The sequence below is a fragment of the Symphalangus syndactylus genome, chromosome Y (assembly GCF_028878055.3).
Source record: "Symphalangus syndactylus isolate Jambi chromosome Y, NHGRI_mSymSyn1-v2.1_pri, whole genome shotgun sequence".
NCBI classification, from domain to species: Eukaryota; Metazoa; Chordata; class Mammalia; order Primates; family Hylobatidae; genus Symphalangus; species Symphalangus syndactylus.
This window is the reverse complement of record NC_072448.2, coordinates 18,073,802-18,217,980: the sequence shown is the minus strand read 5'-3', so window position 1 is coordinate 18,217,980 and position 144,179 is coordinate 18,073,802. Positions and strand designations below refer to the sequence as shown.

At 37.8% G+C, this 144,179-nt stretch overlaps 2 protein-coding genes across 3 annotated transcripts; one reads left to right on the top strand and one right to left on the bottom strand.

The window, feature by feature from the left end:
- Positions 1-54,679: 54,679 nt before the first annotated feature.
- On the bottom strand, positions 54,680-90,122 carry LOC129476757 (deleted in azoospermia protein 1-like). The gene is made up of 17 exons (XM_055269615.1): positions 89,930-90,122; positions 83,508-83,654; positions 83,139-83,230; positions 82,513-82,564; positions 82,014-82,077; positions 81,785-81,924; positions 79,542-79,592; positions 72,671-72,817; positions 72,307-72,398; positions 71,390-71,441; positions 70,891-70,954; positions 70,661-70,800; positions 69,169-69,258; positions 66,736-66,807; positions 64,330-64,401; positions 58,787-58,885; positions 54,680-54,842 (listed from the first exon to the last, which is right to left on the bottom strand). Exons 1-17 carry the CDS (start codon positions 89,930-89,932, stop codon positions 54,789-54,791), a joined length of 1,431 nt encoding a protein of 476 aa, XP_055125590.1. The 5' UTR covers positions 89,933-90,122; the 3' UTR covers positions 54,680-54,788.
- Positions 90,123-101,412: 11,290 nt separating this feature from the next.
- On the top strand, positions 101,413-136,916 carry LOC129476758 (deleted in azoospermia protein 1-like). Of its 2 annotated transcripts, none has more exons than XM_063635444.1 (17): positions 101,413-101,604; positions 107,941-108,087; positions 108,365-108,456; positions 109,031-109,082; positions 109,518-109,581; positions 109,671-109,810; positions 112,003-112,053; positions 118,779-118,925; positions 119,198-119,289; positions 120,155-120,206; positions 120,642-120,705; positions 120,796-120,935; positions 122,338-122,427; positions 124,789-124,860; positions 127,195-127,266; positions 132,711-132,809; positions 136,754-136,916. In XM_063635444.1, the coding sequence occupies exons 2-17, from the start codon at positions 108,049-108,051 to the stop codon at positions 136,805-136,807; spliced, it is 1,320 nt and encodes a 439-aa protein (XP_063491514.1). In that variant the 5' UTR covers positions 101,413-101,604; positions 107,941-108,048; the 3' UTR covers positions 136,808-136,916. The 2 variants fall into 2 exon arrangements, with proteins under 2 accessions (XP_063491514.1, XP_055125591.1); XM_055269616.2 differs by having other exon boundaries at positions 101,413-101,669.
- The last annotated feature ends 7,263 nt before the right edge of the window (positions 136,917-144,179 follow it).

Below are 144,179 nucleotides of genomic sequence, written 5' to 3'. Positions count from 1 at the left end.
CTGCCTCCCAGGTTCATGCCATTCTCCTGCCTCAGCCTCCTGAGTAGCTGGGATTACAGGCGCCCACCAACACACCCAGCTAATTTTTTGTATTTTCTTTTTTTTTTTTAGTAGAGATGGGGTTTCACCATGTTAGGCAGGATGGTCTTGATCTCCTGACCTTGTGATCTTCCCGCCTTGGCCTCCCAAAGTGCTGGGATTACAGGCTTGAGCCATCGCGCCCGGCCGGACAATCTTTTTAAAAGTGTCCTAGTAAACTACACTGATAACAAGCCCTACCAGTGATTGGCCTGCTCCATTTCTGTTCTTTCTGAACCACCAAGGTTTGTTTATCTCAGGGCCAGGACTAAGGCTGCAGCCTCTCTCTGATCCCACTTTTCCTTTTGAGCTTGTTCCTCTTGGTCCCTATTATAGAACAAAGAGGTTGCCAGGTTTAATAATGCCTCTAGATTTTGTTCAGGGCCCAGGACTTGCTTTTGGAGCTTTCTCCTGGTATCTGTGGCTGATTGGGTAATAAATTTACCTTTTAGAATCAATTGACCCTCGAGGGATTCAGGTGAGAGGAGATTGTATATTCTTAAGGCCTCTCGTAGCTGCTCGAGGAAGGCAGAAGGATTTTCTTCCCTTCCCTGAGTTATGGTGGACATCATTGCATAATTCATGGGTTTTTTTTTTTTCTAATTCTCCTTAGTCCCTCTAGAACACAGGTCAACAGATGTTTATGACTCCAGTCCCCATGATCTGAGGCAAGTTCCCAGTGGGGATCCATACTGGGGGTGGCTTGCTGACCGGTAGGGAATTTGTTCCTTTCTTTGGCTGTCATTCTATCACTTACTGACTAAGATGCCAGGTATCTCCAAACTCTCGGGCTGCAGCCTAAGACACATTCTTTTCATTAAAAGCCAGGGTTTGATCTAAGAGTAGCATGACATCTCTCCAAGCAAGGTCAAAGGTTTGCCCTAGACTCTGTAGGACATCTATGTACCTATCAGGATCAACTGAAAACTTCCCCAGGTCTGCCTTGATCTGTTTTAAATCAGAGAGGGAGAAGGGAACATGCACCCTGGTTGGGCCAAATTCGCCTCCCCCCTACAGCTTGAAGGGGACATAACCAATAGCCTGGGGGGTTTTGTGGTCCTTTGGAGATTTCTTTGCTTATTTCCTTCTGGGAAGGGGAGATTACAGGAGGATTATCACTAATAGGAAGGGGAGCTATAGGGAGGCTAGGATATGGGGGTAAGCTGAGAGGTCCTCCTGTGGGATGTAAATTGTAAGTTTTGCATAGTTGTGTATTCTCCTTCAATGAAAAGAAAACTTGGACATAACGTATTTACCTCCATTTGCCTTCCCTCTTACAGAAAAGGTCAAGCTGCAGGATAGTACTGTAATTTCTACTTCCCTCAGGTGGCCATTTTTCCCCATCAGAGAGAGAATATTGGGGCTAAGCCATAGTGCAGAAAAAAAATGAGCCGCCTCTTTTTCAGGGTTTGTGGGTTAAATTGTTCCCAATGGCTTAGGATGCATTTCAAGGGTGAGCCAGTTGATGCCTGTGTGTTTCCCATCTGAAAAACAAAACTGCCTGAGGTTTTGATTTGCTTTGTTTCTCCCCCTGCCCTAGAACCCGCAACGGTCCCTGGACCCTGTTGATCAGAATAGTTGCACTCACCAACGCAGCAGCAGAAGCCACCCCTGCCCAAGAACCCACAAGGGTCCCTGGACCCTGCTGGTCAGAATAGTTGCACTCACGGACACAGCAGCAGAAGCACTAGTTTTCCTCCCAGACCACATGGAGGACCGAGGAAGGTCGGTCCTTACTGATGCATTCTCACAAACCTGCACCCTTGCCTGTCCTCCTAGACCACAAAGAGGACTGACCGAGAAAAATCAGATTTAGTGGCCCTTACCGACATTCTCAAAAACCTGTTAGAGTCCTAAGAATTCACCTGTTAGTATTGGGGCTTTACCCCTGTCCTATAAAGACATTATGCCCCAAAAATAAAGTGGAGGGCTATACCCTGAGGGAGGGAGGGGATCTCCAGGGTTGGAAGAGTGACACCTTTTGTCCTCACTTATATGAATAGGAAGGATACAATTTCTGAGACTCCCCATATCCTAGCCTCAGGAATAGCTTTGGTTAGGCCTATTAGTCTGAGAAGGGATCCTAAAATTCCAGGTAGTCCCCACTACGATGGGGCTTTGGGCAAAAATTATGTCTTTCTGATTGGTAAGCCTGGGTGCCTAAAGAAAGTAACAGAGTCCTGGAGTTTATACTAGAAATCATTCTTAAAGGAGAAACTAGAAAAGCACCAGATACAGGTAACAATGTTTAGAAGTAGGACTAACCTCAGAGAAGAGAGGCAAGAGGAAATTTGTGTGGCAAGCATTTGGACCCAGGGAGCAAGGGTCAGGACAGACAAGAGAGATGGGCGACATGCCCTTGAAAGTTCTGCCCATGGCCTCAGGGTCAACCAACGTGTTGTCAGGACCCTGGAGCTGCATGGCTTTCCTCTCTGTTGACCCTCGTCTCAGCCCAGAAGTACAGGAAAAGCAGAAGCTTGTTCTCGGCAGACCGACGCTCCCAACTCCAAAGGGTTGGGGGTTGCTAGAGAGTCCTTTTCCAGAAAGCCTGACACCCGTGTCTTTAGTCTGGTGGCCGCACTAGTTGCTTTTAGCTGGCCGACAGGTGCCCGGTATTTAGCCTCTGAATTCTGAGGAAAATAGGACAGAATAGCAAGCGAAAGGGGTCCGATGCTCCTCACTGCTTGGTGACAGGTGACAGTCTCACCACTTGGCTATAGTCCCTTCATGGTCGCCAAAATGTGTCTGGAATTGGTGGGTTCTTGTCTTACTGACTTCAAGAATGAAGCTGCGGACACTTCAGGTGAGTGTTACAGTTCATAAAGCCAGCGTGTCTGGAGTTTGTTCCTTCTGATGTTCAGATGTGTTTGGAGTTTCTTCCCTCTGGTGTGTTTGTGGTCTCTCTGGCTGAGGAGTGAAGTTGCAGACTTTTGTGGTGAGTGTTACAGCTCTTAAGGCGGCACATCTGGAGTTGCTCATTCCTCCCCGTGGGTTCGTGGTCTCTCTGGTTTCAGGAGTGAAGCTGCAGATCTTCGTGGTGAGTGTTACAGCTCATAAAGGCAATGTGGACCCAAAGAGTGAGCAGTAGTAAGATTTATTGCAAAGAGCGAAAGAACAAAGCTTCCACGGTGTGGAAGGTGACCCGAACAGGTTGCCACAGCTGGCTGAGGCAGCCTGCTTTTATTCTCTTATATGGCCCCAACCACATCATGCTGACTGGTCCATTTTAGAGAGTCCATTTTAGAGACCGATTGGTCTGTTTTACAGAGAGCTGATTGGTCTGTTTTGAAAGGGTGCTGATTGGTGTGTTTACAATCCCTGAGGTAGACACAAATCTTCTCCACCTCCCACCAGATCACCTAGATACACTGTCGACTGTTGTATTTACAAACCCTGAGCTAGACACAGAGTTCTGATTGGTGTACTTACAACCCTTGAGCTAAATACAGAGTGCCTACTGGTGCATTCACAATCCCTCAGCTAGACATAAAAATTCCCCAAGTCCCCACCAGCTTAGCTAGACACAGAGCTCTGATTGGTGCATTTACAAACCTTGAGCTAGACACACAGTGCCCACTGGTGCATTCATAATCCTTTAGCTCCACATAAAGATTCTCCAAGTCCCCACCAGATTAGCTAGATACAGAGTGCCTGTTGGTGCATCCACAAACCCTGAGCTAGACACAGGGTGCTGATTGGTGTGTTCACAAAGCTTGAGCTAGACACAGTGCTGATTGGTGCACTCAACAATCCCTTAGCTAGACATAAAGGTTCTCCAAGTCCCCATTAGACTCAGGAGCCCAGCTGGCCTCACCCGGTGGATTTCACACCAGGAGGCAGGTGGAGTGCCCGCCAGTCCCTCACCATGCACCTGCACTCCTCAGCTGTTAGGCGGTCAATGGGACCTAGTGCCACGGAAAGGGGTGGCGTTCATCTGGGAGGCTCAGGCCAGGCAGGAACCCATGGCAGGGAGGAGGGAACGGGGGGACGGGAGCAGTTGGGGCGGGGGGTGGGGTTTGTGGGGACAATGGCGGGGGGTGGGGGGGGAACTGGGGTGGCAGGCGGGGTGGGGACCGCAGGGCGGGCCAGGGTAGGGGCCAGGAGACTCAGTCATGGCGGGCTGCAGGTGCGGAGCCCTGCCCCGCGGGGAGGCAGCTAAGGCCGGCAAGAAATCCAGGGCAGTGCGTTTGGCCAGCACTGCTGGGGGACCTGGAGCACTGGTGCAGCTGCTGGCCTGGGTGCTAAGCCCCTCACTGTCTGGGGAGAGCAGGGCCAGGTGGCTGCTCCAAGTGTGGGCCTGCCAAACCCACACTCACCCGAAACTCTAGCTGGCCGGCAAGTGCGGTGCACAGACCCAGTTCCCGCCCGTGCCTCTCCCTCCATACTGACCCACAAGGGGAGGGAGCCGGCTCCAGCCCCGGCCAGCCCCAGCCTCGGCCAGCCCAGAGAAGGGCTCCCATGGAGCAACGGCTGACTGAAGGGCTCCTCAATCGCAGCCAGAATAAGCGCTGGGGCCGGGGATGTACGGAGAGTGAGCGAGGGCTGCAAGGGCTGCCAGCATGCTGTCACCTGTCACTAAGACAGAGATTCTCAAGTTTTTCCAGTTCACAGCTCCCCTAGTATCTTTGTAATTTTTTCATGGCACATACAGGTCAAGAGAAATACCCCAAAATTTGTTTATGAATTAGTCAGGTCCAAATAATGTACCAATTATTTATGTCCTGAAAACACCGTAGCCACTTCGGGAAAAAATAACACTGACAGACTGAAATAAAAATACATTTACTTTATTTTCAAATGATCACAATTTTTTTTTTTTTTGAGACGGAGTCTCACTCTGTTGCCCAGGCTGGAGTACAGTGGTGTAATCTCGGCTCACTGCAAGCTCCGCCTCCCAGGTTCACACCATTGTCCTGCCTCAGCCTCCTGAGTACCTGGGACCACAGGCTCCCACCACCATGCCTGGCTATTTTTTTTTTTTTTGTATCTTTAGTGCAGATGGGTTTCACCATGTTAGCCAGGATGGTCTCGATCTCCTGACCTCATGATCTGCCCACCTCGGCCTCCGAAAGTGCTGGGATTACGGGCATTAGCCACCGCGCCCAGCCACAATTTCTTAATAATGAGAGGTGTGTGCCTTTTGGGCACTGAGCAATTACTCAAACCTTGGACTCAGATTGGATACTGCCATTGTCATTTTCTATTTCACATTGATTTTTTTCACAATGCATCTTTTTTATCATAGCAACTATCTGAAACTCAGATACTGTGCAAAACCATCAAAACCAATGTTTTGGCACAGTATCTGACAGATGTTAATGAGTTTTCTTGAAAAGTCTAAACTATCTTGCAGTGTTCTGATGTGTTCACTGAGGCACCTCAGAGAGCCTCAGCACACAATTTGAGAACCATGACATACAAGTCACCATGCTATACCTAGATATGGCTGTTCTGGAGGAGTAATGCCTTCTAACCTCCCTGGCAGCCACTTCCTCTGTCCTTCCAAGGCTCCTGTGTCATGCCAGGAGGACAAAGGGCTGATGATTTGACCAGCAATTTCCCAGCTACCATTCCTCAGCCAGGAGGAACCAAGCTTCCCAACAAGAAGTAAAACCCAACCTATTTAAAAAGGAAAGTTGATGATGGTAAGCTCCTGCATGTTTTCTGAAATTACCTATATTCCTCTCATCCTATGCTCACAGGTATATGAGATAGATAAGACTGAAAACTGGATTGAATTGTGAGGAAAGAACAAGTTTCCCCAGCTCCCAAGCATGTTCCATCTGAATACTGGAAACTATGCGTAAATCTTAAACAGCAGGGGGTGGAGGAGAATCCGTCCAAATTAGAGTTGAATGTTATGATGACATCCCAGGATCCTCCTGGGGAAGGAGATCTGAACCATCAAGCATCTGAAGAACTGATTGGTGGTGGGGTAGTGTCGAGGTATTTCAGTGTGGTTAGTGCTACACATAGCCTCCATGCAGATGGGTGAGAAGCCTGATTGTCTTTGACTAAGACTGAATTTGGTTCCACTTCAAACTCTTATTCTACTGCATGGTAGAAATCAAATAGCGGGCAGTTCAGGCTTTCCCACGATGTTACACAAAACAATATGAAATTGCTGCTATTTGATCATTTCTAAACTATAAAAATCACCACTACATATGGCCCAGATGATAATTTATCTCCATCACTCCCAGGGTTTTTGACAGTCATGATCCCAGGGGCCATGTGGTTTCCATCACCACCCACTCAGTTGTGCCTCTGAGATGTCCTTGCTCTCCTATGCTCTCCATCATTGGTCCACAAAAACCTCACCTGCCTTAGCCCCATCAGCCAGGGCTTCCTGAGCCAGCCTCATCTCAGCATTTCCCACATCTCCCGTGGGTGCTGCTATGAAATGTCTGTGGCAGGAATGAGGCACAGTCCCTTTTCTCTGTGACATTTACCAACAGCCAAACTCTTGTGGTCCCTAGTCTCTCTTCTCTCCTGCTCTCTGGAGTGAGAAGAACCAGCTCTTCCAACTTTATTTACTCTTCCAAGTCAAATGCTTTTGGCATCAACTTAGTACCTGAACTGTAAGGGTCAGGGTTTTAAGGTCCTGCATGTCAAACCTTTGGTGTGGGAACAGAAAACATGAGTTTCTCTTGATATTCCCCAGCATCCCTCCGTTTAGACAGCAGATACCTCCCAGTGTAGCTCCAATGGGAGAAAGCCCTTGGGGTGAAAATAGTGAGGAAATCAGGACCCGCACATCACCTTGGTGTGCAGTGGGTGTCTGGCTCCTCTCATGTCTGGGTCTTGTCCAGGTGTGTGGGATGCACCTGACAGGGAAAGTCCTGACCTCACATTTCCAAGCTGTGTAACCCTGGGCAAGCCACTGACCTCTCTCCTAACATCAGTTTCCTTTGGCCCTCAGAGTTAGAAAACTTACTGCCAGAAGGCCCTAGGTTCATCCTCTATGGTCAAATACAGTCAAGCAGAGAGAGAAAAATCTTCCAGATTCAATGAAAATGCAACAACTTCCCATTGCATTAGGAGTAGCAAGACTGGATGGCTTTCTAGAAGCTTATAGATATTATTTTTGAAGCTATCTGTGTATGCTTTATTCCCTTTCATATACCCCCTTCTGGCTGACCCAAATGAAAAAAGATATGAAACTCATTTCTGGCCCAGCTCTTGCCTGATCAGATGGAATGTGTGGTGATACACCCATTTTTCCACTCAGCTGTATTCCTGTTTATTCCTGTGAACACATGGTCTCTGTAGTTGGCAATAATTTTTTTCTTTGGGATATTTACCTTCGTTCTGTGGGCCAGCCCAGACTCTTGGGTGGATTCGTTTCCCACTGAATTACCAGAAAAGGGCATAATGTGATTGGGAGAACTACGTGGAAGAAAGCTCAGTTCCCAGGCCCTCACACAAGGGACTCTGTGCTCCCATCTATGTCACAGCCTGGGGGCTATGAGGAGATTGAAACGGAACATCCTGTCCCCTCCACCAACATTCTTTCCCCACCAGGCAGTGGCATTTTCTTTTGTGTTCTCACACAATTCAGACTATGTGGAGTAGCTTGTACGGCATGACTGGAATGACCCTTCTGAGCAGAAGTGTTCCCCTTCTCCCTTGCCAAAACTGTGGGCTGAGAGAGAGCCTGCCTGATAGCCCCCTGCTTTGGAGGTGTTTCTGTGGTGGTCCTTTCAAAAAGGGTGTATTCGGGGCATGGGTTGAAATACCAAGCAAGTGTAAATTGTAGGCTTCACACACTTGGCTTTTGGGAGGCAGGTCAGCTCCAACCTGCAGCAGCTGAGAAAGAATACACAGGGGTCCTTGAGGACAGAGAGCTTTGTCAATGACCAGCTTTAGGGCATAGGAGAAAGAGAAAGGCCAGAGCAGCCACAGCCACTTCTCTATGCCCAGCAGTGTAGCCACCCACCAACAATGCTCCAGCCATGCAGAATGGGCCTGCCTCCTCTCTGCCCTGTCCTGAGGATGGAGATATCTCTGACCTGGAGGTCCTAGAACCTCGCTTCCTAAATGTGTGACCCTAGATAAGTTGCTTAACCTCTACCAGAACCTCAATTTCATCATCTGTAAAACAAGAATAATCAACCCACCTAGCTTATAGAGTTGTTTTGATATTTAAATGAGACAAAGCATGTGTCTAAGGGTTTTCTGATTCGTAAAACATCACAGGTATATAAGGATTGTTTTCCTGACTTATCTTAGGATCTTTTGAAAGAGACCTTCAGTAAGAGACCTTCAATAAGGTCTCTAATTTCAACCTCTACTATGCAGAGTCCTGGACAAAAGGTCATTTACCCTCTGCTTGAATCCTTTCTATTATGGGAAACTTACCACCTTTCTTTGAAGAAAAACTCACTACCACAAAGCCTTGTGACTTGAGCTTCCTCTGGTTAAATCACAGCCATCTCACCTAAGCTCCAGAGTAAATGGGAAGGGAGAACTTGACTCATCCAGCAATAGCAGAAAGATCATCTGCTAGATTGGGTTGTTCAGCTATGTACAGATATTTGTGAAAAACCTGAAGTCAATGTCATTCATCTTCCCTTTTGAAGGTTAAGTATGTTTGTTTTCATTTCCATGACCAGAAATACATTAAAATTGGATTAGGAGCAATGTTCAGAAAAATTCACAGATGGTCAGTGCAGTGTATTCATTGTATAAACATGGAGTAAAATGTTTGTCCCAAGATTATTTCACTTTGTCCACTTAGAAAGATTTCCTGTGACTTGCATAAATGTGGAAGAAAGCTTCTTCATTTCTTTTTAGCCAGGATAGATTGATGACATTTTGAAATGTCAGGGAGACTCCTAATTTAAATCTGACCTACAAAGGGCCACTGAGAACAGTGATGTGTGCCCCCAAAGCCAAAAAATTTGTATAGCTTTAATTTCAGTACAGAGGTAAATCGGCTTTTGCTTTTGGATTTAAGATATGGCAAGCATGTGAAATTAAATATCACTTAGGGGGACTTTTTACAGAGGTAAGCCAGGAGATTATGAGTGTTAGGGCTTACAGTTTTAATCTGCAATTAGCATAAGCATACAAAGGTCACCCTAAAGAGATGCATACCCCTGTGATCTTTAGGGGTAGCTGTCAGAAGTAGAGAGAAATGGCAAACAGAGTTTTACAAACAAATATGTGGTGGGAATTCAGATTTTCGTGTATGTGTTGAATCTGTGGCCTAGAAGATATCAGACACATGGCCTAGCAGAAATCAAGGGTGAGAAATCACCAGCCCACAGAGGATACATCACTAACCTTGAGGCTAACAGAAGTAAATGACAATTGTGGCAGCAGCTGTTGGTCACCAACTCAACAGTGATTACCTCCTTCTTCTTTGTTAACAGAAAATGATTTCTGTTCAGGAACTGAGCAGCAGATAGTTTTTAGAATCTGGACCCCATTGAAGTTTCAAGGTATAAACCTTGATTAGTCTGTATCCAAAATTGTAGTTCTGTGTCACTTGTTAGTGATCAGTTTAGGATGAGGCATGTGGCACAATTCTGGTCAATGAGAAGCCTGCTAGAGGTACTTCTAGAAGAGTTTTTCTTACTCTTAAAAAAGAAGAAACCAGAGACTTTCTGTTTCTGTCATTTGGATGTTTCTGGGAGATAATATGATACTTGGAGCTGTTGCAGCCATTTTGCAACCATGAAGGGAGGACCCTGAGTCAAAGGCAACATGCTTAGGGTAACAGAATAGGAACATGACAAATCTAGACTCCTGTATTAGGTTGAGCTGCTAAACCAATCAATGCCAGTACTGCCTCCCTGTAGACTTATTACCTGGTCACTCAGAGATGAGACTATGCAGTCAGACTTCCTAGGTTCAAATTCCAACTTTACCACTTACCAGCTGTGTGACTTTGGACTTCTCTGTGCCTCATATTTCTGATTGTAGACCTACCATGTAGTATTCTTGTTAAAACTAAATGAATTAATATGTGGAGAATGCTAGAACCGTACCTGATCACTCAAACATTTAACATTTTTTCATCATTTAAGTCATTCTGAGTTGCATCTTCTAGTTGTTGCTTTTGAGAGAATCCTATGTAACACAGCAACTTTCAGTTAACTTTTTTCATGCCAAAAAGTGAGGAAACTAACAATAAAAAGACAAATCATCCCTTAAACAATGGAAAAAGGACTTGAGTGGATATTTTTCCAAAGCAGATAGACCATGGCCCACAAACACATGAAAACATGGTCAGCATCATTCACCATTAGGGAAATGCAAATAAAAATGAAGCAACACTGCACACCCATTAGGATGGCAATAATTTTTTAAAAAGTAAACAGAAAACAGCAAGTATTGGTGAGGATGTAGAGAAACTGGAATTTGTATATTGCTGGTGGGAATGTAATATGGTTCAGCCACTGCAGGAAACAGTTGGTGGTTCCTCAGATGACTCAACACAGAATTATCACAGGGCCCTGCAATTCCACTCCTAGGTATCTGTACCCAAAAGAATTGAAAACAGGGATGCAAGTACATGCATACACATGTTGATAGCAGCACAGTAGCCAAAAGATGGAAGCAAACCACATGTCCATTGATGGATGAATGGATAAATAAATTGTGATATAGACATACAGTGGAATAATATTCAGCCATAATAAATTAGAAAAAATGATGAGAAATGAGAAAAATATCCCATTTACAGAAGCAACCAAAATCATAGCATACTCAGAATCAAACACAGAAGAAATACAAAATGGCCTAAGGACATGGAAGAAGACATGAAGGGAAACATCACACACGTGAATGAGAAGGCTCAGGCCTGACAACATATCAATTATTTCCCAGTCACCCTGTGAATTTAATCAATCTTTGATTTTTTAACTTAGCAAACTGATTTTTAAATTCTACTCAAAGAATATATTTGTAAAAGTAACTAAATTAATTCTTTTAAAGGAGCCAGGTGTGGTGTTGTGAGCCTGTAGTCTCAGCTACTCTGGAGCCTGAGCTGAGATAGAAGGGGTGCTTGAGCCCAGAAGTTTAAGACCAGCCTGGACAACAGAGTGAGACCCCATTTAAAAAATTAAAGGTGATAGCTCTTACTAGATAATAAGATATATTTTTAATTACTATAATTTAGGAATTTGATACCAACATAGGAATGAGAAAATTGATTACTGAACAAGAAATCAGAATTTATCATACACTGATTGGTATTTGCAATCAGTAGGAAAAGGAAAGATTAATTAAATAGTCTGGGAACAACTGCCTTGAAAGTAATATACTAAAAAAAATTCCATGTGGATTAAATACAAAAATAAAACCACAATAGAACTCAAAGAATATATAAGTAAACATTTTCCCATTTACCGGAACTCATCCACATAGTTCAATTAAACTACAGGGGAGGTTTGAAAACGTGTGTGATTTTTTGAGAGGCACTCACTGTTATTGTCATAGATACATAACCTATTTCTAGGGGTGAGGGAAAGGACAAAACAAAGGATTGAAACTGAAGGACTTTCTGCCTATCCTTATGTTTACCAAAAAATTCCAATACTCAAAATACACCATCCCACAATTATAATTGGTTGCATAGGCAAAGCTTCTCTTTCTCATTTGATGATCCTAGTATATCTCTATAAGGACCACATCTTAGCTGATATTCCAGCTGCATATTGGAACTACATCTGTTCTCATTCTCATATTAATAATGAAGCTTAATTATTAAATTGCAAGGGCTAACTCTGGAGCTGTTGGTTCAAAATTCCTTGCTAGTGAGGAAAACAAAAGAACAAAGGTATTATAAGAATAGATCCACCATAATAACATGCTGATGGTCAAAACTGATCAGGTAGTCTGGATGAAGCCTCACACTTTCCTACACTTTGCAAAAGAAGTGACAGGTAAGGAAGGACTAGCCTGAGCTCCTGTTCAGCCCTGGGGAGGAAGTAGGTATGATGGAGCTGGCAATGTGGTCATCCCTGCTGTGCTCAGCCAATTTGCTTCAACTTGAAACAGAAGTGTTAACCTCATGGTGTGCAAAGTTCATCCATCCTCTGCTTTTGTCCTCCTTGGAGGCTTTCTGTGGTACACGTTGGGAAAAAAAAGGCGCTTGTTCTCTTCTCAATTGTACAGAGCAGTGGATCAGTGTCTGCATGACTTCTTGAGCAAAGAATATATTTCAGACCTTCTTATTGCTTGCTTACTTGATTTAACAGATGTTAGTTGTGACACACACATACGACTTTCTCCCTAGGCAATGGATTATGGCAAATTTCATTTTATGCCTGGCATGAAAGCCATGCAATATTGGGTATTGAAAGGACTTTTTTTTTCAGAGAGAGAGAGAGAGACAGAAAGATGGGAAAAACCATTCTGCCTTAAAATCCCTAATAACACAAGAAAACCAATTTCTACAAAGGCATTGTCCTGGAAAGCTTTGTTGGTTTATGTCACTACCTAATGGGAATGTGTCAGATTACACAAGGGCTGTTGTGTCAGGTCACACACCCTGTCACAATGAACACACTGGTGGTGTGTGTGTGGGAATGCAATTTATGGGGATGCCTGTGCTAGATGAGATGTTATCTTCACAATCTGTGTCTTAACTCAAGGATCCTCACCTAAAGGAGGGTTCTGGATGCCAGCTTTGTGAGACTGTTGACAGAACTAAGAAAAGGTGTACTTAACTGGGCTAGGTTGCTCATGCCTGCAATCCCAATGCTTTAGGAAGCTGAAGCAGGATGATCACTTGAGGCCAGGAGTTAGAGACGAGCCTGGGCAAGATGGCAAGATCTCATTTCTTCAAAATAAAAATTAAAAAAATAGCTGAGTGTGGTGGTGTGAGCATGTATTATACGCCATACCTGGGTAACAGAGAGACTCTGTCAGGAAAGAAAAGAAAAAAGAGAAGTGAGAAGGAGGAAGGAAGGAGAGAAAGGAAGGAAGGAAGGAAGGAAAGAAAGAAAGAAAGAAAGAAAGAAAGAAAGAAAGAAAGAAAGAAAAAGAAAGAAAGAAAGAAAGGAGGGAGGGAGGGAAGAAGAGAAGGAAAGAAGGCAGGAAGGAAGGAGGGCGGGTAGGCGGGTGGGCGGGCGGGCAAGCTGGCAGGCAGGCAGGCAGGCATTTTAAACTGAGGCATAGCCCAAGGCTTGTAAACTCAGGGTTCTGTCAGTTGATGTAATAAAATCACAAAGCCCTACATATTTTGTTTTTCTTCTTTTGGTATAAGCTTCGGTTTCAGAGGTACATTTTTTGACACAAGTAAAACTTCCAGCATGGAAATAAACTGCAGTCAGTGGCTCCCCTGAAAATTGGAGAGGTTATAGGAAACTGCATTGAATTGGACTGCATTGAACTGGTTTGACTGGCTGCATTGATTGGCTGCATTGAACTGGACAAGACTTACCTGGTCTCAGGTGGATGACTGCTGTCAGCCCAGAATGGCCAGGATGCGTGGCAAGATTTTTCTGTATACCAAAATCAACCAACCACTTGGGATATCCTGCTTGTAAATGTTGGCCCAATTTTTTAAACACTACAGGGCCTAAAGAAATTATCCCTGGGGACCAAGTTCAGCTTGTGGATCTCAGCTTGCACTCCGCTGTTCATTGCTATAGTCTTGCAAGAAGGTGGGTGCTAGGTGTGGAGCCTACTCTATCTTGGGTACTCTATATGTGGGAAAGGAGGGCTCAATGCTCCATGTCTGTGGGGAGGTTAGTGGGAATCAAGAGACAGAATCAGGATTGGGGACCTGAATTACTATGTTACTGGCCTGATGCCAGACGCTCAGCCTGGTAGAGGCCTATGTAAGGCCTTCCCTGTTAGTCAATCCTCCTTCCTTGCCACCATGTCTTTCTCTCCTCTTCCTTGGGACAGCTCTCCCTGAAGCCTCCAGGCTTCCCTTATGAGATCCCCCCAAGAGCTAAACAGTTCCTGGAGACCACTGAGAAGACTGCCAGGCTGAGAGTCAGACATGTGGATACACACTTGCTGTTTGGCTTGAGTGGGAACCTCCATCTCTCTGAGTCTTTGTTTCCTCATTTGCAAAGTGAGGAGGAAGAGAAAATCCTTTCACAGCTTCTCAGGATGGCACCCGGATACAGATCATAGAGATGATGCATGAGGCATGCTTTGTGAACTTGAAAGTGCTGAGCAGTACTTGGTCATTTTAAAACAATGACATATTCTTCGAATAATTCTTAAATCCTGGTACAGAATTAAGAAAGGATCATCTATTCAATTAGTCAACTATTTGTTCAAGAAATATGTACTGAGCCTTCGTTATGTGCCAGGTACTTCTAAGCAATGACTGAGACAGACATGGACTGCCTGTCATGAAATGTCAATTCTAGAGTAGGAGGCAGAGAATATGGAAGAAAGGAGGGGAGGAGAGAAGAAAGGAAAGAAGGATGTGAGAAGGAAAGGAAGGAAAGGAGGGGAGGACAGAAGAAGTGAGAGAAAGAGGGAGGAAATAAAGGAAGGAGGGCAGAAGGGGAGGAGGGAGGGATGGAGTGAAGGAAAGAAGGCAGCTTAAAATTGGCCATGATGAGTATTTCTACTACTAACATTGAATAACCCAGTAAATCGGGATTCTTCCTGCAGGCTGACTTTTAAATATTTGCCATCAACTACTGAAGCCAGAGGTTACAGTGAGGAGCCAGAGGAGGATTCTGAGTGCAAGAGAAACACAATTTGCTACTCATTTTATCCATTTTTCAAAGGTTCCTCTTCACCAGGTAGAGAATAGACTGCAGCCAGGCACAGTAGCAGCGGGAGTTACCAGCCTAGAAGGCTGTGAAATAACCCAGGCATGAGATACAAAGGGCTTCGGTTGGGCTAGCAATGGAGTAGCCAGACATAGATGGTTGGGATATGATGGGGGACAAGGCTGACAGCATTCATTTGTGGATTGTCTGTGGGGTAAAGATAGAGACAGCTAGTGAATCATACAGAAATGTTCTGTTCATGAGGAGCTTACAGTTTTGTGGGAGAAACAAAGCAGGCAGTCAGCTAAGACTTCCACAGATATTTATTTATACTGGCTCTCAATGATATATAAAACAGGGTAACCTAGCCACATGTGGAAATGAAATGACATTTGAGCTTTGTTATGGTCGGGTATGGTACAATCACACACCCATGGAGATATTTACATATAATTTCCTCCACACCTGATTTGGTTCTGCAAACACCCCAGGCCCCAAACACATCATTCGCTAGTAATGTGCTGTGGCAAGGAGGAATCAGAACCCTGTGAGCTTTCACACATTATCTACCCACCCAAATTCTGGGTTTTGCCTATTCTGTCAGGGTCCCCTGTGAGTTGCTGGGGTAACGGGCAAAGGGTGGAGATGCAAAGGAAAATAGAAATGCTGAGTGAACAGGTTATCTAGTGGAAAGAGGGTGCCAAAGGAAGCAGGGTAGCTAGTGTGAGTGGACTGTTTGATACAGAGTGTGGGAAAGGGTAAGATTTGGAGATGCCCTGATGAGGGGAGTCTTGAGGAAGGAAATGAATGATGAGTTTCTTCAGGGCTGATGATAGGTTGTGTCATTCAACCCATTCTTCACTGACCACCATGTGACTTTGCTCCTAATAAATAAGCAAAATATATTTCCCCACCCCTTGATATGGGGTTTGGCCATATCACTTGCTTTGGCTGAAAGACTGAGATGAATGGGAGTGACAGGGAACTCGTTATGAGATTTCTGCTTTAAAGGCTTTCCACATTTGCCATTGTCATCTGCCATTGTTTGCCACCAGAGGAGAATGAGAGACACACACTGCAGAGCCAGCCTAGCTAAGCCCTGCCTAGGTCAGCCAAAAAGCAGCTGACCTGCAGACATGTGAGCGATTATAAATGATCATTGCTTTATCCTGCTGAGTCTTGAGGAGGTGTTTGCACAGCAACAGCTGACTGACGCAGGGACTTATTGTGTGTCCCACGGTGTAGTTTGGCTTTTCCTCATTTGGTGTAAGTAGGGACTTCAATTACTTCAAAATGCTTTCCAAATGGTTGATTACTACTTATTTTGGTAGTACTGAAAGTGCCTTTGCAAAAATTGTATCAGTGAGAAAAATTCTAACAGTAAGCTGAGCTAACTAGTTACATGTAGTTAGACAGGCATGACTGGGGCAAGAGCAAGATCTTCTCCCTCCTACTAGGAATGCTAGGTGATGGTTTGAGAGCTATCACACTGTGTCTGAAAAAAAGAAAATTTGGGGGTCTAGGCACGGTGGTTCACACCTATAATCCCAACACTGTGGGAGGTGGAGACCAACAGATAGCTTGACCCCAGGAATTCAAGGCCAGCCTAAACAACAAGGCAAATCCTGTCTCTACAAAAAATACAGAAATTAGCCAGGTGTGGTGGCACACACCTGTAGTCCTGGCTACTCAGGAGGCTAAGGTGGGAGGATCAACTGAGCCCTGGAGGTTGAGGTTTCAGTGAACTAAGATTGCCCCACTGCACAACATCTGGGGTGACAGAGTAAGACCTTGTCTCAAAACAAAAACAAACAAACAAACAAAAAAAGCTTTTATTACCATAGGTAGTTAGGCAGACATGAGCAGGGAAGGAGAGGGCTCTCTTCATGCAGAATGTCAGGCAACCATAAGGTGATAGTGAGGTGATTGTTAAACCGTCTCTAAAATAATAATTGGTTGCAGCCGGGGCCAGGGAAAGGCAGTCCCCCAATAGATAGAAAACACCTGAAACTGATGATCAGCAGCTTCCTGATTAGATCGCAGGAGTTGGGTGAGTAAACTCAAGCATGCACACTAAGAGGCAAAATGGTGGAATTAACTGGTATATGACCTTCCTTAGGCAATACTCCACCAGTAAGGGAAAAATGTTTCAAGGCAGCCTGCATACAACTTTAGTAAACATACTTCACATGTGGCCCCTACTAAGTGCTGGCAGGCCACCCAAAGGGAAGGATCAGGGGAGAAGGGCACAATCACCCCGGAAGCATGAAAACCAAAGTCAAAGGTCAAACCTTGCACTTGATCTCTCAGGTCACCGGCTTGCCCCTCTTCTAAGTGTACTTCACTTCCTTTCATTCTTGCTCTAAAACTTCTTAATAAACTTTCACTCCTTCCCTTAAACTTGCCTAAGTTTCTCCCTCTATCTTATTCCCTTTGGTTGAATTATTTCTTCTGAAGGAGGTAAGAATTGAGGTTGCTGCAGTCTTGTATGGATTCACCACTGCTAACAGTTAAAATGGTAAATTTTATGTTGTGTATATTTTATCACAATAAAAATTACCAAATAAGAGATAATTGGCTATTTAACATAAAAATGACCATGTATATAAATTGGAAAACAAAAACAATAACATAAAGGCTGGTGGGGGAGAAATAGAAGTATACTCATTTAAGGGTGTCATACCACCTATGAAGAGGTACAATATCACTCAAAAGTATATTGTGATAAGAAAAGATGTATGCTACCACTAAAATAATAAAACAAAGAGTTAAAGCTAGTAATTCTATAAAGGAGATAAAATAGATCATAAAACTACTCAACTAATTCAAATCAATCCAGTTAATCTAAATTAATCCAATTAATCTAAAATAAGACAGAGAGGAAGGAAAAAAGGAACAAAGAACAGGTGGAACAAATAGGAAACAAATGTCAATGTGATAGAGTGAAAGTTAGCCATTACAGATAAAAAGTTTAAATAAAAATAGTCCAAATAGCCCCATTAAAAGGCAGACCGTCAGACTGGATAAAAATGCAAGGCAACTTTGTGCTGCCTGCAAGAGATGCACTTTAAAATATAAAGACACGAAAGGGTTAAAAGTGATTTTTTTTTTTTTTTTTTCTTGAGGCCAGTCTGTTCTCAAACTCCTGCACTCAGGATCCACCTGCCTCAGCCTCCCAAAGTACTGAGATTACAGGCAGGAGCCACAGGGCCTGGCCATATAGTATTAAGTTTTGACAAGGGTATGATATTGCTGACACTGGTCAAGACGAAGCTGGACTGGCTGAGCAGTTTTCTGAGAGACAAAACCCAATGCTGTGTGTGAGGTACAGTGTTTGTTCCATGGGTTCTCCCAACCTGGCCTCAGTGCACAGAGCACACAGTCACCTAGGGGAGTTGTATCAAAGACTCAGATCCCCCCGCACTTATGTTCTTACACATACCTGCATTCCCAGCCCAGATTCTTCCATGCAGAGGTCCCCGGGTCAGGGGAGTACTGGCAGAGGTCTTTCTTGGCTGCCTCTGCTAGAGACCAACTTTTTGAAGGTAACCTGAACAACATGCTTTTCTCCATTGTTTCTTATTTCTTATTTCTTCTTTCTTCCTCTTTTTCTTTTTCTTCTTCTTCTTCTTCTTCTTCTTCTTCTTCTTCTTCTTCTTCTTCTTCTTCTTCTTCTTCTTCTTCTTCTTCTTCTTCCTCTTCTTCTTCTTCTTCTTCCTCCTCCTCCTCCTCCCCTCCTCCTCCTCTTCTTCTTCTTCTTCTTCTTCTTCTTCTTCTTCTTCTTCTTCTTCTTCTTCTTCTTCTTCTTCTTCTTCTTCTTCTTCTTCTTCTTCCTCTTCTTCTCCCTTTTTCTTCTTCTTTTGGAGACGGAGTCTCATGCTGTAGCTTAGGATGGAGTGAAGGGGCGCGATCTCGGCTCACAGCAACAACCTCCCCCTCCGCCGTTCTAGGTATTAAGTATCTTCCACTCCTAGCCTTCCCCAAACTCCCACCCTTCACCACAGTGTCCACAAATTCCCAGCAACAGCGAAATAGCAGGAGGCTCATGTTCGGCAGCCCTCTCCTTAAGCCGGGGGACGATCACCCCCATACCCCAAACTCCCTTCCTCTGAGCTGCTCCATGGGGGAAAACATGGAACATTTTGGGAGCTGCCCCTTATTCCTCTTTGGCTTCTTGCTTATACTATTGCATAAGTGAATAAAGTCTTGATGGTTTCTTTTTTTTCTTTTAAGTTTGGCCGTTTTCTTAACTGACCACGTTAAAACCTGGCAGCTCAGCTCTCTCTCCAGCTCAGCCCTTGACAGAGGCGATATTAATATACTAAAACAAGTAAATCTTAGAGTGAAAAATGTTACCATAGGCAGAGAGTCATTTCATCATGACAATTTGGTCAGTTAACGAAAATGTGACAATCCTAAGTATTCATGTACTTCATAACAGTGCTTCAAAATATGTGAAGCAAAAACTAATAGACTGCAAGGAGAAATAAACACATCCATAATGGTAGTTGGGAATTTCAATAACCCTTTCTTGATAATCAATAGAACAAGTGGACAGAAAATCAGCAAGGGTATAATAGATTTCAACAATACTATCAAACAACTCCTAATTGACATTTTTACAACAGTCCATCCAATGGCAGCAGAATACATATTATTTTCAAGTACACATTGGCCATTTACAAACACCAACTACATTCTGAGCCATAAAACCATTCTCAATATATGCAAAAAGATTCAAGTCATACAAATATGTTCTTTGACCACAATGAACTTAAATTAGAAATCAATAGAAGAGGGATAACGGAAAAATACCCAAATATTTGGAAACTAAATACCATGCTTCTAAATAACTCATAGTTCAAAGAACAAATCAAAAGGGAAATTACAAAATATTCTGACGTGAATGAAAATGAAAATACAGTATATCAGGATTTGTAGGATGCCACTAATGTTTGGTATCTAATACTAATGGAACTGTATAACCCCAAATACCTATTTTACAAAAAAAAAAAAAAAAAAAAAAAAACTGATTCAAGGCAATGACCTCAGGATCCATCTCAAGAAATAAATAATAAAAACAAGAGTTCACATTAAACTCAAAGGAAGGAGACAGTAGGATATAATAAGGATCAAAAGAGAAATCAATAAAATATAAGACAAAAATAGAGAAAATCAACAAAAACAAAGTTTGTTTCTTGACAATAAAAATAAAATGGAGCTGGGCACAGTGGCTCATGCCTGAAATCCCAACACTTTGGAAGGCCAGGGCAGGTGGATCACCTGAGGTCAGGAGTTCTAGATGAACCTGACCAGTATGGTGAAACACCATCTCTACTGAAAAATGCAAACATTAGCTGGGCTTGGGGGTGCACACCTGTAATCCCAGCTACTCAGGATGTTGATGCAGGAGAATCACCTGAACCCAGGAGACAAAGATTGCCCCATTGAGACGAGATCGACCCATTGCACTGCAGCCTGGGCAACAAGACCGAATCTCCATCTCAGGGAGGAGAAAAAAAAAAGAACAAAGCAAAAGAAAATGGATAAATCTCAAGACGGATTGATTAGGAAAAAGGAGAGATCAAAATTTTTCATATTAGGAATGAGAGAATGGGTATCACTAGTTTCTAAGACACTAAAAAGTATAAAAAGGGAATATCACTTTGAAAATTTTATGCCCATAAATATTACAATGGAAATGAAATTAACAAATTTCCTAAAACACATAAAATATCAAAGCTCAGTCACAAAGATACAGATAATAGCCTTATATTTAAAAAAAAAATCAATATAGGGTGTGCACAGTGGCTCATGCCTGTAATCCTGACACATTGGGAGGCTGAGACAGGCGGATCATCTGAGGTCAGAAGTTGGAGACCAGCCTGACTCTACTAAATCCCTGTCTCTACTAAAAATTCAAAAAACTTAGCTGGGCATGGTGGCACACACCTGTAATCCCAGCTGCAAGGGAGACTGAGGCAGGAGAATTGCTTGAACCCAGGAGACAGAGGTTGCAGTGAGCTGAGATCGCACCACTGGGCTCCAGCCTAAGTGACAGAGAGAGATTCCATCTCAGAAAATAAATAAATATATAAATAAAAATAAATTTAAAAATTTTCAATTTGTAGTTAGAAATCTTCCCATAAAGGAAATTCGAGACCCAGATAGCTTTGCCATGAATTCTCCCGAACATTTAATGAAGAAATAATACCAATTCTATACAAACTATCCCAGAGAATTTACGAGGTGGGGAATACTTGTAAGAGACCAGATTTACCATGATACAAAAATCTTACTAAGATGTAACAAAAAAGCAAACTATAGGCCAAGTTCCTTCATGAATATAGAAGAAAGAAATGAAAATTTTAGCAAGCTGAATTCAAAATATGTAAAAAGAATACAATATTATGATAAATTGAGATTTTACTTCGCAGGAATTCAGGATGATTTTACACTGAAAATAAATCAAAACAATTCTCCATGTTAGCAAAGAGATAAAACACATGATCATCCCAAAAGACACAGAAAAAGCAGGTGACAAAAATCTAACATGTATTATTAAATAAAAACTTTCAGCAAACTAAGCATAGAAAAGCACTTCCTCAAACTGATAGAGGGCATCTGTGATGGTTAATACTGAGTGTTAACTTGACTAGCTTGAAGGATGCAAAGTATTGTTCCTGGGTGTGTCTGTGAGGGTGTTGCCAAAGGAGATTAACATTTGAGTCAGTAGAGTGGGAGAGGCAGATCCACCCTCATTCTGGGCGGGCACAATCTAATCAGCTGCTAGCACAGCTAGAATAAAGCAGGCAGAAGAACATGGAAGAACTAGACTTGCCAAGTTTTCCGGCTTTCATCTTTCTCCTGTGCTGGATGCTTCCTGCCCTCAAACATCGGAGTGCGTGTTTTTCAGCTTTTGGAGTCTCAGGCTTAATGCCAGTGGTTTGCTAAGAGCTCTCAGGCCTTCAGCCACAGACTGAAGGTGGCAATGTTGGCTTCCCTACTTTTGAGGTTTGGGGGCTTGGACTGGCTTTCTTGCTCGTCAGCTTGTAGACGGCCTATCATGGGACTTCACCTTGTGATCATGTGAGTCAATACTCCTTAATAAACTCCCTTTCATATACACATCTCTCCTATTAGTTCTGTCCCTCTGGAGACTCCTGAATAATACAGCATCTATGAAAAATCTATAGCTAAAAACATACTTCAGGATAAAAGACTGAATGCAATTCCTCTGTGATCAGGACCAAGACAACGATGTCTGCTCTCACCAATTGTATTCAACCGTGTGCTGGAGATACCAGAACATATAATCAGACATGAAAAAACATGCATCCAGAATGGACGAAACAAAACTGTCTTTATATATGGCCAACATGACCATCTATGTAGAAAATCTAATAGAAACACAAAAAAGTTAGAAGTAATAATGATTTTAGCTAAGGTTTTAGGGTAAAATATCAATAAAAATCAATTTTATTTCTACAGACTAGCAAAGAACAATCACAAGTTGAAATTTTAAGAATACTTTGAATAACACAAAAATATGAAATACATAGGGATAAATCTGACATAAAATGTGAAAGATGTGTATACTATAAACTATAATACATTGCCAAGAGAAATTAAAGACCTTTAGAAATGTTTATGGACCTATAGACCATGTTTATGGATTAAAAGACTCAATATTATTAACATGCCAATTATCTCCAAATTATGGATTCAGTGGAATCACAATCAAAGCCCTAGCAGACATTTTACAGAAATTGACAAGCTGACTCTAAGATTTATGTGGAAATGTAAAGGACCTATACTAGACAAAACAAGTTGGGAAAAGAAGAACTAAGCAGATTAACACTATCTCACTTCAAGACTTATTACTAAGCTACAGTAACCAAAATAGTGGCTATTGACATCAAAATAGACAAGGGATATCATTAAAAAATATAGAGAGCCCAGAAAGAGACCTACGTATATATGGAGTGTGTGTGTGTGTGTGTGTGTGTGTCTGTGTGTGTGTGTGTTTACAAAGGTGCAAATGTAATTAAGTGGAGAAAGGACAGTGTTTTCAACAAATGGTGCTATAATAATTGGTTACCGTATGCAAAATCCATACTTCACACTATACCTAGAAATGAACTGAAAAATGGGTCACAGGCCTAAGGTAGAAACCAAAAACGATAACATTTCTAAAAGAAAATCTCTGTGACTTTGCATTGGGAAAAGATTTCTTAGCTATAACACCAAAAGCATGATCCATAAAGGAACAAACAGATAAATTTGATTTCATCAAATTTTAAAACTTCTGTTCTTCAGATGACGCCATGAAGAGAACGAGAAAACAAGCCAGGCTGGGAGAAAATGTTTGCACAGAATATGTCTGATAACAGCCTTCATCCAGAATGTATAAAGTACTCTCAAAACTGAGTTAGAAAAACAACAAAACAAGGGGCAAAATACTTGAACAGACACTTCCACAAAGAAGCTACAGGGATGGGAAATAAGCATATGAAAAGATGTTGAAAATCATTAGTAGTTAGGAAAATACAAATTAAAAGCACTATGTGCCTACTACAATAGCTAAATTTTAAAAGATTGACAATACCAAATGTTGTCAAGGAGGTGGAGGAATTGGAACTGATATACCGTTGGAAACAAAAAATGGAAAACTGGCAGTTTCTTAAAAAGTCAGACGTATTCCTGCTATATGATCCAGCACTTGTATATCCAAGAGAACTAAAAGCGTATCATAAAATGACTCATATATAAATGTGTATAGCAGCTTAATTTGTAAAAGTCCCACACTGAAAACAACCCAAATGTCCATAACAGGGAACTAGATAAAGAAACGTTGGTGTATTCATACAATGAAATCCTATTCGGCAAATAAAAAGAAAAGTCTATGGATACATATAACGACATGAATGAATGTTAAAGTAATTATGCTGAATAAAAGAAGCCACACCAAAAGAAACTACTTATTGTATTATTACATTTGCATATGCCTCTAGAAAATTAAAACCAATCTGTATGACAGAAAGGAGATCAGTGATTGCCTGAGAAAAGGGTACATAGAGAGAGAGAGGAAGGAGAGATTACAAAGGAGCACAAGGATACCTTTGAGGCTGATGTTTATGTTCACTATATTGATCGGCTTCATGGGTATATACACACGTCAAAACTTATCAAATTGTACACTAGATATATATGCTGTTTATTTTATGTCACTTATAGTTCAAAATGCTGTTAAAACCCTCACCCAATTAGGTATGGAAGGAATGTTCCTCAACAGAATAAAGGCCATATTTGACAAGCCCACAGCCAACATCATACCCAATGGTAAAAAGCAGAAAGCTTTCCTTCTATGATCAAGAACAAGGGTGCCCACACTCACCACTTCTATGGTGCATACTACTACAAGTGCTACCTAGAGTAATTAGGCAAGAAAAAGAAATACAAAACGTCCAAATCAGAAAGGAAGAAGCAAAATTGTCTCTGTAGAAGACATGACCTTGTATATAGAAACTCCATCAAAAAACTGTTAGACCTAAGAAAAGAATTCAGTAAAGTTGCAGAATACCAAAATCAACCTTAAAAATGAATTGCACTTCTTTTATCATTTATTTATAATTATTATTATTATTATTTTATAATACTTCAAGGTTTAGGGTACATGTGCACAACATGCAGGTTTGTTAGGTATGTATGCATGTGCCATGTTAGTGTGCTGCACCCATTAACTCCAACAATGATAAACTGGATTAAGAAAATGTGGCACATATACACCATGGAATAGTATGCAGCCATAAAAAGTGATGAGTTCACGTCCTTTGTAGGGACATGGATGAAACTGGAAACTGTCATTCTCAGCAAACTATCGCAAGCACAAAAAACCAAACACCGCGTGTTCTCAATCATTGGTGGGAATTGAACAACGAATTGCACTTCTATACACCAACAACAAATTATCTGAAAAAGAAAGAAAGAAAACAATCCTACTTACAATAGCACCAAGCACAATAAGAACACTTAGGAATACATTTAATCAAGAAGTTTAAATATCAGTATATAAAACACTGAGAAAATAAATTGAAGATGACACAAACAAAAAGAAGGATATCACATGTTCATGTATCAGAATTAATATTGTTAAAATGTCCATACTACCCCAGCTGATCTATAGGCTCACTGCAAACTCTATCGAAATTCCAATGGCAGCATTCTTCACAGATAGAGAAAAAATAATTCTACGATTCATATGGAACCGCAAAAAAACCTGACCAAAGCAATCTCGAGAAAGAAGAGCAAAGCTGGAGGCATCACATTTCCTGATTTTGAACTATGTTACAAAGCTATATTAATCTAAAGAGTATGGTACGGGCATAAAAACAAACACATAGACTAATAGAACATCATGAGTTTGAATGGTACAGTCCACTTATATATGAATTTTCTTCTGTTTCTGCCACACCTTGAGACAGCAAGACCAATCCTCCTCTTCCTTCTGTTTCTCAGTCTACCCAATAGGAAGACAAGGAGCATGAAGACCTCTGCGCTTTGACTTAAGTAATACTAAATATATTTTCTTTTCCTTAGGATTTTCTTAATAACACCATCTTTTCTATAGTTTAGCGTAAGAATACAGTATATAATACATATACAAAATACATGTTAACCAACTGTTTATGTTATTGGTAAGGCTACCGGTCGATAGTAGGCTATTAGTAGTTAAGTTTTTGGAGAATCAAGTTTTACGCAAGAGCTGGTCAAAGTGGAACACACCTGTAGCCCTAGCTACTCAGGAGCCTCAGGCAGAAGGATCCCTAAAACCCAGTAATTCAAGGCCAATCTGGGCAACATAGTGAGACCCCATGTCTTAAGAAAAAGTTATATGCTGATTTGTGACTATGCAGGGGTCAGTGCTCAAACTCCATGCTGTTCAAGGGTCAACAGTATATTATATGCAGAATATAAGAGAGTTGAACTCATCAAAACATAGAGTACAATGGCAGTTGCCAGGGAATAGGGGTGGGGGAAATGGGTAGATTTTGACCAAAGGGCACAAACTTTCAGTTGTAAGATGAGCAATTTCTGAGAATCTAATGTATAGCATGGGTGATAATGTATGTATTAATTAATTTGATTGTAGTAAGTATACAATGTATTAGGTTGGTGCAAACTAATTGCATGTGCACAACTAATTGCACCAACCTAATTTAGGTAGATCAAATAATTACATTGTACACTTTGAGTATATACAATCTTCATCAATTAAATAAATAAAAATAAAAATGGTCAGATGAGTTTAATAATTAAGGATCTGAAAGAGGGAAAAATCCGTTAAAATTTTGCTTATAGTTACAGAATAGAGCCAAATATGTGAAATTTCCTTGTTCAATTAAAAATCACTAAAAAACTAACACTAATATGAATGTATGCTAATTGTGCAATGGTTTTGTACAGTGTGGTAATCTGCAAGTTCAAATGCTACACAAGTATTCAAAAAATCATTGTGAAAATGTTTATAGTCTAATGCTAAGGGAGTAAAGGAGAGTGAAAAACTGTGCCTAAACCTATGGGTGACAACTTTCCTTCTCACTATTAAAACTTGTTTCCAGCAATAATTTGTAATAAAATAGGAACAGAAACATTTTAAGGCTATTAATTTTTAATCAATGACTTAAGACAGTCACTTACTTTTTTTCTAAATGATTCAAAACCTAAACAGGTGGTATGGAGGAAAGCCCTGCAGTTTTTGAGGAGTTTGAATCATCAGGCAATTGACCACATCAAACAAATTAATCTCTAGGGAGAGGTTGGAAATCCCTTCTCCAAAATGCTTGAAACCAGAAGTGTTTCGGATTTGTCGGGTTTTTTGTTTGTTCGTTTTTGTTTTTGATTTTGGAATATTTGCATATATATAATGAGATACCTGGGAGTGAGACCCAAATCTAAACATGGAATTCATTTACGTTTCATATATATACCTTAGGCACATAGTCTGAAAGTAATTTTATACAACATTTTAAATAATTTTGTGTATGATACAATGTTTTTGTACACTGAACCATCTGAAAACAAAAGTTTCACTATCTCACGTTAGCACTGAAAAACTTTCAGATTCAGAGGCATTTTTGGATTTCGGATTTTTGTATTAGGATGGACATCCTGTGCTGATTTTAAAAGAAGGCTTTCCTGGGAATGATGCAGCCCAATAGAAATGGCAACTGCCATTAAAAGCAACAAGCTAGATTGAAATATTATCAGAATAAGTTGGCACATCACTGATTATTCACTAAAACATTTCTATTCAAAAGGCCCAATTTTTGTAGATTCCTGAAGTAGGACTTGACACTAGGTATGACAAATTTACAAACTTACCACTTCAGCATTTTAAAACTTTCTTACCAGGATCCCTGGTCTTCCAGGTGCCATGGCAACTCCAACTAGAAAAAAAAAAAAAAAAAAAATGAAATTCCCTTCGGCTAGAAACTCTGTTCATGTCATTCCTGAGCCCCCCTAGATGTCTACTGTAGATTATATAAGCTACAGTTCACAAATGCACTTTGCATTTGTTCCACAAACCCTGTTGAACACCCGTTTGGTAAGAGGTTCCACATGCTGGGCAAAGAATAATGAATATAACACAGTGTCTGCCCTGGAAGAATTTACAAAGAAATAGTGGTACTACAGGTGCTGTGGAACAGCAAAGAGTGTGTAAATGTTAGCTTAATGGTATCTTTCTAACAACAAACTTTTTTATTTCTTCTGTTTTCACACTCTCATTGCAAAAAATTCAAACCATTCAGAAAAGAATCAAGAACATTTAAAACACTGAAATCCTACCATCAAGTAATAAGCATTGCTAGCATTTGATGAATATCTTTCTTAAGCATTCATGTATTACAAAAATGAGAACTATACTCTAAACGCTATTTTTATAAACTCAGTGCTATTTTTCAACATTCCTTTTCCTAATCAGGAGCATGCAGTAGATCTCCTGAGATGTTGCATCTGTTTTTTATGTGATGTCAGCTATTATTATTTATATATATTGGCCTGTCATAAAAGTCTGCAGAATCTAACTCAAGCCACCTATGCTCATTCACCTCTACCTTATCTTGTAGGTGCTGCCTCTTGTCCCAGTGTGAAAGGAACCCTGACCTTGCAATTGAAAGGCCTTTCTTCTGGTGCTGACCATGTTCTGACCCTCGGCCATCCCTTAAATCTCCCTAAGTTCCAATGTTCTCTTCTGTAAAATGAGGGTTGTACATATTTGCCCCGCCTGCCTTCTTCCCACTGGCTATTCCCTCTACCAAAAACTGGGCTACTTGACCTCCAGGAATCTACAGGCCAGTGGGGGATACAGGTAAGAAAAAACAAAATTGCAAAACACTGTCCAGGGCTACCTCTACCCTAATACCCTAACAGTTTGTTCTCAACTCAGTATCGAGAGTGACTCCTTAAATACATAAATCAAATCTTGCCACTTGTATTAGTGTGTTCTCATGCTGCTAATAAAGACTGGAAGATGTATAAAGAAACGGAGGTTTAATGGACTCACAGTTCCACCTGGCTGGGGAGGCCTCACAATCATGGTGGAAGGCAAAGCAGGAGCGAAGGCATTTCCTACATGGTGGCAGGCAAGACACTGTGTGCCGGGAACTTCCCTTTATAAAACCATCATATCCCATGAGACTCATTCACCATCATGAGAACAGCATGGCAACAACCACCCACCCCCACCATGATTCAATTACCTCCCACCAGGTCCCTGTCATGACATGTGGGGATTACGGTAGCTACATTTCGAGATGAGATTTAGGTGGGGACACAGCCAAACAATATCAATACTGCTCTATTCAAAAATATTTCAGTGGCTAAGAACTCATTCAGAGTTAAAAACAATGCCCTCACTATGATCTCTGAGGGCCTTTGTGATCTGGCCACCCATGACCAATCTGCCCCCACTCCTGCCACTGTGTTCCTCCCTCACTCCACTTCAGCCACACCAAAAAATCAGCAGACGTGCTGTTCCTCAAGATCACTAGGCATGCTCTTCCCTTAGACCCTTTGCACTGGCTGTCCCCACCGTCTGCAATGCTCTTCCCCAAGATATCAGTATGATTTCCTACTTGACCTCTTTCAAGTATTTGCTCATTTGCAACCTTCTGAGTAAGGCCTGCTGCGACCATTCTATTTAAAATGGAAATCTCACTCTGCTGAAGCCATGTGGATCTCCCTTGCCACCTTGCTCTATTACTACTTACTAACCTTGCATATGTGTCAATCCTTATTCTCCTTATCATCTTTTTCCTTCACAAGAACATACGCACTACAAGGGCAAACATTTTTGTATGCTTTGTTTCCTGATATTTCTGTCTAGAACAATGTCTAGTGTCGTAGGTGTCAAACAAATGCTGTTGAATTAACTGGATAGAGCTGAACAGAGAATGGGAGGTGGGAAGATTACCTTGTCACACAACTCTGGGGGCATCCTTCACATCGTAGTGCATGTGATGGCATCTCCTGGAATTCTGCAACTGCACAGGCTTCACAGATGTGCGGCAACCCCAACAACAACCATGGAAGTACTTTCTCGAAGAGTATGAATTATTAAATAAAAACATTTTTTTCTAGTAACAAAAAAATGTGAAAACAAAAAAGGGAAAAAAATCATGTCAAATTCTTCAACCTAGTGATAATATCTTCATTAATATTTGCTGAACATCCTTCTAGACACTTCTGTACTGATATATATATATATATATATATATATATATATATATATACCAATCTTCATTTTGCATAAGTGACATCATACCATAAATGCTATACTAATATCTGCTGTTGTTTTTACCCAATAGTATATTACAATCAGCTCTCTTTGTCAGTAAATACAAATCCATATCATCTCTGTAAACCAGGGGTCTGCAAATTAAGTCTCATAATCCAATTCCACCTGTTTTTTTTTTTTTTTTGTAAATAAAGTTTTATTGGAACATGAATGTGCTGATTCCTTTATGTACTATCTATGGCCATTTCTGTGATACAATAGCAGAATTGATTATTTCTGACAGAAAGCACAGGGCCCACAAATCTACAATACATACTATCTATTCTTTTCCAGGAAAGTTTGCTAGCCCTGCTTCATAGCTGAGTATTAAATGATATGAAAATACTCTATTTGAATTATTCCTCTATTAGAACATATTTAGCTTGTTCCAATTTTTGTTGATGAGTACGTCGTCTACACATCTTTCAACTCATGTCCCGTATATCACCTTAAGATAACTTCCTAGAAGTGGATTGGCTGGGCCAGACATGAACTCTATAAAGGTTCTTGATACACAGGATTAAAATGTCCATGGCATGGAACCCTCATCTATTTCTGTGCTTTTGTATTTTCTGTGTGTATTTCAGTTTTGTTTAGTTGGCTCAAGTAAAATTAGTTCCTTTTGAAAACTTTCAGCTTGTATGAACTCAACTAAGAGTACCAGGAATTTCTGTCCACAACCCAGCCACAAGTTTGCCAGAGGCCAGGAGAGCTCCTGTCCAGGCAGCTCCAAAGTGGCCCAGGATCTGGTGAGGAATGGAGAAGAGCAAGACTGAAAACCTAGAAGAGAGCAGCCAGGGACTGATGCCAGATCCTTTGACCCTGTCAAAAGATCTGAACTCTGGCCTGCATTCGTCCTTTTGACCCCATCAAGTTAACCAAGAGTTTAGCCATCCATGCTCCACCCAACTGTAGCTTTTCTTCTTCTTCTGTGCACCTATAACTCTGTCTCATTAGATTCCTCTGAATTTTGTTATTGATTATCTAGGAAATAAATACAACCAACTTTTCGCCTATTTCCCAATTGTTATGGCTGGTAGAAATAATCAGCATAAAATAAAACTGACAACAGATGATACCATACATGGCAACAGTGCTATTGATTAAAAATGGAAAGAAGGCTCGCATCCTTTTAATAAAATTTATTCAAATTTCATTTTTTGTTTTGTTTTTATTTTTTCTCTCGATAGCTTTAGGGGTACACGTGGTTTTTTGTTACATGGATGAATTGTATAGTGGCAAAGTCTGAAATTTTGGTGCACCCATCACCTGTATGTCGTACCCAATATGTAGTTTTTAACCCTCATGGCTCACCCACGTTCTCCCCCTTTTGATTCTCTGATGTCCATTGTATAACTCTGAATGTCTTTGTGTCCTTATAGCTTAGCTCTCACTTATAACTGAGGACACATGGTTTCTGGGTCTCCATTCTTAAGTTACTTCATTGAGAATAATGGTCTCCAGTTACATCCAAGTTGCTGCAAAAGATATTTTCTTTACATTTAGACTTGCAAAATTTGATGTCAGGGAGATTTGGACTTGGAAAAGAAAAGCAAAAATTGCAGTGGTTGAAACTAAATAGGGAAAAATTAATGTGATACAAAAAAACTGATCAACGAATCTAATTTGTGTAAAAACAACGAAAATAAGGAAAAAACTGCAGTGAAAAGAAAGTTCAACGAAATAAAAACAAACACAGCAAACATGGAAACTGGCTTTGCTGCATGGTACAGAATACAATCAAGGGATTAAATTGGCTTGAGATTGGGCTGGAAAATATTTTCTTGATGAAAAGCCACCTATGTTGGGGATGAAATTTCTTTAAACCGACAGCTAGACAAATAACTTTCTACTAATTATTGGACTTCTTCAGTCAATTTTTCACAAGAATGTTGGGGTCTCTGAAATCACTAAAGCCCCAGTAAAAAGGAAAATGGAATGTCCTATCAGTTGCTGTATGTAGAACCTCTTTTGTAAGCAGGCGGCAGCCAGTGTTAACGCTTCTCACACTGACCTTAACAATTCTTAGAATATTAAAAAAATTCTGCACAGAAATTAAGTATTATGTACTTATTTCTAACAATTCCAAGGAGGTAAACATTATTGTACAATTTCAAAGTCTTTTTACAGTGTATACTTAATAGCAAATAAGACAATATTTTACAATTCGATTACATAATTTTACATGTGAGTTTTGTAGGGTTTATAGGCCATATTATTTTTTACCCATCTACTATACTTATTTAATAGGCCTCTGGAGAGGATTTTATAATGTTACACTAGTTTGTCTTAGTTTTATTAGAATACGCTTTTTATTGAAGATTTCCTGTATCAAAGAAACAAAGCAGAAAAATAAAATACAAAAGTTAGAAATCAGCCATAGACTCTATGGAGTGCAGTCACCAATATGCCAATTCCAGAGGCAAAGTATTTTTGTTTTATTTATATTGTTATGTCTCATGTGGTGACTTCATTTAAAGACACTGTTCCCAAAGCTGAATTATGTATGAAAGCAAATATGGGAGACGGGAAGCAGGGAAGGAAAAGAGTAAAATCAAGAAAGCAATATCTCAAATACCATGAACGATCCCGTTACTTTTTCCACCTCATCAGGACTGACTCAAGGCCAGGGCTGCAAAATACTGAGAAAGACCAATTAAAAACTAAACTGTCTGAAATGACTGTGGTCACATAGGTGAAATTTTGTTTTCTTGAGATAAAAAAGAAATTTGTCAGCTTCTTGGGGGCAGAAATATTGTTGTAAATCTCTATGTTGCCAACACTTAGTAAGGAGCTAGTATAGTTCTTTTTGAATAAGTGAATGGCTAAGAAAAAATTAATGCACAAATGAAAATATGTCACTATTTAAATACCTGGGACTTGTCTGTCTAGTCTTGCTCAGTGGTTCTCAGTGGCTCTCAACATTGACTGCACATTACAGTCGTTTGGAGAGTTATTTTTTCTTCACTTTTTATTATGTACTATAAACAGAGAAGTACACATTTCTAGGGGAGCTTTTAGAAACTGCTAATGACCCCTATAATGGTGTAAATTTAAAATACTGACAATATTGGCGTTGTGGCAAAAATGTAGGACAACTGAACACTCACACATCACTGGTGGATGTGCAAAACAGTACAACTACTTTGAAAAATGGTTTGGAGGTTAGGCACAGTGGCTCATGGCTGTAATCCCAGCACTTTGGTAGGCCGGGGAGGGTAGATCATGAGGTTAGGAGTTGGAGACCAGCCTGGCCAACATGGTGAAACCAACGCCTCTACTAAAAACACAAATATTACCCGGGCATGGTGGCACATGCCTGTAATCCCAGCTATTCAGAAGACTGAGGCGGGAGAATTGCTTGAACCTGGGAGGCCGAGGTTGCAGTGAGCCGAGATCGCACCATTGCACTCCAGTCTGGGAGAAAGAACAAGCCTCTGTCTTGGAAAAAAAGAAAAAAAGAAAAAAAAATGATTTGTAAATTTCTTATAAAGTTAAACAGACACTCACCATAAGACCCAGCAATTCTACTCCTACACATTTACCCAAGAGAAATGAAAACGTATCTCCACACAAAGACTTACATGAACGTACATAGCTCTATTCATAACAGTCAATACGTGGAAACAGCCCAGATGTCCATCAGCAGGTGAATGGATAAACAAAATGTGGTACCTCCATACAATGAAATACTAATCAGTAGTGAAAAAGAATAAACTATGGATATATGTAACAATATGATGACTCTGAGCCAGACTGTTAGATTCTGTTTGTATGAAATTCTCAAATAATCACCATTAATCTATAGTAACAAGCCAGATCGGGGGTTGCCTGGGATGAAATGTGGGGTATTTGAAGATGATGGAAATATTGTATACTTGACTAGAGTGGTGTTTACAGGGAGGATATATACTTGTCAAAACTCATTGAACTGTACATTTAAAATAAATGCATTTTGTTGTATGTAAATCACTACCTTTGAAAGATTGATTAAAAAAAAAACAACTATTGACACACAGGCTCCACCTCTGACCAGTGAAATTAGAATCTCTAATGGAATCCACACGTTAGACCTATTTAAAAGAGCTTCCTGAGTAGTCTGATGTGTAGGAAGAGTTGAGAACCAGTGGCCTTAACTTTAAGAGAATATTGGGGAGAAAATAAAACAACAAAATAATTTTTTAAAGAGTGACATGAAGGATGATGGATGATGTTTATTTTCTTCTTTAAGCTACTCTTTATTTTTGGATTTTTTTCCATCATGAATTACGTGCATAATTTTAAAAGACAGTGTTATTTTATTTATTTACGTATTCTACTCCCCTCATCCTCTCCAATTTTGCCCTCTCATTAATTTTGGTTCAGATAAGCCATTACCTGACATTTGTTCATCCAAAGCTGATTAACCATCCTTTTATGCAAAGGACTGTTTTAGGAATTGAAGGTGCAGAAAAGAACAAATAAATCTACTCCAGGCAATCAAAGGCATAGGAGACAAAGATGTACACATTTATTTTTAAAAGAACCTCCAAATATTATAGTAGCACAAAGATGACAAGAGATAAGATTACGTTAATTTATTCTTGTGTGTTTCCAGAAAATGGTGTGGACATTTCTTTAAAAACTTAAAATGCAACTAACACAGGACCTTGCCGTTCAATTCCTGGGTGTTTGCCCAAAAGAAATAAAAGCATACATCTACACAAAGACTTACACACTAATGTTAGTAGCAACTTTATTTGCAATAGCCCCAAACTTGAAATAGCCCAACTGCCCATCAGTAGAAGAATGGAAACACAAATTGTGTAAAATCCTTATTATGAAATACTACTCAGCAATAAAAAGGAATAAACTATTGATACATGCAACAACACAGACGAATCTAAAAATCATTATGAGAAATGAAAGAAGTCACAGACCAAAGGGTATATACTGTGTGATTCCATTTATATAAACTTCTAGAAAGCTTGAAGTAACTCACAGTGACAGAAAACAGACTATTAGTTGAGAGTGGGTTGGAGAATGAATTACAATGAGATGATGGGAATGTTTCTTATCTTCACTGTTGTGATGGTTTCACAGTTGTATACATACGTCAAAACTCAGCAAGGTGTACAATTTTAATATGTGCAGTTTACGTACAGTAATTATATTGCAATGAAGCTGTTAAAATTAAAACGAGGAGGGAAGCAAAAGTGAAACCAACAAGGCTGTGAATGGGCCTGAATGAGACCCATGGCATCCAATTTGTATCCTTGCTAACAACAAAGAACCATTTTGTGTGTCTGGACTAGGGAGAAGAATATGGTGACTTCCTAAACTTTAGAGTCTGTTGCTAGTAGGAGAAGCAGCCAGTGGAGAGGAGGACACTTGGGATAGGCCTTCTTTGAACCTTGAGAGGAACCTGCATGGATGACAGACATATCAAGAACTCATGCGGCAGAGTCCCAGCACTTCCTTGTCTCATTGATTCTTTGGATTAAGCTAAAGTGATTTCAATCACTATTCAACAAACAGAAAGGTACCAAGTCCTTTTAGTGGGCGAAAGAATTGTCTTTAATGATGCTGGGACCACTGAATATCCAAATGCAAAAGAAGAAAGTCGAGACCCTACTTCATACTATATAAAACGTTAACTCAAGATGAATCAATAACCTAAACATAAAAGCTAAAACTATACCCCTTAGAAGAAAACATACATGTAAATCTTCTTGAAAGTGGATTTAGCAGTGGATCATTACATATGACACCAAAAGCATGAAAAACAAAAATAGATAAATTATATTTTGTCAAAATTTTAAAATTTTATGCATCCAACGAAGGACAGTACCAAGAAAGTAAAAATCCAGCCTACAAAATGGGTGAAAATAATCGTGAATCATATTTTTGATAAAGATCTAGTATTCAGAACATACATATAAACAACTTTTAACAACTCAACTACAAAAAACCTAACAATCCAATTTAAAAATGAGCAAAGGACTGAATAGATATTTCTATAAAGAATATATACAAATGGCAAACAAACATGTTTTACAAATGTTCAATATCATTAGTCATTAGGGAAATGCAAATAAAAGCTACAACGAAGTATCACTTCACAGCCTCTAGGATAGCTATACTTTTTTAAAATGGAAAATTAACAAGTGCTGGTGAGAAATTAGAACTTGTACATTGCCGGTTGTAATGTAATATGGTTTGGCTGCTGTGGAAAACAGTTTGGAAATCTCTCAAATGATTAAACACAGAATTACCATATGACCCTTAAGTTTATTTCTGGTATACACCCAAGAGAATCAAAAATCTGAACTCAACAAAAAATTGTTGAGATGCTGGTGAGGTTGCAGAGAAAAGGGAACCCTTATACACCATTGGTGGAGTGTAAATTCATTCAACCCTTATGAAAAGCGGTATGACAACTCCTCAAAGAGCTAAAAGCAGAAATACCATTTGACCCAGCAATCCTATTACTGGGTATATACCCAGAGGAATGCAAATCATTCTGCCTTAAAGACAAATGCATACAAATGTTCACTGCAGCACTATTCACAATAGCAAAAACAAGGAATCAACCTAGATGCCCATCAATGACAAATTGGATAAAGCAAATGTGGTACATATACACTATCAAATGCTACGTAGCCATACAAAAAGAGCAAGATAATGTCTTTTGCAGGAATGTGGATGGAGCTGGAGGCCATTATCCTCAGCAAACTAGTGCAGGAACAGAAAACCCAATACTGCATGTTCTCAATTACAAGTGGGAGCTAAATGATGAGAACTTATGAATACAAAGAAGGAAACAACAGGCACTGAGGGGCACTTGAGGCAGGAGGATGGGAGGAGAGAGAGCGGCAGAAAAGGTGACTGTTGGGTACTGGGCTTAACTCCTGGGTGATGAAATAATCTGTACAATGAACAGTCCCATGACATGAGTTTATCTATGTAACACACCTTCACATGTGCCCCCAAACCTAAAATAAAAATATTAAAAAAGAAGAAAATAGGGACTCATAAATCAGTACACGGGCACACATGTTTATAGCAGCACTATTTACAATAATCAAAAAGTAGAAACAGCCCAAAAGTCTAGCAGGGGGAATGGATAAACATAATGTGGTATATTCATGGAACGGAATATTATTCAACCATGAAAAGGAATGAAGTATTTGATACCTTCTACAATGTATGCTAAGTGAACAAAACATATAAGTGAAAGCAGATAAAAAGTCACATACTGCATCATTCAATTTATACGAAATATCCAGAAAAGGTAAGAGTGCACATTGGTGGTTTCCAGTGATTGCAGTTGTAGCGGGATGGGGAAAAATTGCTTAAAGGTATTTTTACTTTGGCATGATGAAAACATTTCAGAACTAAGATAGAGGTGCTGTTTGTATGACATTATGAATCTACTTAGTGCTACTTTAAAATGGTTAATTTCATTATTTTAATTTCACCTCAACAAATTATTTTTTAAAAAGATTCTCCATATTCTAAAAAAATCAGATCTGTTCTGTGTAAACCACTGCCTTCTAAGAAAAGGGCATGGAGTGAGATGGGACTGAAGTTTAAGTGACAGAGGAATTTAGGGTGGTAAACTGGGGGGTTCTGCAGTCAGACCCCTGACTCTGTAGCTAACTAGCTCTGTGACGTTAGCTAAGATATTTTATAGTAAACTATTTGTGTTCTCACATATAAAAAATAAGAACAATATCTAACTTCACTAGGGTGTTGTAAGGATTAAATGAGGGGAGTTACTTAATGCAATTTTGTACAGAGCCTGCTGACACATGGTAAATTTTAGCTCAACCTACTCTAAGTGAATTTTTTTCTCTCTCAAATTTTAAGTTGTCCATTTCACATTACAGTCCTAGTTATAGATTTTATAAAGCCCAGTCAAAAATATTTCTGTCTCTTGGACTAATTAAGAGCAAGGGTGACTAGAAGCCCCTAGAGCTTGTCTCCATCACAGATGCCAGAAAGACTAAAAAAAACGCGACATTTTAATGAGAGTAACTGAAGGAGAATTCCAGAGAAACTCAGAGGAATCGCAGGAACCCTCATGAGCACAGAAACAGAACAGCCACAAAGAGAATGGAAGGAAATGCCAGGCCTTCACCGCTCCATCCCCAAATTGAGATAAGCTAGGAACAAAGAGGAACTTCTTCATACAGTGAGGAGGTAAGCAAGAGAACACCAGCAACCCCGATCAACACCTTGGGCATCCACAGACCTCCCCATGGCAGAGGTGCCCTACGGTCCTCACGGGCACTACCTAAGCCCACCTGAAGGAGCTTTCTAGAGTTCACAAAGCTGTGCTCCCTTCAGAGAAGTAGCTAACACGTATGTTGTCCTCTGTGGCCCACATGTCTACTGTGCTATACCATCTTGCAGCTAGACCTACGGCTGGAGTGTGTTGTGCTCAGGGTTCAAGTAGGCATAGGTCCCCTTCATCCCTGAGGCTAAACTGCCACCAAAACACCCGCAGCCTAGTGACTGAACATCCCCAAGGTGAGCTATAAGCAGCTGTTACACACATCTCCTGGGGCCAAGTGGAGGTGGAGCTGATCCACCTACTCTTCCCCTAACTCCTCAGTCCAGATCTCAAACAGTACCCTGCCTCCAAGAAAACAATCCCTTAGTCACTTCGAGCAGTCATGCCTCCCTGTGCCTAAGTTTTAGCAGTGCCCTGTATCCCAGAAAATGGTGTCTCGGCCGCCTGGGGAATCAGTGTCCTGGCCGAGCTGAACTAAACTGCTGTAGTACCTCGCATCCCAGAGAAGCAAAACCGTGGCTGAACTGAGACAGTCTGCCCTCCAGGCCAAACAACTCTAGTATCCTAATTCCCTGGAGAGCTGGAATAGCCACCTAGAGCAGGAGCTGCTGAGACACCCCTCTCCCTAGAAAGTAAAATCATCACGGTGCTGTTTCCTGCCTAACAGAGCCCAAATGACAGCTGTGCCCCACTTGCTACTTGCTACTGCTACACCTGGCCTCAGAGAATCTGGAATACTGCTGACTCTACCATCACAATGTTTAGAGTCACTACTACTGCCACTACAACAACAACTACTACTATTACAACTACGACAACTACAACTACTACTACAACTACTAATACTACTGCTACAGCTACAACTACTACCACCATTACTACTACTACTACTACTACTACTACTACTACTACTGCTACTACAACAATGGGACCCACATTGCCACTGATACCTATTGGTTTAGGTTCCTGAATTGCAGCACTGCCCTGCAATCCCTAGGCCCAAACATCTAGAGCACCCCTTCTTCTCCAGAGTTGGTCCAGTGCCGCTCCCTGGCCACTAGGGATAGAATCACAGCTGCAACCCAAATCCCTGTAACCAAGCTGCTAGGGGGTGCCCCAGAGTCACAGATCCTGGCTCTTTGGGCAACCTGCATTCAACCTCACCACAGAGAATAAACAAGCACCCCAAGACCCAAGTGCCACAAATAGTTCATGAGACCTTGAGCCTAGGACCCTAGTACCATAGCCATTTGGAGCACCTAAACCTGGAACCCAGCACTGCTATAACTACGTATAGGCCATGTCAGACCTGAATCCAGAAAGGATATTCTAGTCTAAATCTACCCAGTGTGTGGAAAATGAGAATGAAGAAAACCCCCAAAGCCTTTGATATGGAGGATATTAACAACTTATGCCACCATCACTACCACAAACTTTTATGGCCTAGGCAACCAAGGTACCCGCAGCTACTGCTGATATTGAATGCAGCCAAAGAAGCTGCATGAGGCCATACCACTTCACCTACCTTGAAAAATAGTCATTACACCCTTCTCAACTGGCACAATAAAACTCAGATACACATGAAAGGCTTTCTCTACAAAAGCAAGAGAAAAGCATCAAGTCACATATAAGGGAATCTCCGTTAGACTAGCAGTGGATTTCTCTGCAGAAATCTTGCAGGCCAGGAGAAAATGAGATGATATACTTCAAAGTGCTAAAAAAAAAAAAAAAAAAAAAAAAAAATCAGTCAAGAATGCTATTCCCAGCAAAACAATCCTTCATAAATGAGGGAGAAATAAAGTCTGCCTAAGGCAGGCAAAAAATGAGGGAGTCCATCACTGCTACATTGGCCTTGCAAGAAATGGTTAAGGAAGTCCTACATACGGAAGTAAAAAGATGTCACTATTATAGAGACATATACAAGTATAAAGATCACTGATAGAGCAGATATGCAAAAATAGAAATAATAATCAAATCTTATCACTATGGAAATCGCCAAACTGCAACGATAAACAGTAAGACAGTCAGGTAGCTTTGATGCCTCCAGCTTTGTTCTTTTGGGTTAGGATTGACTTGGCGATGCGGGCTCTTTTTTGCTTCCATATGAACTTTCAAGTAGTTTTTTCTAATTCTGTGAAGAAAGTCTTTGGTAGCTTGATGGGGATGGCACTGAATCTATAAATTACCTTGGGCAGTATGGCCATTTTCATGATATTGATTCTTCCAACCCATGAGCATGGAATGTTCTTCCATTTGTTTCTATCCTCTTTTATTTCATTGAGCAGTGGTTTGTAGATCTCCTTGAAGAGGTCCTTCACGTTCCTTGTAAGTTGGATTCCTAGGTATTTTATTCTCTTTGAAGCAATCGTGAATGGGAGTTCACTCATGATTTGGCTCTCTGTTTGACTGTTATTGGTGTATAAGAATGCTTGTGATTTGGCCGGGCGCGGTGGCTCACGCTTGCAATCCCAGCACTTTGCGAGGCCGACGCGGGCGGATCACAAGGTCAGGAGATCGAGACCATGGTGAAACCCCATCTCTACTAAAAAAATAAAATACAAAAAATTAGCTGGGCGTGGTGTTGGGCGCCTGTAGTCACAGCTACTCGGAGAGGCTGAGGCAGGAGAATGGCGTGAATCCAGGAGGCGGAGCTTGCAGTGAGCCACGATTGTGCCACCGTACTCCAGCCTGGGCGACAGAGCAAGACTCCATCTCAAAAAAAAAAAAAAAAAGAATGCTTGTGATTTTTGTACGTTGATTTTGTATCCTAAGCATTTGCTGAAGTTGCTTATCAACTTAAGGAGATTTTGGGCTGAGACAATGGGGTTTTCTAGATATACAATCATGTCATCTGCACACAGGGACAATTTGACTTCCTCTTTTCCTAATTGAATACCCTTTATTTCCTTCTCCTGCCTAATTGCCCTGGCCAGAACTTCCAACACTACGTTGAATAGGAGTGGTGAGAGAGGGCATCCCTGTCTTATGCCAGTTTTCAAAGGGAATGCTTCCAGTTTTTGCCCATTCAGTATGATATTGGCCATGGGTTTGTCATAGATAGCTCTTAATATTTTGAGATACGTCCCATCAATACCTAATTTACTGAGAGTTTTTAGCATGAAGTGTTGTTGAATTTTGTCAAAGGCCTTTTCTGCATCTATTCAGATAATCATGTGGTTTTTGTCTTTGCTTCTGTTTATATGCTGGATTACATTTGTTGATTTGCGTATGTTGAACCAGCCTTGCATCCCAGGGATGAAGCCCACCTGATCATGGTGGATAAGCTTTTTGATGTGCTGCTGGATTCGGTTTGCCAGTATTTTATTGAGGACTTTTGCATCAATGTTCATCAAGGATATTGGTCTAAAAGTATCTTTTCTGGTTGTGTCTCTGCCCGGCTTTGGTATCAGGATGATGCTGGCTTCATAAAATGAGTTAGGGAGGAGTCCCTCTTTTTCTATTGACTGGAATAGTTTCAGAAGGAATGGTACCAGTTCCTCCTTGTACCTCCGGTAGAATTCGGCTGTGAATCCATCTGGTCCTGGACTGTTTTTGATTGATAAGCTATTGATTATTGCCACAATTTCAGAGCCTGTTATTGGTCTATTCAGAGATTCAACTTCTTCCTGGTTTAGTCTTGAGAAGGTGTATGTGACTATACTACAAGGCTACAGTAACCAAAGCAGCATGGTACTGGTACCAAAACAGAGATATAGATCAATGGAACAGAACAGAGCCCTCAGAAATAATGCCGCGTATCTACAACTATCTGATCTTTGACAAACCTGGCTAAAACAAGAAATGGGGAAAGGATTCCCTATTTGATAAGTGGTGCTGGGAAAACTGGCTAGCCGTATGTAGAAAGCTGAAACTGGATCCCTTCCTTACACCTTATACAAAAATTAATTCAAGATGGATTAAAGACTTACAGCTTAGACCTAAAACCATAAAAACCCTAGAAGAAAACCTAGGCATTACCATTCAGGACATAGGCATGGGCAAGGACTTCATGTCTAAAACACCAAAAGCAACGGCAACAAAAGTCAAAATTGACAAATGGGATCTAGTTAAACTAAAGAGCTTCTGCACAGCAAAAGAAACTACCATCAGAGTAAACAGGCAACCTACAAAATGGGAGAAAATTTTCGCAACCTACTCATCTGACAAAGGGCTAATATCTAGAATCTACAATGAACTCAAACAAATTTACAAGAAAAAAACAAACAACCTCATCAAAAAGTGGGTGAAGGACATGAACAGACACTTCTCAAAAGAATACATTTATACAGCCAAAAAACACATGCAGAAGTGCTCATCATCACTAGCCATCAGAGAAATGCAAATCCAAACCACAAGGAGATACCATCTCACACCAGTTAGAATGGCCGTCATTGAAAAGTCAGGAATCAACGGGTGCTGGAGAGGATGTGGAGAAATAGGAACACTTTTACACTGTTGGTGGGACTGTAAACTAGTTCAGCCACTGTGGAAGTCAGTGTGATGATTCCTCAGGGATCTAGAACTAGAAATACCATTTGACCCAGGCATCCCATTACTGGGTATATACCCAAAGGACTGTAAATCATGCTGCTATAAAGACACATGCACACGCATGTTTTTAGGGGCACTACTCACAAGAGAAAAGAGCTGGAGCCAACCCAAATGTCCAACAACGATAGACTGGATTAAGAAAATGTGGCACATATACACCATGGAATACTATGCAGCCATAAAAAATGATGAGTTCATGTCCTTTGCAGGGACATGGATGAAAGTGGAAATCATCATTCTCAGTAAACTATCTCAAGGACAAACAACCAAACACCGCGTGTTCTCACTCATAGGTGGGAATTGAACAATGAGAACACATGGACACAGGAATGGGAACATCACACTCCGGGGACTGTTGTGGGGTGGGGGGAGGGGGGAGGGATAGCATTGGGAGATACACCTAATGCTAAATGACGAGTTAATGGGTGCAGCACACCAACATGGCACATGGATACATATGGAACAAACCTGCACATTGTGCACATGTACCCTAAAACTTAAAGTACAATAATAAAAAAAGAAAAAAAAAAACAATAAGACAGAAATAAATGAACAAAGGATATACAAAACAACCAGAAAATAATTAACAAAATGACAGGAGTAACTCCTCACCTATCAGTAATACCCTGAATGTAAACAGATTAAATTCCTCACATAAAAGACTTATGCTAGCAGAATGGACTGAAAAAAGAAAAATGACCCAACTGGATGCTGCCTACAAATAACTGACTTCACCTGTAAAGACACTTGTGTGATTACACAGACTGAAAGTGAAGGAACAGAAAAAGATATTCCATGTGAACAAAAACCAGAAGTGAATTAGAGTAGCTATGCATATCAAATGAAACAGACTTAAAGTCAAAAACTGTAAAAAGGGACCAAAAAGGTCATTATGTAACGATAAAGGGTCCAATTGAGCCAGAGGATATAACAATTGTGAATATATATTCACCCAACATCAGAGCACCCAGATACATAAAAACCAAATATTATTAAATCTAAAGGGTGAGATAGACTTCAATATCGTAATAGTTGGGGACTTCAACACTCACTCTCTGCATTAGACAGACATATATAGAGAAACCAACAAAGAAACTTGAACAGGAAATGAATCTCAGGCCAGACAGACCTCACAGACATTTCTAGAACATTTCATCCAATAGCTGCAGAATACACACTTCTTTTCATCAGTAAATTCTGCACATGGAATGTTCTTGAGGATAGACCACATGTTCATCCACAAAATTAAGTTTCAACAAATCTAAATGAACTGAAAACATGATAAGCATCTTCTCTTACCACAATGGAATGAAACTAGAAATCCGTAACAAGAGTAACTTTTGAAATTATACAAATACATGGAAATTAAACAACATGATCCTGAATGAGAAGAAAGTCAAGGAAAAAATTAAAAAAGATAATTTAAAAATTTCTGGAAACAAATGAAAATAGCAACATTTGAAAACCTACGTGATACAACAAAGCCATTTTAAGAGAGAAACTTACAGCAGTAAATACCTATATCAGAAAAGTGGAAGTAAAATTAAACACCTAACGACGTATATCAACGAACTAGAAAAGTAAGAGCAAACCATGACCAAAATTAGTAAAAAAAAAAAATGAAGATCAGAGCAGAAATAAAATGGGAACTACAAAAATATAAAAGATCAACAAAAGAAAAAGTTGGTTTTGTGAAAAATAAAATTTGCAAACGATTAGCTACACAAACCAAGAATAAAAGAGAAAAAGACCCAAATAAATAAAATCAGAAATGAAATAGGAGACTACCAGAGAAATATAAAGGATCATTAGAGACTATTCTGAACAACTATACACCAAAAACGTAGAAAACCTAGCAGAAAGAAATAGACAAATTCCTGGACACATAAAACCTACCAAGATTGAACCAGTAAGAAATAGAAAACCTGGGCTGGGTGCGGTGGCTCACGGCTGTAATCCCAGGATTTTGAGAGGCCAAGGCCAGTGGATAATGAGGTCAGGAGATCGAGACCATGCTGGCTAACACGGTGAAACCCCATCTCTACTAAAAATACAAAAAAATTAGCTGGGCATCGTGACAGGTGCCTGCAGTCCCAGCTACTCAGGAGGCTGAGGCAGGAGAATGGCATGAACCTGGGAGGAGGAGTTTGCAGTGAGCCAAGATCGCACCACCGCACTGCAGCCTGGGTGACAAAGAGAGACTCTGTCGCAAAAAAAAAAAAAAAAAAAAAAAAGAAAAAAAGAAAAAAAGAAAAGAAAAGGAAAGAAAAGGAATAGACAACCTGAACAGACCAATTATGAGTAACAAGATAGAATCTGTAATAAACAGCCTCCCATCAAATAATTGAGGAACTGAGAGCTTCAATGCTGAATTACACCACAAATTTAAATAAATAATAGCAATTCTTCTCAAACCCTTCCAGAAAGTTGAAGAGGAGAGAATTCTTCAAAGTTCATTATTTGAGGTCAGCATTACTCTAATACCAAATCCAGACAAGGACACAACAACAACAACAAAAAGAAAACTATAGACCAGTATCTCTGATTAACATAAACGCAAGAAACCTCAACCAAATACTAAGAAACTGAAACCAACAGCACATTAAAAAGATCATTCCCCATGACCTCAAGTGGGATTTATCCCAGGGATGCAAGGGATTCATCCCAGTAGAGCACATATGCAAGGGAGAAAGGAAAAAGAATCAAACTTTGTCACCACAGGAAAATACTACACTGCAATGATAAACAATAAGAAAGAAATCAACAAAGGTTATACAAAACAACCAGAAAATGATAAACAAAATGACAGGATGTTTCAACGTATGCAAACCAACTTAAATATGATACATCACATTGACCGAGTGAAGAACAAAAACCATTTGATCTTCTCAATAGATGCAGAAAAAGCATTTGATAAAATTCAACAGGGCTTCCTGATAAAAACTCTCCACAAGTCAGATGTAAAAGGAATATATCTGAACACAATAAAGGCCACATATAACAAACCCACAACCAACATCATACTGAACAGGGAAAAATTCAAAGGTTTTCCTCTAACATATGGAACAGACAAAAATATCCACTCTCACAACTTTTATTCAGCATAGTACTGGAAGTTCTAGCCACAGCAATTAGGCAAGGGAAAAAAAGAGCATCCAAATTGGAAAGGGAGAAGTCAAACTGTCCCCGTTTGCAGATCACATTATCTTACACGTACAAAACCCTTAAAACTCCACGAAAAAACTTTCAGAGGTGATAAATGAATTCAGTAAATTAGAAGTACACAAAATTAATATACAAAAACCAGTAGAATTTCTGTGTACCAACAACAAGCCAGCAGGAAAAAATAATCAAGAAAGCAATCCCATTTACAATAGGTACAAAAAATAAAATAAAATATCTGGGAATAAATTTAAGCAATGAGATAAAAACCTCTACAAGGAAAACTATTAAAAAATATATGAAATAAATTAAAGATTACACAAAAAAGTAGAAAGACACCCCAACCTCATGTTCATGGGTTGGAAGAATTAATATTGTTAAAATAACCAATTCTGCCAAAAGTGATCTACAGATTTCATACAATCCCCGTGAAAATGCCGAATACTTCAGAGAAATTAGAAAAAAAATCATAAAATTCTATGGAACCACAAAAGACTCCAAGAAGCGAAAGCAATCCTGAGTCAAAGGAATAAAGCTGAAGGCATCACACTAGCAAATTTCAAAATCTACTGCAAAACTGTAGTAGTAACCAAAACAGCATGGCATGTTGAAGAGATCTCTGCACTCTCATGTTTATTGCAGTACTATTCACAATATCCAAGATGTGGAACCAACCTAAGTATCCACCAACAGATGAAGGGATAAAGAAAATGTGGTACATCTACACAATGGAGTACTACTGAGCCATTAAAAAGGATGGGATCCTGTCATTGGCAGCAATATGGATGGAACCAAGGACACTATTTTAAGTGAAATAAACCAGGCACAGAAAGACAAATGTCTTCGTTCTCACTCATATGTGGGAGCCAAAATAATTGATCTCATGGAGGTAAAGTGTAGAACAGTAGTTAACAGAGGCTATAGAGAGTGAGTGTTGGGGTTGGGGGATGGGAATTAAGGGAGGTTGTTCGCTGGATACAAAAATACAGCTAGAAGGAATAAGTTCTAGTGTTTGACAGCACAGTAGGGTGACTATAGTTAACAATAACTTATTGTGTAGCTCCAAATAGGTAGAAAATGCTCCCCACACAAAGAAATGATAAATTTGTTTGAGGTGATGGGTATCCCAATTACCCCGTTTTGATCACCACACATTGTATGGAAGTATGAAATTATCACAGATATCCCATAAATGTGTATAACTATTATGTATTAGTAAAGATATTTCTGTATTTTGATTTGGAGAGTCTGCTATCTATGAGATAGTATAAAAAGCAATGGCCCAGAAGTAAAGTCTCAGTTTCTTATTCATCTGAATCCCAGGGTGTGTAAATTTAAGAAAATCACACCTAAAACCTAGACATGTCTAGCACTTCAAAGGAGTTGATGAAGACCAAAGGAAATCATATATATGAAGTAGCTCTGAAAACCCTAAAATCCTATACAAATATCAGGGACTACGCATGTGATGAGAAGAATGGGATATGAAATCTTGCCTGCCACCTCCAGCATTTCATGAAGGAAAAGCAGAAATTGTGCTTAGGGAATGCTGGCCTATGTACCATTATTTCACTCATTTGTTAGTGTTCTACTCATTCAAGGCCCTCTCAGAACAAGGGAACTATTCTAGAAAATATCCCGAAGAGCCTAGCTTAATGAGCTGCTTCCTACTACCAAAGAAGATACACAAAAGACTACATTTCAGGACACAGTCATTCACCAAACCATGGCTCCTCTGTACACAGACCACTTGTGAGGTTCTAGTTACTGAAATGTAAAGGCTACAGAAAACTTAGGTGGGTTTGAGTGGGAGGCAGGTGGGTAGATTTTTGGATGGGAAGATAACCACATTGATGTGTTGCCCAATATAATCTCATAGTAACACTATAAAGTAGATATTAGTATTGTTGTTTTACAAAGGAGGAAACCAAGACTCAGTGAGAAGCTTGTCCAAGCTTACTCTGGAAGTATGTGGGGCTGGGAGTTAAACTTCACTCTTTTTTTGTGACATTCTAGTACCTAAGTGATCAGAGGCATTTAACAATGTTCGTAGGAGCATAGTTTGTAACAGCAATCAATGAATCAACACAATTTACATTTAAAACTTTAAAATTAAAAATAAAATTCAATTGTCCCCCAGCAAGGGAAATAATAAACCATAAAATATTCAACTGATACAACTAAAAAGCAGTGAAAATAAATACAATCTCCCAGTCAACACGGATGAGTCTGACAATGTGCCAAAAAAAAAAAAAAAAAACTTTCAGTATATGTTCTCTTAAAGTTCAAAATCTTGTGAAAAGAAACATTTTATTCAGCAGTTGATTAAACCAAAATTCAATTTAGTGGTTTCTTCTTCTTGGGGAGGAAGAGGGTGTGATCAGGGAGGGCAGATTTTTTTAATTAATGAAATGTTCTATTCCTCAAGCCAACTTGGGTATTTATTATTCTTTAAATAAATATTTTTATACTTTCGAGTGAATTAAATGTGAAAATTTAAAACACAAAGACGCATACAAAAAGAATATGGATATCAGATGCCTAAGGCTGTCTCTGGAACTTGATCTCAACATATTTTTTGATATTTATTTGTTATTATCATTCTTGCTTAAAGATGTAAAAGGTATTAGTTAATTCCACAGCAGGAAAAGGAGCAATGACAGGCCATACTTTTCTAAAAACCATGGGTAATACTATTTGTAAAGCTTGTCAAGTGAGTCAAAGGCATAGTTCTTCACTCCAGGAGGCAAACACAGTGTCTCTGTCCCCACGATATCCACTCTGCCCCCTCCCACTCGAGCCTAGTCCCTCACCCTTGGCTTTCCTGCTCTTGGCCTTGGAATCCAGCTTTGCCTCTGTAGTCACTCCCTCCTGTCACTGATATCCGGCCACAAGTCTTGGTTTTCAAACTTTTTATTCAATCTATTTCAGCCCATTCATGAGTCACCCTTGCCTGTGGACAGCTGGCATTCTCAGGCACGGGCTTGGCACGGAAAGACGAATTTAGTGAATTAAGCCAACGGAATCCTTTATGAAAGTCATAACTGACCTGACAGAGCCGTTTCTATCCTAAATCCAGGGGTAGCTTGAGATGATATAATGAGAGCTCCCCAACTGAGGCCATATTTCTCAAAATATGTTACAGTGGTCAGAATCACCTGGGGCACATGTTAAAAATGCAGATTACCGGGCCCATCCAGAGCATTAGAATAGGAGCATCTGAGAATGGGGGCCAGGATTTGGCCTCTGAAAAACACCCCTTATGATAGCTCTGATGCTCTTTGATTTCCCTGTAAAATTGGTATCTTGAGGAAACCTGCCCTATCAAATATTGGGCTGATCTAAACATGGACACAACTTTGGATGGTGAGCATATGGGTTGGTAAAAGACACATCACGAACCAAAATGATGAGCAACAACCAAGTCACGTTCAGGAAAAAACAACAAAAAAAGTGCCGGTCACGCTTTTCTCAACATAGCGGGTTTACTGCTTAAACACTGTTCAGATTTTACTCACAGTGAAGCTGCTCCAACATTAGGTAGGGGATCGCATAGGTAAAAACGAAGAGAAAATGTCCTCTGCCTTTTTAATTACCTCTCTCCATTCTTATTGGCCTAGTCAGATTTATGGAGGGTGTGAAGGGGGCGGGAAGAGTGGTATCAAAATTTTTAAACAAATGTACAAGGGCAGAGGGGACATGTCCACTGAAACCGCTGGCCTGGCTGTATCATTATCAATTGCCTTCCTTCTGGAGTTTCATCTCAGATTGAGCCAGAATGGAGTGTGTCTCTATCCATTTTATTTTGGGCAAAGACAATAGATGTGATCAGAACTTTAGTGTATTTTTGCTAGATTTTTCTATAAAAAGATCCGATTGAGGATTATGAAACCTCCAGTTTTCCAAAGTGCTTAAAATGTTACTACCGCTTCAGATTTATAAGGAGTGTTCATGACCTGAATATCCCAGTCATCCAAGTATTTGTTCTATTGTTAAAGATCTAGTGAACTGGTATCTTGAAGTTTCATGTGGAAAAAGGCACATTCCGGGCATGCAGCATTAATGAAGGTGCACATAAAATACAAAGCCTTGTCTTGGGAAAACGAACTAGAGACTTACCTAGAAAACTGTTTCAGACCAGTTAAAAACGTAAAATATAGCGACCATAGGGTTTAATTGTACAGTGGTAGTTTCAACTTCTGTACCGAGAAAATTTTTTTTTTGGCATTGTCTTGGGATTGGCCCACAGCTACAGCCATATTGGACAGATGTTTTTAACCCTAAATGCAATGATGAATTACCTATTATTTCTTTGCTATGCAGATTGAATATTTTGCATGAGGATTCAAAAACATCTCTTCATAGTTTGAACTTCTTATGTCTATTGTTTTCTACTACAAAATGTACTGTCTACAGATGGAAAGTCCTGTCTTCGATGAGTGGTAAGGAATTGCTCACAACAATCAGTTACATACAGAGACATACTACACATGCTGGGAAGGGATAGATTACAGTTATCAAAATATGTACAGGAGGAATCCTTATCTAGGGACTCCAAATGATCATACTCAATAGCTGGCCCATTCGCAAGACTTGGTCAAGGGAAAATACTGCTACTTTTCTCTCCCTTATGTTTCCCCACTTTCTCTACTGGCATCTTTGTGAAAGCAGGGTGGCATGTTGCCTTATCGTTGCTGCTCCTTACTACCCTCAGCTGACAGCAAGGAAAGCAGGCAAGGCGATTAAGCAATGTGGCAGCCCATTTTTATCATTTACCTTTAAAACCAGCCAAGAAAAACTTCGTGAAGAAGAGCTAGAGGTGCTTTATAACGAGAGGCAAGTGCTGTGGAGTATTTATTTTTAAGAGTCAATGACTTCCTTGCAAGACAGGTATTGTCAATTTTCTTAATTATTATTATACTTTAGGTTTTAGGGTACATGTGCACAATGTGCAGGTTTGTTACCTATGTATACATGTGCCATGTGGTTTTGCTGCACCCATTAACTCCTCATTTAGCGTTAGGTATATCTCCTAATGCTGTCCCTCCCCCCTCCCCCCACCCCACAACAGTCCCGAGTGTGATGGTCCCCTTCCTGTGTCCATGAGTTCTCATTGTTCAATTCCCACCTATGAGTGAGAACATGCGGTGTTTGGTTTTTTCTCCTTGCGATAGTTTACTGAGAATGATGGTTTCCAGTTTCATCCATGTCCCTACAAAGGACATGAACTCATCATTTTTTATGGCTGCATAGTATTCCATGGTGTATACGTGCCACATTTTCTTAATCCAGTCTATCGTTGTTGGACATTTGGGTTGGTTCCAGCTCTTTTCTCTTGTGAATAGTGCCGCGATAAACATACGTGTGCATGTGTCTTCATAGCAGCATGATTTATAGTCCTTTGGGTATATACCGAGTAATGGGATGGCTGGGTCAAATGGTATCTCTAGTTCTAGATCCCCGAGGAATCGCCGCACTGACTTCCAAAATGGTTGAACTAGTTTACAGTCCCACCAACAGTGTAAAAGTGTTCCTATTTCTCCACATCCTCTCCAGCACCTGTTGTTTCCTGACTTTTTAATGATGGCCATTCTAACTGGTGTGAGATGGTATCTCACTGTGGTTTTGATTTGCATTTCTCCGATGGCCAGTGATGATAAGCATTTTTTCATGTGTTTTTTGGCTGCATGAATGTCTTCTTTTGAGAAGTGTCTGTTCATGTCCTTTGCCCACTTTTTGATGGGGTCGTTTTTTTCTTGTAAATTTGTTTGAGTTCATTGTAGATTCTGGATATTAGCCCTTTGTCAGATGAGTAGGTTGCAAAAATTTTCTCCCATTCTGTAGGTTACCTGTTCACTCTGATGGTGGTTTCTTTTGCTGTGCAGAAGCTCTTCAGTTTAATCAGACCCCATTTGTCAATTTTGGCTTTTGTTGCCATTGCTTTTGGTGTTTTAGACGTGAAGTCCTTGCCCATGCCTATGTCCTGAATGGCGTTGCCTAGGTTTTCTGGTAGGATTTTAATGGCTTTAGGTCTAACATTTAAGTCTTTAATCCATCTTGAATTAATTTTTGTATAAGGTGTAAGGAAGGGATCCAGTTTCAGCTTTCTACATATGGCTAGCCAGTTTTTCCAGCACCCTTTATTAAATAGGGAATCCTTTCCCCATTTCTTGTTTTTGTCAGGTTTGTCAAAGATCAGATAGTTGTAGATATGCAGCATTATTTCTGATGGCTCTGAAGTTATTTTGAATTAAAGGTAATCTGATTTTAGACAAAGAAAAAACCAACATGCAGAGTACGGGGGTGAACAACCTTTTTAGAGCTGCTTGATTTCGCCGTAACTTGAACTTTTTACCAAAAGTGCTGAACTGTCATTTTTCAGTTCCAAAGATTTTTGTGTTAATAATTTAATACGAAACTAGAAACAAACTGGTGTAAAGCAACTATCTTAACCCATATGTAGTCTAGTTTTGGGGTCTGAAAATACTGAAAACTTACTAGCTTGATCAGCTAGAACCAAATATTCTGTATAATCGTTAGTATGTACGTAACCATAGATATATGCAATCATAGATATAGGCATATAGACGCATATGTATACATATATACACATATGCATATAAAGTAGTTACTAATTTTTAGCCTATTATTGGACACTAAACATCATGATTTAATCTTTGGTGATGCAGAAAGCACTGTTTGCTATCCTGCAGATCCTTGGAGTCACCTTTATGGTTATGAATCAGCAAGCTTACTAACTAATGAAATACAAGAGTGTGTGAGGAGAGTTTCCTCTCCACTGGACTCAGCTTATAGAACTGAGTACTAACAATAGAGCTAGAAGAAGTGGTACTGATTTGTTTTTTTATTGTATCCACATCAAGTAAATGCAATATCAAAAATTTAAGCTCCATTAGGCAACTGCAATACCCCTAAATAAATGATCCAGAGACTAGGCCCAAAGTGTACAGTAGACAAAATGCTTCATAGAGTCCAAAATGTGAGGGACCTTAGCTGTGAGACAGCAGAGTCGGATGTGTTCATCAGCATTCCTACTCCACACTGCTGTTGACGCACCTCTTAAATTTATCTTTGTACCTACATTTGCTTTTATGGGCTCACTCAGACAGATTAGTAAATTGAACTTTATACTTCTGCATTTTAAGAATCTTCAGCTTGTTATACGAATTTAAACCTTGTTACACAGTTCCCACGCAACTCCCCACCATTTTAGATTATTACATCGGAAAGCCAAAAACATTTTTGAAGAAAAAAAGTTTATTTTATTCATTTATGCAAAGACAGTATCAGCAATAGGTAGCAGAAACATTTTTCTAGGTTTAGAATTAATTTTCCATTTTGAAAGGTTTAGAACTTAATATCTCTTTTACCTTACGCTTTTAAATACTTCACTCCAACAAAGACAAAAATTTATTCCGTTACTTTTCCTTAAGGTCCTATCAAAATAATTAGAATTAGCTCTTTAGAATATAGGTATTGTTTACAGAAATCTGGAGATTTAATCACAGAATGATGTTTGCCAGAATGTTAAAGCACTAAAAATATTATGAGTAATTTTTTAATGGACAAATCCATGGTGCTTTCAATTTCTGAGGTGTAATAAAGCCCTCTTGGGAATTCTAAAGTTAAAAGACTCTATTCTTCAGATTCAGAACGAAAATTTTGAGAAATCATAGACCCCAGTGGGTATTAGTAATATGGCCCATAGTTAACTACATTAACTTAAGAGTCTCCACGTTTTAGGGAAGAAGCCATTGAAAGAAGGGCCAGAAAGCCACTTTAAACTCATGTCCATGGCAGATCAAATGGTACTGATACAAATGTTTCCCTTAGAAAGGTATTATATCCCATTGCTACCATTCCACAGCTTGGCCCTTGAACTGCTCATACAGGTACTTCCATTCTTCACATTACCAGTTCTAAGAGCAAACCTCCTGAAAGACTAGTAAAAGAGACTGGGAAAAAAAAAAAAAAAAGACTGTGAGTATAGCAAAAGGGCTCTGGTGCTCTAGCTGTGTGGTCACAATATAAAATGAGGACACTACCTAATCTAGAAACAACGTTAACTTTAACTCTAGCAGATTCTTAAGATACACTTACTAAACAACTTTCGTGATTTAGAAATATCAAAACTACCTATTTTGTCTCCTCTGGACATATTTTATTTTATAAAAGGAAATATAACAGGCTAAAAACCAAAAATCTATAGCAAGTAACTAATACTTCAATGTTTTTATAAAAACAATTCCCAATTAACCTTTGAGTGACATAAAAAAGTTGCAGCGTTCTTTAATACCAGCGTTTTGCAAATTTCACATACAGCCATTAAGTTTTGCATTTCAAGGAACAATTTTCTTTTTTTATAAAAAAGAAGAATGGTAACTCACTGAGAAGGTTATATACCTAGTAAAGTTTAGTTTGTCTTGGATTCTTTAAAAAATTAGGCCCAGAATTTTAGTTATCCTAATTAACTATCCCAATCAAATTGGAGATATATATATATATATATATATATATATATATATATATATATATGGATTCTAGATAAAAGATAACATACTTTGAACAAACATTATGACTCATCGAATGGACTGTTTGCTTAGAATCTGTTTTACTGGGTTTGGATAAGAAGACTTCAATAAAGCTAACCATACATTGAGTTCCACTGATTAAAAATGCAGTTCTAAAAATTCTGCTTTTGAGGTAAATTTCTAGATAAATCATAAATGCAGAGCTCAATATTGAAATATCGTACTGTTCACAGGTACTTCTGGGAGAAGTGAAATGCTTGTGTTCAGACTATCAAAATACTTAGCTTTCAAATCAGGTTTTAAAAACTTTTTTTTGAAAATCAGTATTTGCTTTTAAACACTTAAAATGCAAATTTCAATTTTTTTAAAAATCCTGGCAGATAAATCTTAACTTCTTTCAGTCTCAATTATTTTTTACTTTAAACTATATATTAAACACAGAACCAGGTTCTAAATAAACATCTAATGAAGAACAGTTTCAATGTAAGATAAAACTAGAGAGTCTAATAATACAACTTACACAGAAAGTTTTAGTGTGATTTACCAAAATTCAGAATTTCTATAATAGTGGAAAACTTATAGCTTAATATTCAAAACCAGCAACTTCCCACGAAACTAGATAGCTGAGAGGATCAAACAGATTTAAACACGGCCAAACTTCTTGTAAAGCGATGCACTCTTTTATCCTGGAAAAGACAGAAATAGTCCTTTTATTTTACCGAAAATTTCTGATGACTAGTACGGATCTGAAAGTTGTCAAAACTTAAACCATTTGTTTTGGGTTTAAACATTATAAATAATGAGAAAAAAAGATGATTCTTTTCAGGAAGCATATTTGAACATTGGGATAACAAATGTACCAAGACGGCTGGTTTTATTAAACAGTTAAAAAAGAAATCAATAATTAAAGAAAACAAATTCCAGTAAACTCAGAAATAACAGGACTTAAACTCAGTATCATTTTATGTACTTCTTAGTTAATAATTTTGCAGTAATGTCCCAAAGACAGCTGGTAGAAAATGTAATTGTAAAAAATACTTTTTTCACTAATTGAACGGCATTTAATGGCAACTAGAGCTGGCGAACAGCTCTCCAATCTGAAAGTTCATGTTTTTAGATTAAAATATGTTAAGTTTTGGCATTTAAAGACATACCATTAACCTTTGAAGACACATCATTCTTTAGAAAGGAAGATAAAACTTTAAAATACATGCAAAACTTTCTTTTCACTCTGTGTTGCCTACAGACGTGCAGAGAAGTGAGAGGCCTTACAAGGAGGAATGGGAATGACTGAACGAGTAGTAACATTTCCTTTTCTACAAAGCCGTGCCCTTTTTTTAAGACTTCAGTTTCATTTTCATATAAATAAAAGTGGCCTCTGGAAGTTACCTCATCTGTCAAAAGAGTGATAATCTATTTAGGTTAACATCTAGAAAACTGGTCACCAACATGTATCTTCTGAGGTCATGGAGGAAACAAGATTGTGAGAGGGCTACATAATTAAGACAATGAAGAGTGAGATCAGCTATGGAAATTGTAAATACATTCAAAAGTATCTCAGGCATTCAAATTCAATATAACAACATGCAGTCAATCAAAATAGGTCTAGATGTCAGACAACTGCAGGATGCCAACTACTGATTCCTCTCCCAAATATGCAGAAAACTCTGGAAGTTTCAAAGGGAGTCTTTTGTCTAACACCAGGTGAGAACTCAAGTTTAAAAAAGTATTTTCTGGGCTGGACATGGTGGCACACGCCTGTAATTCCAGCACTTTGGGAGGCTGAGGCAGGAGGATCACTTGAGCCCAGGAGTTCAAGACGAGCCAGGGCAATATAGTAAGATTCTCTCTTAAAAAACATCTTTTGGCTGGCCACGGTGGCTCACGCCTGTAATCCCAGCACTTTGGGAGGCTGAGGCGGGCAGATCACAAGGTCAGGAGATCGAGACCATCCTGGCTAACACAATGAAACCCCATCTCTACTAAAACCACAAAAAAATTAGCTGGGCACGGCGGCAGGCACCTGCAGTCCCAGCTACTCAGGAGGCTGAGGCAGGAGAATGGCATGAACCTGGGAGGCAGAGCTTGCAGTGAGCCAAGATCGCACCACTGCACTCCAGCCTGGGCGGCAGAGTGGAACTCTGTCTCAAAAAAAAAAAAAAAAAAAAAAAAAAACCGTTTTAACTAGCTAAGTGTGCTGGTGCATGTCTATAATCCTAACTATTTGGGACGCTGAGGCAGAAGGATCCCTTGAGTGCAAGAGTTTGAGGTTGTAGTAAGCTGTGAATGCGACACTGCACTCCAGCCTGGATGACCAAATGAGGTCACCTCAAAAAACAACAACAACAACAACAACAACAAAATACAACAACAACAACAACAAAAACACGAAGTATCATCTTCTGCTTTGAAAATCATTTATGTACCACTGTAGACACCAATGTAATCAGAACTTTGAGCAAGGTGAGCTGATGTACAATTCCAGTTCTTTCTTTTCTAAATTATACTATCTACGTAGAATGAAGCAACAAGAGAACAAATGACAAATTTAAATATGTTTACTCCCTGTTGCAAAGACGTTAAGAACTTAATTCTGCTATTTGGCTCTACTCTTCTACATTATACAGAAGATCCATAATATAACCCTTCAAATAAAGGCTTAAGCTTCATCCCATATCCATTCACGAACGAAAAAAAGCTAGTTCTGTTTTAAGATACAAAGTGATGGTTAAACATTTTCTTTCGAATGTGAAGTGTGTAGCCAGTTTTGACAAATCCGGCAGTTCCACTAAAGGTTAAACATGACTTAGCAATTCCATTCCCATGTATATACGCAGGAGAAGTAGGCACGTTATGTCCACACAATAACTTGTACATAAATGTTCACAGCATTATTTATAACAGCTAAAAAATGGAAATAATCCAAATGTCTTTAACAGATGAATGCATGAACAGAATAAGGTAATATCTACAAATAAAAAGAAACGATGAAGTTCTGATACGTGCTAGAATATTGATGAACCTTACAAACATTATGCTGAGTGAAAAAAATCCAGTCACAAAATGCCACATCATTATGTATGATTCCATATACAAGAAACTTCCTTAGAGGAAAAAAGTAAATTAGTGGTTGCCTAGGGATACACAAGTTCCGGCAAAATAGCAGGTGACTGCTAAGGTAGGGGGGTGACTTTTGCGGTGATTTAAATATTCTGAAATTGATTGTGGACATGGTGGCACAACTTTGAATATATAAAAAACAGTGCACACTTTAAATACATAAATTGTATTACTGGTATTATTTCAATAAAATTGTTATTTAAAAAACACCTTCCCTTTATTAACCATAATATTTTACTCCCACTGGGCTGACCAAGTGAGTTCTTTTTCATATTTACAGACTTAGAACCACGGGGACCCAGAAACCTTTAGTCCTGTACCTTCTCATTTTAGACTTGTAAAAACTACAGCCTTAATAAAAGATTTATCTATCTAACATGGATAGAAGGTGGGATCAGAAATCAGATCTTTCTGGAATTCAACTAGCCACATTCTCTTCCACTTCAGCAACTCTGAATCAACCTTTCTTTCTTTCTACTCAACTTTTTACTGATTCATTTTACCGCTTTTCTCCCTTCGCACTGTTCAGGTGTATCATCTGCGTAAACCATTTCTTTTCTTCTCTTTAGTCCAATATGCATGTATTAAGTTCTCCTTTTCTGAGACAAGGTCTCTCAGTCTGTTGCCCAGGCTGGACTACAATGGCACGATCACGGCTCAGTGCAGCCTCAACTTTCCAGGCTCAAGCGATCCTCCTGCCTCAGACTCCTCTGGAGTAGTTGGGACTACAGGCATGTACCATCAAAACTGGCTGATTTTTGGTATTTTTTTGTAGAGACCACCATGTTACCCAGGGTGGTCTCAAACTCCTGAGCTCAAGCAATCCACCCACCTCAGCCCCCAAGTGTTGGAATTACAGGCGTGAGCCACTGCACCCGGCCAAGATCTGCTTTCTGTATCTAAAATTTTCTTCTACTATTTGGTCAAGGTAGTCAACTAACTCTCTTCTCTAGTAAACCCTTTCAAATACAAATTTCTGCTGCAGGATTCTTCCCCAAATTTGACTACATTGTATCAAGGTTCGGCAGCAGAAAATATACTGCCAGGTAAAACCCACACTGGTTTACTGGGTTACAGTCAAGTGCCAACAGTTCAATTAAATGCTCTAGGCTGGGCGCGGTGGCTCACGCCTGCAATCCCAGCACTTTGGGAGGCTGAGGAGGGCGGAACACGAGGTCAGGAGATCGAGACCATCCTGTCTAACAGGGTGAAACCCCGTCTCTACTAAAAACAGAAAAAATCAGCTGGGCCTGGTGGTGGGCGCCTGTAGTCCCAGCTACTCGGAAGGCTGAGGCAGGAGAATGGCATTACGTAAACCCGGGTGGTGAAGCTTGCAGTGAGCCTAGACAGTGCCACTGCACTCCAGCATGGGTGACAGAAGGAGACTCCGTCTCAAAAAAAAAAAAAAAAATCCTCTAAGAAATCTCAAAATACATGTACCACAAGGAAAACAGCTAACTTGAGAGGGAACAAGTGTGCTTTTTAATTATGCATACCATTCCTTTCATACCTTGAAGTAGTCATCTTCAGTAACAACAGAATTTATCAGTCTGTTCTCCAGATTAAACAGACAAGATACCACCATTTGTGTGCGTCGGTCCACAGATTTCTGAAACACAGAAGTTTTCAGTAATGGAAAGACAACTCTTTCTTTCACTCACTCTTAATAAGGGTGTGTGTGTGTTTTTGGTTTTTTTTTTTTTGATGGTTTAACGAACATATTAGTTTCTTCCTAAAGAAACGCAAAAAATGCTAAAAGAGGCTGGGAGCAGGGGCTCACACCTGTAATCCCACGACTTTGGGAGGCCGAGGCGGACGGATCACCTGAGATCAGGAGTTTAAGGCCATCCTCGCCAACACGGTGAAACCCCTTCTCCACTAAAAAGTATAAAATTAGCTGGGTGGCGGGTGCCTGTAATTCCACCTATTCAGGAGGCTGAGGGAGGGAGAATTACTGGAACACAGGAGATGGAAGTTGCAGTGAGCCGAGATCACACCATTGCACTTCCAGCCTGGGCGACACCGCAAGACAAACAAACAAACAAAAAAAGAAATTCATAAAAATGTGATTTGTAATTCCTACTACATATCCTCAGTATGTAAGTTTTCTGACAAATCGAAGAATTATTTTAGAACCTTAGCGATAGAATACCGGTTTAAAAAGCTGAATTTGTTACATCCCTAAGTGAACTCCAATGTTTCAAGAAAAAATACTCAGGACAAAACCTGACAATTATACTGTAAAAGTATGTTTTAATATTTATTCACATTTTAAAATCCAGTATCAAATCAAGGAATTTACGCTCCAATGGGACTTCTTGGGTATTATACATATTACCAACACATCAACTACTTCCACACTCCCACCTACTTAACAGAACGTATGTGACGCTAGACTGACAGTATTGTTATTACAGAAATTTGCACTAATGATAAAAAAAAGAAACAACCCTGTCTATTTCAGTAATTGAATAATTTGTCCTGACTTCACCACTGTTGGAAACTTCTGCCACATATAATGTTATGGAGAGAATGCTTATTTAAATAATATTTTTCACTGCTTAAGATCAAAACTGTGGTAAAAGAAAAGGGACATATAATTCAAACAAATTCTTCTTTCGAGTAGAATTCTAGAGGAAACCCTCCCATAGCATTCTGCCAAATCATATTAATACAGTATTTATTAAAGAATGGCTTTTTCTTAAAATCAGTGGAACTGAAATACAGGAAAGGACTGCTGAATCAGAAACTTTACATACCTATATACTGAAAATTTGGGGTATCTGAAATTTCAACAACCTTTACATTAACTTCTGAGTATCAGTCCGTTATTTAAGCTCCATGATTTATGGCTAACATCTTAAAATTTGGGCAAAAATGTTTGCTTCTCAAAAAAAAGTTATTAAAATTAGAAAAATAATATGAAATATATATTTTAAAAAACTCAAAATTAGATGTTTGCCTTTTGTGGGCCATTTCCAGAGGGTGGGGTAGCTTCATGAATTGAGCATTCATTTGGCACAACATCACCTCCTGCATCAACTTCTCTACAGTGATAGTTAAGAGCTGAATAAGCCTATATTTAGAATAATGAAAGTGTAATTAAACAGATACACAGATATGTTTAAAAGCTACTTATTTATTCCCCAAAAAGGTGAGCTGGTATCAAAAGTTTCAATGTAGGCTGTGTTGAAATTCAATTGTGTTACTTCAGAAACCTTGTTTTAAACAAAAAGTTGAAATACATTAAGGCAGCCCTTTGTTTTAAAATCTCTTCCAGGCATCAACATAGTCAGAGGTAGAAGGATTCTAAGAAACAAATGTAGTAAGGGAGTGTTTGAGAATTTTAACACTTACTATATCCTTCAAATATCCAATCGTGATGTAAGACAGCAGCTCTGGTGTATTAGAGGTAATACTCTTGTTTTATTCCTATTCCTCTTTAAGAGTAATTAATAGCAAAACATTTCGGTTTCTCTTCAACAAATTTTTTATGGCTAGTAAAGCCAGAGGCGTATTCTAGGCAGATACATGCTAATTCTAAAGCCACATTAATACTACCATTCCTGGATTATATAGTCTATCAACAAGTAACTGCATACTTATAATTCTGTGGACCAGCCACTGTTTCAGCACACAAAAACCTGAGAGACAAAAAGGCACTGTGGCTCCCATGGGAGTTTATAATTGGGTTAAAAATAAAGTAACAAAACATAAAACATTAATATAAAGAACCATTTAAAAATATCTATAGGCATATATGGCATAGAAAAAAAGTCAAGAAAGATGAGGAAGTATATGTTTCACTAATTCACTTTACTCCATAACCCCTTTTGCTCCCCAATAGGGCACGGTGGTGGCATCTTAAAAAAAAAAAAAAAAAAGAAGAAGAAGGAAACCAAAACTATTAAAATATTCCTACACATTTTCAAAAACTCATGAGATACACAATATTCAAGCACTTATCATGCTGGCTCCTTTGTTATTAAAATGAAAGAAACAGAGTAGAAAAAAGAAGTACTTTATGTTTCTAACCCCTGACGTTCTTGTTACTTTTGTATGTAAAACCTCACCATTTTCCCAATTTTCTGGAGTCGGCATTGTGGAAATCTCAAGGATACGAGTTCTTTCAATTTATTACTTATCACCATACATATGATTATGGGTCATGGATATAGTCATATCTATGAAAAGAGGCCCAGAGAACTACTATCATGAAGCAGCAAACTAAAATAAAAATATAATTGGAATTCTGTGCTCTAAGCATGGGATGATAATTTTATTTCACTCTATCTCCCTAAACAATTGATGAAAGTCAGTCTGGATGTTTCAGATATTTGACAGTAAAGATGAAAAACTACATGCTGAAATATAGAAGGGGACAACGAATCTCAGAAAACTGTTTTACAGAAAAGTTATTGCTAAGTATATTCCTGTCAAAATGTTAATCCGTTACTTCTAAATAATACAGAGGGCTTCATTCTAGACCAATTGCCAAGTGTTTTCCTAAATTTTAGGTACATTTCACTAGTTTAAAATGACACACTATTCAGGAAATTTGTATAAACAAGTTAAAGGCCTCAATAATATCTGAAAATATATCATTTTACTCCCTCTTCAATTACCTGACAATTATATACAGGTAACTGATACCCAGTGGTGACCTGACCTGGTGAATCTGGGTAAGTAGGGTATGTCTGAAAGTAAGTTTACAGAAAGAATGAATACAATAAAACATCTTTTTAAATTAGAAATATTATTCCCAAAATTAAAAAAAAAAATGAAAAACTTTAAAATAATTATTACTTTTCTAAATACAACAATGCAGAACTCTAAATGAATGAATGACTTTAGGAAGAAAGAAATATTCTCTGTCAAGTGCTAAGCCCCTTTGGGTGGGGCGGGGGGACACACAAATGACAAAGTAGTGACTATTTCACCAGGCAAAGTTTACCTTACTTACACTGTGTACTTACGCTCACCCAGAAGTTATTTCTGACACTGCTGATAAGGCTCCATTAAGACAGATTTCAATGTAAGTTAATACATTTGCTATTTCTTTGTCAATATACTTCCAGATAGTTTTGGGTTTGACAACACTACAGGGTAATATGTAGTTCTCCTACAGATGTTATATTTTTTTCTGTACTTCATTTCGAAAAACTAAGGGCAGTATACAATCCAAAACTGGAGAAGGACAGTACAATGTCTTATATGTTTCAATAAGTACTTATTGTTTGAAAACATATAGGAAGCAGCATACATGAATACACCCAGATTCAGTAATGGCTCACCGTAAATGTTAGAAACAAGTAGGGCCTTTTCTCTAGCCATTGTTCAGAGAAGAAAAAAGAAGAAGAGGTATAATCCTACACATTTCAAGTACATGGAGAATGTCAATAAATGACAGACACTGAAGAACCATTTCACTACTATTTTGTTACTTTATTTTCCATCAAAGAAAATGTCTCTTAAACTAACACATAAATAGAATGGACTAAGAAGAAAATAAATGTCATCACCAATAAGTGATAGAGTATGTGAAATCCTCCTTTAAATATCAAAGTAATCAGGCTCAGAGAAATTACATGCCAGAAATTCACAGGATTTATAGGTATAGTAAAATACATCAGAAATCTACCCATCCCAGAACGAGAATATATCCAGAAGTGAGCAGTTTATATGAGGAGGCATCTGGAAATCATTGCAAGTAAAGAAGAGCTAGATTAATCGCTAACCTTAAAGAATAAACTAGGCAGAAACATTAGAACAGCTGCTTTCAAATATTTTCGGAACTAGGTATAAGGGGGGGAAGAAGCTCAGGTGTTTTAGAGGTAATACTCTTTTTTTATTCCTATTCTTATTTAAGAGTAATTAACAGCAAAACATTTCTGTGTCTCTTCAACAAATTATTTGTGGCTGGTAAAGCCAGAGGCAGACCCTAGGCAGATACATGCTAATTCTAAAGTAACACTAATACTATCTTTCTTAGATTACACAGTCTATAAACAAGTAACTGAATACTTATTATGTGGACCAGCCACTGCTTAAGCACACAAAAACCTGAGAGAGAAAAAGGCACTGTTGCGCCCATGGGAGATTGTAACCGGGTTAAAAAGAAAGTAACAAAATGTAACACATTAATATAAAGAAACATTTAAAAATATTTATAGGCATATATAATATGGGAAATAATCCAGAAAGAACAGGAAGTACATGGTCGTACATTCACTTTACCAGAGGTACAACCTACCTCCTTTGTTCCCCAACAGGCCACTGCGGTGGCATCTTAAAAAAAAAAAAAAAAAAAAAAAAAAGAAACCAAAATTATTCAAATATTTCTAAACATTTTCAAAAACACATGATACATATAATATTGAAGTACTTATGCTGGCTCCTTTGTTATTATAATAAAAGAAACGGAATGGAAAAAGGAAGCACTTTATGGTTCTAATCCCTGACATTCTTCCTGTTACTTCCACATTCCACATATAAATATAAAACATCACCTTTTCCCCAATTTTTTGGATTTGGCATTGTGGAAATCTCAAAGACGTTACTACTTTGAATTTATTACGATAGGTATGATTAATGGTCATAGATAGAGTCCTATCTACTATGAAAAGAGAACCAGACAACAACTGTCGTGAAGCAGCCTGCTAAAATGAAACTATAATTTGAATTATGTGCTCTAAGAATTGGGTAATAATTTTATTCAATCTATATCCCTAAAAAAATCATGAAAGTCCTTCTGGATGGTTCATTCAGCTATTTGACAGCAAAGACGAAAACTATATCCTGAAATATAGAAGGGCCAAATCTCAGAAAACTGTTCTACAGAAAAGTTATTGCCAAGTATATTCCTGTCAAAATATTATTCCATTACTTCTAACTAATACAGAGGTCTTCATTCTAGACTTATTCTAAGTGTTTTCTTAAATTTAAGGTATACTTCACTAGTTTAAAATGACAAACTACTCAGGAAATTTGTATAAACAAGTTTAAGGCCTCAATAATATCTGAAAGCAAAGATTTTACTCCTTCTTACATTACCTGATAATTATACACAGGCAACTGATATCCAGTGGTGACCTGAACTGGTGAACTTGGATAAGCAGGAAATGCCTGAAATTAAAGGTTACAGAAAAAAATGAATATGGTAAAACAGTTTTTCAAATTAGAAAGAAATATAATTCCCAATATAACAAAAATATTTGAAAAGTTAAAATATTGTTTTTCTACATACAACGATGCAGAATTCTAAATCAATGACTGACTTTATGAAGAAAGAAATATTCTATGACAAGTGCTACACTTTGGGTGTGAAGGGGGAACAAATGACAAAAGAATTGACTATTTCACCAAAGTTTACCTTATACTGTGTACTTATTCACACCCAGAAGTCATTTCTTACACTGGTGACAAGGCTCCATTAAGACACATTGCAATGTAAGTTAAATTAAAACATTTGCTATTCCCCTGTAAAAATATTTCTAGACTGTTTTGTATTAGACAATATTATAGGGTAATACGTAGTTCTACAGATGTTACGGCTTTTTCTGTACTTCATTCCAAAAAACTAAGTGCAGTCTACAATCCAATACCGGAGAAGAGAAAATATAATGTCTTACATGTTTCAATAAATTCTTATTGTTTGAAAACATACAGGTAGCAGCATACACGAATACACCCAGATTCAGTAATGGCTCACAGTAAATGACAGAAACAAGCAGGGCTTTTTTTCTAGCCATTGTTCAGAGAAGGAAAAAGAAGGGGTATACAATACATGTTTCAAGTATGTGGAAAATGTCAACAAATTAGAGACACTGCAGAACTATGTCACTATTATTTTGTTACTTTATTTTCCATCAAAGAATATGTCTTTTAAACTAACACATAAATAAAATAGACTAAGAAGAATATAAACGTTATTTATCAAAAGTAAGTGATAGAGTATGTCAAACCCTACTTTAAGTATCAATGTAACCAGGATCTGAGAAATTAGATGACAGAAGCTCATGGGTTTTACATATATATATATATACTACACCACATCGGAAATCTACCCATTCCAGAACCAGAATATATCCAGAAGTCAGCAATTTATATGAGGAGGCATCTGGAAATCATTTCAAATAAAGAATACCTAGATGAACTGCTAAACTTACAGAAGAATAAAGCAGGCAGACACATAAGGAGAGCTGCTTTCATTCACTTTAGGAACTGGTTATAAGGGAGAAAGCAGCTCGGGTGGTTTAGAGGTAATACTCTCGTTTATTCCTATTCTTATTTAAGAGTAATTAACAGCAAAGCATTTCTGTTTCTCTTCTACAAATTTTCTATTGCTGGTAAAGCCAGAGGCAGATTCCACGCAGACACATGCTAATTCTACAGCCACGTGAATACCACCTTTCTTTGATTATATAGCCTATCATTACGTGGATCTGCCATTGCTTAAGCACATAGAAACCTGAGAGCAAAAAAGGCACTGTTGCTCCCATTGGAGTTTATAATCGGGTTAACAACAAAGTAAAAATAAACAAATTAATAAAACATTAACATAAAGAATCATTTAAAAATATTTATAGGCATATATGACATGGAAAAAATCAAGAAGGAACAGGAAGTATATGTTTGGCTAATTCACTTAATGTCAAGTACAACATAATCCCTTTGCTCCCCAACAGGCCACTATGGCGGCATCTTAAAAAAAAAAAAAAAAAAAAAAACGGAAACCAAAACTGTTAAAATATTCCTACACATTTTCAAAAACACATGAGAAGCACAATATTGAAGTACTTATCCTGCTGTCTCCTTTTTTATTATAATAAAAGTAACAGAATGGAAAACTTAAGTACTTTATGTTTGTAGTTCATGACATTCTTGTTACTTTTATATATGAAACTTCACCTTTCTCCAAATTTTCTGGAGTTGGCAATGTGGAAAACTCAAAGATACCAGCTCTTTCAGTTTATTACCACAGATATAATTATGGGTCATAGATATAGTTGTATCTACCAAAAGAGATCCAGAGAATTACTATCGGGAAACAGCCAGCTAAAATGAAAATATAATTGGAATTCTGTGCTCTAAAAAGTGGATCATAATTTTATTTCACTCTATCTCCCTAACAAAATTCATGAAAGTCAAGTTTGGATGTTTCATTCAGCTATTTGACAGCAAAGATGAAAACTACATCCAGAAATGAAGAAGGGGACACCAAATCTCAGAAATCTGTTCTACAGAAAAGTTACTGCCAAGTATATTCCTGTCAAAATCGTACTTCATTACTTCTAAATAAGACAGAGGTCTTCATTCTACACTAATTCTAAGTGTTTCCTTAATTTTTAGGTATACTTCACTAGTTTAAAATGACAAACTATTCAGGAAATTTGTATAAACAAGTTAAAGGCCTCAATAATATCTGAAAGCAAATCATTTTACTCCCTCTTACATTACCTGATAATTATATACAGGCAACTGATAGCTAGTGATGACCTGAACTGGTGCATTTGGATAAGTACGATATGCCTGAAAATAAATTATACAGAAAGAATGAATTAATACAGTAAAACATTTTTTTAATTAGAAATAAATATTCCCAGTATAAAAAAAAATGAAAAAAATTGAAATACTAATTATTTTTCTATATACAACAATGCAGAATTGTAAATGACTGACTGATTGATGAAGAACGTATTATTCTCGGTCAAGTCCTACGGTTGGCTGTGGAGGGGGAAGAGACAAACGACAAAAGAATTGGCTATTTCGCCAGGCAAAGTTAACCTTACTTACATTGTGTACTTATGCCCACCCAGAAGTTATTTCTTACACTGGTGATAAGGCTGCATTAAGACAGAGTTCAATGTAAGTTAAATTAATACATTTGCTATTTCCCTGTAAAAATGCTTCCGGACTGATTTGTACCTGACGATATTATAAGGTAATACGTAGTTCTACAGAATGTGTGGCGTTTTCTGTACTTCATGCTGAAAAACTAAGTGCAGTATATAATCCAATACTGGAAAAGAGACAGTATAATGTCTCATATGTTTCAATAAATACTTATTGTTTGAACACATATAGGTACGCAGCATGCATGAATACACCCAGATTCAGTAATGGCCCACAGTAAATGTTAGAAGTAAATGACTTTTATTCTAGCCATTGTTCAAAGAAGGAAAAAGAAGATGAGGTATACCATACATGTTTCAAGCACAGGGAAAATGTCAACAAATGAGAAACACTGAATAACTATTTCACTACTATTCTGTTATTTATTTTCTATCAAAGAAAATGTCTTTTAAACTAAGATATAAATAAAATGAACTAAGAACAAAATAAATGTTATTTATCACCGCTAAGTGACAAAGCATGTCAAATCTACTTTAAATAGCAAAGTAACAAGGATCAGAGACATTACATGCCAGAAACTGATGGTATTTATAGATATCTAAAACATATCAGAAATCTACCCATTCCAGAACCAGAATATATCCAGAAGTCAGCAATTTATATGCAGAGGCATCTGGAAATCATTTCAAATAACGAATAGCTGAATTAATTGCTAAACTTAGAGAAGAATAAAGTAGGCAGACACATGAGGAGAATTGCTTTCAATTATTTTAGTTACATGGGGGAAAGCAGCTCAGGTGTTATACAGGTAATACTCTTTTTAATCCTATTCTTATTTAAGAGTAATTAACAGAAAAACATTTCTGTTTCTCTTTATCAAATTTTTTATGCTTGGTAAATCCAGATGCAGATTCTAATCAGATACATGCTATTCTAAAGCCAAATTAATACTACCTTTCTTAGACAAAGCTACATTAGGACTACCTTTCCTAGATTAAATAATCTATCAACAAGTAACTGAACACTTGTCATTACGTGGATAAGCCACTGCTTAAGCATACAAAAACCTGAGAGAGAAAAAGGCACTGTTGCTCCCACGGGAGATTATAATTGTAAGGTTAAAAAGAAAGTAACAAAACGTAACACATTAATATAAAGAATCATTTAAAATATTTATAGGCATATATGACACACAAAAAAATCAAGAAAGAAGAGGAAGTATATGTTTCACTAATTCCCTTTACCGGAGGAACAACATAACTCCTTTGCGCCCCAACAGGCCAGTGTAATGGAATCATAAATAAAAAAAAAAGTAACCAAAATTATGTAAATACTCCTACACATTTTCAAAAACCCATGAATTGAATAATATTTAAATATTTGATCATGATGGCTCCCTTGTTATAATAAAAGAAACAGACTAGAAAAAAAAAAGTACTTGAGGTTTCTAATCCCTGAAGCTCTTGTTGTTACTTCTACATGGAAAACCTCAACTTTTTCCCAATTTTCTGGAAATAGAATTGTGGAACCCTCAAAGATATTAATTCTTTGAATTTGTTACCACAGATATGATTATGGGTCATAGATATAGTTGTATCGTTGAAAACAGACCCAGAGAACTACTATCATGAAGCAGCAGGCTAAAATAAAAATACAATGGGAATCCTGTGCTCTAAGAATTGGGTAAAGCTTTTATTTCGCTTTATATCTCTGCAAGATTCATGAAAGTCAGCCTGGATGTTTCAGCTCTTTGACAGCAAAGATAACAAAGTACATGCTGAAACAAAGAAAGGAACACCAAATCTCAGAAACTGTTCTACAGAAAAGTTATTATTGCTAAGTACACTCCTGTCAAAATCCAATTTCATCACTTCTAAGTACCACAGAGGTCCTCATGACACTAATTCTAAGTGATTTCTTAAATTTTAGGCACACGTCACTAGTTTAAAATGACAAACTATTCAAGCAATTGGTATAAACACGTTGAAGGCCTCAATAGCAGCTGAAAGTAAAACATTTTACTCCCTCTTCAATTACCTGATAATTACATACAGGCAACTGATATCCAGTGATGACGGAATTTATAGATACAAATTGACCTGGTGAATGTGGATAAGTAGAATAAGCCTGAAAATAAAGTTTAGAGAAAGAATGGATTAATACGGTAAAACATTTTTTTAATAAGAAAGAAATATCATTCCCAATGAAACAAAAATATGAAAAACTTTGAAATAGTAATTAATTTTCTACCTACAGCAATGCAGATTTCTAAATGACTGACTTTACGTAGAAATAAACATTCTCTGTCAAGTGCTACCCTTTGGGTGGGGAGGGGGAAGAGACAAATAACAAAAGAAGTGACTATTGCACCAGCCAAAGTTTACCTCATTTATACTGTGTACTTATGCCCACTCAGAAATTATTTCTTACACTGGTGATAAGGCTCTATTAACACGGATTTCAACGAAAGTTAAATTAATACTTTTGCTATTTCTTTGGCAAAATACTTCTAGACAGTTTTGTATTTGACAATATTACAGGGTAATACTGTAGTTCTTCGACAGATGTTACGGCTTTCTCTGTACTTCACTTCCACAAATTAAGGGCGGTATATAGCCACAACTGGAAAAGAGACAGTATAATGTCTTCTACGTTTCAATAAATGCTTACTAATTAAAAACATGCAGGTAGCAGCATTCACAAATATACCCAGATTCAGTAATGGCTCACAGTAAATGCTAGAAACAAGTAGGGCTTTTCTTCTAGCCATTGCTCAGAGAAAGAAAAAAAAAAGAAGAGGTATACCCTACAAGTTTCAAGTACATGGAAAATGTCAACAAATGACAGACACTGAATAACTATTTCACTACTATTTTGTTACTTTCTTTCCCATCAAAGAAAATGTCTTTTAAACACACACTTACATAAAAGGAACCAAGAACAAAGTAAACGTTATTTTTCACCAGTAAGTGACAGAGTATGAGAGTATGTCAAATCCTACTTTAAATATCAAAGCAACCAGGATCAGATAAATTACATGCCAGAAACTCACGGGATTTACAGATAGAGTAAAAGAGATCAGAAATCCACCCATCCCAGAACCAGAATATATCCAGAAGTCAGCAATTTATAGGAAGAGGCATCTGGAAATCATTGCAAGTAAAGAATAGCTAGGTTAACTGCTAACCTTAGAGAACAATAAACTACGCAGACACATAAGGAGAGCTGCTTCCAAATACTTTAGGAACTAGTTATCTGGGGTGAAAAAGGAAGAGGTAGGAAGAGATTTGTTCATGTGTCTACAGAGGTCATTTCTAAGAGAAAGCCTCGCAAAGTTTAGAGAAGATTTTTAGCTCAAATAACGAACACTAAGAAAAAGAAATTTCTAACAAAAATAACAAATTTCCCATTACTCACACTGTTCAAACAGGGATACTATTGTCACTTACTATGGGAAGTGTAGATACGATTCCACAGAGGGAAGGATGACTACAATAAACAAGAGAACAGGAACACACGCAGTTCTTACCTGAACGTACTGAGTTACAGGATTCAGCGTGATTAGGGGCTGCAGGTAAGTTTCAGTGTTTGGATTCCTCCAGATGTTCCGAAACTGTGGTGGAGGAGGAGGATTAAATGCCAAAGGACGTGGCTGCACATCACAAGCACCTTTTTAAAAAGCAAGAAGAAAACAGCCTATTTTTAGTTAATTTGAAAAGCTACACGGGTCAAAAAAGAACAATTTCTTTTCCTACTCACATAACTTTTGTTTCCTGATTGCAGGGCCCAGCTTCAGCTTTTTACCATGGAGATGTATCTGTGACTGAAAATAGCACAGTAACAAAACTACAATCAATTTTCAAGTCTTAGCTTCCAAGACTTGGGTGAACACCTAAAGTCTTCTGAAGTTCCTACCACCATAGACGATCAATGACAACTACACAGCAAATTAAAATGTGTCATCATGAAGCTACCTTACTCACCGTTACCACTCTAATCAGTATCAAGAGGCATCAAGTGAAAGTTGATCAAAAACTTTTCATCACCCTGTCTCCAACCCTTCCTGTCTGTAGTTCATGAACCTAGGCGTCCAGTCAAAAATAAACAGGATCTATCAAGTTATGGGGGGCTACTCTGAGTTTGGATTTTGTACAGGAAGTCTACCTTTCTCCAAATTTTACACAAGTCTGAGTATATCACTAACACTAAACGTCGTATCAGTAAGATAAATAAGAGATTTTTCTATTAGATTACTTACTTCTACTATCTTCTGGACATCCACGTCATCCACAAATGAAACAAATCCATAGCTATAAAGGCAGATAAATGAAGCATAAAATCACCATCATACAGTACATGGTTCAGCACTTCTACTATTCTATATACAGAAGTGATCATGAAAAACGATGAATAATAGACCATGGTAAGTATTTGCTAGGCCGGGCACGGTGGCTCACGCTTGTAATCCCAGCACTTTGGGAGGCCGAGGCGGGCGGATCACGAGGTCAGGAGATCGAGACCATGGTGAAACCCCGTCTCTACTAAAGGTACAAAAAATTAGTCAGGCGTGGTGGCGGGCGCCTGTAGTCCCAGCTACTCGGAGAGGCTGAGGCAGGAGAAGGGCGTGAACCCGGGAGGCGGAGCTTGCAATGAGCCGAGATCGCGCCACTGCACTCCAGCCTGGGTGACAGAGCGAGACTCCATCTCCAAAAAAAAGAAAAAAAAAAAAAAAGTATTTGCTAAGATGTACATGACAGATCCTCTACAAATACTACTTTTTCTTAGGCACAGCTATGTCAAAATGTGCTAGGATTAGGGCAGTGTGAAAACTTTATTGATTAACAAAGAATTCATATCTGTGAACCTGCATTTAACTTACTATCTAAGACAAGGTGGTTAAAATTTAAGATGCTGTGCAGTGTATGAAGAAAACAATTATTTGAGAAAACTGATTAACTCATCTGTATGAAATAAAAATTGGAGACATTTAAAAACGAACATTAGAAAAATGACTAAATAAAAGAACTGGTATTAACCTTTTGTCCCCTATGTGAAAGAAATTAACACTGCAAAAAATTTCATTTATACAAGGGTCAGAATATCAGTTGTGAATTCTTGTCTGATACCTATAGAACAGGTGACTGGAGTTCAGATATATTTTATAAAATTACTGACCCTTTGGACACACCACTTCGATTCCTGATTATCTTCACTTCTTTCACTGAACCGTATCTACCAAAGCAGCTTCTAATCTCAGTTTCATCCATCTATGGAAAAGAATTGAACATCAGAGTAAAAATGCAGCATTCAAACATTTCAACTTTACTACAATTTTACTACCATGAGGTGGAAATTTCTCCCCCATTTATCCCCAAATGACCAGTAGCTCTTTGTCAAAGGTATTTTTAGTACCTATGGGTCAAACCTAAAAGCAATTCTAAACCTCTATGAAGTACAAAAAAAATTAAGTTTGTAACAGGGCCCAAATCCCATTTTTCATAACGTACTTTAAGGAAAAAACGAGGTATGAATACAATACCCTATCATCAATTCCACCAACAAAAACAGTGTTTGGCATGATTGTGCCTTCTGGTAAAACCCAGCCTTGGCTAGGTGCAGCTGATGAAGACTGGGTGCTGGCCTCTCTGGAGAGGGTTGAGTTTGGAGTCTCAGGATTTGCAGCAGACTGTAATTTGGAAAGTAGACATCATAATTACATATACAAGCAAAACCCAAACATAACGTGAAATATCATTTTTGTATTTTAAGTATAATATATTTTACATAAGTTACTTTCATTGTAAATTAGTCACCGGTGCAGCTCAGTTCAGGCTCAGGATTTAAACTAATCAGAGTACATCAGCATGGAATTTTAACCAAAGGATATAGTACTTTCTTAAACCTAGTGCCGCTCATCACCAAGTCTTGTATAATGCTGTGGAAGTATACTCATTTAGTATTTGTGAAAATACTCTGTGAAGTAGTTAAAAAAGACACCCAAAACTAGAAAGTTTAGATTTGTAGAAATTAAAGTTATTAAAATCATCCTGTTCCATATTCATAAACAACTTTTCACTTTACTGAGTAGACTTAAGATAAACCTTACAAAAAAAGCCACACCAAAAAGAAAATAAGCCTCAGTGTTTTAAACCAATTTGTTATAATCCTCTTCCCTAATTGCTAGAGTGTTGAAAGCATCTTTTGAAACAACATTTTTCTTCCTGAGTAACACCAAATCAGTCCGACTGATAATTCTAATTTTCACAGTGGGCTGATAGATATAAATGATAGATATAAATAATACCATCTTTATTTTCAGATAAGAAAAAAAACATACATATAACTCATTAATTTTCTAGCTTCTGATCAGAACTGTCTTTATTCTTTGCACAGTAGACTCTAAGGTTAATGTAAAATTTTCTGAAGTAGTATTCATAAGTAATCCATATGTTGGAGAAACAATATACCATAGTGAAACAAAAATTAATTTAGTCAGATCTACTAGGTTTACGTCCCTTACAGGTAAGTGGTTATAAGCCACCTACTTGCCAGCTATGTATCTGTGGGCAAACTGCTTTGAGAATGAAATGAGATAACATCTGTGAATTCATTTTGTACATATAAAGTCGTAAAAGTGGAAAAGTGGTATGCCAATGTAAGTTAGTGTCCTGTTATTTGAATTTATTTTCAGCCGATTTGTTTTCAAGTTTCTTTTTTGGCTTCACTATTTAGCTGACTTATTTTGAAAGAATTTTAATTAAGAACTAACTGAAGCATCAGGACACTATGACACATCATTAACTTAAAAATCACTGGTGAAGTGCTGTTGACTTTAAAAGGTAAGTACAAAAAGCTGCCTAAGAGAAAGCTGTTACACATACACCTGTCTGAAATAAAAGACGAAAGAAACTGTGTATCTTTTTGAACAACACAATGATGTTATAGAAGTTAATAAGAAAGGAGACTTCCTGCTTTGTTAATTAGATGCTAGAAATTATCCATTCTACACAGCTTTACTGGAGATGAACTCTAAATTGGCAAATCAACTAAAGCCAAGGTTACTGCATTTCTCTTTTCTTTCATGCCTGTACTTGCTATTTTGGGTTTGTAACTAATTCCTAATTCTTTCCTCTAATAGTGTTATTTCATGACAATGATGTGGAAGAAAAATTTAAAACACTATTTTTTAGTTTTTCCTTTCTAAAACTGTCTTACGTTATTTGTTTTTTCCAAATGACATTAAGCTGCATTATCTTGAACTATTAGGAACCTGATTAGATTTCCCTTCCCTATAGGGAATTTACGGATTCCTTCTCAGTTCATTCAGAAATCCCAAACAGAATCAAACAAAACAAAAGAAATTCTGAAATTCTTGTAGTTTCTTTTTCTCTTTTTCAATCCCCCCTTGATATGCGGATGAACTTTGGATATGTTTTTCTTTGATAAACAAGCTATATTACAGTATTGTCTCTGCACCATAGTGTTTCGATATATTTTAATTTAGAAATGTAACATCTGTCAGAAAACTGTGTCAGATTATGAGAGGTTATGCAAATGCACTGATTCTCAACTGGGCAAGATTTTTGAACCCCAGGGGCATTTAGCGACGTTTAGAGATTGGCTGTCACAACTGAGATGTATTCCTGGAATCTGATGGGCTGAAGGCCAGGCATGCTACTGCTCATCCCAAAATGTAAAGACAGCCTCCTACAATAAGGAATTATTTGGTGCAAAATTTGAAAATTTTGAAAGGTCTGGTTAAGAAACCTTGTGACAGCGCCACAAGAATTGAAGAGGAAAATTCTCGTTTGGGAAGAACCTGATTTCCATTGCTCACTGAAGTAAATCTTTTCATGACCTCAGTTTCAGTTTCCTTGCTTGAAAACGAATGGCTGGAAAAGATCTCTGGTGTCTCTTCTGATTCTCTTACTCATTTGGATACTCGAAACAACCATAGTTTGGTAAAGAAGAAAAAAGGCATTTGATTTTATAAGAAGTTTGACTTTAGCTTGGATCTTACAAACTGGCTGCCTGCTTAACTGGAATTGTACACATAAAATTCACTGAATCTCTTTAATAGCATCATAATATTATAAATTAAGGAAGTAATGATCGTGTCCTAGTCCTCGGCCAGCAGGTGGCCATCAAAGCTAACAAAGTAAGCAATGTACTTCAGTTTTTGCAATGTACTTCATTTTTACCATGTCTTGATTAGCAGGGATTGTTCAATTCCTACTGTGTGTGTATTTATACATAATTATATAATGTATATATAAAAATCCACAATCAACAGACAACCTCTGGTTAGTTTTAAACTATGGCCAAAAACATAAATGAATGCTTAGGATAAGCAAAAGTTTAACTTTAAAGAAAGTACCATCATAACCGCCAATGGCATCCTGAAAACAAACTGCATTAAAGAAGTAATTTTCTTAATCGTATCTTCAAGTGAGTTGTTGAATTTTGAAATGAGAAATGCTGGAACAGTTAACAGGGGTGAGTTTCAAGACCATCATATACACAACTCTCATTGCTACATAGAGCAAATACATTCCTTGTTACAGGCGGACAACCAAGTGAGAAAGGCAGCTAAAAGCTGCCAAAAAAATTATTGTTATTTAAACTCCTGGGATGTCAGCCCCTTTGCCAGTATTATCTAATTCAATTACTATGTCAACATGTAAGCAAATTGGTATTTATATAAACTGACCAGGAAAAAGCCTATCATTTGTAGTCGGCAAAGTTACATTCACAGCAATAGAAGAGGAGCAAATAAAGAGAGTGATAAAATTAAGAAAATACGACGTGAAAATCAGAATCAAAACCTTAAGCACATCAAAGAGCAGATTCTCGGGGAGTGGTGCGTGGGGAGGATGAAATTCAAGCAATAAACAATCCTGCCAAAACAAAGCAAGGAAACGCAAGAAAGCAAAAGTATGTATGAGACCTGAAAAATTGGTTGTGGCCACAGATAATGAAAGAATGCTACGCAGAAACCCTGTTTTCGAAGAGGAAGAAAGTATTTCTCAACGCATTTTACAAAGCTAAAAGCATATAAGTAACAAAGCCTCATCCAGATGATCCATCCCTGCCCTCAACACAAATGAGAAATTCCAGCAGTATACAAAGAGTCTAAGTTTATATTGGGAATGCAAGAATACTCCATTTGCAGGATACATTACTTTAATTCATCACTGACAATCATTTGATAAAATACAGCACTCGTATTTAAATTTTTTAAAACCCCAAGTAAAATAGAGACAGAGGAATCTTATTTTCTATCAATCTCATTCTACCCTATCATCAAGCTTACAAGTGAAACAGTTCAGTCAACTCAACTGAAAGTAGGAATAAGGTAAGGGCACCAGGGCACCTCCTTATTACTCCTACATATTTTTCCACTATGTATGACAAAAGTGAATACTAATATAAAGTCTTCTACGAATCAGCAAGAAAAAGAAAATTAAAAAGGTAACTTAAAAAGCTAAAGATCAATGATCAACTTCAATGATGATTTTAAAAAGTGCACATCAACATAATGTAATATTTTCCAGCTATCAGGCTGACAATTTAAAAAATACTCGTAACTTTCATTGGAATGGGTGTGGAAAAGAGAGCACTCTACACACCATCAGTGAGAAAATACAAATACGTGATTTACCAAGAGTACTTTGGAAAAGGTGTATCATAATTTGATAAGCGGGGATACTCACCAGTATATTACAAAGGAGAATTAGTTATAAAATTGTTATAAAAGGGGCAAAGTGCTTTCACCTAGCAATTCCACGGATAGCAATTCATCTCAATAAATTAATAGCAGAAGCGTGCCAAGATATTTACACAAAGATATTCATAGTAGTTTTTTTTTTTAAGACTGAGTCTCTCTTTGCTGCCTAGGCTGGAGTGCAGTGGCACAATCGCAGCTAATAGCAATCTGCATCCCAGGATCAAGTGATTCTGCTGCCTCAGCCTCCTGAGTAGTTGGGATAACAAGTGTGCGCCACCACGCCTGGCTAATTTTTTTGTGTTTTTAGTTGACACAGGAAACAAAAATCATTCAAATATTACTTCACATTTTCAAAAACACATGAGATAACACAATATTCAAGTACATATGCTGGCTCCTTTAATTTGTTATTATAATAAAAGAAACAGAACAGAAAAAAGTATTACTTTAGGTTTCTAATCCCTGACGTTCTTGTTGTTACTTCTATATGTAAAACCTCAACTTTTTCCCAATTTTCTGGGGTTGGTATTGTGGAAATCTCAACGATATTAGTTCTTTGAATTTATTATCATAGATACGATTATGGGTCATATATACAGCCATATCTATGAAAAGAGACCCAGAGGACTACTATTGTGAAGCAGCCAGATGAAATAAAAATATAATTCAAATTCTGTGCTCTAGAAAGTGAGTAGTAATTTTATTTCACTCTGTCTCTTTAAAAAAATTCATAGAAGTCAGACTGGATGTTTCAGCTATTTGACGGCAAAGATGGAAAAAAAAAAAAAAAAAAAAACAAGAAACGTGCTACAATATAGATAGAAGGGGACACCAAATCTCAAAAAACTGTTCTACAGTGAAGTTTTTGCTAAGTACATTCATGTCCAAATATTACGCAACTACTTCTAAATAATACAGAGGCCTTCATTCTAGACTAATTCTAAGTGTTGTCTTAAATTTTAGGTACATTTCACTACTTTAAAAGGGCAACTTATTCAAGCAATTTCTATAAACAAAGGGCTCAATAATATCTGAAAGTAAATCCTTTCACTCCCTCTTAAATTACCTGATAATTATATACAAGCAAATGATACCCAGTGATGACGTGAACTGCTGAATTTGGATAAGTAGGATGTGCCTATAAATAAAGTTTACAGTAAGAATGAATGAACACGGTAAAACATTTTGTTAATTAGAAATACTATTCCTAATACAAAAAACTATGAAAAAGTTTTAAAACGTTACTTTTCTATATACAGCATTGCAGAATTCTAAATGAGTGACTGATTTTACGAAGAAGGAAATATTCTGTCAAGTGAGGCCCTCTGGCTACGGAGGGGGAACAGACAAATGACAAAAGAAGTGACTATTTCACCAGACAAGTTTACCTTATTTGTACTGTGTAGTTATGCCCACCCAGAAGTTATTTCTTATGCTGGTGATAAGGCTCTATTAAGACAAACTTCAGTGTAAGTTAAATTAATGCATTTGCTATTTCTTTGTTAAAATACTTCAAAGGGGTTTTGTATTTGACAATATTATAGGGTAATATGAAGTTCTCCTACAAACGTTACGGCTCTTTCTGTACTTCATTTCAAAACCCTAAGGGCAGCATATAATCCACAACTGGAGAAGAGATAGTATAACGTCTTCTACGTTTCAATAAATACTTACTGATTGGAAACATATACGTAGCATCACACATGAGTACACCCAGATAACGTAATGGCTCACAGTAAATGTGAGAAACAGGGCTTTTTTTCTAGCCATCGTTCAGAGGTATACCCTACCTGTTTCAAGTACACGGAAAACGTCAGCGAACGAGAGACACTGAAGAACTAATTCACCATTGTTTTCTTACTTTATTTTCCATCAAAGAAAATTTCTTTTAAACTAAGACATAAATAAAACAAACTAAAAAGAAAATAAACGTTACTTATCACCAGTAAGTGACAGAGTATGTCAAATCCTACTTCAAATATCAAGGTAACCAGGATCAGAGAAATTACGTGCCAGAAACTCATGGGATTTACAAATATAGTAAAACACATCAGAAATCTACCCATTCCAGAACCAGAATATACCCAGAAGTCAGCAATCTGTATGAGGAGGCATCTGGAAATCACTGCAAGTAAGAAGAGCTGGATGAATTGCTAACCTTAGAGAAGAATAAACTAGGCAGACATATGAAGACGGTTGCTTTCAAATATTTTCGGAACTAGTTATATGGGGGGAAAGCAGTTCGGGTGTTTTAGAGGTAATACTCTGTTTTCTTCCTACTCTTATTTAAGAGTAATTAATAGCAAAACATTTCTGTTTCTCTTGAACACATTTTTTTTTTTTTTTTTTTTTTTTTACGGGAGGGTAAAGCCAGAGGCAGATTCCAGGCAGATACATGCTCATTGTAAAGCCACATTAATATTACCTTTCATGGATTGTATAGTCTATCAAAAAGTAACTGAATCCTTATCACCATGTGGACCAGCCACTGCTTAAGCACGCAAAAAACCTGGGAGAGAAAAAGGCACTGTTGCTCCCATAGGAGTTTAAACTTGCGTTAAAAAGAAAGTAACAAAATGTGCCACATTAATACAAAGAACGATTTAAAAAATATATAGGCATGTATGGCATAGAAAAACATCAAGAAAGAACAGGGAGTATATGTTTGGCACATTCACTTTACCTGAGGTACAGCATAACTCCTTTGCTCCCCAAAAGGCCACTGTGGTGGCATCTTGAAAAAGAAAAAAAGGAAACCAAAATTATTCAAATATTACCATACATTTTCAAAAACACATGACACACACAATATTGAAGTACTTCTCATGCTGGCTCCTTGGTTAATAGAACAAAAGAAACACAATAGAAAAAAAGAAGTACTTTAGGTTTCTAATCCCTCAAGTTCTTGTTGTTTCGTCTACATAGAAAACCTCACCTTTTCCCCAGTTTTCTGCAAATGGCATTGTGAAACTCTCAAAGATACTACTTCTTTGAATTTGTTATCACACATATGATTATCGGTCATAGATATAGTCGTATCGTTGAAGAGAGACCCAGAGAACTACTATCATGAAGCAGCAAGCTAAAATAAAAGTACAATTGAAATTCTGCGCTCTAAGAATTGGGTAAAGCTTTTATTTCATTCTGTATCTCTACAAAATTCATGAAAGACAGTCTGCATGTTTCAGCTCTTTGACAGCAAAGATAATAAGATACATGCTGAAACAAAGACAGGAACACCAAATCTCAGAACTTGTTCTACAGAAAAGTTATGGCTAAGTGCCCTCCTGTCAAAATATTATTTCATCACTTCTAAATACTACAGAGGTCTTCATTACGCTAATTCTAAGTGTTTCCTTAAATGTTAGGTACATTTCACTAGTTTAAAATGACAAACTATTCAGGCACTTTGTATAAACAAGTTGAAGGCCTCCATAGTAGCTGAAAGTAAATCATTTTACTCCCTCTTCAATTACCTGACTATCATATACAGGCAACTGATACCCAGTGATGACCTGACCTGGTGAATTTGGATAAGTAGAATAAGCCGAAAATAAAGTTTACAGAAAGAATGGATTAATACGGTAAAACATTTTTTTTTAATTAGAAAGAAATATCGTTCCCAATATCACAAAAGTATGAAAAACTTTGAAATAGTAATTATTTTTCTACTTGCAGCAATGCAGAATTCTAAATGAATGACTGACATTATGAAGAAACAAATACTCTGTCAAGTGCTAACCTTTGGGTGGGGAGGGGGAAGGAACAAATGACAAAAGAAGTGACTACTGCACCAGCCAAAGCTTACCTTATTTATACTGTCTACCTATGCCCACCCGGAAGTTATTTCTTACACTGGTGATAAGGCTCTATTAAGATGGATTTCAATGTACGTTACATTAATACATTTGCTATTTCTTTGGCAAAATAGTCCTAGACGGTTTTGTATTTGACACTATTATAGGGTAATACTGTAGTTCTTCGACAGATGTTACGGTTTTCTCTGTACTTCATTTCCACAAATTAAGGGCAGTATATAGCCACAACTGGAAAAGAGAGAGTATAATGTCTTCTACGTTTCAATAAATGCTTACTAATTAAAAACATACAGGTAGCACATTCAGCAATGGCTCACAGTAAATGCTAGAAACAAGTAGGGCTTTTCTTCTAGCCATTGCTCAGAGAAGGAAAAAGAAGAAGAGGTGTACCCTACACGTTTCAAGTACATGGAAAATGTCAACAAATGAGGGACACTGAAGAACTATTTCACTACTATTTTGTTACTTTATTTTCCATCCAAGAAAATGTCTTTTAAACACACACATAAATAATAGGAACGAACAACAAAATAAACGTTATTTATCACCAGTAAGTGACAGAGTATGTCAAATCCTACTTTAAATATCAAAGCAACCAGCATCAGAGAAATTACATGCCAGACACTCACGGGATTTATACATAGAGTAAAAGAGATAAGAAATCTACCCATCCCAGAACCAGAATATATCCAGAAGTCAGCAATTTATAGGAGGAGGCATCTGGAAATCATTGCAAAAGTAAAGAATAGCTAGGTTAACTGCTAACCTTAGAGAACAATAAACTACGCAGACACGTAAGGAGAGCTGCTTCCAAATACTTTAGGAACTAGTTATATGGGGTGAAAAAGGAAGAGGTAGGAAGAGATTTGTTCATGTGTCTACAGAGGTCATTTCTAAGAGAAAGCCTCGCAAAGTTTAGAGAAGATTTTTAGCTCAAATAACGAACACTAAGAAAAAGAAATTTCAAACAAAAGTAACAAATTTCCCATTACTCACACTGTTCAAACAGGGATTCTATTGGCACTTACTACGGAAAGTGTAGACACAATTCCACAGAGGGAAGGATGACTATAATAAACAAGAGGACAGGAAGACACACAGCTCTTACCTGAACGTACTGAGTTACAGGATTCAGCGTGATTAGGGGCTGCAGGTAAGTTTCAGTGTTTGGATTCCTCCAGATGTTCTGAAACTGTGGTGGAGGAGGAGGATTAAATACCAAAGGACGTGGCTGCACATGACAAGCACCTTTTTAAAAAGCAAGAAGAAAAAAGCCTATTCTTAGTTATTCAAAAAGCTACAGGGGTCAAAAAAGAACAACTTCTTTTCCTACTCACATAACTTCTGTTTCCTGATTGCAGGGCCCAGCTTCAGCTTTTTACCATGGAGATGTATCTGTGACTGAAAATAGAACAGTAACAAAACTACAATCAATTTTCAAGTCTTAGCTTCCAAGACTTGGGTGAACACCTAAAGTCTTCTAAAGTTCCTATCATCATAGACGATCAGTGATAACTACACAGCAAATTAAAATGTGTCATCATGAAGCTACCTTACTCACCCTTACCATTCTAATCCGTGTCAAGAGGCATCAAGTGAAAGTTGATCAAAAACTTTTCATCACCCTGTCTCCAACCCTTCCTGTCTGTAGTTCATGAACCTAGGCGTCCAGTCAAAAATAAACAGGATCTATCAAGTTATGGGGGGTTACTCTGAGTGTGGATTTTGAACAGGAAGTCTATCTTTCTCCAAATTTTACACAAGTCTGAGTATATCACTAACATTAAACGTCGTATCAGTAAGATAAATAAGAGATTTTTCTATTAGATTACTTACTTCTACTATCTTCTGGACATCCACGTCATCCACAAATGAAACAAATCCATAGCTATAAAGGCAGATAAATAAAGCATAAAATCACCATCATACAGTAGTACATGGTTCAGCACTCCTACTATTCTATATACAGAAGTGATCATGACAAAAGATGAATAATATACCATGAAAAGTATTTGCTAAGATGTACATGACAGATCCCCTACAAATACTACTTTTTCTTAAGCAGAACTATGTCAAAATGTGCTAGGATTAGGGCAGTGTCAAAACTTTATTTTAATCAATAAATCAAAGAATTCATATCTGTGAACCTGAATTTAACTTACTATCTAAGACAAGGTGGTTAAAATTTAAGATGCTGTGCAGTGTATGAAAAAAAAAACAATTATTTGAGAACACTGATTAACTCATCTGTATGAAATAAAAAGTAGAGACATTTAAAAACAAACATTAGAAAAATGATTAAATAAAAGAACTGGTAATAACCTTTTATCCCCTACGTGAAAGAAATTAACACTGCAAAAAAATTTCATTTATACAAGGGTCAGAATATCAGTTTTGAAGTCTTGCCTGATACCTATAGAACAGGTGACTAGAGTCCAGATATTTTGGATAAAATTACTCACCCTTTGGACACACCACTTCGATTTGTGATTATCTTCACTTCTTTCACTGAACCGTATCTACCAAAGCAGCTTCTAATCTCAGTTTCATCTGTCTATGGAAAAGAATTGAACGTCAGAGTAAAAATTCAGCATTCAAACATTTCAACTTTACTACAATTTTACTACCACGAGGTGGAAACTTCTTCCCCATTTATCCCCAAATGACCAGTAGCTCATTGTCAAAGGTACTTTTAGTACCTATGGGTCAAACCTAAAAGCAATTCTAAACCTCCATGAAGTACAAAAAAAAAAACATTAAGTTCGTAACAGGGCCCAAATCCCATTGTTCATGATGTACTTTAAGGTAAAGATGAGGTATGAATACAATACCCTATCATCAATTCCACCAACAAAAACAGTGTTTGGCATGATTGTGCCTTCTGGTAAAACCCAGCCTTGGCTAGGTGCAGCTGATGAAGACTGGGTGCTGGCCTCTCTGGAGATGGTTGAGTTTGGAGTCTCAGGATTTGCAGCAGACTGTAATTTGGAAAGTAGACATCATAATTACGTATGCAGGCAAAACCCATACACAATGCGAAATATCACTTTTGTATTTTAAGTATAATATATTTTATATAAATTACTTTCATTGTAAATTAGTCACCGGTGCAGCTCAGTTCAGGCTCAGGATTTAAACTAATCAGAGTACATCAGCATGGAATTTTAACCAAAGGATATAGTACTTTCTTAAACCTAGTGCCACTCATCACCGAGTCTTGTATAATGCTGTGGAAGAATACTCATTTAGTATTTGTGAAAACACTCTGTGAAGTAGTTAAAAAAGACACCCAAAACTAGAAAGTTTAGATTTGCAAAAATTAAAGTTATTAAAATCATCCTGTTTTATATTCATAAACAACTTTTCACTTTACTGAGTAGACTAAAGATAAACCTTAAAAAAAAAAAAAAAAAAAAAGCCACACCAAAAAGAAAATAAGCCTCAATGTTTTAAACCAATTCGTTATAATCCTCTTCCCTAAAGCTAGGGTGTTCAAAGCATCTTTTGAAACAACATTTTTCTTCCTGAATAACACCAAATCAGTCCAACTGATAATTCTAATTTTCACAGTGGGCTGATAGATATAAATGACATCATCTTTATTTTCAGATTAAACTCATTAATTTTCTAGATTCTGATCAGAGCTGTCTTTATTCTTTCCACAGTTGACTCTTAAGGTTAATGTAAAATTTTCTGAAGTACTATTCATAAGTAATATATATGTTGGAGAAACAATATAGCACAGTGAAACAAAAATTAATTTAGTCTGGAGATCTACGTTTACATCCCTTACAGGTAAGTGGTTATAAGCCACCTACTTGCCAGCTATGTATCTGTGGGCAAACTGCTTTGAGAATGAAATGAGATAACATCTGTGAATTCATTTTGTACATACAGAGTGGTAAAAGTGGTATGCCAATGTAAGTTAGTGTCCTGTTATTCGAATTTATTTTCAGCCGATTTGTTTTCAAGTTTCTTTTTTGGCTTCACTATTTAGCTGACTTATTTTGAAAAAAATTTAATTAAGAACTAATTCAAACATCAGGAAACTATGACACATCATTAATTTAAAAATCACTGGTGAAGTGCTGTTGACTTTAAAAGGTAAGTACAAACAGCTGAAAAAGACAAAACTATTACAAATACACCTGTCTGAAAGAAAACGAAAGACGAAAGAAACTGTGTATCTTTTTGGACAACACAGTAATGTTATAGAACTTAATAAGAAAGGTGAGTTCCTGCTTTGTTAATTAGATGCTAGAAGTTACTGATTCTACACAGCTTTACTACACATGAAATCTAAATTGTCCCGTCAACTAAAGCCGAGGTTACTGCATTTCTCTATTCTTTCATGCTTGTACCTGCTATTTTGGGTTTGTAACTAATTCCTAATTCTTTCCTTTAACAGCGTTATTTCATGACAATGATGTGGAAGAAAAATTTAAAACACTATTTTTAAAGTTTTTCCTTTCTAAAAATGCCTTACATTATTGTTTTTCCCAAATGACATTAAGCTGCATTATCTTGAACTACTGGGAACCTGATTAGATTCCCCTTCCCTATAGGCAATTTACGGATTCCTTCTCAGTTCATTCAGAAATCCCAAACAGAATAAAACAAAACAAAAGAAATTCTGAAATTCTTGTCGTTTCTTTTTCACCTTTTCAATTCCCCCTTGATTTGTGGATGAACTTTGGATATGTTTTTCTTTGATAAACAAGCTATATTACAGTATTGTCTCTGCACCATAGTGTTTGGAGGTATTTTAATTTAGAAATGTAACATCCAGCAGAAAACTGTGTCAGATTATGAGGTTATGGAAATGCACTGATTCTCAACTGGGCAAGATTTCTGAGCCCCAGGGGCATTTAGCGACGTTTAGAGATTGGCTGTCACAACTGAGATGTAGTCCTGGAATCTGACGGGCTGAAGGCCAGGCATACTACTGCTCATCCCACAATGTAAAGACAGCCTCCTACAATAAGGAATTATTTGGCGCAAAATTTGAAGAGAGTCTGGTTAAGAAACCTTGTAACAGCGCCACAAGAATTGAAGAGGAAAATTCGTGTTTGGGAAGAACCTGATTTCCATTGCTCACTAAAGTGAATCTTTTCATGACCTCGGTTTCAGTGTCCTTGCTTGAAAACGAATGGCCGGAAAAGACCTCGGGTGTCTCTTTTGATTCTCATACTCTATACGTTAATAGTAAAATGGATACTTAGTTTGGTAAAGAGGAAAAAAGGCATTTGATTTTATAAGAAGTTTGACTTTAGCTTGGATCTTATAAACTGGCTGTCTGCTTAACTGGAATCGTACATATAAAATTCACTGAATCTCTTTAACAGCGTCATAACATTTTAAATTAAGGAAGTCACCATCGTGTCCTAGTCCTCAGCCAGCAGGTGGCGCTCAAAGCTAACAAAGTAAGCAATGTACTTCATTTTTTGCAGTGTACCTCATTTTTACCATGGCTTGACTAGCAGGGATTGTTCAATTCCGACTGTGTGTGTATTTATACATAATTATATAATGTATATATGTATGTGTGTGTGTGTGTGTGTGTGTGTGTGTGTGTGTGTATATATATATATATATATATATATCCACAATCAGTAGATAACCTTTGGTTACTTCTAAACTATGGCCAAAAATATAAATGAATGCTTAGGATAAGCTGAAGTTTATTTCTAGAGAAAGTACCACCATAACCGTCAATAGCATCCTGCAAACAAACTGCATTAAGGAAGTAATTTTCTTAATCATACCTTCAAGCGTGTTGGTGAATTTTGAAGTGAGAAATGCTGGAATAGTAAACAGGGGTGAGCTTCAAGACCATCATATACACAACTCTCATTGCTATTTCTAGCAAACATATTCCTTGCTACATGCGGACAATCAAGTGACAAAGACAGCTAAAAGCTGGAAAAAATTATCATTAAACTCCTGCGATGTCAGCTCCTTTGCCAGTATTATCTAATGCAATTACTATGTGAACATGTAAGCAAATCGATACTTACATAAACTGGCCAGGAAAAAGTCTATCATTTGTAGTCATCAAAGTTACATTCACAGCAATAGGAAGAGGAACAAATAAAGAAAAAGCTAAAATTAAGAAAATATGACGTGAAAACCAGAAGTTAATCCAAGAGCAGATTCTCGGGGAGTGCTGGGTGGGAAAGATGAAATTCAAGCAATAAAGAATCCCTGCAAAACTAAGCAAGAAATAGCAGAAATATATATGAGACCTGAAAAATGGGTTGTGGCCCGTGGTTATAAAATAGTGTTATGCACAAACTCTAAAGGAATAAATTTTGAAATCGACGACATGGTCAACTTGTACAGAAATTTTAATTTTTCCCAAACAATCTTGAAAAAGAACACCCAGTGATATTTGGCTTAGTTTCCCTGGGAGTTTTTTCAGCTTGTAAAGAAACAGGTAACTTGGGTGTATGCGGTGTGTCAGAGAGAGGTGCACACAGACACCAGAAACCTGAAGTAAAGACAGAAGATGTAGAAGAAGAGATTAAGAAATTTAAACTCTTTTCTTCAATTTTCAAAGAGGAAAAAAGTACTTCTCAATGCATTTTACAAAGGTTAACAGCATATAAGCAACAAAGCCTCATCAAGATGGTCCAACCCTCTCCTCAACACAAATGCAAAATTCCAGTAGTAAAGAACATAGTTTATGTCGGCAATGCAAGAATACTCCATTAGCAGGATACGTTACTTTAATTCATCATTGAAAAAGTATTTAATAAAATACAACATTCATTTTTAAATGTTTTAAAAACCTAAGTAAAATAGAGATAGAGGATTCTTATTTTCTATCAATCTAATTCTACCCTATCATTAAGCTTACAGTGAAATACTAGAGCCATCTCCACGGAAAATAGGAATAAGGTAAGGGCACCGCGGCACCTCATCGTTACTACTGTATATATTTTCCCACTATGTATGACAAATGCGAATATTAATACAGAGTTTTTATGAGTCAATAAGAGAAATAAAATTAAAAAGGAAATTTAAAAAGCTAACGATCAATGATCAACTTCATTGATGATTTAAAAAAGTGCACGTCAACATAGTGTAATACTATCCAGCTATTAGGTTGACAATGTAAAAAATCCTAATACCGTTCATTAGAAAGGGTGTGGGACAGAGCTCACTCTACACATCATCAGTGGGAAGATAGTGATACATGCTTTACCAAGAGTACCTTGGAAAAGGTGTATCATAATTTGATAGGGGGATACTCACCACTATACTAATGAGGAGCATAATTTAAAATTGTTATGAAAGGGCAAAGCACTTCCACCCAGCAATGCCACTTACAGCAATTCATCTCAAGGAATTAATAGTACAAGTGTGCCAAGATATTTACACAAGGACATTCACAGCAATGTTTTGTTGTCTTTTTTCTTTCTTTTTTTTTTTTTTTTTTTTTTTTTTGAGACTGAGTCTCCCTTTGTTGCCTAGGCTGGAATGCAGCGGCACCATCTCAGCTCACTGCAACCTACTTCCCAGGATCAAATGATTCTCCTGCCTCAGCCTCCCGAGTAGCTGGGATTACAAGTGCATGCCACCACGCCTGGCTAATTTTTCGTATTTTTAGTAGAGATGCGGTTTCACCATGTTAATCAGGCTGTTCTCAAAATCCTGACCTCAAGTGATCCGCCCGCCTCAGTCTCCCAAAGTGTTGGGATTACAGGCGTGAGCCAGCGCGCCCAGCCCGTGATAGTTTTAACACTGAAACAGTATTCATCATACGGGAATTCAGTAAAACAAGAGTATAATTTTTAACATGATACACTGAAAATTAAAGTTATCTTCAGAATAATACCCACATTAATTGAAAGCTGCAAGTTGTAAAATAGTATTAAGCAGTACTTTCGTAAAAGTTGGCCTATCTATACACAATTGCAATACACGCATAAAAATACCCTGGAAGGGCATTCATGTTATCAAAATTTAACTGTGGTTTTATCTGTTGGTATTAAGATGGACTGCTATTTTCTTACTGTGACTGTTTTCAAATGAGTACATATACTACTTTTATAATCAGGAAAAAACCTAATGAAACTGTAAGCATTTCTTCCCTTTACCTCTAAAAATGAAAAGTATTATTGTAAATAATTATAACTTATATCTCAAGGTGATGTTTTTTATTAGCATGGATAACATGTTGCAGACTTATTACACATAATAGTTGCTTATATATTTTTAATGTTTATACATGGTAATATAAACCGTGTGTAAAACTCCTCCTTTTACCTCTAAAAATCAAAAGACAGAATTATCAATGCAGACACACACACGGCATGTAATGCGCGTGTTTGTGACTCAGTGTTTGGTCAGCATATTCAGAGCCACATCTGTGATGGCGCTCCACGAACGCTGGGCATTTACCAAACTCACAGAAATGCACACCCAACATTATCTACCAGAGTCAACGATTCCTGGTTTACCGAGAAGGGAAAAATTGTGCCTGGAGTTTAAAAATTCTAAAATTCTCAATGGTAACTACTGAAGCCAACCTCTTGCCACAAAGATGGCGTCGAGTGAGCTTTTGTGCCTGTCGCGGTTGCAGGAGGCAGCCGCCATCAGCAAGTCCCCAGCAGCTGCTAGGCGCGAAATGCCCGGAGGCACTTCCCACCCAGCCCCCTCAGCTAGTGGGCCGTGCCTTCAGGCCACCCTACCCGCCACACTCAGGCCCCCACGAACCCCACCAACCCACCCCACCCAGTACAAGGACCAGGAGGGAACCACTTCCTGAAGAAGTTCCAGCCCTCCCAATCCAAGGAGCCAAGTCCCTCGGCAGGTCCGCTGCCATCTTGCAGAGCCCCCGGGAGAGCCTCAGAAGTGAAGTTGGCGGAGTGGGGGCGTGTGGGAGTGGGGGAGGGGGAAAGGGCGCCTAGGAGTGGGGGTGGGGAACCCACACCCCAAACCGTTGCCAGGGGAGAACTTGGGGCAGGAAATGGGTTCCGCAGGAAGGCCGTGGCCCTTGCAAGGGAACTGTGAGGCAGCGCGTCCTGGGGGCCCACGCCATGCTCGCTGTCCCGCCACTTCTGTGCCTGCCTCTCTGTGTAGGGTGCACTGCTGCCAGGCCGCCTCGCCCCACCCTGCGGGTCACGGCTCCTAATGCGTCCAGACAGGTGGCCCCAAAACAGGAACACCGAGGATAAGGCGCAGCCTGGTTTCACCCACCGGTGAACACCCCACAGGCCTTGCCCCTCAGGTCTCTCCTTCAACTCACCATGATGGCGGCAGGCAGCGGCTCCTGACAGGCTCAAGGAGGAACAGAGGCTGTGTTTCACCCACCACTTCTGGGTCCGCGGGTGAAGGCCGCTGGAATCCGCTGTGGGGCTTCGAGTGGTCAAAGGAGCCAAAGGCGAAGGTGTAAGGAAAACCAAGGGCGGGCGAACCCTCGGAGGTAAAACCACCAGGCTGAGGAGCGCAGGCGGACTGAGGCGTGGACCCCAGGGCTCTGTGAGGTGACTCCTGTGCCGGGTACCGGGGCGCGTGGTATCGGCCTCAGCCAATGGGTGGCAGCGCCCACGCCCCCTGGAGGGTGGAGGCCTGCGGGGGATGACGGCGTCCCCCACGGTGTGGGTGCGTAGAGTACGCAGGGTACGTGGTGCGTGTGTGCTGGTCCCAGGCAGGCACCACCCTCACGTAGACCGACAGACACGCACATCATCTCCGAAACATCCTTGAAATAAGTATGCATACTGAATTATTTGGTATAGTTTTAAAAAACGATAATGCGTCTGGGCTGTAGTTTCAAAATGGCTTCTGGAATGCACAGGTTTAGCACAATCACTGTTAGCGTGACACCCACCCCAAAATCTTTTAAAGTACCTACAGAAATAAATAGTAGCAAGTCTGTGGAAAAAGGAGGGAGACATCAACAGGCCAGAAACTTGGACTCCTTTTTGTCAAGTTTGAGATACAAGGGGTTGGATGGGAGGAAATGCCAGTTTTGACATTCAGGATGTTCGTTCTTTCAAGAAATAGTTACTGAGTGCCTGTGATTACCAGGTACTGCAGATACAGGAGTGAACAGAATAAAATAGTATCTCTTTGCTCAGGGATTTTACATTTTAATGGGAGAATTCACCTTCTAGGACTTACAGGAAGACGCTAGGCCTGCCTAGAGACTTACAGAACATTCTCAAGATCAGAGCAAGGGCCTAGAGTGGGAGCAAGCTGTGGGGCAGGTGGTGGAGCCAATCACATAACTTTGGGGACCACTCCAGCACCTTGTTATACACACAGGGCTAAGTGGCTATGACCTTTATCCTCAAACTTCACTTCTGTACTGACAGAAAGAATTAAAATGTGACTTTTTCAACTGGCAAAATGCCGGACTTCTATAACGTGAGAAGTGTCTCACTACTGACATCTAGTAATGCGGGATAAAATAAATAAATAAATAAATAAATAAATAAATAAATAAATAAATAAATAAAACGTTTTGTTTCCAATAGGCAGATAAACCCCCCAAAAAAGAAGGGAAATTCCAAGTACCAAAAATAAACTGAAAACCAGAGCAATGAATTCTTCAACTGATTCTTCTCCTGCCCTGGATATGGGGGCTGGGTTGTAGGGCAGCCAGTCGTACTAGTTTGCCCAGGACTTACTGGTTTTAGCGCTGAGAAATTCCTGCATCCCTAAGGAAACCAGAAAGATTGCTCCTCCTAGGTGTGGGCAAAATGTTACTCTCTCTAACTTGAGGTCTGGATGTTTAGGGGCAGGAGGTAAGGGCTCAAGGTGGGAGCTGGAACTGAGTACTCTGCAAAAAGCCATTGTCCCTAAAATCCTCAGGAAAAGGATGGAGTGGGGAAAATGTAAATCACCCATGAACGAGCAGATGAGGAAGCTTGCCTCATCTCTGGATGAAGAAAATACGTATTTAACTCTCATTAAATTTTGAAACCCTAGACCTGCATTTCCTCAAAGTTTGGGGTTTAAATCTATAACGTATTATTGGAATCTGCAAGCCAAGAAATGGGTCCTCCTACACCATCACCCTCTCTCCTGCCTAAAGAGATCCTAGACATGGGGCATCTAGAATGCCTGGCAGAAGCAAACATAAAGCCGACTTGGATGAATCCTTCTTCAGCCTAGGCTGAAAGAAAATGATCCTTTAAGGACACGCTCACAGTAAAAATTTGTACAACACTACTTAACTTGAATAAGAATGGCATACAAACAAGAAAGTTAAAACTTACAGAAGCTTCTCAGTAGCAGTAGACACTAGAAGATAACAGTAATATGCTCACCTGTGTACCTGTGTTTTTTTTGTTTTTTGTTTTTTGTTTTTTGTTTTTTTTCATTTTCTCACCTCATTTTTTTCCTCAACTTATTTGGAGTAATGCAGTCTATATTTTTAAGTGACTGTTCTAGTATTTTAAAATGTGAACTTAAAATATAAAGCTAATACATAGCTTTACTCTCCTCTTGAATAATACAAAGGCCTTTAGGATGTTTTAGCTCTAGACACCCTCCCCTCTCTCAGTTTATACGTTATTCACTATTTTAGCTCTATCCTGGTTTCATCATATTAGGCATCGTTTTTTAGACCCATCCACATATGTAGTAACATTTTGCTTACCATTTCTTTGCATTTCTCAGATCTGCCTTCTGAATCATTTTCCTTATGCCTGTAGCAAATTCTTTATAGTTTCCTTGTGTGACAGTGTGATGTGGTAACTCTTGGGTATTTTTTCTACCTAAAATATTTTGATTTTTCCCTGTTGTTTCATAATTCTACTGAATATATAATTCTAGGTCTAAAAGTATTTTCCCTCTCAGAATATTGAGCATATTACTCTGTTATCTTCTAGTTACTATTGCAAGTGAGAAATCTGCCGTCAGTCTTTTTGCTGTGTAAGATCAGTTTTTCTTTGGTGTTCTGAACTTTCACAATGATGTAAGTAGGTGTGGAGTTTTTAAAAATTTCTCCTGCTTAGGAGTTTTAACATTTTATGGATTTGTGTGTTAGTTCTTAACAGTTCTGAACAGTTTCACCCATTTTCATTTTTTTTTTTTTTTTTTTTGAGACGGAGTCTCGCTCTGTCGCCCAGGCTAGAGTGCAGTGGCGCAATCTCGGCTCACTGCAAGCTCCGCCTCCCGGGTTCACGCCATTCTCCTGCCTCAGCCTCTCCGAGTAGCTGGGACTACAGGCGCCCACCACCACGCCCGGCTAATTTTTTGTATTTTTAGTAGAGATGGGGTTTCACCGTGGTCTCGATCTCCTGACCTCGTGATGCGCCCGCCTCGGCCTCCCAAAGTGCTAGGATTACAAGCGTGAGCCACCGCGCCCGGCCAGTTTCACCCATTTTCTTGTTAAAGGTTAGCTGGTCAAGGGATCAAACATTATTTGTATTTTATATTTTATAAGTGATGCTTAGAATTTACTGTTCTTTAGATCATGAATTTTTCAAAGGCTGGTGCTGTTTTCTTGAAATCTTATGAAACCTCTTAAAAAAATTTCTGGGATCAAAACTGATTGTATCCATTTCAATGTGTTAAGTAAGATTAGTGGTGTAATTCGTATCAGCTCAGAAATAAATCTCTATATTTCTTCCTCATACGTTGGGGGAGAAGAAAAAATGCTGGTGTCTTTGAACACCTCTGCCAGTTCTTCTGTGCTCCTGAAGCCTATGGCTTTGGAAAGAAGGCTACGTTTGTATAGGCACACTTGAATTTCAATCACTTGCAAATCATTTTCAAGATTTTTGTTATATCTGCCCTGAGCCTCTATTATTATTTACCTGTTTTGAAAATTAACTTCTTGTCCTAAACAATAACGTTTGCAAGATCAGATGTACTGTTTTAGCTACATTTTAAACAGTGACATTAAAATAAATACAGAACCATTCAAATTTAAAACAATGTTTGTTTATGCATCACTTTGTACCACATTCTTCCAGGTCAACAGGTAACATGGTTTTGGGAAACACTGGATTAGCAGAACTCTATAGAGCTTTCGATATGCAAAGTTAGGCCCAAGGGACTAAAGAGTAGAGTTTCAAATTGTTCTGCCTAATAAATGAGAATAATCAAATTACAAGGGGAGAAACCAAGCAAGGGGATGGGGGGAGAAGTGGAAGTCCTGGAAGCTGGAGAAAAGAAGTCACTTTGCAGGTTGGCTTATTTGCTCACACCTGTAATTCTCACACTTTGGGAGGCTGAGACCGATGGATCGCCTAAGTTCAGGAGTTTGAGACCAGTCTGGGGAACGTGGGAAAACCCTGTCTCTGCCAAAAATACTAAAAATTAGCTGGGTGTGGCAGTGCACACCTGTGGTCCCTTCTCCTCAGGAGGCTGAGGTGGGAAGATCATTTGAGTCTGGGAGGTGACGGCTGCAGTGAGCCAAGATTGCTCCCACTGCATTCCAGCCTGGGTGACACAGTGAGACTCCTTCTCTGAAAAATGAAATTAAAATAACCTTGCAAAGAGACAAGAAGTTGGAGCCTGCAGTGAAAGGTATCTGAGTATATTAGAAACTTAAAAAATTTATATGTCCATGCCTCACCCCAAACCAATTAAATCAGCTGAGGGCAGGGCTCAGAAGTCAATATTTTTTTTAAGGAAATGTTTCTCTTGTTACTCCAATACGGAGCCAAATTTGAAAATTGGTGCTAGTGGTGCTATGGAGGCTTGCTACTCAGTGTATGATCCTCAGATCAGCAACTTCACATCACGCGAGTGCTGTAGAATCTCAGGTCCCGCGCCAAACCTACTGAATTAGAATCTGCGTATTAACAAGATCTCCAAATGGCTCATGTGCACACTGACGGTCAAGAAGCATTGCCATAGAGAGTGCTTGTCATAAACAAGTTGCACCCCCCCTGGATTTGAGAATGCTTCACCTTATAAGTAAATAGTCTACTTTCTCAGCCTTTCTTGCGGGTACATCTTGGGCAGGTAACCTACAAACATCAGTGAGATGCACCCATCCCAAATTTTTAATAGGGGACTACTGATGCTGTAAAGAAGGGACTGCGGAGAATACTTTCTGGAGAAGAGTATCAACAGCAGCAGCAGCCATGGTATTGGTTAGAGCTGCAATGGCCACTACTGTCAGTTCTGCAAGCCATGATGTAACTCAGTGCCCAGTGGTGACAGCTGAGGTTTCCTCCCTGGCCAAGTTCTGCGGCATGGTTTTGTGCGTCATTCCTGGAGACAACCTAGCTCTTTGGTTCATTTTGAGATTCTGTGAGCTAGTTACCCAATAAATTTTAATAAGTTGTTTTCCTGTTTAAACCAGCCAAAACTTCTGTGACTATTGCTTGCAAAAGCATCTTGACTACATTAGGTGATGAGTGAGGTTAGCCAAACTGCTTTTAAAAAGAAGGTTAACAGCTTAAATATTTATGACTCTTCACTGTGATTGTGTAGCATACTGTCCTGCTATTGTGTCCAACCTTTACCAAGCTTCCAGTACACACACAAATGCCTTATGTCAGCGGTATTTTGTGAGGAGTGTCAAGGACACTGTCCATTGCAACATGGGTCAGGGACAGCATGCTGACCCACAGCAAGATGATACGTAGATGAAATAATTCAGCAGAAACAGTAGCTTACAGCCAAAAGTGACCTGGAAAAGCAAAAATCGTAAGCTCAGTATGCCCAGCAAGATAGAAAGAACTATGTGCTATTCCCACTGCATGTTAGCAGATGTTTAAACCAATTCCATTTAAATCTCAGGGTATGGTGCCTCGTCTTCTATTGGGCCTGTATTCATGTGGTCCAGCATGGCGATACACATCTCGTGTACACTTGTGCATACTTACAGATATGTCTATCAACTGAGCAACATTGGCTTAAGCCCCTGCTTATTCACCTTTTACCCTACTACCTGCAATAATAGTTTATTCGGTCAAAACTTTAATCTCCCAAGCAGATTGTCTGAATTTTGGGATTGGTCTGAAATAAACTTACATAATCTTCATGGTGGCCTCTTGATACTACATATTAAATATTTAACCGAAAAATTATTGATTTGTTAAAAGTAATAATATTGACACAAGGCACTGATACTGATATGGTACAACCACAAGTCTCTGTGTACCTCTACTTCCTTCTCCGTAAAATTGAGATAATAATAGCACCTAGTATTGTTATGAAGATTAGATGAACTAGAAGTAAAATGATTACAATAATGCCTGATACATAGTATGTACCATATCAGTATCAGTGCCTTGTGTCAATATTATTACTTTTAACAAATCAATAATTTTTCGGTTAAATATTTAATATGTAGTATCAAGAGGCCACCATGAAGATTATGTAAGTTTATTTCAGACCAATCCCAAAATTCAGACAATCTGCTTGGGAGATTAAAGTTTTGACCGAATAAACTATTATTGCAGGTAGTAGGGTAAAAGGTGAATAAGCAGGGGCTTAAGCCAATGTTGCTCAGTTGATAGACATATCTGTAAGTATGCACAAGTGTACACGAGATGTGTATCGCCATGCTGGACCACATGAATACAGGCCCAATAGAAGACGAGGCACCATACCCTGAGATTTAAATGGAATTGGTTTAAACATCTGCTAACATGCAGTGGGAATAGCACATAGTTCTTTCTATCTTGCTGGGCATACTGAGCTTACGATTTTTGCTTTTCCAGGTCACTTTTGGCTGTAAGCTACTGTTTCTGCTGAATTATTTCATCTACGTATCATCTTGCTGTGGGTCAGCATGCTGTCCCTGACCCATGTTGCAATGGACAGTGTCCTTGACACTCCTCACAAAATACCGCTGACATAAGGCATTTGTGTGTGTACTGGAAGCTTGGTAAAGGTTGGACACAATAGCAGGACAGTATGCTACACAATCACAGTGAAGAGTCATAAATATTTAAGCTGTTAACCTTCTTTTTAAAAGCAGTTTGGCTAACCTCACTCATCACCTAATGTAGTCAAGATGCTTTTGCAAGCAATAGTCACAGAAGTTTTGGCTGGTTTAAACAGGAAAACAACTTATTAAAATTTATTGGGTAACTAGCTCACAGAATCTCAAAATGAACCAAAGAGCTAGGTTGTCTCCAGGAATGACGCACAAAACCATGCCGCAGAACTTGGCCAGGGAGGAAACCTCAGCTGTCACCACTGGGCACTGAGTTACATCATGGCTTGCAGAACTGACAGTAGTGGCCATTGCAGCTCTAACCAATACCATGGCTGCTGCTGCTGTTGATACTCTTCTCCAGAAAGTATTCTCCGCAGTCCCTTCTTTACAGCATCAGTAGTCCCCTATTAAAAATTTGGGATGGGTGCATCTCACTGATGTTTGTAGGTTACCTGCCCAAGATGTACCCGCAAGAAAGGCTGAGAAAGTAGACTATTTACTTATAAGGTGAAGCATTCTCAAATCCAGGGGGGGTGCAACTTGTTTATGACAAGCACTCTCTATGGCAATGCTTCTTGACCGTCAGTGTGCACATGAGCCATTTGGAGATCTTGTTAATACGCAGATTCTAATTCAGTAGGTTTGGCGCGGGACCTGAGATTCTACAGCACTCGCGTGATGTGAAGTTGCTGATCTGAGGATCATACACTGAGTAGCAAGCCTCCATAGCACCACTAGCACCAATTTTCAAATTTGGCTCCGTATTGGAGTAACAAGAGAAACATTTCCTTAAAAAAAATATTGACTTCTGAGCCCTGCCCTCAGCTGATTTAATTGGTTTGGGGTGAGGCATGGACATATAAATTTTTTAAGTTTCTAATATACTCAGATACCTTTCACTGCAGGCTCCAACTTCTTGTCTCTTTGCAAGGTTATTTTAATTTCATTTTTCAGAGAAGGAGTCTCACTGTGTCACCCAGGCTGGAATGCAGTGGGAGCAATCTTGGCTCACTGCAGCCGTCACCTCCCAGACTCAAATGATCTTCCCACCTCAGCCTCCTGAGGAGAAGGGACCACAGGTGTGCACTGCCACACCCAGCTAATTTTTAGTATTTTTGGCAGAGACAGGGTTTTCCCACGTTCCCCAGACTGGTCTCAAACTCCTGAACTTAGGCGATCCATCGGTCTCAGCCTCCCAAAGTGTGAGAATTACAGGTGTGAGCAAATAAGCCAACCTGCAAAGTGACTTCTTTTCTCCAGCTTCCAGGACTTCCACTTCTCCCCCCATCCCCTTGCTTGGTTTCTCCCCTTGTAATTTGATTATTCTCATTTATTAGGCAGAACAATTTGAAACTCTACTCTTTAGTCCCTTGGGCCTAACTTTGCATATCGAAAGCTCTATAGAGTTCTGCTAATCCAGTGTTTCCCAAAACCATGTTACCTGTTGACCTGGAAGAATGTGGTACAAAGTGATGCATAAACAAACATTGTTTTAAATTTGAATGGTTCTGTATTTATTTTAATGTCACTGTTTAAAATGTAGCTAAAACAGTACATCTGATCTTGCAAACGTTATTGTTTAGGACAAGAAGTTAATTTTCAAAACAGGTAAATAATAATAGAGGCTCAGGGCAGATATAACAAAAATCTTGAAAATGATTTGCAAGTGATTGAAATTCAAGTGTGCCTATACAAACGTAGCCTTCTTTCCAAAGCCATAGGCTTCAGGAGCACAGAAGAACTGGCAGAGGTGTTCAAAGACACCAGCATTTTTTCTTCTCCCCCAACGTATGAGGAAGAAATATAGAGATTTATTTCTGAGCTGATACGAATTACACCACTAATCTTACTTAACACATTGAAATGGATACAATCAGTTTTGATCCCAGAAATTTTTTTAAGAGGTTTCATAAGATTTCAAGAAAACAGCACCAGCCTTTGAAAAATTCATGATCTAAAGAACAGTAAATTCTAAGCATCACTTATAAAATATAAAATACAAATAATGTTTGATCCCTTGACCAGCTAACCTTTAACAAGAAAATGGGTGAAACTGGCCGGGCGCGGTGGCTCACGCTTGTAATCCTAGCACTTTGGGAGGCCGAGGCGGGCGCATCACGAGGTCAGGAGATCGAGACCACGGTGAAACCCCATCTCTACTAAAAATACAAAAAATTAGCCGGGCGTGGTGGTGGGCGCCTGTAGTCCCAGCTACTCGGAGAGGCTGAGGCAGGAGAATGGCGTGAACCCGGGAGGCGGAGCTTGCAGTGAGCCGAGATTGCGCCACTGCACTCTAGCCTGGGCGACAGAGCGAGACTCCGTCTCAAAAAAAAAAAAAAAAAAAATGAAAATGGGTGAAACTGTTCAGAACTGTTAAGAACTAACACACAAATCCATAAAATGTTAAAACTCCTAAGCAGGAGAAATTTTTAAAAACTCCACACCTACTTACATCATTGTGAAAGTTCAGAACACCAAAGAAAAACTGATCTTACACAGCAAAAAGACTGACGGCAGATTTCTCACTTGCAATAGTAACTAGAAGATAACAGAGTAATATGCTCAATATTCTGAGAGGGAAAATACTTTTAGACCTAGAATTATATATTCAGTAGAATTATGAAACAACAGGGAAAAATCAAAATATTTTAGGTAGAAAAAATACCCAAGAGTTACCACATCACACTGTCACACAAGGAAACTATAAAGAATTTGCTACAGGCATAAGGAAAATGATTCAGAAGGCAGATCTGAGAAATGCAAAGAAATGGTAAGCAAAATGTTACTACATATGTGGATGGGTCTAAAAAACGATGCCTAATATGATGAAACCAGGATAGAGCTAAAATAGTGAATAACGTATAAACTGAGAGAGGGGAGGGTGTCTAGAGCTAAAACATCCTAAAGGCCTTTGTATTATTCAAGAGGAGAGTAAAGCTATGTATTAGCTTTATATTTTAAGTTCACATTTTAAAATACTAGAACAGTCACTTAAAAATATAGACTGCATTACTCCAAATAAGTTGAGGAAAAAAATGAGGTGAGAAAATGAAAAAAAACAAAAAACAAAAAACAAAAAACAAAAAAAACACAGGTACACAGGTGAGCATATTACTGTTATCTTCTAGTGTCTACTGCTACTGAGAAGCTTCTGTAAGTTTTAACTTTCTTGTTTGTATGCCATTCTTATTCAAGTTAAGTAGTGTTGTACAAATTTTTACTGTGAGCGTGTCCTTAAAGGATCATTTTCTTTCAGCCTAGGCTGAAGAAGGATTCATCCAAGTCGGCTTTATGTTTGCTTCTGCCAGGCATTCTAGATGCCCCATGTCTAGGATCTCTTTAGGCAGGAGAGAGGGTGATGGTGTAGGAGGACCCATTTCTTGGCTTGCAGATTCCAATAATACGTTATAGATTTAAACCCCAAACTTTGAGGAAATGCAGGTCTAGGGTTTCAAAATTTAATGAGAGTTAAATACGTATTTTCTTCATCCAGAGATGAGGCAAGCTTCCTCATCTGCTCGTTCATGGGTGATTTACATTTTCCCCACTCCATCCTTTTCCTGAGGATTTTAGGGACAATGGCTTTTTGCAGAGTACTCAGTTCCAGCTCCCACCTTGAGCCCTTACCTCCTGCCCCTAAACATCCAGACCTCAAGTTAGAGAGAGTAACATTTTGCCCACACCTAGGAGGAGCAATCTTTCTGGTTTCCTTAGGGATGCAGGAATTTCTCAGCGCTAAAACCAGTAAGTCCTGGGCAAACTAGTACGACTGGCTGCCCTACAACCCAGCCCCCATATCCAGGGCAGGAGAAGAATCAGTTGAAGAATTCATTGCTCTGGTTTTCAGTTTATTTTTGGTACTTGGAATTTCCCTTCTTTTTTGGGGGGTTTATCTGCCTATTGGAAACAAAACGTTTTATTTATTTATTTATTTATTTATTTATTTATTTATTTATTTATTTATTTTATCCCGCATTACTAGATGTCAGTAGTGAGACACTTCTCACGTTATAGAAGTCCGGCATTTTGCCAGTTGAAAAAGTCACATTTTAATTCTTTCTGTCAGTACAGAAGTGAAGTTTGAGGATAAAGGTCATAGCCACTTAGCCCTGTGTGTATAACAAGGTGCTGGAGTGGTCCCCAAAGTTATGTGATTGGCTCCACCACCTGCCCCACAGCTTGCTCCCACTCTAGGCCCTTGCTCTGATCTTGAGAATGTTCTGTAAGTCTCTAGGCAGGCCTAGCGTCTTCCTGTAAGTCCTAGAAGGTGAATTCTCCCATTAAAATGTAAAATCCCTGAGCAAAGAGATACTATTTTATTCTGTTCACTCCTGTATCTGCAGTACCTGGTAATCACAGGCACTCAGTAACTATTTCTTGAAAGAACGAACATCCTGAATGTCAAAACTGGCATTTCCTCCCATCCAACCCCTTGTATCTCAAACTTGACAAAAAGGAGTCCAAGTTTCTGGCCTGTTGATGTCTCCCTCCTTTTTCCACAGACTTGCTACTATTTATTTCTGTAGGTACTTTAAAAGATTTTGGGGTGGGTGTCACGCTAACAGTGATTGTGCTAAACCTGTGCATTCCAGAAGCCATTTTGAAACTACAGCCCAGACGCATTATCGTTTTTTAAAACTATACCAAATAATTCAGTATGCATACTTATTTCAAGGATGTTTCGGAGATGATGTGCGTGTCTGTCGGTCTACGTGAGGGTGGTGCCTGCCTGGGACCAGCACACACGCACCACGTACCCTGCGTACTCTACGCACCCACACCGTGGGGGACGCCGTCATCCCCCGCAGGCCTCCACCCTCCAGGGGGCGTGGGCGCTGCCACCCATTGGCTGAGGCCGATACCACGCGCCCCGGTACCCGGCACAGGAGTCACCTCACAGAGCCCTGGGGTCCACGCCTCAGTCCGCCTGCGCTCCTCAGCCTGGTGGTTTTACCTCCGAGGGTTCGCCCGCCCTTGGTTTTCCTTACACCTTCGCCTTTGGCTCCTTTGACCACTCGAAGCCCCACAGCGGATTCCAGCGGCCTTCACCCGCGGACCCAGAAGTGGTGGGTGAAACACAGCCTCTGTTCCTCCTTGAGCCTGTCAGGAGCCGCTGCCTGCCGCCATCATGGTGAGTTGAAGGAGAGACCTGAGGGGCAAGGCCTGTGGGGTGTTCACCGGTGGGTGAAACCAGGCTGCGCCTTATCCTCGGTGTTCCTGTTTTGGGGCCACCTGTCTGGACGCATTAGGAGCCGTGACCCGCAGGGTGGGGCGAGGCGGCCTGGCAGCAGTGCACCCTACACAGAGAGGCAGGCACAGAAGTGGCGGGACAGCGAGCATGGCGTGGGCCCCCAGGACGCGCTGCCTCACAGTTCCCTTGCAAGGGCCACGGCCTTCCTGCGGAACCCATTTCCTGCCCCAAGTTCTCCCCTGGCAACGGTTTGGGGTGTGGGTTCCCCACCCCCACTCCTAGGCGCCCTTTCCCCCTCCCCCACTCCCACACGCCCCCACTCCGCCAACTTCACTTCTGAGGCTCTCCCGGGGGCTCTGCAAGATGGCAGCGGACCTGCCGAGGGACTTGGCTCCTTGGATTGGGAGGGCTGGAACTTCTTCAGGAAGTGGTTCCCTCCTGGTCCTTGTACTGGGTGGGGTGGGTTGGTGGGGTTCGTGGGGGCCTGAGTGTGGCGGGTAGGGTGGCCTGAAGGCACGGCCCACTAGCTGAGGGGGCTGGGTGGGAAGTGCCTCCGGGCATTTCGCGCCTAGCAGCTGCTGGGGACTTGCTGATGGCGGCTGCCTCCTGCAACCGCGACAGGCACAAAAGCTCACTCGACGCCATCTTTGTGGCAAGAGGTTGGCTTCAGTAGTTACCATTGAGAATTTTAGAATTTTTAAACTCCAGGCACAATTTTTCCCTTCTCGGTAAACCAGGAATCGTTGACTCTGGTAGATAATGTTGGGTGTGCATTTCTGTGAGTTTGGTAAATGCCCAGCGTTCGTGGAGCGCCATCACAGATGTGGCTCTGAATATGCTGACCAAACACTGAGTCACAAACACGCGCATTACATGCCGTGTGTGTGTCTGCATTGATAATTCTGTCTTTTGATTTTTAGAGGTAAAAGGAGGAGTTTTACACACGGTTTATATTACCATGTATAAACATTAAAAATATATAAGCAACTATTATGTGTAATAAGTCTGCAACATGTTATCCATGCTAATAAAAAACATCACCTTGAGATATAAGTTATAATTATTTACAATAATACTTTTCATTTTTAGAGGTAAAGGGAAGAAATGCTTACAGTTTCATTAGGTTTTTTCCTGATTATAAAAGTAGTATATGTACTCATTTGAAAACAGTCACAGTAAGAAAATAGCAGTCCATCTTAATACCAACAGATAAAACCACAGTTAAATTTTGATAACATGAATGCCCTTCCAGGGTATTTTTATGCGTGTATTGCAATTGTGTATAGATAGGCCAACTTTTACGAAAGTACTGCTTAATACTATTTTACAACTTGCAGCTTTCAATTAATGTGGGTATTATTCTGAAGATAACTTTAATTTTCAGTGTATCATGTTAAAAATTATACTCTTGTTTTACTGAATTCCCGTATGATGAATACTGTTTCAGTGTTAAAACTATCACGGGCTGGGCGCGCTGGCTCACGCCTGTAATCCCAACACTTTGGGAGACTGAGGCGGGCGGATCACTTGAGGTCAGGATTTTGAGAACAGCCTGATTAACATGGTGAAACCGCATCTCTACTAAAAATACGAAAAATTAGCCAGGCGTGGTGGCATGCACTTGTAATCCCAGCTACTCGGGAGGCTGAGGCAGGAGAATCATTTGATCCTGGGAAGTAGGTTGCAGTGAGCTGAGATGGTGCCGCTGCATTCCAGCCTAGGCAACAAAGGGAGACTCAGTCTCAAAAAAAAAAAAAAAAAAAAAAAAAAGAAAGAAAAAAGACAACAAAACATTGCTGTGAATGTCCTTGTGTAAATATCTTGGCACACTTGTACTATTAATTCCTTGAGATGAATTGCTGTAAGTGGCATTGCTGGGTGGAAGTGCTTTGCCCTTTCATAACAATTTTAAATTATGCTCCTCATTAGTATAGTGGTGAGTATCCCCCTATCAAATTATGATACACCTTTTCCAAGGTACTCTTGGTAAAGCATGTATCACTATCTTCCCACTGATGATGTGTAGAGTGAGCTCTGTCCCACACCCTTTCTAATGAACGGTATTAGGATTTTTTACATTGTCAACCTAATAGCTGGATAGTATTACACTATGTTGACGTGCACTTTTTTAAATCATCAATGAAGTTGATCATTGATCGTTAGCTTTTTAAATTTCCTTTTTAATTTTATTTCTCTTATTGACTCATAAAAACTCTGTATTAATATTCGCATTTGTCATACATAGTGGGAAAATATATACAGTAGTAACGATGAGGTGCCGCGGTGCCCTTACCTTATTCCTATTTTCCGTGGAGATGGCTCTAGTATTTCACTGTAAGCTTAATGATAGGGTAGAATTAGATTGATAGAAAATAAGAATCCTCTATCTCTATTTTACTTAGGTTTTTAAAACATTTAAAAATGAATGTTGTATTTTATTAAATACTTTTTCAATGATGAATTAAAGTAACGTATCCTGCTAATGGAGTATTCTTGCATTGCCGACATAAACTATGTTCTTTACTACTGGAATTTTGCATTTGTGTTGAGGAGAGGGTTGGACCATCTTGATGAGGCTTTGTTGCTTATATGCTGTTAACCTTTGTAAAATGCATTGAGAAGTACTTTTTTCCTCTTTGAAAATTGAAGAAAAGAGTTTAAATTTCTTAATCTCTTCTTCTACATCTTCTGTCTTTACTTCAGGTTTCTGGTGTCTGTGTGCACCTCTCTCTGACACACCGCATACACCCAAGTTACCTGTTTCTTTACAAGCTGAAAAAACTCCCAGGGAAACTAAGCCAAATATCACTGGGTGTTCTTTTTCAAGATTGTTTGGGAAAAATTAAAATTTCTGTACAAGTTGACCATGTCGTCGATTTCAAAATTTATTCCTTTAGAGTTTGTGCATAACACTATTTTATAACCACGGGCCACAACCCATTTTTCAGGTCTCATATATATTTCTGCTATTTCTTGCTTAGTTTTGCAGGGATTCTTTATTGCTTGAATTTCATCTTTCCCACCCAGCACTCCCCGAGAATCTGCTCTTGGATTAACTTCTGGTTTTCACGTCATATTTTCTTAATTTTAGCTTTTTCTTTATTTGTTCCTCTTCCTATTGCTGTGAATGTAACTTTGATGACTACAAATGATAGACTTTTTCCTGGCCAGTTTATGTAAGTATCGATTTGCTTACATGTTCACATAGTAATTGCATTAGATAATACTGGCAAAGGAGCTGACATCGCAGGAGTTTAATGATAATTTTTTCCAGCTTTTAGCTGTCTTTGTCACTTGATTGTCCGCATGTAGCAAGGAATATGTTTGCTAGAAATAGCAATGAGAGTTGTGTATATGATGGTCTTGAAGCTCACCCCTGTTTACTATTCCAGCATTTCTCACTTCAAAATTCACCAACACGCTTGAAGGTATGATTAAGAAAATTACTTCCTTAATGCAGTTTGTTTGCAGGATGCTATTGACGGTTATGGTGGTACTTTCTCTAGAAATAAACTTCAGCTTATCCTAAGCATTCATTTATATTTTTGGCCATAGTTTAGAAGTAACCAAAGGTTATCTACTGATTGTGGATATATATATATATATATATATATACACACACACACACACACACACACACACACACACATACATATATACATTATATAATTATGTATAAATACACACACAGTCGGAATTGAACAATCCCTGCTAGTCAAGCCATGGTAAAAATGAGGTACACTGCAAAAAATGAAGTACATTGCTTACTTTGTTAGCTTTGAGCGCCACCTGCTGGCTGAGGACTAGGACACGATGGTGACTTCCTTAATTTAAAATGTTATGACGCTGTTAAAGAGATTCAGTGAATTTTATATGTACGATTCCAGTTAAGCAGACAGCCAGTTTATAAGATCCAAGCTAAAGTCAAACTTCTTATAAAATCAAATGCCTTTTTTCCTCTTTACCAAACTAAGTATCCATTTTACTATTAACGTATAGAGTATGAGAATCAAAAGAGACACCCGAGGTCTTTTCCGGCCATTCGTTTTCAAGCAAGGACACTGAAACCGAGGTCATGAAAAGATTCACTTTAGTGAGCAATGGAAATCAGGTTCTTCCCAAACACGAATTTTCCTCTTCAATTCTTGTGGCGCTGTTACAAGGTTTCTTAACCAGACTCTCTTCAAATTTTGCGCCAAATAATTCCTTATTGTAGGAGGCTGTCTTTACATTGTGGGATGAGCAGTAGTATGCCTGGCCTTCAGCCCGTCAGATTCCAGGACTACATCTCAGTTGTGACAGCCAATCTCTAAACGTCGCTAAATGCCCCTGGGGCTCAGAAATCTTGCCCAGTTGAGAATCAGTGCATTTCCATAACCTCATAATCTGACACAGTTTTCTGCTGGATGTTACATTTCTAAATTAAAATACCTCCAAACACTATGGTGCAGAGACAATACTGTAATATAGCTTGTTTATCAAAGAAAAACATATCCAAAGTTCATCCACAAATCAAGGGGGAATTGAAAAGGTGAAAAAGAAACGACAAGAATTTCAGAATTTCTTTTGTTTTGTTTTATTCTGTTTGGGATTTCTGAATGAACTGAGAAGGAATCCGTAAATTGCCTATAGGGAAGGGGAATCTAATCAGGTTCCCAGTAGTTCAAGATAATGCAGCTTAATGTCATTTGGGAAAAACAATAATGTAAGGCATTTTTAGAAAGGAAAAACTTTAAAAATAGTGTTTTAAATTTTTCTTCCACATCATTGTCATGAAATAACGCTGTTAAAGGAAAGAATTAGGAATTAGTTACAAACCCAAAATAGCAGGTACAAGCATGAAAGAATAGAGAAATGCAGTAACCTCGGCTTTAGTTGACGGGACAATTTAGATTTCATGTGTAGTAAAGCTGTGTAGAATCAGTAACTTCTAGCATCTAATTAACAAAGCAGGAACTCACCTTTCTTATTAAGTTCTATAACATTACTGTGTTGTCCAAAAAGATACACAGTTTCTTTCGTCTTTCGTTTTCTTTCAGACAGGTGTATTTGTAATAGTTTTGTCTTTTTCAGCTGTTTGTACTTACCTTTTAAAGTCAACAGCACTTCACCAGTGATTTTTAAATTAATGATGTGTCATAGTTTCCTGATGTTTGAATTAGTTCTTAATTAAATTTTTTTCAAAATAAGTCAGCTAAATAGTGAAGCCAAAAAAGAAACTTGAAAACAAATCGGCTGAAAATAAATTCGAATAACAGGACACTAACTTACATTGGCATACCACTTTTACCACTCTGTACGTACAAAATGAATTCACAGATGTTATCTCATTTCATTCTCAAAGCAGTTTGCCCACAGATACATAGCTGGCAAGTAGGTGGCTTATAACCACTTACCTGTAAGGGATGTAAACGTAGATCTCCAGACTAAATTAATTTTTGTTTCACTGTGCTATATTGTTTCTCCAACATATATATTACTTATGAATAGTACTTCAGAAAATTTTACATTAACCTTAAGAGTCAACTGTGGAAAGAATAAAGACAGCTCTGATCAGAATCTAGAAAATTAATGAGTTTAATCTGAAAATAAAGATGATGTCATTTATATCTATCAGCCCACTGTGAAAATTAGAATTATCAGTTGGACTGATTTGGTGTTATTCAGGAAGAAAAATGTTGTTTCAAAAGATGCTTTGAACACCCTAGCTTTAGGGAAGAGGATTATAACGAATTGGTTTAAAACATTGAGGCTTATTTTCTTTTTGGTGTGGCTTTTTTTTTTTTTTTTTTTAAGGTTTATCTTTAGTCTACTCAGTAAAGTGAAAAGTTGTTTATGAATATAAAACAGGATGATTTTAATAACTTTAATTTTTGCAAATCTAAACTTTCTAGTTTTGGGTGTCTTTTTTAACTACTTCACAGAGTGTTTTCACAAATACTAAATGAGTATTCTTCCACAGCATTATACAAGACTCGGTGATGAGTGGCACTAGGTTTAAGAAAGTACTATATCCTTTGGTTAAAATTCCATGCTGATGTACTCTGATTAGTTTAAATCCTGAGCCTGAACTGAGCTGCACCGGTGACTAATTTACAATGAAAGTAATTTATATAAAATATATTATACTTAAAATACAAAAGTGATATTTCGCATTGTGTATGGGTTTTGCCTGCATACGTAATTATGATGTCTACTTTCCAAATTACAGTCTGCTGCAAATCCTGAGACTCCAAACTCAACCATCTCCAGAGAGGCCAGCACCCAGTCTTCATCAGCTGCACCTAGCCAAGGCTGGGTTTTACCAGAAGGCACAATCATGCCAAACACTGTTTTTGTTGGTGGAATTGATGATAGGGTATTGTATTCATACCTCATCTTTACCTTAAAGTACATCATGAACAATGGGATTTGGGCCCTGTTACGAACTTAATGTTTTTTTTTTTGTACTTCATGGAGGTTTAGAATTGCTTTTAGGTTTGACCCATAGGTACTAAAAGTACCTTTGACAATGAGCTACTGGTCATTTGGGGATAAATGGGGAAGAAGTTTCCACCTCGTGGTAGTAAAATTGTAGTAAAGTTGAAATGTTTGAATGCTGAATTTTTACTCTGACGTTCAATTCTTTTCCATAGACAGATGAAACTGAGATTAGAAGCTGCTTTGGTAGATACGGTTCAGTGAAAGAAGTGAAGATAATCACAAATCGAAGTGGTGTGTCCAAAGGGTGAGTAATTTTATCCAAAATATCTGGACTCTAGTCACCTGTTCTATAGGTATCAGGCAAGACTTCAAAACTGATATTCTGACCCTTGTATAAATGAAATTTTTTTGCAGTGTTAATTTCTTTCACGTAGGGGATAAAAGGTTATTACCAGTTCTTTTATTTAATCATTTTTCTAATGTTTGTTTTTAAATGTCTCTACTTTTTATTTCATACAGATGAGTTAATCAGTGTTCTCAAATAATTGTTTTTTTTTTCATACACTGCACAGCATCTTAAATTTTAACCACCTTGTCTTAGATAGTAAGTTAAATTCAGGTTCACAGATATGAATTCTTTGATTTATTGATTAAAATAAAGTTTTGACACTGCCCTAATCCTAGCACATTTTGACATAGTTCTGCTTAAGAAAAAGTAGTATTTGTAGGGGATCTGTCATGTACATCTTAGCAAATACTTTTCATGGTATATTATTCATCTTTTGTCATGATCACTTCTGTATATAGAATAGTAGGAGTGCTGAACCATGTACTACTGTATGATGGTGATTTTATGCTTTATTTATCTGCCTTTATAGCTATGGATTTGTTTCATTTGTGGATGACGTGGATGTCCAGAAGATAGTAGAAGTAAGTAATCTAATAGAAAAATCTCTTATTTATCTTACTGATACGACGTTTAATGTTAGTGATATACTCAGACTTGTGTAAAATTTGGAGAAAGATAGACTTCCTGTTCAAAATCCACACTCAGAGTAACCCCCCATAACTTGATAGATCCTGTTTATTTTTGACTGGACGCCTAGGTTCATGAACTACAGACAGGAAGGGTTGGAGACAGGGTGATGAAAAGTTTTTGATCAACTTTCACTTGATGCCTCTTGACACGGATTAGAATGGTAAGGGTGAGTAAGGTAGCTTCATGATGACACATTTTAATTTGCTGTGTAGTTATCACTGATCGTCTATGATGATAGGAACTTTAGAAGACTTTAGGTGTTCACCCAAGTCTTGGAAGCTAAGACTTGAAAATTGATTGTAGTTTTGTTACTGTTCTATTTTCAGTCACAGATACATCTCCATGGTAAAAAGCTGAAGCTGGGCCCTGCAATCAGGAAACAGAAGTTATGTGAGTAGGAAAAGAAGTTGTTCTTTTTTGACCCCTGTAGCTTTTTGAATAACTAAGAATAGGCTTTTTTCTTCTTGCTTTTTAAAAAGGTGCTTGTCATGTGCAGCCACGTCCTTTGGTATTTAATCCTCCTCCTCCACCACAGTTTCAGAACATCTGGAGGAATCCAAACACTGAAACTTACCTGCAGCCCCTAATCACGCTGAATCCTGTAACTCAGTACGTTCAGGTAAGAGCTGTGTGTCTTCCTGTCCTCTTGTTTATTATAGTCATCCTTCCCTCTGTGGAATTGTGTCTACACTTTCCGTAGTAAGTGCCAATAGAATCCCTGTTTGAACAGTGTGAGTAATGGGAAATTTGTTACTTTTGTTTGAAATTTCTTTTTCTTAGTGTTCGTTATTTGAGCTAAAAATCTTCTCTAAACTTTGCGAGGCTTTCTCTTAGAAATGACCTCTGTAGACACATGAACAAATCTCTTCCTACCTCTTCCTTTTTCACCCCATATAACTAGTTCCTAAAGTATTTGGAAGCAGCTCTCCTTACGTGTCTGCGTAGTTTATTGTTCTCTAAGGTTAGCAGTTAACCTAGCTATTCTTTACTTTTGCAATGATTTCCAGATGCCTCCTCCTATAAATTGCTGACTTCTGGATATATTCTGGTTCTGGGATGGGTAGATTTCTTATCTCTTTTACTCTATGTATAAATCCCGTGAGTGTCTGGCATGTAATTTCTCTGATGCTGGTTGCTTTGATATTTAAAGTAGGATTTGACATACTCTGTCACTTACTGGTGATAAATAACGTTTATTTTGTTGTTCGTTCCTATTATTTATGTGTGTGTTTAAAAGACATTTTCTTGGATGGAAAATAAAGTAACAAAATAGTAGTGAAATAGTTCTTCAGTGTCCCTCATTTGTTGACATTTTCCATGTACTTGAAACGTGTAGGGTACACCTCTTCTTCTTTTTCCTTCTCTGAGCAATGGCTAGAAGAAAAGCCCTACTTGTTTCTAGCATTTACTGTGAGCCATTGCTGAATGTGCTACCTGTATGTTTTTAATTAGTAAGCATTTATTGAAACGTAGAAGACATTATACTCTCTCTTTTCCAGTTGTGGCTATATACTGCCCTTAATTTGTGGAAATGAAGTACAGAGAAAACCGTAACATCTGTCGAAGAACTACAGTATTACCCTATAATAGTGTCAAATACAAAACCGTCTAGGACTATTTTGCCAAAGAAATAGCAAATGTATTAATGTAACGTACATTGAAATCCATCTTAATAGAGCCTTATCACCAGTGTAAGAAATAACTTCCGGGTGGGCATAGGTAGACAGTATAAATAAGGTAAGCTTTGGCTGGTGCAGTAGTCACTTCTTTTGTCATTTGTTCCTTCCCCCTCCCCACCCAAAGGTTAGCACTTGACAGAGTATTTGTTTCTTCATAATGTCAGTCATTCATTTAGAATTCTGCATTGCTGCAAGTAGAAAAATAATTACTATTTCAAAGTTTTTCATACTTTTGTGATATTGGGAACGATATTTCTTTCTAATTAAAAAAAAATGTTTTACCGTATTAATCCATTCTTTCTGTAAACTTTATTTTCGGCTTATTCTACTTATCCAAATTCACCAGGTCAGGTCATCACTGGGTATCAGTTGCCTGTATATGATAGTCAGGTAATTGAAGAGGGAGTAAAATGATTTACTTTCAGCTACTATGGAGGCCTTCAACTTGTTTATACAAAGTGCCTGAATAGTTTGTCATTTTAAACTAGTGAAATGTACCTAACATTTAAGGAAACACTTAGAATTAGCGTAATGAAGACCTCTGTAGTATTTAGAAGTGATGAAATAATATTTTGACAGGAGGGCACTTAGCCATAACTTTTCTGTAGAACAAGTTCTGAGATTTGGTGTTCCTGTCTTTGTTTCAGCATGTATCTTATTATCTTTGCTGTCAAAGAGCTGAAACATGCAGACTGTCTTTCATGAATTTTGTAGAGATACAGAATGAAATAAAAGCTTTACCCAATTCTTAGAGCGCAGAATTTCAATTGTACTTTTATTTTAGCTTGCTGCTTCATGATAGTAGTTCTCTGGGTCTCTCTTCAACGATACGACTATATCTATGACCGATAATCATATGTGTGATAACAAATTCAAAGAAGTAGTATCTTTGAGAGTTTCACAATGCCATTTGCAGAAAACTGGGGAAAAGGTGAGGTTTTCTATGTAGACGAAACAACAAGAACTTGAGGGATTAGAAACCTAAAGTACTTCTTTTTTTCTATTGTGTTTCTTTTGTTCTATTAACCAAGGAGCCAGCATGAGAAGTACTTCAATATTGTGTGTGTCATGTGTTTTTGAAAATGTATGGTAATATTTGAATAATTTTGGTTTCCTTTTTTTCTTTTTCAAGATGCCACCACAGTGGCCTTTTGGGGAGCAAAGGAGTTATGCTGTACCTCAGGTAAAGTGAATGTGCCAAACATATACTCCCTGTTCTTTCTTGATGTTTTTCTATGCCATACATGCCTATATATTTTTTAAATCGTTCTTTGTATTAATGTGGCACATTTTGTTACTTTCTTTTTAACGCAAGTTTAAACTCCTATGGGAGCAACAGTGCCTTTTTCTCTCCCAGGTTTTTTGCGTGCTTAAGCAGTGGCTGGTCCACATGGTGATAAGGATTCAGTTACTTTTTGATAGACTATACAATCCATGAAAGGTAATATTAATGTGGCTTTACAATGAGCATGTATCTGCCTGGAATCTGCCTCTGGCTTTACCCTCCCGTAAAAAAAAAAAAAAAAAAAAAAAAAATGTGTTCAAGAGAAACAGAAATGTTTTGCTATTAATTACTCTTAAATAAGAGTAGGAAGAAAACAGAGTATTACCTCTAAAACACCCGAACTGCTTTCCCCCCATATAACTAGTTCCGAAAATATTTGAAAGCAACCGTCTTCATATGTCTGCCTAGTTTATTCTTCTCTAAGGTTAGCAATTCATCCAGCTCTTCTTACTTGCAGTGATTTCCAGATGCCTCCTCATACAGATTGCTGACTTCTGGGTATATTCTGGTTCTGGAATGGGTAGATTTCTGATGTGTTTTACTATATTTGTAAATCCCATGAGTTTCTGGCACGTAATTTCTCTGATCCTGGTTACCTTGATATTTGAAGTAGGATTTGACATACTCTGTCACTTACTGGTGATAAGTAACGTTTATTTTCTTTTTAGTTTGTTTTATTTATGTCTTAGTTTAAAAGAAATTTTCTTTGATGGAAAATAAAGTAAGAAAACAATGGTGAATTAGTTCTTCAGTGTCTCTCGTTCGCTGACGTTTTCCGTGTACTTGAAACAGGTAGGGTATACCTCTGAACGATGGCTAGAAAAAAAGCCCTGTTTCTCACATTTACTGTGAGCCATTACGTTATCTGGGTGTACTCATGTGTGATGCTACGTATATGTTTCCAATCAGTAAGTATTTATTGAAACGTAGAAGACGTTATACTATCTCTTCTCCAGTTGTGGATTATATGCTGCCCTTAGGGTTTTGAAATGAAGTACAGAAAGAGCCGTAACGTTTGTAGGAGAACTTCATATTACCCTATAATATTGTCAAATACAAAACCCCTTTGAAGTATTTTAACAAAGAAATAGCAAATGCATTAATTTAACTTACACTGAAGTTTGTCTTAATAGAGCCTTATCACCAGCATAAGAAATAACTTCTGGGTGGGCATAACTACACAGTACAAATAAGGTAAACTTGTCTGGTGAAATAGTCACTTCTTTTGTCATTTGTCTGTTCCCCCTCCGTAGCCAGAGGGCCTCACTTGACAGAATATTTCCTTCTTCGTAAAATCAGTCACTCATTTAGAATTCTGCAATGCTGTATATAGAAAAGTAACGTTTTAAAACTTTTTCATAGTTTTTTGTATTAGGAATAGTATTTCTAATTAACAAAATGTTTTACCGTGTTCATTCATTCTTACTGTAAACTTTATTTATAGGCACATCCTACTTATCCAAATTCAGCAGTTCACGTCATCACTGGGTATCATTTGCTTGTATATAATTATCAGGTAATTTAAGAGGGAGTGAAAGGATTTACTTTCAGATATTATTGAGCCCTTTGTTTATAGAAATTGCTTGAATAAGTTGCCCTTTTAAAGTAGTGAAATGTACCTAAAATTTAAGACAACACTTAGAATTAGTCTAGAATGAAGGCCTCTGTATTATTTAGAAGTAGTTGCGTAATATTTGGACATGAATGTACTTAGCAAAAACTTCACTGTAGAACAGTTTTTTGAGATTTGGTGTCCCCTTCTATCTATATTGTAGCACGTTTCTTGTTTTTTTTTTTTTTTTTTTTTCCATCTTTGCCGTCAAATAGCTGAAACATCCAGTCTGACTTCTATGAATTTTTTTAAAGAGACAGAGTGAAATAAAATTACTACTCACTTTCTAGAGCACAGAATTTGAATTATATTTTTATTTCATCTGGCTGCTTCACAATAGTAGTCCTCTGGGTCTCTTTTCATAGATATGGCTGTATATATGACCCATAATCGTATCTATGATAATAAATTCAAAGAACTAATATCGTTGAGATTTCCACAATACCAACCCCAGAAAATTGGGAAAAAGTTGAGGTTTTACATATAGAAGTAACAACAAGAACGTCAGGGATTAGAAACCTAAAGTAATACTTTTTTCTGTTCTGTTTCTTTTATTATAATAACAAATTAAAGGAGCCAGCATATGTACTTGAATATTGTGTTATCTCATGTGTTTTTGAAAATGTGAAGTAATATTTGAATGATTTTTGTTTCCTGTGTCAACTAAAAACACAAAAAAATTAGCCAGGCGTGGTGGCGCACACTTGTTATCCCAACTACTCAGGAGGCTGAGGCAGCAGAATCACTTGATCCTGGGATGCAGATTGCTATTAGCTGCGATTGTGCCACTGCACTCCAGCCTAGGCAGCAAAGAGAGACTCAGTCTTAAAAAAAAAAACTACTATGAATATCTTTGTGTAAATATCTTGGCACGCTTCTGCTATTAATTTATTGAGATGAATTGCTATCCGTGGAATTGCTAGGTGAAAGCACTTTGCCCCTTTTATAACAATTTTATAACTAATTCTCCTTTGTAATATACTGGTGAGTATCCCCGCTTATCAAATTATGATACACCTTTTCCAAAGTACTCTTGGTAAATCACGTATTTGTATTTTCTCACTGATGGTGTGTAGAGTGCTCTCTTTTCCACACCCATTCCAATGAAAGTTACGAGTATTTTTTAAATTGTCAGCCTGATAGCTGGAAAATATTACATTATGTTGATGTGCACTTTTTAAAATCATCATTGAAGTTGATCATTGATCTTTAGCTTTTTAAGTTACCTTTTTAATTTTCTTTTTCTTGCTGATTCGTAGAAGACTTTATATTAGTATTCACTTTTGTCATACATAGTGGAAAAATATGTAGGAGTAATAAGGAGGTGCCCTGGTGCCCTTACCTTATTCCTACTTTCAGTTGAGTTGACTGAACTGTTTCACTTGTAAGCTTGATGATAGGGTAGAATGAGATTGATAGAAAATAAGATTCCTCTGTCTCTATTTTACTTGGGGTTTTAAAAAATTTAAATACGAGTGCTGTATTTTATCAAATGATTGTCAGTGATGAATTAAAGTAATGTATCCTGCAAATGGAGTATTCTTGCATTCCCAATATAAACTTAGACTCTTTGTATACTGCTGGAATTTCTCATTTGTGTTGAGGGCAGGGATGGATCATCTGGATGAGGCTTTGTTACTTATATGCTTTTAGCTTTGTAAAATGCGTTGAGAAATACTTTCTTCCTCTTCGAAAACAGGGTTTCTGCGTAGCATTCTTTCATTATCTGTGGCCACAACCAATTTTTCAGGTCTCATACATACTTTTGCTTTCTTGCGTTTCCTTGCTTTGTTTTGGCAGGATTGTTTATTGCTTGAATTTCATCCTCCCCACGCACCACTCCCCGAGAATCTGCTCTTTGATGTGCTTAAGGTTTTGATTCTGATTTTCACGTCGTATTTTCTTAATTTTATCACTCTCTTTATTTGCTCCTCTTCTATTGCTGTGAATGTAACTTTGCCGACTACAAATGATAGGCTTTTTCCTGGTCAGTTTATATAAATACCAATTTGCTTACATGTTGACATAGTAATTGAATTAGATAATACTGGCAAAGGGGCTGACATCCCAGGAGTTTAAATAACAATAATTTTTTTGGCAGCTTTTAGCTGCCTTTCTCACTTGGTTGTCCGCCTGTAACAAGGAATGTATTTGCTCTATGTAGCAATGAGAGTTGTGTATATGATGGTCTTGAAACTCACCCCTGTTAACTGTTCCAGCATTTCTCATTTCAAAATTCAACAACTCACTTGAAGATACGATTAAGAAAATTACTTCTTTAATGCAGTTTGTTTTCAGGATGCCATTGGCGGTTATGATGGTACTTTCTTTAAAGTTAAACTTTTGCTTATCCTAAGCATTCATTTATGTTTTTGGCCATAGTTTAAAACTAACCAGAGGTTGTCTGTTGATTGTGGATTTTTATATATACATTATATAATTATGTATAAATACACACACAGTAGGAATTGAACAATCCCTGCTAATCAAGACATGGTAAAAATGAAGTACATTGCAAAAACTGAAGTACATTGCTTACTTTGTTAGCTTTGATGGCCACCTGCTGGCCGAGGACTAGGACACGATCATTACTTCCTTAATTTATAATATTATGATGCTATTAAAGAGATTCAGTGAATTTTATGTGTACAATTCCAGTTAAGCAGGCAGCCAGTTTGTAAGATCCAAGCTAAAGTCAAACTTCTTATAAAATCAAATGCCTTTTTTCTTCTTTACCAAACTATGGTTGTTTCGAGTATCCAAATGAGTAAGAGAATCAGAAGAGACACCAGAGATCTTTTCCAGCCATTCGTTTTCAAGCAAGGAAACTGAAACTGAGGTCATGAAAAGATTTACTTCAGTGAGCAATGGAAATCAGGTTCTTCCCAAACGAGAATTTTCCTCTTCAATTCTTGTGGCGCTGTCACAAGGTTTCTTAACCAGACCTTTCAAAATTTTCAAATTTTGCACCAAATAATTCCTTATTGTAGGAGGCTGTCTTTACATTTTGGGATGAGCAGTAGCATGCCTGGCCTTCAGCCCATCAGATTCCAGGAATACATCTCAGTTGTGACAGCCAATCTCTAAACGTCGCTAAATGCCCCTGGGGTTCAAAAATCTTGCCCAGTTGAGAATCAGTGCATTTGCATAACCTCTCATAATCTGACACAGTTTTCTGACAGATGTTACATTTCTAAATTAAAATATATCGAAACACTATGGTGCAGAGACAATACTGTAATATAGCTTGTTTATCAAAGAAAAACATATCCAAAGTTCATCCGCATATCAAGGGGGGATTGAAAAAGAGAAAAAGAAACTACAAGAATTTCAGAATTTCTTTTGTTTTGTTTGATTCTGTTTGGGATTTCTGAATGAACTGAGAAGGAATCCGTAAATTCCCTATAGGGAAGGGAAATCTAATCAGGTTCCTAATAGTTCAAGATAATGCAGCTTAATGTCATTTGGAAAAAACAAATAACGTAAGACAGTTTTAGAAAGGAAAAACTAAAAAATAGTGTTTTAAATTTTTCTTCCACATCATTGTCATGAAATAACACTATTAGAGGAAAGAATTAGGAATTAGTTACAAACCCAAAATAGCAAGTACAGGCATGAAAGAAAAGAGAAATGCAGTAACCTTGGCTTTAGTTGATTTGCCAATTTAGAGTTCATCTCCAGTAAAGCTGTGTAGAATGGATAATTTCTAGCATCTAATTAACAAAGCAGGAAGTCTCCTTTCTTATTAACTTCTATAACATCATTGTGTTGTTCAAAAAGATACACAGTTTCTTTCGTCTTTTATTTCAGACAGGTGTATGTGTAACAGCTTTCTCTTAGGCAGCTTTTTGTACTTACCTTTTAAAGTCAACAGCACTTCACCAGTGATTTTTAAGTTAATGATGTGTCATAGTGTCCTGATGCTTCAGTTAGTTCTTAATTAAAATTCTTTCAAAATAAGTCAGCTAAATAGTGAAGCCAAAAAAGAAACTTGAAAACAAATCGGCTGAAAATAAATTCAAATAACAGGACACTAACTTACATTGGCATACCACTTTTCCACTTTTACGACTTTATATGTACAAAATGAATTCACAGATGTTATCTCATTTCATTCTCAAAGCAGTTTGCCCACAGATACATAGCTGGCAAGTAGGTGGCTTATAACCACTTACCTGTAAGGGACGTAAACCTAGTAGATCTGACTAAATTAATTTTTGTTTCACTATGGTATATTGTTTCTCCAACATATGGATTACTTATGAATACTACTTCAGAAAATTTTACATTAACCTTAGAGTCTACTGTGCAAAGAATAAAGACAGTTCTGATCAGAAGCTAGAAAATTAATGAGTTATATGTATGTTTTTTTTCTTATCTGAAAATAAAGATGGTATTATTTATATCTATCATTTATATCTATCAGCCCACTGTGAAAATTAGAATTATCAGTCGGACTGATTTGGTGTTACTCAGGAAGAAAAATGTTGTTTCAAAAGATGCTTTCAACACTCTAGCAATTAGGGAAGAGGATTATAACAAATTGGTTTAAAACACTGAGGCTTATTTTCTTTTTGGTGTGGCTTTTTTTGTAAGGTTTATCTTAAGTCTACTCAGTAAAGTGAAAAGTTGTTTATGAATATGGAACAGGATGATTTTAATAACTTTAATTTCTACAAATCTAAACTTTCTAGTTTTGGGTGTCTTTTTTAACTACTTCACAGAGTATTTTCACAAATACTAAATGAGTATACTTCCACAGCATTATACAAGACTTGGTGATGAGCGGCACTAGGTTTAAGAAAGTACTATATCCTTTGGTTAAAATTCCATGCTGATGTACTCTGATTAGTTTAAATCCTGAGCCTGAACTGAGCTGCACCGGTGACTAATTTACAATGAAAGTAACTTATGTAAAATATATTATACTTAAAATACAAAAATGATATTTCACGTTATGTTTGGGTTTTGCTTGTATATGTAATTATGATGTCTACTTTCCAAATTACAGTCTGCTGCAAATCCTGAGACTCCAAACTCAACCCTCTCCAGAGAGGCCAGCACCCAGTCTTCATCAGCTGCACCTAGCCAAGGCTGGGTTTTACCAGAAGGCACAATCATGCCAAACACTGTTTTTGTTGGTGGAATTGATGATAGGGTATTGTATTCATACCTCGTTTTTTCCTTAAAGTACGTTATGAAAAATGGGATTTGGGCCCTGTTACAAACTTAATTTTTTTTGTACTTCATAGAGGTTTAGAATTGCTTTTAGGTTTGACCCATAGGTACTAAAAATACCTTTGACAAAGAGCTACTGGTCATTTGGGGATAAATGGGGGAGAAATTTCCACCTCATGGTAGTAAAATTGTAGTAAAGTTGAAATGTTTGAATGCTGCATTTTTACTCTGATGTTCAATTCTTTTCCATAGATGGATGAAACTGAGATTAGAAGCTGCTTTGGTAGATACGGTTCAGTGAAAGAAGTGAAGATAATCAGGAATCGAAGTGGTGTGTCCAAAGGGTCAGTAATTTTATAAAATATATCTGAACTCCAGTCACCTGTTCTATAGGTATCAGACAAGAATTCACAACTGATATTCTGACCCTTGTATAAATGAAATTTTTTGCAGTGTTAATTTCTTTCACATAGGGGACAAAAGGTTAATACCAGTTCTTTTATTTAGTCATTTTTCTAATGTTCGTTTTTAAATGTCTCCAATTTTTATTTCATACAGATGAGTTAATCAGTTTTCTCAAATAATTGTTTTCTTCATACACTGCACAGCATCTTAAATTTTAACCACCTTGTCTTAGATAGTAAGTTAAATGCAGGTTCACAGATATGAATTCTTTGTTAATCAATAAAGTTTTCACACTGCCCTAATCCTAGCACATTTTGACATAGCTGTGCCTAAGAAAAAGTACTATTTGTAGAGGATCTGTCATGTACATCTTAGCAAATACTTTTTTTTTTTTTTTCTTTTTTTTGGAGATGGAGTCTCGCTCTGTCACCCAGGCTGGAGTGCAGTGGCGCGATCTCGGCTCATTGCAAGCTCCGCCTCCCGGGTTCACGCCCTTCTCCTGCCTCAGCCTCTCCGAGTAGCTGGGACTACAGGCGCCCGCCACCACGCCTGACTAATTTTTTGTACCTTTAGTAGAGACGGGGTTTCACCATGGTCTCGATCTCCTGACCTCGTGATCCGCCCGCCTCGGCCTCCCAAAGTGCTGGGATTACAAGCGTGAGCCACCGTGCCCGGCCTAGCAAATACTTACCATGGTCTATTATTCATCGTTTTTCATGATCACTTCTGTATATAGAATAGTAGAAGTGCTGAACCATGTACTGTATGATGGTGATTTTATGCTTCATTTATCTGCCTTTATAGCTATGGATTTGTTTCATTTGTGGATGACGTGGATGTCCAGAAGATAGTAGAAGTAAGTAATCTAATAGAAAAATCTCTTATTTATCTTACTGATACGACGTTTAGTGTTAGTGATATACTCAGACTTGTGTAAAATTTGGAGAAAGGTAGACTTCCTGTACAAAATCCAAACTCAGAGTAGCCCCCCATAACTTGATAGATCCTGTTTATTTTTGACTGGACGCCTAGGTTCATGAACTACAGACAGGAAGGGTTGGAGACAGGGTGATGAAAAGTTTTTGATCAACTTTCACTTGATGCCTCTTGATACTGATTAGAGTGGTAACGGTGAGTAAGGTAGCTTCATGATGACACATTTTAATTTGCTGTGTAGTTGTCATTGATCGTCTATGGTGGTAGGAACTTCAGAAGACTTTAGGTGTTCACCCAAGTCTTGGAAGCTAAGACTTGAAAATTGATTGTAGTTTTGTTACTGTGCTATTTTCAGTCACAGATACATCTCCATGGTAAAAAGCTGAAGCTGGGCCCTGCAATCAGGAAACAAAAGTTATGTGAGTAGGAAAAGAAATTGTTCTTTTTTGACCCGTGTAGCTTTTCAAATTAACTAAAAATAGGCTGTTTTCTTCTTGCTTTTTAAAAAGGTGCTTGTGATGTGCAGCCACGTCCTTTGGCATTTAATCCTCCTCCTCCACCACAGTTTCGGAACATCTGGAGGAATCCAAACACTGAAACTTACCTGCAGCCCCTAATCACGCTGAATCCTGTAACTCAGTACGTTCAGGTAAGAACTGCGTGTGTTCCTGTTCTCTTGTTTATTGTAGTCATCCTTCCCTCTGTGGAATCGTATCTACACTTCCCATAGTAAGTGACAATAGTATCCCTGTTTGAACAGTGTGAGTAATGGGAAATTTGTTATTTTTGTTAGAAATTTCTTTTTCTTAGTGTTCGTTATTTGAGCTAAAAATCTTCTCTAAACTTTGCAAGGCTTTCTCTTAGAAATGACCTCTGTAGACACATGAACAAATCTCTTCCTACCTCTTCCTTTTTCACCCCAGATAACTAGTTCCTAAAGTATTTGGAAGCAGCTCTCCTTATGTGTCTGCGTAGTTTATTGTTCTCTAAGGTTAGCAGTTAACCTAGCTATTCTTTACTTGCAATGATTTCCAGATGCCTCTTCCTATAAATTGCTGACTTCTGGATATATTCTGGTTCTGGGATGGGTGGATTTCTGATCTCTTTTACTCTATCTGTAAATCCCGTGAGTTTCTGGCATGTAATTTATCTGATCCTGGTTGCTTTGATATTTAAAGTAGGATTTGACATACTCTCATACTCTGTCACTTACTGGTGAAAAATAACGTTTACTTTGTTCTTGGTTCCTTTTATGTAAGTGTGTGTTTAAAAGACATTTTCTTTGATGGGAAAGAAAGTAACAAAATAGTAGTGAAATAGTTATTCAGTGTCTGTCATTTGTTGACATTTTCCATGTACTTGAAACTTGTAGGGTATACCTCTTCTTTTTTTTTTCTTTCTCTGAGCAATGGCTAGAAGAAAAGCCCTACTTGTTTCTAGCATTTACTGTGAGCCATTACTGAATCTGGGTATATTTGTGAATGCTGCTACCTGCATGTTTTTAATTAGTAAGCATTTATTGAAACGTAGAAGACATTATACTGTCTCTTTTCCAGTTGTGGCTATATACCGCCCTTAATTTGTGGAAGTGAAGTACAGAGAAAGCCGTAACATCTGTCGAAGAACTACAGTATTACCCTGTAATATTGTCAAATACAAAACCGTCTAGAAGTATTTTGCCAAAGAAATAGCAAAAGTATTAATTTAACTTTCGTTGAAATCCGTGTTAATAGAGCCTTATCACCAGTGTAAGAAATAATTTCTGAGTGGGCATAAGTACACAGTATAAATGAGGTAAACTTTGGCTGGTGCAATAGTCACTTCTTTTGTTATTTGTCTCTTCCCCCTCCCCACCCAAAGGGTAGCACTTGACAGAGAATGTTTATTTCTACGTAAAGTCAGTCATTTAGAAATCTGCATTGCTGTAGGTAGAAAATTAATTACTATTTCAAAGTTTTTCATATTTTTGTTTCATTGGGAATGATATTTCTTTCTTATTAAAAAAATGTTTTACCGTATTAATCCATTCTTTCTCTAAACTTTATTTTCAGGCTTATTCTACTTATCCACATTCACCAGGTCAATTTGTATCTATAAATTCCGTCATCACTGGATATCAGTTGCCTGTATGTAATTATCAGGTAATTGAAGAGGGAGTAAAATGTTTTACTTTCAGCTGCTATTGAGGCCTTCAACGTGTTTATACCAATTGCTTGAATAGTTTGTCATTTTAAACTAGTGACGTGTGCCTAAAATTTAAGAAATCACTTAGAATTAGTGTCATGAGGACCTCTGTGGTACTTAGAAGTGATGAAATTGGATTTTGACAGGAGTGTACTTAGCAATAATAACTTTTCTGTAGAACAGTTTCTGAGATTTGGTGTTCCTTTCTTTGTTTCAGCATGTACTTTGTTATCTTTGCTGTCAAAGAGCTGAAACATCCAGGCTGACTTTCATGAATCTTGCAGAGATATAAAGCGAAATAAAAGCTTTACCCAATTCTTAGAGCACAGGATTCCCATTGTATTTTTATTTTAGCCTGCTGCTTCATGATAGTAGTTCTCTGGGTCTGTTTTCAACGATACAACTATATCTATGACCCATAATCATATCTGTGGTAACAAATTCAAAGAATTAATATCTTTGAGGGTTCCACAATTCTATTTCCAGAAAATTGGGAAAAAGTTGAGGTTTTCCATGTAGAAGTAACAACAAGAGCTTCAGGGATTAGAAACCTCAAGTACTTTTTTTTTTCTAGTCTGTTTCTTTTATTATAACAAGGGAGCCATCATGATCAAATATTTAAATATTATTCAATTCATGGGTTTTTGAAAATGTGTAGGAGTATTTACATAATTTTGGTTACTTTTTTTTTTATTTATGATTCCATTACACTGGCCTGTTGGGGCGCAAAGGAGTTATGTTGTTCCTCCGGTAAAGGGAATTAGTGAAACATATACTTCCTCTTCTTTCTTGATTTTTTTGTGTGTCATATATGCCTATAAATATTTTAAATGATTCTTTATATTAATGTGTTACGTTTTGTTACTTTCTTTTTAACCTTACAATTATAATCTCCCGTGGGAGCAACAGTGCCTTTTTCTCTCTCAGGTTTTTGTATGCTTAAGCAGTGGCTTATCCACGTAATGACAAGTGTTCAGTTACTTGTTGATAGATTATTTAATCTAGGAAAGGTAGTCCTAATGTAGCTTTGTCTAAGAAAGGTAGTATTAATTTGGCTTTAGAATAGCATGTATCTGATTAGAATCTGCATCTGGATTTACCAAGCATAAAAAATTTGATAAAGAGAAACAGAAATGTTTTTCTGTTAATTACTCTTAAATAAGAATAGGATTAAAAAGAGTATTACCTGTATAACACCTGAGCTGCTTTCCCCCATGTAACTAAAATAATTGAAAGCAATTCTCCTCATGTGTCTGCCTACTTTATTCTTCTCTAAGTTTAGCAATTAATTCAGCTATTCGTTATTTGAAATGATTTCCAGATGCCTCTGCATATAAATTGCTGACTTCTGGATATATTCTGGTTCTGGAATGGGTAGATTTCTGATATGTTTTAGATATCTATAAATACCATCAGTTTCTGGCATGTAATGTCTCTGATCCTTGTTACTTTGCTATTTAAAGTAGATTTGACATGCTTTGTCACTTAGCGGTGATAAATAACATTTATTTTGTTCTTAGTTCATTTTATTTATATCTTAGTTTAAAAGACATTTTCTTTGATAGAAAATAAATAACAGAATAGTAGTGAAATAGTTATTCAGTGTTTCTCATTTGTTGACATTTTCCCTGTGCTTGAAACATGTATGGTATACCTCATCTTCTTTTTCCTTCTTTGAACAATGGCTAGAATAAAAGTCATTTACTTCTAACATTTACTGTGGGCCATTACTGAATCTGGGTGTATTCATGCATGCTGCGTACCTATATGTGTTCAAACAATAAGTATTTATTGAAACATATGAGACATTATACTGTCTCTTTTCCAGTATTGGATTATATACTGCACTTAGTTTTTCAGCATGAAGTACAGAAAACGCCACACATTCTGTAGAACTACGTATTACCTTATAATATCGTCAGGTACAAATCAGTCCGGAAGCATTTTTACAGGGAAATAGCAAATGTATTAATTTAACTTACATTGAACTCTGTCTTAATGCAGCCTTATCACCAGTGTAAGAAATAACTTCTGGGTGGGCATAAGTACACAATGTAAGTAAGGTTAACTTTGCCTGGCGAAATAGCCAATTCTTTTGTCGTTTGTCTCTTCCCCCTCCACAGCCAACCGTAGGACTTGACCGAGAATAATACGTTCTTCATCAATCAGTCAGTCATTTACAATTCTGCATTGTTGTATATAGAAAAATAATTAGTATTTCAATTTTTTTCATTTTTTTTTATACTGGGAATATTTATTTCTAATTAAAAAAATGTTTTACTGTATTAATTCATTCTTTCTGTATAATTTATTTTCAGGCATATCGTACTTATCCAAATGCACCAGTTCAGGTCATCACTAGCTATCAGTTGCCTGTATATAATTATCAGGTAATGTAAGAGGGAGTAAAATGATTTGCTTTCAGATATTATTGAGGCCTTTAACTTGTTTATACAAATTTCCTGAATAGTTTGTCATTTTAAACTAGTGAAGTATACCTAAAAATTAAGGAAACACTTAGAATTAGTGTAGAATGAAGACCTCTGTCTTATTTAGAAGTAATGAAGTACGATTTTGACAGGAATATACTTGGCAGTAACTTTTCTGTAGAACAGATTTCTGAGATTTGGTGTCCCCTTCTTCATTTCTGGATGTAGTTTTCATCTTTGCTGTCAAATAGCTGAATGAAACATCCAAACTTGACTTTCATGAATTTTGTTAGGGAGATAGAGTGAAATAAAATTATGATCCACTTTTTAGAGCACAGAATTCCAATTATATTTTCATTTTAGCTGGCTGTTTCCCGATAGTAATTCTCTGGATCTCTTTTGGTAGATACAACTATATCTATGACCCATAATTATATCTGTGGTAATAAACTGAAAGAGCTGGTATCTTTGAGTTTTCCACATTGCCAACTCCAGAAAATTTGGAGAAAGGTGAAGTTTCATATATAAAAGTAACAAGAATGTCATGAACTACAAACATAAAGTACTTAAGTTTTCCATTCTGTTACTTTTATTATAATAAAAAAGGAGACAGCAGGATAAGTACTTCAATATTGTGCTTCTCATGTGTTTTTGAAAATGTGTAGGAATATTTTAACAGTTTTGGTTTCCGTTTTTTTTTTTTTTTTTTTTTTTAAGATGCCGCCATAGTGGCCTGTTGGGGAGCAAAGGGATTATGTTGTACTTGACATTAAGTGAATTAGCCAAACATATACTTCCTGTTCCTTCTTGATTTTTTCCATGTCATATATGCCTATAAATATTTTTAAATGATTCTTTATGTTAATGTTTTATTAATTTGTTTATTTTTACTTTGTTGTTAACCCGATTATAAACTCCAATGGGAGCAACAGTGCCTTTTTTGCTCTCAGGTTTCTATGTGCTTAAGCAATGGCAGATCCACGTAATGATAGGCTATATAATCAAAGAAAGGTGGTATTCACGTGGCTGTAGAATTAGCATGTGTCTGCGTGGAATCTGCCTCTGGCTTTACCAGCAATAGAAAATTTGTAGAAGAGAAACAGAAATGCTTTGCTGTTAATTACTCTTAAATAAGAATAGGAATAAACGAGAGTATTACCTCTAAACCACCCGAGCTGCTTTCTCCCTTATAACCAGTTCCTAAAGTGAATGAAAGCAGCTCTCCTTATGTGTCTGCCTGCTTTATTCTTCTGTAAGTTTAGCAGTTCATCTAGGTATTCTTTATTTGAAATGATTTCCAGATGCCTCCTCATATAAATTGCTGACTTCTGGATATATTCTGGTTCTGGAATGGGTAGATTTCCGATGTGGTGTAGTATATATATATATATGTAAAACCCATGAGCTTCTGTCATCTAATTTCTCAGATCCTGGTTACATTGATACTTAAAGTAGGGTTTGACATACTCTATCACTTACTTTTGATAAATAACGTTTATATTCTTCTTAGTCTATTTTATTTATGTGTTAGTTTAAAAGACATATTCTTTGATGGAAAATAAAGTAACAAAATAATAGTGACATAGTTCTGCAGTGTCTCTAATTTGTTGACATTTTCCACATACTTGAAACATGTATTGTATACCCCTTCTTTTTCCTTCTCTGAACAATGGCTAGAAAAAAAGCCCTGCTTGTTTCTGTCATTTACTGTGAGCCATTACTGAATCTGGGTGTATTCGTGTATGCTGCTACCTGTATGTTTTCAAACAATAAGAATTTATTGAAACATGTAAGACATTATATTTTCTCTTCTCCGGTATTGGATTGTAGACTGCACTTAGTTTTTTGGAATGAAGTACAGAAAAAGCCGTAACATCTGTAGAACTACGTATTACCCTATAATATTGTCTAATACAAAACAGTCTAGAAATATTTTTACAGGGGAATAGCAAATGTTTTAATTTAACTTACATTGCAATGTGTCTTAATGGAGCCTTGTCACCAGTGTAAGAAATGACTTCTGGGTGTGAATAAGTACACAGTATAAGGTAAACTTTGGTGAAATAGTCAATTCTTTTGTCATTTGTTCCCCCTTCACACCCAAAGTGTAGCACTTGTCATAGAATATTTCTTTCTTCATAAAGTCAGTCATTGATTTAGAATTCTGCATCGTTGTATGTAGAAAAACAATATTTTAACTTTTCAAATATTTTTGTTATATTGGGAATTATATTTCTTTCTAATTTGAAAAACTGTTTTACCATATTCATTTTTTTCTGTAACCTTTAATTTCAGGCATTTCCTGCTTATCCAAGTTCACCAGTTCAGGTCACCACTGGATATCAGTTGCCTGTGTATAATTATCAGGTAATGTAAGAAGGAGTAAAATCTTTGCTTTCAGATATTATTGAGGCCTTAAACTTGTTTATACAAATTTCCTGAGTAGTTTGTCATTTTAAACTAGTGAAGTATACCTTAAATTTAAGAAAACACTTAGAATAAGTCTAGAATGAAGACCTCTGTATTAGTTAGAAGTAATGGAATAATATTTTGACAGGAATATACTTGGCAATAACTTTTCTGTAGAACAGTTTTCTGAGATTTGGCCCTTCTATATTTCAGGATATAGTTTTCGTCTTTGCTGTCAAATAGCTGAATGAACCATCCAGAAGGACTTTCATGATTTTTTTAGGGATATAGATTGAATAAAATTATTACCCAATTCTTAGAGCACATAATTCAAATTATAGTTTCATTTTAGCAGGCTGCTTCACGACAGTTGTTGTCTGGTTCTCTTTTCATAGTAGATAGGACTCTATCTATGACCATTAATCATACCTATCGTAATAAATTCAAAGTAGTAACGTCTTTGAGATTTCCACAATGCCAAATCCAAAAAATTGGGGAAAAGGTGATGTTTTATATTTATATGTGGAATGTGGAAGTAACAGGAAGAATGTCAGGGATTAGAACCATAAAGTGCTTCCTTTTTCCATTCCGTTTCTTTTATTATAATAACAAAGGAGCCAGCATAAGTACTTCAATATTATATGTATCATGTGTTTTTGAAAATGTTTAGAAATATTTGAATAATTTTGGTTTCTTTTTTTTTTTTTTTTTTTTTTTTTTAAGATGCCACCGCAGTGGCCTGTTGGGGAACAAAGGAGGTAGGTTGTACCTCTGGTAAAGTGAATGTACGACCATGTACTTCCTGTTCTTTCTGGATTATTTCCCATATTATATATGCCTATAAATATTTTTAAATGTTTCTTTATATTAATGTGTTACATTTTGTTACTTTCTTTTTAACCCGGTTACAATCTCCCATGGGCGCAACAGTGCCTTTTTCTCTCTCAGGTTTTTGTGTGCTTAAGCAGTGGCTGGTCCACATAATAAGTATTCAGTTACTTGTTTATAGACTGTGTAATCTAAGAAAGATAGTATTAGTGTTACTTTAGAATTAGCATGTATCTGCCTAGGGTCTGCCTCTGGCTTTACCAGCCACAAATAATTTGTTGAAGAGACACAGAAATGTTTTGCTGTTAATTACTCTTAAATAAGAATAGGAATAAAAAAAGAGTATTACCTCTAAAACACCTGAGCTTCTTCCCCCCCTTATACCTAGTTCCGAAAATATTTGAAAGCAGCTGTTCTAATGTTTCTGCCTAGTTTATTCTTTAAGGTTAGCGATTAATCTAGCTCTTCTTTACTTGCAATGATTTCCAGATGCCTCCTCATATAAACTGCTCACTTCTGGATATATTCTCGTTCTGGGATGGGTAGATTTCTGATGTATTTTACTATACCTATAAATCCTGTGAATTTCTGGCATGTAATTTCTCTGAGCCTGATTACTTTGATATTTAAAGGAGGATTTCACATACTCTATCACTTATTGGTGATGACATTTATTTTCTTCTTAGTCCATTCTATTTATGTGTTAGTTTAAGAGACATTTTCTTTGATGGAAAATAAAGTAACAAAATAGTAGTGAAATGGTTCTTCAGTGTCTGTCATTTATTGACATTCTCCATGTACTTGAAATGTGTAGGATTATACCTCTTCTTCTTTTTTCTTCTCTGAACAATGGCTAGAGAAAAGGCCCTACTTGTTTCTAACATTTACGGTGAGCCATTACTGAATCTGGGTGTATTCATGTATGCTGCTTCCTATATGTTTTCAAACAATAAGTACTTATTGAAACATATAAGACATTGTACTGTCCTTCTCCAGTTTTGGATTGTATACTGCCCTTAGTTTTTCGAAATGAAGTACAGAAAAAAATATAACATCTGTAGGAGAACTACATATTACCCTGTAGTGTTGTCAAACCCAAAACTATCTGGAAGTATATTGACAAAGAAATAGCAAATGTATTAACTTACATTGAAATCTGTCTTAATGGAGCCTTATCAGCAGTGTCAGAAATAACTTCTGGGTGAGCGTAAGTACACAGTGTAAGTAAGGTAAACTTTGCCTGGTGAAATAGTCACTACTTTGTCATTTGTGTGTCCCCCCGCCCCACCCAAAGGGGCTTAGCACTTGACAGAGAATATTTCTTTCTTCCTAAAGTCATTCATTCATTTAGAGTTCTGCATTGTTGTATTTAGAAAAGTAATAATTATTTTAAAGTTTTTCATTTTTTTTTTTAATTTTGGGAATAATATTTCTAATTTAAAAAGATGTTTTATTGTATTCATTCTTTCTGTAAACTTACTTTCAGACATACCCTACTTACCCAGATTCACCAGGTCAGGTCACCACTGGGTATCAGTTACCTGTATATAATTGTCAGGTAATTGAAGAGGGAGTAAAATGATATATTTTCAGATATTATTGAGGCCTTTAACTTGTTTATACAAATTTCCTGAATAGTGTGTCATTTTAAACTAGTGAAATGTACCTAAAATTTAGGAAAACACTTGGCAATTGGTCTAGAATGAAGCCCTCTGTATTATTTAGAAGTAACGGATTAACATTTTGACAGGAATATACTTAGCAATAACTTTTCTGTAAAACAGTTTTCTGAGATTCGTTGTCCCCTTCTATATTTCAGCATGTAGTTTTTCATCTTTACTGTCAAATATCTGAAACATCCAGACTGACTTTCATCAATTGTTTAGGGAGATAGAGTGAAATAAAATTATCATCCCATGCTTAGAGCACAGAATTCCAATTATATTTTTATTTTAGTTTGCTGCTTCATGATAGTAGTTCTCTGGGCCTCTTTTCATAGATATGACTATATCCATGACCCATAATCATATGTATGGTGATAAGTAATAAATTGAAAGAACTCGTATCCTTGAGATTTCCACAATGCCGACTCCAGAAAATTGGGAAAATGGTGAGGTTTTACATACAAAAGTAACAAGAACGTCAGGGGTTAGAAACATAAAGTACTTCTTTTTTCTACTCTGTTTCTTTCATTTTAATAACAAAGGAGCCAGCATGATAAGTGCTTGAATATTGTGTATCTCATGAGTTTTTGAAAATGTGTAGGAATATTTTAATAGTTTTGGTTTCCTTCTTCTTCTTTTTTTTTTTTTTAAGATGCCACCACCGTGCCCTATTGGGGAGCAAAAGGGGTTATGGAGTAAAGTGAATTAGTGAAACATATACTTCCTCATCTTTCTTGACTTTTTTTCTATGCCATATATGCCTATAGATATTTTTAAATGGTTCTTTATATTAATGTTTTATGTTTTGTTACTTTATTTTTAACCCAATTATAAACTCCCATGGGAGCCACAGTGCCTTTTTGTCTCTCAGGTTTTTGTGTGCTGAAACAGTGGCTGGTCCACAGAATTATAAGTATGCAGTTACTTGTTGATAGACTATATAATCCAGGAATGGTAGTATTAATGTGGCTTTAGAATTAGCATGTATCTGCCTAGAATACGCCTCTGGCTTTACTAGCCATAAAAAATTTGTTGAAGAGAAACCGAAATGTTTTGCTATTAATTACTCTTAAAGAGGAATAGGAATAAAACAAGAGTATTACCTCTAATACACCAGAGCTGCTGTCTTACATCACGATTGGATATTTGAAGGATATAGTAAGTGTTAAAATTCTCAAACACTCCCTTACTACATTTGTTTCTTAGAATCCTTCTACCTCTGACTATGTTGATGCCTGGAAGAGATTTTAAAACAAAGGGCTGCCTTAATGTATTTCAACTTTTTGTTTAAAACAAGGTTTCTGAAGTAACACAATTGAATTTCAACACAGCCTACATTGAAACTTTTGATACCAGCTCACCTTTTTGGGGAATAAATAAGTAGCTTTTAAACATATCTGTGTATCTGTTTAATTACACTTTCATTATTCTAAATATAGGCTTATTCAGCTCTTAACTATCACTGTAGAGAAGTTGATGCAGGAGGTGATGTTGTGCCAAATGAATGCTCAATTCATGAAGCTACCCCACCCTCTGGAAATGGCCCACAAAAGGCAAACATCTAATTTTGAGTTTTTTAAAATATATATTTCATATTATTTTTCTAATTTTAATAACTTTTTTTTGAGAAGCAAACATTTTTGCCCAAATTTTAAGATGTTAGCCATAAATCATGGAGCTTAAATAACGGACTGATACTCAGAAGTTAATGTAAAGGTTGTTGAAATTTCAGATACCCCAAATTTTCAGTATATAGGTATGTAAAGTTTCTGATTCAGCAGTCCTTTCCTGTATTTCAGTTCCACTGATTTTAAGAAAAAGCCATTCTTTAATAAATACTGTATTAATATGATTTGGCAGAATGCTATGGGAGGGTTTCCTCTAGAATTCTACTCGAAAGAAGAATTTGTTTGAATTATATGTCCCTTTTCTTTTACCACAGTTTTGATCTTAAGCAGTGAAAAATATTATTTAAATAAGCATTCTCTCCATAACATTATATGTGGCAGAAGTTTCCAACAGTGGTGAAGTCAGGACAAATTATTCAATTACTGAAATAGACAGGGTTGTTTCTTTTTTTTATCATTAGTGCAAATTTCTGTAATAACAATACTGTCAGTCTAGCGTCACATACGTTCTGTTAAGTAGGTGGGAGTGTGGAAGTAGTTGATGTGTTGGTAATATGTATAATACCCAAGAAGTCCCATTGGAGCGTAAATTCCTTGATTTGATACTGGATTTTAAAATGTGAATAAATATTAAAACATACTTTTACAGTATAATTGTCAGGTTTTGTCCTGAGTATTTTTTCTTGAAACATTGGAGTTCACTTAGGGATGTAACAAATTCAGCTTTTTAAACCGGTATTCTATCGCTAAGGTTCTAAAATAATTCTTCGATTTGTCAGAAAACTTACATACTGAGGATATGTAGTAGGAATTACAAATCACATTTTTATGAATTTCTTTTTTTGTTTGTTTGTTTGTCTTGCGGTGTCGCCCAGGCTGGAAGTGCAATGGTGTGATCTCGGCTCACTGCAACTTCCATCTCCTGTGTTCCAGTAATTCTCCCTCCCTCAGCCTCCTGAATAGGTGGAATTACAGGCACCCGCCACCCAGCTAATTTTATACTTTTTAGTGGAGAAGGGGTTTCACCGTGTTGGCGAGGATGGCCTTAAACTCCTGATCTCAGGTGATCCGTCCGCCTCGGCCTCCCAAAGTCGTGGGATTACAGGTGTGAGCCCCTGCTCCCAGCCTCTTTTAGCATTTTTTGCGTTTCTTTAGGAAGAAACTAATATGTTCGTTAAACCATCAAAAAAAAAAAAAAAAACCAAAAACACACACACACCCTTATTAAGAGTGAGTGAAAGAAAGAGTTGTCTTTCCATTACTGAAAACTTCTGTGTTTCAGAAATCTGTGGACCGACGCACACAAATGGTGGTATCTTGTCTGTTTAATCTGGAGAACAGACTGATAAATTCTGTTGTTACTGAAGATGACTACTTCAAGGTATGAAAGGAATGGTATGCATAATTAAAAAGCACACTTGTTCCCTCTCAAGTTAGCTGTTTTCCTTGTGGTACATGTATTTTGAGATTTCTTAGAGGATTTTTTTTTTTTTTTTTGAGACGGAGTCTCCTTCTGTCACCCATGCTGGAGTGCAGTGGCACTGTCTAGGCTCACTGCAAGCTTCACCACCCGGGTTTACGTAATGCCATTCTCCTGCCTCAGCCTTCCGAGTAGCTGGGACTACAGGCGCCCACCACCAGGCCCAGCTGATTTTTTCTGTTTTTAGTAGAGACGGGGTTTCACCCTGTTAGACAGGATGGTCTCGATCTCCTGACCTCGTGTTCCGCCCTCCTCAGCCTCCCAAAGTGCTGGGATTGCAGGCGTGAGCCACCGCGCCCAGCCTAGAGCATTTAATTGAACTGTTGGCACTTGACTGTAACCCAGTAAACCAGTGTGGGTTTTACCTGGCAGTATATTTTCTGCTGCCGAACCTTGATACAATGTAGTCAAATTTGGGGAAGAATCCTGCAGCAGAAATTTGTATTTGAAAGGGTTTACTAGAGAAGAGAGTTAGTTGACTACCTTGACCAAATAGTAGAAGAAAATTTTAGATACAGAAAGCAGATCTTGGCCGGGTGCAGTGGCTCACGCCTGTAATTCCAACACTTGGGGGCTGAGGTGGGTGGATTGCTTGAGCTCAGGAGTTTGAGACCACCCTGGGTAACATGGTGGTCTCTACAAAAAAATACCAAAAATCAGCCAGTTTTGATGGTACATGCCTGTAGTCCCAACTACTCCAGAGGAGTCTGAGGCAGGAGGATCGCTTGAGCCTGGAAAGTTGAGGCTGCACTGAGCCGTGATCGTGCCATTGTAGTCCAGCCTGGGCAACAGACTGAGAGACCTTGTCTCAGAAAAGGAGAACTTAATACATGCATATTGGACTAAAGAGAAGAAAAGAAATGGTTTACGCAGATGATACACCTGAACAGTGCGAAGGGAGAAAAGCGGTAAAATGAATCAGTAAAAAGTTGAGTAGAAAGAAAGAAAGGTTGATTCAGAGTTGCTGAAGTGGAAGAGAATGTGGCTAGTTGAATTCCAGAAAGATCTGATTTCTGATCCCACCTTCTATCCATGTTAGATAGATAAATCTTTTATTAAGGCTGTAGTTTTTACAAGTCTAAAATGAGAAGGTACAGGACTAAAGGTTTCTGGGTCCCCGTGGTTCTAAGTCTGTAAATATGAAAAAGAACTCACTTGGTCAGCCCAGTGGGAGTAAAATATTATGGTTAATAAAGGGAAGGTGTTTTTTAAATAACAATTTTATTGAAATAATACCAGTAATACAATTTATGTATTTAAAGTGTGCACTGTTTTTTATATATTCAAAGTTGTGCCACCATGTCCACAATCAATTTCAGAATATTTAAATCACCGCAAAAGTCACCCCCCTACCTTAGCAGTCACCTGCTATTTTGCCGGAACTTGTGTATCCCTAGGCAACCACTAATTTACTTTTTTCCTCTAAGGAAGTTTCTTGTATATGGAATCATACATAATGATGTGGCATTTTGTGACTGGATTTTTTTCACTCAGCATAATGTTTGTAAGGTTCATCAATATTCTAGCACGTATCAGAACTTCATCGTTTCTTTTTATTTGTAGATATTACCTTATTCTGTTCATGCATTCATCTGTTAAAGACATTTGGATTATTTCCATTTTTTAGCTGTTATAAATAATGCTGTGAACATTTATGTACAAGTTATTGTGTGGACATAACGTGCCTACTTCTCCTGCGTATATACATGGGAATGGAATTGCTAAGTCATGTTTAACCTTTAGTGGAACTGCCGGATTTGTCAAAACTGGCTACACACTTCACATTCGAAAGAAAATGTTTAACCATCACTTTGTATCTTAAAACAGAACTAGCTTTTTTTCGTTCGTGAATGGATATGGGATGAAGCTTAAGCCTTTATTTGAAGGGTTATATTATGGATCTTCTGTATAATGTAGAAGAGTAGAGCCAAATAGCAGAATTAAGTTCTTAACGTCTTTGCAACAGGGAGTAAACATATTTAAATTTGTCATTTGTTCTCTTGTTGCTTCATTCTACGTAGATAGTATAATTTAGAAAAGAAAGAACTGGAATTGTACATCAGCTCACCTTGCTCAAAGTTCTGATTACATTGGTGTCTACAGTGGTACATAAATGATTTTCAAAGCAGAAGATGATACTTCGTGTTTTTGTTGTTGTTGTTGTTGTATTTTGTTGTTGTTGTTGTTGTTGTTGTTTTTTGAGGTGACCTCATTTGGTCATCCAGGCTGGAGTGCAGTGTCGCATTCACAGCTTACTACAACCTCAAACTCTTGCACTCAAGGGATCCTTCTGCCTCAGCGTCCCAAATAGTTAGGATTATAGACATGCACCAGCACACTTAGCTAGTTAAAACGGTTTTTTTTTTTTTTTTTTTTTTTTTTTGAGACAGAGTTCCACTCTGCCGCCCAGGCTGGAGTGCAGTGGTGCGATCTTGGCTCACTGCAAGCTCTGCCTCCCAGGTTCATGCCATTCTCCTGCCTCAGCCTCCTGAGTAGCTGGGACTGCAGGTGCCTGCCGCCGTGCCCAGCTAATTTTTTTGTGGTTTTAGTAGAGATGGGGTTTCATTGTGTTAGCCAGGATGGTCTCGATCTCCTGACCTTGTGATCTGCCCGCCTCAGCCTCCCAAAGTGCTGGGATTACAGGCGTGAGCCACCGTGGCCAGCCAAAAGATGTTTTTTAAGAGAGAATCTTACTATATTGCCCTGGCTCGTCTTGAACTCCTGGGCTCAAGTGATCCTCCTGCCTCAGCCTCCCAAAGTGCTGGAATTACAGGCGTGTGCCACCATGTCCAGCCCAGAAAATACTTTTTTAAACTTGAGTTCTCACCTGGTGTTAGACAAAAGACTCCCTTTGAAACTTCCAGAGTTTTCTGCATATTTGGGAGAGGAATCAGTAGTTGGCATCCTGCAGTTGTCTGACATCTAGACCTATTTTGATTGACTGCATGTTGTTATATTGAATTTGAATGCCTGAGATACTTTTGAATGTATTTACAATTTCCATAGCTGATCTCACTCTTCATTGTCTTAATTATGTAGCCCTCTCACAATCTTGTTTCCTCCATGACCTCAGAAGATACATGTTGGTGACCAGTTTTCTAGATGTTAACCTAAATAGATTATCACTCTTTTGACAGATGAGGTAACTTCCAGAGGCCACTTTTATTTATATGAAAATGAAACTGAAGTCTTAAAAAAAGGGCACGGCTTTGTAGAAAAGGAAATGTTACTACTCGTTCAGTCATTCCCATTCCTCCTTGTAAGGCCTCTCACTTCTCTGCACGTCTGTAGGCAACACAGAGTGAAAAGAAAGTTTTGCATGTATTTTAAAGTTTTATCTTCCTTTCTAAAGAATGATGTGTCTTCAAAGGTTAATGGTATGTCTTTAAATGCCAAAACTTAACATATTTTAATCTAAAAACATGAACTTTCAGATTGGAGAGCTGTTCGCCAGCTCTAGTTGCCATTAAATGCCGTTCAATTAGTGAAAAAAGTATTTTTTACAATTACATTTTCTACCAGCTGTCTTTGGGACATTACTGCAAAATTATTAACTAAGAAGTACATAAAATGATACTGAGTTTAAGTCCTGTTATTTCTGAGTTTACTGGAATTTGTTTTCTTTAATTATTGATTTCTTTTTTAACTGTTTAATAAAACCAGCCGTCTTGGTACATTTGTTATCCCAATGTTCAAATATGCTTCCTGAAAAGAATCATCTTTTTTTCTCATTATTTATAATGTTTAAACCCAAAACAAATGGTTTAAGTTTTGACAACTTTCAGATCCGTACTAGTCATCAGAAATTTTCGGTAAAATAAAAGGACTATTTCTGTCTTTTCCAGGATAAAAGAGTGCATCGCTTTACAAGAAGTTTGGCCGTGTTTAAATCTGTTTGATCCTCTCAGCTATCTAGTTTCGTGGGAAGTTGCTGGTTTTGAATATTAAGCTATAAGTTTTCCACTATTATAGAAATTCTGAATTTTGGTAAATCACACTAAAACTTTCTGTGTAAGTTGTATTATTAGACTCTCTAGTTTTATCTTACATTGAAACTGTTCTTCATTAGATGTTTATTTAGAACCTGGTTCTGTGTTTAATATATAGTTTAAAGTAAAAAATAATTGAGACTGAAAGAAGTTAAGATTTATCTGCCAGGATTTTTAAAAAAATTGAAATTTGCATTTTAAGTGTTTAAAAGCAAATACTGATTTTCAAAAAAAAGTTTTTAAAACCTGATTTGAAAGCTAAGTATTTTGATAGTCTGAACACAAGCATTTCACTTCTCCCAGAAGTACCTGTGAACAGTACGATATTTCAATATTGAGCTCTGCATTTATGATTTATCTAGAAATTTACCTCAAAAGCAGAATTTTTAGAACTGCATTTTTAATCAGTGGAACTCAATGTATGGTTAGCTTTATTGAAGTCTTCTTATCCAAACCCAGTAAAACAGATTCTAAGCAAACAGTCCATTCGATGAGTCATAATGTTTGTTCAAAGTATGTTATCTTTTATCTAGAATCCATATATATATATATATATATATATATATATATATATCTCCAATTTGATTGGGATAGTTAATTAGGATAACTAAAATTCTGGGCCTAATTTTTTAAAGAATCCAAGACAAACTAAACTTTACTAGGTATATAACCTTCTCAGTGAGTTACCATTCTTCTTTTTTATAAAAAAAGAAAATTGTTCCTTGAAATGCAAAACTTAATGGCTGTATGTGAAATTTGCAAAACGCTGGTATTAAAGAACGCTGCAACTTTTTTATGTCACTCAAAGGTTAATTGGGAATTGTTTTTATAAAAACATTGAAGTATTAGTTACTTGCTATAGATTTTTGGTTTTTAGCCTGTTATATTTCCTTTTATAAAATAAAATATGTCCAGAGGAGACAAAATAGGTAGTTTTGATATTTCTAAATCACGAAAGTTGTTTAGTAAGTGTATCTTAAGAATCTGCTAGAGTTAAAGTTAACGTTGTTTCTAGATTAGGTAGTGTCCTCATTTTATATTGTGACCACACAGCTAGAGCACCAGAGCCCTTTTGCTATACTCACAGTCTTTTTTTTTTTTTTTCCCAGTCTCTTTTACTAGTCTTTCAGGAGGTTTGCTCTTAGAACTGGTAATGTGAAGAATGGAAGTACCTGTATGAGCAGTTCAAGGGCCAAGCTGTGGAATGGTAGCAATGGGATATAATACCTTTCTAAGGGAAACATTTGTATCAGTACCATTTGATCTGCCATGGACATGAGTTTAAAGTGGCTTTCTGGCCCTTCTTTCAATGGCTTCTTCCCTAAAACGTGGAGACTCTTAAGTTAATGTAGTTAACTATGGGCCATATTACTAATACCCACTGGGGTCTATGATTTCTCAAAATTTTCGTTCTGAATCTGAAGAATAGAGTCTTTTAACTTTAGAATTCCCAAGAGGGCTTTATTACACCTCAGAAATTGAAAGCACCATGGATTTGTCCATTAAAAAATTACTCATAATATTTTTAGTGCTTTAACATTCTGGCAAACATCATTCTGTGATTAAATCTCCAGATTTCTGTAAACAATACCTATATTCTAAAGAGCTAATTCTAATTATTTTGATAGGACCTTAAGGAAAAGTAACGGAATAAATTTTTGTCTTTGTTGGAGTGAAGTATTTAAAAGCGTAAGGTAAAAGAGATATTAAGTTCTAAACCTTTCAAAATGGAAAATTAATTCTAAACCTAGAAAAATGTTTCTGCTACCTATTGCTGATACTGTCTTTGCATAAATGAATAAAATAAACTTTTTTTCTTCAAAAATGTTTTTGGCTTTCCGATGTAATAATCTAAAATGGTGGGGAGTTGCGTGGGAACTGTGTAACAAGGTTTAAATTCGTATAACAAGCTGAAGATTCTTAAAATGCAGAAGTATAAAGTTCAATTTACTAATCTGTCTGAGTGAGCCCATAAAAGCAAATGTAGGTACAAAGATAAATTTAAGAGGTGCGTCAACAGCAGTGTGGAGTAGGAATGCTGATGAACACATCCGACTCTGCTGTCTCACAGCTAAGGTCCCTCACATTTTGGACTCTATGAAGCATTTTGTCTACTGTACACTTTGGGCCTAGTCTCTGGATCATTTATTTAGGGGTATTGCAGTTGCCTAATGGAGCTTAAATTTTTGATATTGCATTTACTTGATGTGGATACAATAAAAAAACAAATCAGTACCACTTCTTCTAGCTCTATTGTTAGTACTCAGTTCTATAAGCTGAGTCCAGTGGAGAGGAAACTCTCCTCACACACTCTTGTATTTCATTAGTTAGTAAGCTTGCTGATTCATAACCATAAAGGTGACTCCAAGGATCTGCAGGATAGCAAACAGTGCTTTCTGCATCACCAAAGATTAAATCATGATGTTTAGTGTCCAATAATAGGCTAAAAATTAGTAACTACTTTATATGCATATGTGTATATATGTATACATATGCGTCTATATGCCTATATCTATGATTGCATATATCTATGGTTACGTACATACTAACGATTATACAGAATATTTGGTTCTAGCTGATCAAGCTAGTAAGTTTTCAGTATTTTCAGACCCCAAAACTAGACTACATATGGGTTAAGATAGTTGCTTTACACCAGTTTGTTTCTAGTTTCGTATTAAATTATTAACACAAAAATCTTTGGAACTGAAAAATGACAGTTCAGCACTTTTGGTAAAAAGTTCAAGTTACGGCGAAATCAAGCAGCTCTAAAAAGGTTGTTCACCCCCGTACTCTGCATGTTGGTTTTTTCTTTGTCTAAAATCAGATTACCTTTAATTCAAAATAACTTCAGAGCCATCAGAAATAATGCTGCATATCTACAACTATCTGATCTTTGACAAACCTGACAAAAACAAGAAATGGGGAAAGGATTCCCTATTTAATAAAGGGTGCTGGAAAAACTGGCTAGCCATATGTAGAAAGCTGAAACTGGATCCCTTCCTTACACCTTATACAAAAATTAATTCAAGATGGATTAAAGACTTAAATGTTAGACCTAAAGCCATTAAAATCCTACCAGAAAACCTAGGCAACGCCATTCAGGACATAGGCATGGGCAAGGACTTCACGTCTAAAACACCAAAAGCAATGGCAACAAAAGCCAAAATTGACAAATGGGGTCTGATTAAACTGAAGAGCTTCTGCACAGCAAAAGAAACCACCATCAGAGTGAACAGGTAACCTACAGAATGGGAGAAAATTTTTGCAACCTACTCATCTGACAAAGGGCTAATATCCAGAATCTACAATGAACTCAAACAAATTTACAAGAAAAAAACGACCCCATCAAAAAGTGGGCAAAGGACATGAACAGACACTTCTCAAAAGAAGACATTCATGCAGCCAAAAAACACATGAAAAAATGCTTATCATCACTGGCCATCGGAGAAATGCAAATCAAAACCACAGTGAGATACCATCTCACACCAGTTAGAATGGCCATCATTAAAAAGTCAGGAAACAACAGGTGCTGGAGAGGATGTGGAGAAATAGGAACACTTTTACACTGTTGGTGGGACTGTAAACTAGTTCAACCATTTTGGAAGTCAGTGCGGCGATTCCTCGGGGATCTAGAACTAGAGATACCATTTGACCCAGCCATCCCATTACTCGGTATATACCCAAAGGACTATAAATCATGCTGCTATGAAGACACATGCACACGTATGTTTATCGCGGCACTATTCACAAGAGAAAAGAGCTGGAACCAACCCAAATGTCCAACAACGATAGACTGGATTAAGAAAATGTGGCACGTATACACCATGGAATACTATGCAGCCATAAAAAATGATGAGTTCATGTCCTTTGTAGGGACATGGATGAAACTGGAAACCATCATTCTCAGTAAACTATCGCAAGGAGAAAAAACCAAACACCGCATGTTCTCACTCATAGGTGGGAATTGAACAATGAGAACTCATGGACACAGGAAGGGGACCATCACACTCGGGACTGTTGTGGGGTGGGGGGAGGGGGGAGGGACAGCATTAGGAGATATACCTAACGCTAAATGAGGAGTTAATGGGTGCAGCAAAACCACATGGCACATGTATACATAGGTAACAAACCTGCACATTGTGCACATGTACCCTAAAACCTAAAGTATAATAATAATTAAGAAAATTGACAATACCTGTCTTGCAAGGAAGTCATTGACTCTTAAAAATAAATACTCCACAGCACTTGCCTCTCGTTATAAAGCACCTCTAGCTCTTCTTCACGAAGTTTTTCTTGGCTGGTTTTAAAGGTAAATGATAAAAATGGGCTGCCACATTGCTTAATCGCCTTGCCTGCTTTCCTTGCTGTCAGCTGAGGGTAGTAAGGAGCAGCAACGATAAGGCAACATGCCACCCTGCTTTCACAAAGATGCCAGTAGAGAAAGTGGGGAAACATAAGGGAGAGAAAAGTAGCAGTATTTTCCCTTGACCAAGTCTTGCGAATGGGCCAGCTATTGAGTATGATCATTTGGAGTCCCTAGATAAGGATTCCTCCTGTACATATTTTGATAACTGTAATCTATCCCTTCCCAGCATGTGTAGTATGTCTCTGTATGTAACTGATTGTTGTGAGCAATTCCTTACCACTCATCGAAGACAGGACTTTCCATCTGTAGACAGTACATTTTGTAGTAGAAAACAATAGACATAAGAAGTTCAAACTATGAAGAGATGTTTTTGAATCCTCATGCAAAATATTCAATCTGCATAGCAAAGAAATAATAGGTAATTCATCATTGCATTTAGGGTTAAAAACATCTGTCCAATATGGCTGTAGCTGTGGGCCAATCCCAAGACAATGCCAAAAAAAAAATTTTCTCGGTACAGAAGTTGAAACTACCACTGTACAATTAAACCCTATGGTCGCTATATTTTACGTTTTTAACTGGTCTGAAACAGTTTTCTAGGTAAGTCTCTAGTTCGTTTTCCCAAGACAAGGCTTTGTATTTTATGTGCACCTTCATTAATGCTGCATGCCCGGAATGTGCCTTTTTCCACATGAAACTTCAAGATACCAGTTCACTAGATCTTTAACAATAGAACAAATACTTGGATGACTGGGATATTCAGGTCATGAACACTCCTTATAAATCTGAAGCGGTAGTAACATTTTAAGCACTTTGGAAAACTGGAGGTTTCATAATCCTCAATCGGATCTTTTTATAGAAAAATCTAGCAAAAATACACTAAAGTTCTGATCACATCTATTGTCTTTGCCCAAAATAAAATGGATAGAGACACACTCCATTCTGGCTCAATCTGAGATGAAACTCCAGAAGGAAGGCAATTGATAATGATACAGCCAGGCCAGCGGTTTCAGTGGACATGTCCCCTCTGCCCTTGTACATTTGTTTAAAAATTTTGATACCACTCTTCCCGCCCCCTTCACACCCTCCATAAATCTGACTAGGCCAATAAGAATGGAGAGAGGTAATTAAAAAGGCAGAGGACATTTTCTCTTCGTTTTTACCTATGCGATCCCCTACCTAATGTTGGAGCAGCTTCACTGTGAGTAAAATCTGAACAGTGTTTAAGCAGTAAACCCGCTATGTTGAGAAAAGCGTGACCGGCACTTTTTTTGTTGTTTTTTCCTGAACGTGACTTGGTTGTTGCTCATCATTTTGGTTCGTGATGTGTCTTTTACCAACCCATATGCTCACCATCCAAAGTTGTGTCCATGTTTAGATCAGCCCAATATTTGATAGGGCAGGTTTCCTCAAGATACCAATTTTACAGGGAAATCAAAGAGCATCAGAGCTATCATAAGGGGTGTTTTTCAGAGGCCAAATCCTGGCCCCCATTCTCAGATGCTCCTATTCTAATGCTCTGGATGGGCCCGGTAATCTGCATTTTTAACATGTGCCCCAGGTGATTCTGACCACTGTAACATATTTTGAGAAATATGGCCTCAGTTGGGGAGCTCTCATTATATCATCTCAAGCTACCCCTGGATTTAGGATAGAAACGGCTCTGTCAGGTCAGTTATGACTTTCATAAAGGATTCCGTTGGCTTAATTCACTAAATTCGTCTTTCCGTGCCAAGCCCGTGCCTGAGAATGCCAGCTGTCCACAGGCAAGGGTGACTCATGAATGGGCTGAAATAGATTGAATAAAAAGTTTGAAAACCAAGACTTGTGGCCGGATATCAGTGACAGGAGGGAGTGACTACAGAGGCAAAGCTGGATTCCAAGGCCAAGAGCAGGAAAGCCAAGGGTGAGGGACTAGGCTCGAGTGGGAGGGGGCAGAGTGGATATCGTGGGGACAGAGACACTGTGTTTGCCTCCTGGAGTGAAGAACTATGCCTTTGACTCACTTGACAAGCTTTACAAATAGTATTACCCATGGTTTTTAGAAAAGTATGGCCTGTCATTGCTCCTTTTCCTGCTGTGGAATTAACTAATACCTTTTACATCTTTAAGCAAGAATGATAATAACAAATAAATATCAAAAAATATGTTGAGATCAAGTTCCAGAGACAGCCTTAGGCATCTGATATCCATATTCTTTTTGTATGCGTCTTTGTGTTTTAAATTTTCACATTTAATTCACTCGAAAGTATAAAAATATTTATTTAAAGAATAATAAATACCCAAGTTGGCTTGAGGAATAGAACATTTCATTAATTAAAAAAATCTGCCCTCCCTGATCACACCCTCTTCCTCCCCAAGAAGAAGAAACCACTAAATTGAATTTTGGTTTAATCAACTGCTGAATAAAATGTTTCTTTTCACAAGATTTTGAACTTTAAGAGAACATATACTGAAAGTTTTTTTTTTTTTTTTTTGGCACATTGTCAGACTCATCCGTGTTGACTGGGAGATTGTATTTATTTTCACTGCTTTTTAGTTGTATCAGTTGAATATTTTATGGTTTATTATTTCCCTTGCTGGGGGACAATTGAATTTTATTTTTAATTTTAAAGTTTTAAATGTAAATTGTGTTGATTCATTGATTGCTGTTACAAACTATGCTCCTACGAACATTGTTAAATGCCTCTGATCACTTAGGTACTAGAATGTCACAAAAAAAGAGTGAAGTTTAACTCCCAGCCCCACATACTTCCAGAGTAAGCTTGGACAAGCTTCTCACTGAGTCTTGGTTTCCTCCTTTGTAAAACAACAATACTAATATCTACTTTATAGTGTTACTATGAGATTATATTGGGCAACACATCAATGTGGTTATCTTCCCATCCAAAAATCTACCCACCTGCCTCCCACTCA

Bases quoted from the DNA above. Each gene is read 5' to 3' on its own strand.
- LOC129476758 (XM_055269616.2), top strand. The intron at 118,926-119,197 runs GTATTGTATTCA...TCTTTTCCATAG, and splicing joins TTGGTGGAATTGATGATAGG to ATGGATGAAACTGAGATTAG. The intron at 120,936-122,337 runs GTAAGAACTGCG...CTTTATTTTCAG, and splicing joins CTGTAACTCAGTACGTTCAG to GCTTATTCTACTTATCCACA.
- LOC129476757 (XM_055269615.1), bottom strand. The intron at 82,565-83,138 runs GTGAGTAATTTT...CTGCCTTTATAG, and splicing joins CGAAGTGGTGTGTCCAAAGG to CTATGGATTTGTTTCATTTG. The intron at 66,808-69,168 runs GTAATTGAAGAG...ATTTATTTTCAG, and splicing joins TGCCTGTATGTAATTATCAG to GCATATCGTACTTATCCAAA.